Below are 144,179 nucleotides of genomic sequence, written 5' to 3'. Positions count from 1 at the left end.
ATGGTATTCTGCTTCGGGAATACCAAGGTGCTCGCTATCAATGTCCATCAGTTTCATCTCAAAATCAGCAATCTTATCTTGGGCTTTAGTACATTCATCAAAACAACACAAACAAAGCCATCAATAAATCATCAGAACTGAAATTAGAAAGTTTTAAAAATCATGACTATCTATAAAGTGGAAAAACCAAGGAACATGATATATCGCAACGCATAAAATCAATTGCATTACAGGAAAGCCACGACCCATCGTCTAGCTCCTAACACAGCATAGGAAAAGAGTGGCAGGTAAAGAGTCAAGCATTCTGCCTTTGGCTATGTTTTAAAAACGCCAAAAAAGCCTTAACCAAATAATTTTATATTGCTCCATAAGTTGGAGGGAAATTTAACTCTTCCTGATTTCTGGGATCATTATCATTCAAAAAAACCCAAAAAATGTTAATTTCTTTCATTTTCTTCCACCTTTCCGCCACATTAATGGGGCACAGCTTTCTCCATCAAAACTCAAATAAAAAATTCTCAAACCAAATCAATGCCAAACCCTAGTTTTCATGAATACCCCAAAAACACTAAGAGAACATAAAATAAAGGGAAAAAAAATATCATACTAGGGCTTTCAAACATGAAGGTGACAGTGTCACTGCCGTCATCGGCCTTGATGGTGATAATGTCATCATTTCCGGCGCACTTCAGCATCTTGGCCATGTTATTGAGATTCATGCCCATGGAGATGTTCCGATCGCAGCGGTAGTGCTCGAAGCCCTCCGATCTGAGGAGCAGAGCAACAAGGGCTACGTGGCTGGAATCCATGGCCTGGAGAGAGAATCCGGTGGCGGAGCAGTCGAAGTTGGCATCGTTAACCAGGTCCTTGATCGCCTCTAGAACCTTCTTTAGAAGGCTCCCCTGAACCAGCCTCAACTCCAGCATCTTCTTCTCCTTCTGCTTTGTCTTCTACGGTCTAGAGTTAGGGTTAGGGTTTTGAAAGAGAGAAAAAAGAGTGGGAAAGTGAGTAAAACAGAGGAATTAGTTGTTATATAGTGGGTGTAGGTTGTGATTGGCGGGAAGGTTTGGAAGTGACTTTTAGTTCCCGCCACGTTTCTGGAAAACCCTTGGCTTCCCCCTCAATCTTCATCCTCTCTTTTTGAATTTTTATTTAATTTTTTTTATAATAAAATGAAAATAGAAGAAATTTTAAATTTATATCATCAAATAAGTAAACACAAGTACTATTTAATTTTATTTCTTTACAGCAATATAAAGCTGTAAGTTTACCATAAAATAATGAAAAATAATAATAAAAATTAGATAAAAATTTACATATTTTTATTTAATCTTTGTAAAAATAATTTATTAATTTTAAATATATAGTTTTGTTTTTTATTTCCTTTTATTTTTTATTTCTACTTTCTTTCCAAATTATTTTAATTCCAAATTTTCAATAGCCAAATTCAAATGTAGGGTCAATAAATAATATAAAATTTTTCCTATTATATATTTTTCCAGAAAGTTTCCTAATTACTTAAAATCATAACTAATTTACATTTAATAGATTATTTACAAAAGATTAAAAAAAAAAATAATGATTGGTATGAGCTCTCATCAATTTTGAACAAAAACAAACTCTGCCTTTATTAGTCTAGAGTAAAAATTTTTTTAAATTTGAGGTATATTTGATTTTGGGAAATTTTATAAGAAAATAATGAAAAAACAAAAAAATACAAAAATTTATTTGATTAAAAATAAATAAATAAAAATTGAGAGAAAATTTGATTATTGAAAAATACACTTCTTTTCAAAATTTTCTCACATATTTAAAAATAATAATTTAGGGAAAATTTTAAATATTTTCTTCATTTTTTTCCTTCTAACTTTTGTCCTTTTCATGTTGTCAAATTTTTTTTAAAAATAAAATAAAATAAAATAAAATGACTAATTTTATTAAATTTTTTACCATTTGTTTACTACTTTCCTGGGAATCAATTTGGCTGAATGTATAGACTATTTGCCATTGGTATTAATATTTTCTCAAAATTTTCCTTTCATATATTGATTTTTTTTTTTTTTCACTTTGATGACTAGAGCGCAATTGCAAATGTTCATGCGGAACTGGGCCTAGTTCATTCATTAATTTTGGGCCCATTCCCGGCCCAGATCTCTCTCCCATCATGTATTTTGACCGAGCTTTTTCACCGCGGTAAGGTTGAATGGTAATTAGAGAATTTACTTTTTGAAAGCCGTATGGTTTCTGTTCTTGGGTTTGTAATTTAAAGACCACAATTTGTTGGTCTCTATGATAACTATTATGAAAAAATAGAAAAAAAAACTAACCAAGAAAATAAAAAAATTATTCTTAAAAGAAAAAAAAAAAGTTTCCAAATAACATCTTTTATTGTGTCTTCAATTTTAATAATTATATAAATATAAAAAATATTAAAAATAAAACACTATTTAAAATTATTTTAAAAAATAATAATTTTCAAAAAATGTTTTCCAAAACACTTTCCAAACAAAATTTATATTTTTATTCTCAAATATCTAAATTTATGTCCATAAAATTCTATTTGCTCCATTGCAAAGGCCCTTCCTTGTTTATTATTCTAAACCTAAAGTGAATACAATTAGATGGAAACAATATATTTGGGTATAAATGTTGTAACTTCATGTCTTCCATTAACACCAAAACACACATACTGAATACATTCAACAATTAGTCTTTAGATAGGAACCAACCTGAATCCATTTTGACGCTTTTGATGAAAATGTATTGATCTTCTAAGGCTAATGGAGGGCACCACCTTTCTCTGTATTCTCTCAGGCAATGGGAGCAAGAGAGAGAGCGGTTCTGTTCTTTCAAAGATGTGATGATTTTGAAAAGACATAAGCCTCACATTTTATACCCTCCTGCCTTAGGGACCATACCCATTGGTTATTGGGCCTCACGAGCCTTAGGCCCATCATCTAAAGCCCGTGATTGCGTTGGACTCTACACATAAGGTGGCCCATACTCTTAAAACGAACATTAAATCAAAATGTCCATAATTTGAATAGCTTAATCATGAATCATTGTTAAATATGTGAGTCCATATTTCAACAATCTCCCACTTGGACCACATATAGTACAAAACAATGTTCATGATAGTACTTTATTGAGCTCATCTTGCTATCTTAACTTAATATCCTTAAACAATTCGGTTTACTAGTTATGCTAACATAGAATCAAAGCGGCCTTCGTTAATCTTAATTATAACTAGACCCATCAATGATCACAACATTAACAAATTAGCAACATGGATCAAGTATGGATGTGTAGCATGGAAATTACATAGAATGTGATCTTTAATATGTCTATTTCCAATTGGTCCCACTTTATGACTAAAAATTAGTCAAATTCCATTTTCAACACTTGATGCTAATCTGCTTTTGAAAGTCATCATTTTAATTCAGAGAATTCAAATACAATAGTCTTTAAAATCAAGATCTGTATAGATAATACAACATAATTTCACATCAAGAAAATAAACACAAAGTCTGAATACAAACTCCCACTATTCTGACACATCATCAATGTGTACAACACCCATACGTGTGACGTGCTCATGATATACTTTGGGTGGCAAACCCTTAGTGAGCGGATCCGCAATCATGGAGTTTGTGCTTATGTGTTCAATCAATACTTGAAGACTCTGAACTCTTTCTTTCACAACCAAGAACTTGATATCAATGTGTTTGGACTTTGACGAACTTCGGTTGTTCTTAGAATATAATTCTGCGGCCTTATTATCACAGTTGATTCTCAACGGTTTCTCAATCCCATCAACTATTCGTAACTGAGTGACAAAATTCCGCAGCCATATCCCATGGTTTGATGCTTCGTAGTAGGCTATGAATTCTGCCTCCATGGTGGAAGAAGCAATAAGTGTTTGTTTAACACTTTTCCATGAAACTGCTCCTCCAGCTAACATGAAGATGTAGCCTGAAGTGGATCTCATACTGTCAAGACATCCTGCGAAATCGGAGTCCGAATATCCCACAATCTCTAAGTGACTTGATCTATGGTATGTGAGCATGTAATCTTTAGTTCTTTGTAAATACCGCATAACCCGTTTTGCCTTTTTCCAATGATCCATACCTGGGTTACTTAAATATCTGCCTAACATTCCAACAATGTATGCAATATCCGGACGCGTACAAACTTGTGCATACATGAGACTTCCTACTACCGAGGCATAGGGAAATCTCTCCATATCTTTCTTCTCAAGTTCATTTTTCGGACATTGGTGCAAACTAAACTTATCGCCTTTTGCTACAGGCGTGTCTCCTGGTGCACAATTGCTCATGCCAAATCTACTCAACACCTTATCGATGTAGGCCTTTGTGATAATCCAAGTATACCTCTTGAACGATCCCTATGAATCTGTATACCCAGCACAAAAGATGCATTACCAAGATCCTTCATGTCAAATTTACTAGACAGAAATCGCTTGGTTTCATGCAAAAGTCCCACATCACTACTTGCAAGTAGAATATCATCAACATATAACACCAAGATAATAAATTTGCTCCCACTGAACTTGAGGTATATGCATTGATCAACGGTGTTCTCCTTAAAACCAAATGAAGTAATCACCTGATCAAACTTTCGGTACCATTGTCGGGATGCTTGCTTTAAACCATATATGGACCTTTTTAATCTGCATACAAGTTGCTTTGAATCATTAGACTCAAAGTTCTCCGGTTGCACCATGTATATTGTTTCATCAATGTTGCCACTAAGAAACGCAGTTTTAACGTCCATTTGATGTAGCTCTAAATCATAATGAGCTACAAGTGCCATGATGATTCTAAAGGAGTCCTTTGATGAAACTGGTGAAAATGTCTCCTTATAATCAATGTCTTCCTTTTGAGTGAAACCTTTTGCAACTAGGCGTGCCTTATACCTAACAATATTGCCTTTTGAATCCCGCTTGGTTTTAAAAATCCATTTACAACCAATTGGTTTTACACCTTTAGGCAACTCTACTAGGTCCCAAACACCATTGTCTTTCATTGATTTCATCTCATCCTTCATGGCTTCTATCCACTTTTCAGAATCAGAACTTTGTTTAACTTGACTTATTGAAATTGGATCGTCTTCCAGACCCATGTCAAACTCATGTTCTTGGAGATATACAACATAATCATCTGAAATTGTACTTCTCTTTTCTCTAGTGGATCTCCTTAGTGGCACTTGTACTTGAGGTTCTTGAGGTTGTTGAGTTACCTTTTGATGAACTTGAATCGGTTCCATAACTTGAGTAGGAGGAATCTCAGGTGTGTCTTGAATCCCTGTTATGGACTGTACATTCTGAATAGTGTCATCAAACATAATATGACCATGTCCAGTCGTAATAATAGGAATGTTAACAGATTCCTCTTCAAAGACCACCTTTCTTAATGACTCTCTCCCACTTAACTCAACATCCTCAATGAACTTAGCATTGCCCGTTTCAAAGATGGATCTAGTTGAGGGATCATAAAATTTGAAACCTCTCGACCTTTCAGAATACCCTACAAAGTAGCAGCTCACTGTTCTGGAGTCCAATTTCTTTTCATTTGGCTTATAAGGCCTAGCTTTAGCTGGACAACCCCAGACATGCAAGTGCCTAATACTAGGTTTCTTGCTAGTCCATAACTCATATGGGGTTTTGGCTACTACTTTGCTTGGTACTTTATTCAAAATATAAACTACAGTTTTTATGGCTTCGCCCCAAAGTGATTCTGGTAAGGTGGAATGACTAATCATACTTCTTACCATATCCTTAAGAGTACGGTTTCGCCTCTCTGCTACACCATTTTTGCTCGGAGTCCCTGGCATGGTGTACTGAGGAACGATACCACACTCTATCAAATATTTGGCGAATGACCCTGGACGTTGTTCACCTGATCCGTCATATCTACCATAGTATTCACCTCCACGGTCAGATTTGACGGCCTTTATTTTCTTGCTTAGTTGGTTCTTAACTTCAGCTTTGAAATTCTTGAACACATCCAATGACTGAGATTTCTCATGAATCAAATAAAGATAGCCATAGCGCGAGTAATCATCAATGAAAGTAATAAAGTATTGTTGTCCATTCCAAGAAGCTGTAGGGAATGGACCACAAATGTCCGTATGTATCAATTCCAAGACGTCACTGCACCTATTGGCATCCTTTTTCCTCATATTTGTTTGTTTACCTTTAATGCACTCTATGCAGACTTGAAAGTCTGAGAAATCAAGTGGATCAAGAATTCCTTCTGACACAAGTCTTTGTATTCGTTGATTTGAAATATGACCCAAACGCTTGTGCCATAACATTGATGAATTCTCATTCATTAATTTTCGCTTAATGCCATAATCACTTGAATGCAAGGTTTCATTTCCATTAGTGGCCTTTATATTCAATTTATATAGTTTGTCTGTTAGACTACCTGTACCAATAAGATTTGAATTTAGATAAAGACTAACCATTCCATTTCCAAATGAACAACAATATCCAAATTTGTCCAAACATGAAACAGAAATTAAATTCCGTCTAAATGACGATACTACAAAAGTCTCTTCCAAATCCAATGTACATCCAGAGTCTAACTGTAATCTGAAAAGACCAATAGCCTTGATTGCAGCCTTGTTGCCATTTCCCACATAGATGTATCTTTCACCATCAGTTGGCATTCGGCTCCTTAGGCAACTCTGCATAGTGACACTTATGTGAGTAGTTGCACCCGTATCTATCCACCAAGTGTCAATAGGCACTACAGCTAAATTAATTTCTGAACAAACAAAGTTGAGAAGTGTACCTTTCTTTTCACGCCAAGCAACGTATTTGGTACATGTCTTCTTCATATGACCAGCCTTCTTGCAAAAGAAACAAGTGATCTCCTTATCTTGTTTCTTTTGCTCCTTTTGCTTTGATGTCCCAGAAACTGCAGTTTGTTTTCCTTTATTGTCCCTCTTTCTTTTCTTGTTGGTACCAAATCCCTGAGATGTGGAAGCCAAGTGAGCACTTTCTATCTTTTCTTGCTTCAATCTCTCTTTCTCTTGTACACATTGAGCAATAAGCTCATTCAAAGTCCATTTTTCCTTTTATGTATTGTAACTGATTTTGAATGGACTGAATTGTGTAGGCAGAGAGATCAAGACCAAGTGCACGAGTATGTCTTCCGACAACTCTAACTTTAGTGCCTTGAGTCTCGTCACAAGATTAGACATTTCCATAATGTACTCCCTGATATTCTATTTCCCTTTATACCGCATAGAGACAAGCTTACTAAGAATAGTGCTTGTCTCAACCTTTTCGTTTGCAGCGAATCGGTTTGCTATCTGGTCCAAGAATGCCTTGGCTTGGGTTTCCTCAGGTATTGCACCCCTTATTGCTTCTGGAATTGAGTGCTTCATAATCATTAGACTCATGCGATTGGATCGCTCCCATTTTTCCATAGTAGACCTTTGCTCAGCAGTGCTGGCACTAGTAAGATCTGAAGGGCGATCCTCCCTTAATGCAAAGTCTAAATCCATGCACCCGAGCACAATTATAACGTGCTCTTTCCATTTCTTGAAGTTTGTGCCATTAAGCACAGGAATGTTATTCACATTTGCAGATATAGAAGATGCTGAATTCATAATAATAAAACTTACAATTAGTCACATAAGCATCATACATACATGAATAAATAAACATCATGTAAGATACATAACACAAACATTAATATTCAGTCTTTGGACAAAAATATTAACTTGTAATTGGTATCCTTATACAAAATTAATTCATAAATATTGACAATAAAATCAAACACAATATGTCTGTCTTTGGACTAACATATCAATGCAAGATAAACATTATATGTCACATATTTATGACTACTTTATCTATTAAAATAATCTTCCTTTAGGCCGATTATTTTAAATAATAATAATAACATGTTTCATACTTCAAAATGAATAAAATTATATAATATAAGTCACTTTGGCAACAAATATATAGATAACCTATTCATTTTGAAACGTTAAACATAAATGTAACAAGAAATAATAAATTCTAAAAAAAAAAAAAAACAGAAATTCATCAAAACCATAAATTTATTATAGTACAAAATTCATAAATAAACATGAGAGTCTCATAACTTAGTTGGTCAAGCACAAGGTTGACAACCTTGTGGTTGTGGGTTCGAGCCCCATTGGAGGCCTTACTCATTTTTTCCATCTTTTTTTTTTTTTTTAAATCAAAAAACGCCATTCATGGCGTTGGCCTCCAACAGCACGGCTTCTAAAGTGGCGCCTCAAGCACACCCTGAACGGCGCCAGAAGAGGCACCTGTGGTGGCGCCGGCAGTGGCGCCCAACGGCGTCTGGGGAGACGCCTTAATGGCGCTGCGGACAGCGCCGGAAGTGGCGCCTGAAGGAATTGAAGCGGCATGCTTAAATGTGCCTGAACGGGGGGTCAAAACGGTGCCGGAAACGGCACTTTTCCGATCCCTTTGGAGGCGCGCACCAGCGGCGTAAGCACCAGTGGCGACGCCTGCAAACGTGGCCCTGAAAGATGCTGGAATGGCGCCCTGAAGCGCCCCAATGGCACCCTGAAGCGTCCCTTAATGGCGTTGGTTGAACCGCGCTCTGAACGGCGCTAAACGCCGCCTGGACGGCGCCCCCACTGGCGCCTGGACGGTGCCCCCACTGGTGCCTGGTATGGCGCCTCCATTGGCTCCTGAAAGGCGCTGCATAATAGCCCCTTAACGGCGTCTGAACGCCGCGTCTGAGTGGCTCCTTCATGTGGCGCCTTAAAGCACACTTCCTATGGCACTGTAAAGGATGTCGCGTCTGAATCCATTTTCTATTTAATTACACTTTACTAGTTAGATATAATTAGGATCCTTTAAAGGGTCCTGGATCTGTTTGATTCCCAATGCAACATGCAACGGGAAGAACTTGAACGTGGTTTTGGGGAAAATGGGAACCTATGCTCTGATACCATTGTTGTAACTTCATGTCTTCCATTAACACCAAAACACACATACAGAATATATTCAACAATCAGTCTTTAGATAGGAACCAACCTGAATCCATTTTGACGCTTTTGATGAAGATGTATCGATCTTCTAAGGCTAATGGAGGGCACCACCTTTCTCTGTATTCTCTCAGGCAATGGGAGCGGGAGAGAGAGCGGTTTTGTTCTTTCAAAGATGTGATGATTTTGAAAAGACATAAACCTCACATTTTATATCCTCCTGCCTTAGGGACCATACCCATTGGTTATTGGGCCTCACGGGCCTTAGGCCCATCATCTAAAGCCCGTGATTGCGTTGGGCTCTACACATAAGGTGACCCATACTCTTAAAACGAACATTAAATCAAAATGTCCATAATTTGAATAGCTTAATCATGAATCATTGTTAAATATGTGAGTCCATATTTCAACAATAAAAACTAATAGATGATGGGTTGTGAACATGTAAGACTATAATGGATTGAATACAATTTCCAATTTGAAAATTAAAAATACAACTAAAAAAATAAAATTCTATTTTCATTAAGATTATGATTTAGAAATTTTTATTTAATTAGAATAATTTTCAAATAAATCTAATCTATTCTAGACCTAGGGCTTCGGCTAAGTCTTCTATCTTGGGTGCCAAGTAGAACCTGATATAACCCATCTCTGCAATTGTGTACTCAACCGCCAAAAGCAACTCTGAGGTCAAGCTGATTGTAACCGTGTTTGATAATGGAGTTGCTTTTGTGAAGGAGTTCATGTATCTCAGTGGAAATTGCGATGAAACTGGTTGACTCATCTCTATCACTGTTGATTCCTCCGGCTGCAATCACCCAAAACACACAAACTAGTCAAAACAGACAAACGTCTACATTTGATCCCCATCACAATATAAGGTGGTGTTTGTTTTTTGGCTGAATAGAAAAAACTAAAATATTTGACTTTTTCCATTCAGCTAAAAGTAACTCGTTGACATCATCCAACATACTTAAAATGAACTTGTTATCAATAGGTTCAATTTAGTTATATTGGATTAACTTGTTGACATCATCCACCATAACTAAAATGAACTTGTTATCAATTGGTTCAGTTTAGTTATGTTGGATGATGTTAACATATTACTTTTAGCTGAATAGAAAAAACTAAATATTTTGACTTTTTCTATTCAGCCAAAAAACAAACACCACTTTAAGTCATTAAGCTTTAAGAGCATTACCTTGTCCACATTAATATTCTGCCTGCAAACAATGTTTGCAGTTCCAATATCACCTCGTGTCGAGAACTGCACACCCTCGTTTGTCACAGAGATGACAACTGCAAGCACCAAACATGTCACCAAATTGAGATAAATGGGCTAGATGTTAAATACCCAGGAATATACCTGTGTCACCAATGCTACTAAGAACTTTACAAATCCTTTGGAACTCAGACGAAGGCATCCGAACAACAGCGCAGTATTTTGATTCATCAATCCCATGGTGCTCGCTATCAATGTCCATCAGGTTCATCTCAAAATTAGCACTCCCATCTTGGGTTTTAGCACATTCATCAAAACAAACCGTCAGAAATGAAATTAGAAAGTTTTAAAAAATATACGACAATATCTATAAAGTAGAAGCATGGAAAAAGAGTCTTTCTATAATGCCCCATGAATTGGAGGGATCTTTTTCTCTTCCTGATTTCTGGAATCATTATCATTACAAAATAAACATTAGAAATTACGGCCATGTTTCTTAAAATTTATTTTGTAAAATTGTTTTACAAACAACAAAAAACAATTTTTTATTAAACCTGTATTTTTGTTAAAAAACATTACAAATATTTTTTAAAAGCAAGAGTGTTTGATAAGATGCTTTAAAAAATAATTTTTAAAAACAAAAGAACAAAAACCTGTATTGCTTTTAAAAACAATAAAGAAAGTATGATATTGTTTTTAAAAATTGTAACTTAAAAACAATTCCCAACCATATAAAAAAATTTAAAGACTATTTAAACCAAACCAATGCTGAAGCCTACTTTTCATGAACATCTTAAAGACACTAACAGAACAGAAAATAGAGGAAAGAGTTAACATACTAGGGCTTTCAAACATGAAGGTGACAGTATCACTGCCGTCATCGGCCCTGATGGTGATGATGTCATCATTCCCGCCGCACTTCAGAATCTTGGACATGTTATTGAGGTTCATGCCCATAGAGATGTTCCGATCGCAGCGGTAGTGCTCGAAGCCATCCGGTCTGAGGAGCATAGCCACAAGGGCCACGTGGCTGGGATCCATGGCCTGGAGAGAGAATCCGCTGGCAGAGCAGTCGAAGTTGGCATCGTTGACCAGGTCCTTGATCGCCTCTAGAACCTTCTTCAGAAGGCTCCCCTGAACCAGCCTCAACTCAAACATCTTCCTCTTCTTCTGCTTTGTCTTCCGCAGTCTAGCGTCAGGGTTTTCAAAGAGAAAAAGAGTTGGAACGAAACTGCAGGAAACATAGGCCCGAGGGATCACTTATTTATAGAGTGGGTGTAGGTTGTGATTCGCGGGAAGGTTTTGAAATCAGTTATTAACTTTCTAAAGGAGATATTTTTGGCAAAATCCTATTTATTGCCTTCTATCTAAGTAGATTATTTCCTTTCCTTTAATAATTTAATTACTATCTTATTCAAATACTACTTGTATTTATTTATTTTTTATATTAATATTTTTTTAATATTTTTTTATTTATCATAACTCTAATTATAAAATTTATAGAATATTTAAGATTTAATATTTCAAAAAAAAAAATAGTTTATTATGTTAGATAAAAATTGAAACTTACACATATTATTTTTTATAGTGACTTAAAATTTTCTTCCTATTATTACTATAACAAATCGGAAGAATAATATTTAATATTTGAAATATATATTTTTTTCATTATATTTGATGAAAACTCTTACATGTATTTGTTATTTATATTTATCTTTTAGTTTTTTGCTTTCAAATTTATTATGATAATTCTAAATATTAAAATTTTAAAATATTAATTATTTAATATTTAAATTATTAATTTCTATTAATTAATAATGATTAGTAACATATCTCCTAATCTTTCTCAGTGAAATTACTTTTTTAACAAGAGTTTTGAATTTTTATTTTATTTATTATTAATAATTATTTGAAAATTTAAATTTACAAGTCGTAAAAGTAAAAACCTTTGAATCCAAATAGATAAGTTTCTAAAAGCAATAAACAAATTATTTTTTAGTTATGAAGTAATTTAAATTAAATTTAGGAGTTGCCTCTCTCTCTCTCTCTATATATATATATATAAAATTTAACTTATTTTAAATAATTTATAAATAACTTAAAATTAACTAACATAATATATAAAATGACAAATTTAAAACACGATATTAATTAATAAATGATACTTATAAATAAATAAATCAAATATATCATATTAATAGATAACATATTATAATAATATAAGATTATTATTTTACTTTCTTTAAATAATTTATATTCTTTATAATTAAGTCATTAACTTAGTTTTTATATGTGTTATAGGTTACATGTATTTTATTTAAATTATCTTAATTTAGAACAAGGGATATATTTTTTTTTTAGAAGTCAAAGAAACTAGTATTTATCTAAATATTTTTTTTGAATGAAATAATTATCACTTTTAGATAGATAGGAACAATATATTTGACTATAAAAACCTATACGAGTAATAATTCTAACCCTAAAGGGTTGTGAACAAGTAAGACTATAATATTGAAACACATCATTCATCAATTGAGTTCGATTCTTATTTTGACATAATAAATGCACTATAATATTGAAATAGATAATGAAAATAAAAAATTAATTATATTTTTCATTAGTTGAAGTGTTTTGATTTTTTTTAATATAAAAAAATTTTAAAATTAAACTCTATTTTCAACATAATTTTGATTCATTTTTTAAAAGGTAACACTCCAAGGAGATGAATTAGTGTATTTAAAAAAATTTAATATAAGAGTTTAATTTTATACTCGATTGATCATTTGAAATATTAAAATAACTAAAATCAACTCTCCAAGGTGAGACGATGGATTTTATGTAAAAACCCTTACATAAAGTTTGGAGGTAAAAAATTACGAAATCTAAGATTTCAATTAGCAATCCACTATATAAGATGGTAATACATAGTTTTATTTGGCAAACCCTATCTAAGACTTATTTACCAGCATCTATACCGTGATCCATGCTCGCAATGTGACACCTCGTGTGCTCCAGTGGATCTGCTTCAATTCTTAAGAGGATGCAAGTCTTTTCGATAACCATATAGAGACAAGTTAGGATCAATGATTAATGATTTTTGAGAGCTCGTAAGAATAATATGACAAGTTAAAGGTTTTATCTAAATGAAAGTATAAAGCCCTAAAATGTATCTAGATGGGGCTAAAGGATTGGAATGACCTTTTTTCTAAAAAATAAAATTTTAAAATTTAAATAATAAATTATCAAAATTTGACAATTTCAAGATCAAACACTCAAGTAGACTTAACCACCACTTGAGTGCTTTGAGTAATTAAATAAGTGCTCGAGCTTTGACTTCAAAGTTAAAGCGATTTGGTTTGCTCCTACAAATTTTCAAAAAATATTCAAACACATTTTAATTCAATTTTAAAACTTCTAATCTTAGTCCATACATTTTCAAAAACTAACTTACTTTTACCCAAATTTTTTTTTCAAACTTACCATATTGATTAATTGACAACCTCGAAACTTCAATTAAAAATAAATTACTATCTAATAACACTTAATAACATGTTCTCTTTTGAACATAGTATCACAATATATTTTTTATTAATTAGAATAATTTTAAAATATAACCCATGATAAAAAATAAAAAACGAAAAAATAATTATTTATATTTCTACTTGTTTCATTATTAAATACACAATGAATGAATTTGTAATAATTTCTACTTTTGACTACATTGATAATTTAGGTTGGTAGGTGGGAGGTCACTACTTGGCCCTTATATCACTTTATTATTTTTATCATTGTTCCAAACTTCGTAAATAAAAAAAATAAAAATAAATATGAAACAATGTGATAGGGCTTTAACCTAGGTCCATTTGATGTTCATAATTGATCATTTTCCTAACTGCCCACAACTAATATATAGAAAGAATTTAATATTATTATTTTTTGATATTTTTTAATCCGCCGCTATGTTTAGTTATAAAAAAATATTAAAAAAATAATTTTATTTTGTTTGAATTCAAAATGAAAAATACAAAAGAAAATCATATATAATTAAAATTAATTATTATTTTTATCTATATTTAAATTATTTAATACTTTTTATAAAAAAATAAGTAAAATGCATTTAAAATTACATATAAAAATAATTTTTTGATTTTAAATTTATTATTATAATTTTTTTTTGTATTTTCTTTCTCAAAAATTTTTTCTTACATTTTCTAAGAATGAAATATAGTCCAAGGGAAAGTGAAAATTTTAATAAAATAAAAAAATAGAAGGATTAAAATATACAAATACAAAATTTATTTTTCTTCGTACTTTTGCCATTTTATATTAAGTAAAATTTAGTTATATGTAATAGTAATTACTTCAATTTTGCTGCTAAACATAGAAATTAAACACTACTCCAAAGAAAGCTTGAAAGGGTTCAAATAGAAAAGGACAAGGAAAAAAAAAATCAATTTTCTATGTCTGAAAAAAATTGAGGATTTTCTGAACTCTTTTTTAATAAAAATAAATATAGGATTCCAGATCTAAGGGAAAATCCAACCAACTAACGACCTCAACTTTGGTGGGAGGAGCAGAGCAGCAGATGCAGGTGACCCCATCACAGCCATTTCTCATCTGCCCTTTTCTTCTTAATTACTCTTCACCAACTCATTCTCTATTCACATTTCCATGAAACCCTAATAATCTCTCTCTATCTCTTTGTCCATAGAATTTGCTGCCTTCTTTTCAGCCATTTTCCTGCAGTTTCCGATGTCAGATCTCAAGCATGCAACTGAGATTTCATTCGCCGGAACCTTCGCCTGCAGTGCTTTCAGTGCTTGTTTCGCTGAGGTACTGAGGATCTTCGTCTGTGTGTTTGTTTCATTGTGTGAATCGTCGTTTTCAGTCTTCTGTTTTGTTCAGCAATGGCATTTTTTTGGGTTGTATTTGGTGTTTTGTGAGAAGTAAACGTTGGAAATGATACTAGGAAAAATGCCCAATTGCTGATCTTGCAGTGTACCGTCATTGCCTCATGCTGATTTTGCTCTGGAATTAGTTGTTAGCTCAATGGTGCATTTGCTTGATTATACCCTTTTGTTTGTTTTTTTTTTCTTTTTCTTTTTCTCTTTTTTGAATTTTCTACTAGTTGGGAGAAATTTGGTGTATTTGAAAGTCGTGTCTGAGCTCCTTAATCCAGGTCAGATCTTAAATTATAGAATAGATATTGGGATTTTGAATGAGAAAGAGAAGCATTTTTTTGGTTTGGGGAATGGATAGGTCTGAATCTGGGCTGCCTAAGCATGGTATGAGGGACTTTAGGCCAAGAACTGAACCAGCTGGATTCAGTATTCATGCTGGAATGATAAGAATTAGTTTGGCTTTCTCCTTTGTGAGGTTGGCCAATTGGTGTAAGCTTGAAAATTCATTAAGAATCAGAAAGGTAGAGTTCAATCTCAATCTTGAATATGTGAAACAATTTGGCATAATTTTTACCAAGATATTAGCATACTTGAGAACAAGCATGTACGATAACCTGTATTTCAGTGTGCATAATATGGTCACTAATTTTTAATGATGCTTGCATTCGTTCAATGTATCACTTTACTTCTGAGTTGTTTAGTAGCATCTGGCATATATGAAATCAATTTTTATAATTATTGTAGATTTTATGTGACATTATAGAACATTTTCTGTGCAGCTCTGTACTATTCCCTTGGACACTGCCAAAGTAAGGCTTCAGCTCCAAAAGAAAGGGTCTACAGGAAATGAAGCGGGTTTACCTAAATACAGGGGCATGTTGGGTACTGTTGTTACTATTGCTTTGGAAGAAGGTTTGGTAGCACTTTGGAAGGGCATTGTACCGGGGTTGCATCGCCAATGTCTATATGGAGGTTTAAGAATTGGGTTGTATGATCCTGTAAGTTTTGAACTTTTTTCCTTCAATGAATGTAATTTGATCTTTATTATTGTTATTGTTATTATTATTTCCTTGTTCCTGTGATTCATTAACATGTATGCACAACAGGTTAAGATCTTTTTTGTTGGCAATGATTTTGTTGGAGATGTCCCTTTATTCAAGAAAGTACTTGCTGCACTGATAACTGGTCAGTTACATTTGGTTACTATCCTTTTGGTCGATGCATGAGGAATTTAGATAACAACTGTACTAGCATACTGTTTTTCCCATATAAAGAGTCAAATAAACTATCTCCACTGATTCTTTTCTTCACAAAAAGTTAAATTGGTGTTTCTTTCCTAACAGGAGCAATAGCAATCGCAGTCGCAAATCCTACTGATCTTGTAAAAGTTCGGCTTCAAGCTGAAGGAAAATTGCCACCTGGGGTTCCAAGGCGTTACATGGGAGCTTTGGATGCTTATTATACAATAGTGAGACAGGTCATTTTTCTAAAATGCAATGTGTCAATTGATTAAATTTTTTCATCTTGTTCTAAATTCATTTGGAAACATAGGAAGGCCTAGCAGCTCTATGGACGGGGCTTGGCCCTAATATTGCCCGGAATGCTATCATAAATGCTGCTGAGCTAGCCAGTTATGATCAAATAAAACAGGTAAATGTATATATATTGACTCTCAGATGAGATGCCTGCTTGTGTTTTAATTTGTGAATTGTTGATATATCTAATATTTGAATCCAACGATTTCCATGTTTTTTCTATACACATGCAGACGATTTTAAAAATTTCAGGGTTCACAGATAATTTATTAACTCATCTCCTAGCCGGCCTAGGTGCAGGTTTTTTTGCTGTCTGTATTGGTTCTCCTGTTGATGTGGTAAGCATTCTATATCCATTTCCCATTCTTTTCATGATTAGTCAACTCAGGAGCATAATTACCGCTACTTAAAGGATTGGGAAGGGTTTGTGGGAGGTTCTGGATTAGGGAAAGAAAAATTATCTATAAAAAAAATCCTCTAACTATTATTCATCATCTTCTTCATCTCAAGGCTTCAGGTTTGTACTTGTGTATAGACATATTCTCCAAATTGGAATTTGTTCTAAAAGGGTACTATAGCAGTGTCTATGGCATTTCTGAACCAGCACGGCATATGAAATAATATTGAAAGTTAGGGAATATTTTATGAGGCCATTAAACTAGCAATTTAGATATTCAGGCGTCCAATCTAACCATTTTGCATCTGAATTGGGCAGCATAAATATCAAATACAAGGTGAAAATATCTGCACCGTCCATTTGATTTTAACCTTGCTACCCTAGCACCTTCAACCATACCAACATATCTTCAAGGGTGCTACCATCTGCCAACTTTTACTGTAATTCAATTTCCTCAACTAGTATTCAACTTCCATTGTTACCTAATGAAGCTGAGTTTGAGGTTCTCTGAAATGCATTCATCACGACCTCTATTTTATCCAGTTAATCAGATCTTATTTATTCTAACACTTGCATGTAAACATTTCATAGCATCTAGGTGATCCAATTTTCCACTTAAAAAATTGTGATGTTTCTGTTGTTATATTCTTATTGTTTCAAGTGTGAATTTCATGGTATCACATGACACATTGGTTGCTTACTAGTTTGTTAGCTTTTAGTCTTCTCTTATGGATAGCATTTTCATTTATTAGCACTTTATGGATTATTAAACTGAGGCAACTTGCTTTATTGGCACTTAAATTTTATGATCACCAATCTAGTTTAGAATTCATGGTAAATTTTCATGAACTATTTCTAGTTTTTCGATTCAGAAATCAGACCTCGAGTCAGCTCTTCATTAATAGCTTTTGCATTCTCTTTCAGAAACAACATGCATCAAGTATGTAATATACTTAGTGTGGCCAAGTAGCAAAAAACTTCACCGTGTTGTTGATTTTGGTATACATATGATTGAATTAGCAGTATGAGCAGACTTGCACTGTAAGCTACTGTGGCTTGTCAGTTAAATAACATCATCAAGTCCCATAACACTCTAAAGATCATGAGATCAGGGTACCATATGATAATGAGTCAATGACAACAATAATGACAAAAAGAAGAGGATGAGCAGAAGGAGCAACAATGAAATTAGTAAATGCGTACCTCATTATTTCATCATAAATAAATTTAGGGTTGTTCTCTTTTGTTTATTTTTGGATTTTCACTAATTATTGGTCTTGGTTATATTATTTGTTGAATAATCTGTGAGTAATTCACTGCAGGCCATATTATAGTTCCATCAGATTGATTATGATATATTAATTGATTTTATTTGAATTTCTATGGATGAGTTAGTCACTCAATTTTGGATTGGCTATTGTGCATGTTGTGATACAGGTGAAATCTAGAATGATGGGTGATTCAACCTACAAAAGCACTTTTGATTGTTTCTTCAAGACTTTGAAGAATGAGGTTGATTTTCTTTTAATTCTTTTAGCACTCTTATGATAGTTTACCGTATTGATATTATCGTGCTTCAACATTTTAATGTTTTGACTGGCAAACTTGTTAAAAGTTGTAATTCAGGAGTTATCTAATGGTGGAGATAAGTTTTAGTTGCTCGAGGTTTTATAAGTTGTTGCCAATGGATTGAATTTCATGCTTCATAGAAAAAATATGCCTTTTTTGTTTTAAATATCTCACATCTATTCTGCCTTTGACAACAATCCCCTCTGTGAGCTCTTTTGATAACCGACTTTAAAAATCCTGCTGCTTGTGTATTGGCTTTAGGCCATTCATTCTGTTTACAAATTTTTGTGACAATGAGTCGATGTCCCCTCACTTCTCAAAATAACATCTCATATGCTGATTTATCCACCGGGCAATGCTGCTGCATAAATGCTTTGGAAAGTATTGATTCCACAGTTACCTTTTCTTTTCATGCATTTTAAGGTACATATATAACCATTTAGAAGGTTTGGAGTAAAATGAAAAATAGTTGTGCAACACATTTTTTGTTGCTCAGCCTGTTTCTAAATACCACTTCAAGCATATCTTCCCTGACAAGTGGGCACTCCCAACTAAAATTTATGTTCCTTACAGACATACTTCTAGTTCTGGGAATCTGTTTCTTGTTAGTCAATATATAACATCTCATGTCAGCTGCTAATTTTGGCATCCTGGTGGCCTTATAATGATATGATTGATCTTTAAGAGGATTTTACATATGTTTTATCTTGAATGAAGTATTGGTATTTGGGGGGGCAGGGCGCAGGGGGACTCATCTAATATAACTGCTGATGTTTTGCAGGGACCTTTTGCTTTTTATAAGGGGTTCTTTCCAAATTTTGGGCGACTTGGATCTTGGAACGCGATCATGTTTCTAACTCTGGAGCAAGTAAGATTTACAAACTACACATTTGGCATTTAACTCCATAAGTTTGGCAACCTAACCAATTTTGGGCAGCTACGTTGAAATGGACTCAAAATTTTCACCTTTTGTCTTGGCCTATAATACATGGACACTTCATGATCCATAAAGTATCCATGTTGAACATACTGTGACAAAGGTTTGGGTATGGGTATGAGATATGTGTCCAACATCCTGTTGATAAGATTTGGATAGTGTTTTTAGAAACATTTCTAGTAATAGAAAGTGTTTTTGGATAAAAATCAAATGTTTTGCAAAATTTAGAAGATCACTTACTGTATTTCATGAATAAACATCTGGTAAGTGATTCTATTAAAAACTTTTTTTGAGAAAATACTTAAACTAAGAGTTTATTTGATAGTAATTTTAGGAAACTCTTTTAGAGCCCGTTTGGTACTGATTCTATAAAGTGCTTTTAACATTTCTAATACTGAATTTTTTTTATTATTCAAGTGTTAGAAATGTTAGAAACATTTTCTAAAATCATTCCCAAACACACTCTTAGTCTTTCTAATACTTGAAAAAACTCTTTCAAGTATTTCTTAAAATCACTTCCAAATTGGCTCTAAAACTACTTAAAATGAAAACACCTTCAAAAACAGCAGAATGTTTAACAAAAAGGAAAATAAGTTCCTCTTTCATCGTAAGTATCCTCAGGTCCATGTTGGGCATTCTATCGCTTTTATACACTTTCTATTTGGTCTAGCGAGAGGAAATAAGAATTGGATTCTTTAGGCAATGTCCTTATATTCTAAGATCCAGGAATTGAACAAAACTGATACTTGGACACTTACCCGCACCCACCCAACACTTGGATCCGAGCCCATGCAACATATGCCTTGGGTAACAAATTGAACCTCATTTTTGGTTCATTAATGGGAGCCTTTTCCCAAAAGGTCCAAGTTAGGGGCCTTAATCCAGGTCCATTTATCGGAACCTTCCACAGTAGTCATGCTTGGGCTTGTGGAGGGCCATTTATGTCCTTTTCAAAACCCTTTCAACCTAATTCTCCCTTCTTTTGACCTCCATGTCAGGCCAAAATTTTTTTCAGGAGGGGGGTAGCATAGAATCACTTTTCCAAGTTTAAGTGTTGGCATAACCGAAGACAACAGCTTTTGCTTGTGATTGCCTCCACCACAGTTGAAGATTTTTTTTCAGAGAGGATAAGACATTGTTTCCTGCCATTCTTCTTTCCATGCTCCGCTTCATAGGTAAATTATTGTCTTTTAAAACTGTCGGTAGTTTCCTACAAAGTCAGAATCAATTGAATACCTATAAAAAAATACACCCATTTGTGGGGATACAAGCTCTTCATCGCATCCCTGACGTTACTATTTCATAATCCTTTTGTATCATCTATATGTATTCAATAGTTCTTTCATGATGATTACATGGCATTTTGGTTTCTCATTGTGGAATTTTGGTTGCTTGATCCTCTATTTCAGCTTGAAATTGGACAGAAGATTAAACCAAGGATAATTGCTTTCCTTGATCTTCCTACCAATCTGCTTTTAATTAGAAAGATTTTTGAAAAAGCATTGAGTTTACTTAAGCTTATAACAAAAATTGGATCTAACTTCATGTTTTTGCAGTCTGGTACCTTAAAAGAAAGATAAATCATAACCCAAATCCAAACTACGAGCATAATATTTAGTCGAACCTAGTCCGGAATAAGTTCAAATGTCCACACATCCATTCAACTCCTGGATACAAGATAGACTTTGGCTTTGATGACTGACCCGTTTCCAAGCTTGAATCCGGGACTCACCGGAATTCCAACTATCTGATCCGCCGGAACCCGGCCACCGGATAATCTGATGACGCTTTCCATATACTGAGGGTGGAAGTCAGCTCCCCGACTCGCTTCAAAATGACCTGGGGGCGGATCTAGCGAAAATGCCAACAAGTGAAGTAACCAAATCGCCTTGGCCAAACCCAGAAACTCGCTGTAGAAATGACTTCTGGGGTGATTTCCGGCCACGACTTGCCGGCGATGCTCCAGGTCCCCGAACAGCGACTCCTCCATTTTTGGGTGGACGATGGCGAGGTACTTCTTGGTGCAGAATTTGCCGAAGTGGCAAGTGGGTAAGATTCCGAGAAGCTCCACAGGGTCCATGGCTTTCATGTCGCGGTACTGGGCGAAGCAGTCTCGGCGGTACTGATCTGGGTGGAGCAGCGACGAGAGGCTGCCATCCATATAGAACGTTTCGTGGTCGAAGCCCTGGAAGATTTTTCGGCACACGTAGGACTCCAGAGCGTACTTCGCGTGGTGAGATCCCACTACGGAAATGGCGGTGTCCGCGGTAGCACCGGTCACGGCCGTGGCCGCTTCTATGGATCTAACTGCCGCTGCGATGTCCCAGTGAGCTGAGCGCATGAGTGAGAGCAGCAATCCCGTGAAGGACTTCGACGCCTCCTTTACTACACCCATCGTCCCTTCGAATAAGTCCGGTGCCGGCAACGCTGCAACTGCCATCACAATCGCCGGTCAGATTCGTAAGATGACCGTAATGACCTCGATCACAAACAATTTAAAGAATATAATCAACAAAATTTCACTCATCGTGTCTCCATACGATTGGGTCTCATTCACGGTGGGTTCACGCTACCAATAAGAACCTGCCACGTAGTATTCTATAAATAAAATCGATATAGAGAGACACAGGATTGTGTACCTTGACCTTGACTACAGCTGACTTTCTTCTTTGACTGAAACCTCCCTTTCTTGCCACTGCTATTGAGGCTTGTGGCGCTCTTGAGCTTCTCCTTCAAGTTCTCAACCTCTACTTCTCTGGCCTTCACCGCCCTCTTCAGCTCCTCCACCGCCGCCTCGTACGGCGCCACCACCTCCCTCAGTGTCGCCGCCACCGGACCACGACCGCCGCTGCCTCGTCCTCCCCTGCCAACCCTCCTCCTGAACCTCTCCCTCAACACCCCGAGCCGCCTGAGCTCTGACACCACCGCCACGTCGGCCATCCTCATTTTGTCCGAGTCCCAAGGACAATGCGCCTCCTGGAGGCTAACGTACGCCCTCTTCATCGCCGACACCGTCTCGAACACCTCACCCATCAGCAACTCCATCTCCATCACTCTCTCTGCTCTCCCCTCCCCCTGGCTCTCCTCCCAAACCCTAAGCCCCTCCCGCTCTTCGTCTTCCTCCTCTTCTTCGGAGTCGTACACATCGTACGCCTCCTGCTCCGCCGCTCGATTCTCCGGTGCTTCATCGGCATCGTGGCGCCCAGCGGCGAGCGGATGTAGCAAACAAGAAGCTGCAACTCGTTGAATCAGATCGGAGAAATTGGAGACCTTGTTCGCCATTTCTCGCTTCCTCTTTGAATCGACTCCTTCGTGTCTGCAGAGAGAGAGATAGAGAGAGATCAAAAGATCAGATGAAGCTACAGCATGACCAGTGTAAATCAATGGGCGGGTTATTGTTGGACTTTATTATATTCTCCTTTGAGACTCCGAGCGAGTGCCTAGAGAGAGAGTGTGGTGGAGTGAAGGGTGCGTAGGATAACGATAGGCCACGAGGGTTGAGGATAACAAAATCCCTCCCTATTTTTCTTTCTTATGTTCCAAATGGTTCCGTGTGGGTACTTGAAAATTCCCTCACAAGACGAAAATATTTAACACACAACAAAGAAAGAGAAAGAGACAGAGAATTGAATCTCCGACTTCTCATTGTTTGGAAGCGCCCGAATTGAATCATGCGAACTTCTCAATCATTGGAAAACAGTTATAATTTTTCAGCATGTCAAGAAATCTGTTTTCTTTCTTCTTATTCGTATATTCATTTGTTCTTACAAAATCATTCTAGTCTCAAATCCTCATGAAAAGTCTTCAATAAAATTTTTAAACGATTAAATGTTTAATTAAACTATACACTCCCCAAAATTTGAAAGTGGGAATCAACGTGTATATGTATATCCTTTTAAATATCCGCTTTTAAAGAAAAGTAAAATTCGTAATTATATTTTATTATTTTCTCTTTCATTATTTAAATTTAAATGTTCACATTTTGAATCGAAAACCAGTGCGTTAATTATTAATTATTTGTCACCTAATTCTTCTAGTTTTTTTTTTTTTTCCAGAACAACCTCATTTTCACTACAAGCCATGCAACATCTCATCTTTGTGTGATTTGAATATTTGATAGAAAATTTTAATCATCCAAAGAGGTCTTTTTTTGTTTTCTCGGCAACCAAACAGAGACATAATCAACAAAAAATATTCAGATTCAAAAGAACGAACTTGTCTGACCTGTTGAAGTTGTCGGATCTCAATGTGAACCTCGGCGTTTGCTTCTCCGCCGAATCTCTGTTGAACGCCACAAAGTACCGCAGATGTAGATCCTCCGACTCCGACTCCGCCGCCTCCACCTTCCTCCTGCTAATCTTCTTTCTCCTGTGTCACCGCAATAACACCTGTCAGTGTCAGAAACCTGTACATTGCACTATTAAACCACTTCTTAGCGGACTCTGTTATCACTCAACAGTGACAACGAGAGATGGTTGTATGCAAACTCATCGCGTGTGATGCACGCGGGTGTCTGCTGGGTTTAGATTCAAGGAGATCCTCTGCGCGACAGCTGTACGGTAGGGATAGCGAGTTCATAATTTTAAATCTGGATAACCATGAAAAAGTTGGAATATTCATTGAATTCAGGAACAGTGGAGTCGTGGAGATCACGTGGAGGGCGGCTTAATGGTACAAACTACGAACTACAAAGGTTCTTCCTAATTTTTCCTTCAAATTAGCTTTGTGCTTTGCCAGGTGTGTATTTTCTTTTTCAAAATTATGATAATTATCTGATATAAAAAATATTTTTAAAAAAATTGGAAAATCATGGAAGGTATTAGACAAAAAGGAAAGGAAATACAATTTTGTTTTATTACCTTTCATTTTCTTCCTTTATTTATTTTTTATAATTTTCTATTTGAAAACCATAAACAAATTTTTGATTTTTAATAATAATTAAAAATATAAAAAATATTTTCAAAATTTTCATATTGTTGATCTTCATTTAAGAAAGTAAAAAAAAAAAAAATTATTTTTTGTGAAGACAACTCTAAATATTTTAAAATTCAAGTGTACTCCATGAAAAGGCTGTTTCTAAGCATTGAATAAGCATGGGCCATTGAACTGTCTGGAACCTAGGCTCTTCACTTGCTATTTTCAGAAAGTGATGATGGCTCCTAAACTGGTCCCCCAACCATCTTGAGAAAACTGAAAGGTACTGAACAGCACAAAAATATGGCAAATGAAGTGTTATTAGGTTGGCTTAAGCTTTTACAATTGTGGTGTTCTTGCTTTTCCTAGCAAGTCAGGAGCAGTAAGCCATACTCGAAGGACTCGAGACTTTTCTAAAGTTTCAAGTTTTAAGCTTGGGCTACTCTGCAGGCACTCGAAGTCCACCTTCACAAATATAAGGGCTACTAGGCACATGGGAGGAGTAAAGGGCTCTCACTGCCCACATCAAAGCTGCCTAAAGTTTTCGGGTTATTGAGAAATGAAACTCTCATCCTACTTGGGATAGTAACCAAATCAGTACAAGTGATACGCTTAGGAAAGAAAATACAGAAGAAATCAGTATCAGTCCGAGAAAATGAGAAACATGGACCTCAAATGTGGTCATGGATAAAAGGATTGGAGTCATATGAGGAAGGGTTGTTGATTGTTACCTGTCTGTTTGGAAGGGGCGAAGCAGGATGTTGGGCAACATGGTTTATCCTTGAGAGTGAGAGATCTAGCTTTTCAGAATCACTGCCTTCGTAATTCCAACTGATGAGAATATACCAAGAAAGATTGAATATTTAAAGATCTTGAAAGATGGTGTTATGTAATATCTAAGCGAAGTCAGCTGAGGAAAAGGACATAAGAAGGGTGTTGGATTGAAAAAGAGAAGAAAAAGGATAACACCTTATTATCAGACAACTTGAATTTCGATTTGGACAGGCCGAGGATAGAGAGACAAAGAGAAAAGCATTCACTAGGAAAAACCAAGAACCCGTGCTTTGTTTAGCCGGGAATAACTCAAATTTTGGAGAATTTCAGCTTTCTAAAGAAGGAATATTCACTGATTAAATCATGATTAAAACAACGTTCATTTCCTGAGAAGACCCCAGAGCGTAGCTGGAAGTTCTTTGTTTTTCTCTTTGTAAGCATCCCAATGGTGAATCATGGATATATGGAGCCGTAGAAGTATCTTCCTCAGGTTCATGACCCTTGCTTTACTTCGTAAACGACGAGAGAAGCCACGCTATTTTTTTGGCAATCTTAGGCTGTTCATTCTAGAGAAAAAAGGGACTGTACCCAAAAGGAAAAATCTCTTTCTCAAAACTCATTGTCTCCACATGGTGAATGCAGTTCACTATGGAGCTGCATGCTTTGGATATATAGTTGTCTTTTCAATGTACTTTTGTGAATATCTACCGTGAAAAAGGAGAGAGAGGGGGCAGGTGTAGGGTTATGACAATCCATGTCAACTAGTATATGAGTGATGAATCCTTTGGCATCAACACTATTTTTGTTTTGGCTGAGGTGTTTGGAATGTAATCCTTTTACCAGACAGCTTGGCCCGGCTTAAAGATGAGACAGTAGGTAGTATGCTGCAAGAATACTTCTCATCTACTAAGAGAGCATGAAGCAGCATCTAGCAGGAAGCCTTCTTATCTGTTGAGAAAAAAGTACTGACGTCTTCATCTTCAAGACCAAGCCACATGCCAGTTAAGTCTATTGTTTCCTTATAAGGTAATTGCTTCATTAACAAGGGTCCTGTCAAATTTAGTTATATGGCATACTATTCTATGTATTTAGTTAAACAATTAAGGCCTTTGTGCATTATAGGAAGCCAGGGAATCAGCTTTTAAGTCTTATGCAGTGTTAGGTTTTGTTGGAAATTTATGCTTTGTTTGAACTAAGTTTACAAGGGAATGGAAATGAATTGAGATTCTTGCATGTTCTCTTTCTCTTTTGTCACATCCTCTTCATCCTCATACTCGTATCCTTTCAAATTCCCTCCCGATTCTTTTTCATTATATATGAATTCTGTTGCGCTTATTCAATTGAATTCTGATTCATTTCCTCTTCACTCCAAGTCCCTTTATAAAGCTACATGCTTAATTGCATACTCCTGCTTGCAAAAGGACAGCCCTACATGCGCTATCACAGACAACAAAATCCACCCTACAGCCACATTATAAACTATAATGTCCAAATGAAAGTATATGTAGCGATTGCAAAACTCTAGTTTTAATCGCCAAACCACTTGTCAACTTGACAAGCACCTGTCAACTCTTCCCGTCCGTAGCCTCCACCACTGCTTGACAGAATAAAGCAAGAGAGAAACAAAAAATCTGGCCTTCCTAGCGGTACACATTCATCATAGAGCCACAGTTTTAAGTTCCTTGCGTGAACTGGCAATCGTCTGATGAAGATTTCTTTGTCCTAGAACATGTAGCACATGAAGCCTAACTTTAGGTGAGAAATTGGGTGGCAGTCACCTTCATTTACATTGTCCCGTATATGTTTTGGCCCGAGTATTTGGATGGTACCTATGATTGAAAGGAGATCGCCTCAATGATGATGGGGTTAAGGTATGGGCCTATGTGGTCAGAAAATGATGTTCAGCACAGCTGGGTGAGGACACCTAGTGAGCACAACGCATGGTATCTGACCACAGCTGGATGCTGCCGGTCGGATGCATCCAGCATTCTATGGAACTTCTGAAATTGTATAATCTGCATCTTCATATTGAAATTAAAAGAGAAGTATTGCCTTCTGTGACACAATCATAAACTCCATCAAGGGACAAGGTTCCTCATCATCACCTCAATAATTCTTCAACTGAAGCCCATGTGGATTTCCAATCTGTAAACTAAACCCCATTGTATTGTTTTTCCATGACCTTGAAATCTCAAGGATTAAAAAAGTTCATGCAAGGAAGTGAAGTTGTATTATTCAATCAACTGCTTCATTTTTGTATAATTTGGTTACAAGTAGACTTCAAAATATGAAGATTTGGAAGTTCCGCCATAGGCCTTTGTAAATGCTTTAGATTGACAATTCTGGATCAAAATTCCTATATATACTCTCAACTTGATACTTTTAAATCCTCCGTTGGATGGATTGCCTGATTTGTCAATGATCATTGTCCCTATCGAAGTTGGGGCAAAAAGGCAATGATAAGTGGTTCAAGGTGTGGATGGTTATGAAATTGATTAACTGGATTTTTCAAATGTGTATGTTTTGTGGTTAAACTCATGTCGTAAACTTGAAGGGTATGACTCTTAAAAAACCAATTCATTTGCCTTAGTGGGCTACTGATCCAACCTTAAGTATCATCCATCCATCTTAAAAACAAAGATATGCAAAGTAATTAAAATATTTATCTGTCTTGATCAAAGTTCGATCAATTTGAATTAGGCAAAATTAAAAAATGAATTGGTTAATTCAGTTCTATTGTCCATTCGCTCATAATAAGTGAGGATATTTCCAAACAAAATTGGTTAATTTAGTTCTATTTTCCATTCCTTCTCTTTGCTTCTATATATTATGGAACAACTAAGTTTCTTCTTATTTGGGTACTAAAAGAGGCCGAGATCGAGTATAATAGTGATTTTAAGCGTGCTCTATATGAAGATGATATAAAAGTGAAGTTCGAAAGGTGCTAAACAAGTAGTCTAGGAGAAGGTTGTAGGTCTTAAACTAGGTTAAACCTTATACTTAATGTTAAAGTGGATTTTGTAATTATTGAGCCCGTGTTTTTTTTTTTTTTTTCTTTTTACAAATTGGGAGTGGTAAAACCTAATGGTCACTTGCCAGGTAGTGACCAATTGCTTGATTGGTCAGACCTACTTTGCTTAATGAGGTTTCTGAGTTTCGTACATGTAAGTATGAGCTTTGAAGTGCATTTGTGAATAAGAGAACTTGAATATTCAATGAATTACCAACCAAAAATTTTCATCAAGTCTTGTTGATTGCATTCAATCTAAATAATATGCAATCCATTAGTGCACCTTTAATCCAATCCTAGATTTATTTTATTTATCTATTTGTATTTTGAGAGCTTAGATTCCTTGCTAGGATTGTGTTTATTTTCATCACTTCATTTATAGAACTTGAGGGTGTTTTTGAAGTAAGATTAATCTCATGAGAAGGATTGTAAAGGTGAATTGGAATCATAATCTAGTTGTATAAGTTTGAAACTTAGATTGAAGCTTTAAAGATATTGAAATCCTTACCTAGATGTTGTTTGTTTGTTTTTAACTTTTTGCTAAAAGCAAACTTGCTTTCAAATTTTAGATATTTTTATTTTTTATTTATTATTATTATTATTTAATTTATTACTTATTTATTAAATTTTTGATTGAATAGAAAAAGTCAAAATATTTCGTTTTTTTAATATTAAAAGTTACCTATTAGTTTTTTTTTTCTCAATACTTAATAGAAATAAAATATTAAAAAAAAAACTTAATACTTAACATTATTAAATATTATTTAGTTTTAAGTTTTATTTAGAATTAAGCAAAAAAAAAAAAAAAACTACCTTAGTTGAAGTTTGAGGAGAGTAGATTTAGGCTAGATTTGGGATGAACCACTATAAAACTTGAGTTACATCTTTATCATCTTCTCTCTATTATAGTATTGTATCTTTTAATTATTGATATATTATTCATGTCATTTGCATTCATTGGGTTTAAAAATTTACAAAATTGATCATCACCTGATTCATCTCTTCTCTTTGATGATTACCTTAGGTTGGATTAACTAAACTTCACAATTCTCCTTTGCAAACAAAAATATGGTAGGAATATGAATAACGAGGATGTCCAAAATGATCTACCATTATGCTTGCATATCGAAAGGATTATGAAATTACCAATGAAAGTTTAGTTAACTTCCATTTATTTGTAAATTGTGATTTGATTCTGTATGAAAAAATTGCAAAGTATGAAAAAATTGCAAAGTATGAAGAAATTGCAATTGACGAGAGGTGTGTTTAATCTATGAATGAAGAAATTCAATCAATAGAAATGAACAATACATAGAGGTTAGCTAATCTAGTAGTTGGAAAGAAGTTTATTGATGTTAAATGATTCTATAAAGTATAAGCTTAATGTTAAAGTTTGTAGGTTTAAGACAAGGTTGGTGAAAAAAGGCCATAAATAGAAGTCAAGTATTGATTATGTTGAAGTTTTCATATCAATTGCCAAACTAGGCATTGTGCACATGATAATTGCACTTGTAGCTAAAAAAATATGAAAAATTTGTCAAAGGATATTAAGTTAGTTTTTCTTAATAGTGTACTTGAATGTGTTGTTGTTGTTGTTGTTGTTTTTTTTTTTTTTTTTTTGTTGAACAACAACTTTAATATATTAAGATGTTAGCCTAAGGGTTGGGTATTCCCGATTTTAATGATAACAAAATAAAAGTTAAATCATACTAATGTGCTTATTGTTCAAATGCATAGAATGAAAATAACTTCATTTTTTTATATGCCACAAGTTTCATGTAAGAAGCAAAATGCAAGATTCAAGAAGAAGATGCAGGAAGAGTTAATAGCTTATTAAATATTTAAGTAAATTCTTATTTTGATCTCTCTTGTTTGTATTTCAAGTCTTTGTGTCCTACATGAGGTTGTTTTAAGCTACCTAGCATAGGAGACACCATTGGACTTTAAAAGTTTTTTTTTCTTCATAAAAATCCTTAAGTCTCTATAAAATTGATTTACAACTTAACCAAGAGAATTTCAACTTTGAAAATATTTTCAAAGCCTTAAAGAATTTTATTGGAAATCAAGTGTAGCTTAAAAATCCCTCAAAATAGCCATTTTATATTACGTCAAATGTTGTATGCGTTTGTGTGGATGATTTATTTTATTTTATTTTTATAAAAAACAGTGAGTAAAGTTTGAAGATTTTGGGACAATGATACAACAATTTGAGATGAGATATTTTGGATTAGTGTTAGATTTTTTTTTTTTTAAATTGAGGTTCTACCAACAAATGATGATATTTTCATCTCTTAATAGAAGTATGCTATAAATGTTCTAAGATGACTCAAGACGAAATAATTGGTAACAATTCACACTCTTATTGTAAAGCTATTAAAGATGAAAAAGGCATGGGAAAATTAGTTAATCCCTTGTATTTTAGGGACATAGTAAGAAGTCCTTGCTATTTAACTTCTAGTAAATTAGGTATTTTAGGGAGCCAAAATTATCAATTGCTTTATGGAGAAACTATATTAATTACACTTGCAAGAAGCAAATCAAAATTTGACACTTATGATCATGAAATTTTCTACTCCTATTCAGGCAAGGTCTTCAATTGAGTAGGTTGTACAAATAGTGAATTTACACAGCCGTTTTCTTTCCAGACGGAAGCAATGCAAAGTTCTCCCTACCGTTGACGAATCAAAAGGAGGACCAAGTCGCCCACCAACCGCACCAAAGGGATAAGGCTCCTCAGATATTTTTCAGGAAAAAGTCGACATCTGACATTGTCCTTGATATTTTCTCTCCATGTTTCCGTACAATGCATGGAAATAAATGAGCCAAAGGCAGAGGAAGGAAAAATATCTTCCAATCTCTCTCACACTTTATAAAGAGTTTCTCGAGAAAAAGAAAGAAGGAAGAGATCAAAGAAAAAGAGAGTAAAAAATGGAGTGTTGCGGGAGGCCAAACAGGAGCGATGTTCATTTGTCCCAGGAGGAAGCCGCGAGAATTGAGGAGGAGACGAGAGACTACTTCGATGGAATTGCTCCTAAGCGTCACGCCAAACCTAGCCGCAGTGAACATTCTTCTCAATACGTTGATCCTCCCTCCGATCGCCAGCAGGAAGACATTCCTGAATTTCTTAAGTTCCAACACCTCGAAAACGATCCTCAGGTTTTCATTCTTCACTTTTCCGATGCAGATTCGTTTGTTCACTAATCGATAAAGGATGCCGCTGATCATTTTGTTTTAAAATTGAAGAAATTGAGAGATCATCTTAGATCTTTGACTTAAATTGTTTTGATATATAGCATTGGCACACTTGAATTTTTAGGTTAGACTTGTCACTTAATATGGAATCAGATGCCTTTTTCCTGAAAGATTTAATTCCCGAGAGAGAAGGAACAATCTTTTTGGGAGTTTATATTTTCCAGTTTCATTAGTTCTTTGAAACATTTTGATCTGTTGATTTAGATTTTGAGAAGTTTGTAGGAAAGAAAATAGACAAAATTTTAAAAGAAAAAAAAATTATAGAAAAATAAAAAAATCAATTTAATATTTATAAATTCTAATTTAATTATCTCTTTCCTCTTCTTCTATTAAATAAACAAGAATTTGAAAATGTTATTCAAACATAGATTTAGGTTTTATTTTAGGTCTCACTGGGTGTTTTTTTTGTTTATTTTTCCTCAATGCAGAAACTGGTTTACAGTGGGAGTGAAGTAACAGAGGAGTTTGTGGAGACAGAGTATTACCAGGATCTCAATTGCATTGACAAGCAACACCACACGGTATCATCACTTGCAGTATTTTCTTCGTTTTGTTGATGTTTTCTGGATTAGAAAAATTCATTCATTCTGATTTCTGTAGCAAAATGATCTACATCTTAAAAGGTTTTAATTTATTTTTGAGCTGAAATTTTCATGAGTTATTCATTATGCTTGATAGAGAAATTAGATTAAATCAGGGAGAAATGCTAAATGGATGGTCCTAATTCCTAATAATGGAATAGAATTTTTTTGGTTTTATTATTCAAACTTTTTGAGACAGGTGGATTTTGGGGAGAAAGGAAAATTTCCAATATATGAATCAAATGGGATTTGTAGAGAGAGAGAGATAGAAAAAAAAAAGAGATGATTTGAGCATAATTTGGACTTTTAGCTAAATTATTTAGAAAGGTTAGAATATCTGGACAGACGATTGATTTGGTAATTTGTTTTGTCATTCCAGACAGGAACTGGGTTCATCAAAATGGAGAATGCAGACGGCAAAAGCTTCAATCTGGCGGCTAATTCTGCAACCTGCTGCCAGGCCTCTTCCAAGGGAAACCCAGCGACTAATGACTGGATTCCAGCTGCTGCTGATAAGGTGCAAGTCAATTCAGGATTCTTGAGTATTATGTTTGAAAGTCTTTTTCTTTTGAGTTCTAAACAAGTCTAATGCAATCACACTGTTGCTTTCTTTTCAGGTAGCTTTCTCTTCTGATAAGCCAAACAGGAGCGAGAACTGAGAGGGGGAGCCGGGAGGGGTTATGGAAAATTAAGAATAATTGAACCCGTGGCTCGATATCGTCCTCCTATTGAATAAACTAGATGTTATTCTCCTTCTCTGCATTTTGTTGTGGCATTGTAGACTTCATGTTATTTGTTGTTGTCTCTGCATTTCATTGTGAACGTGTTGGGTTTTCAGGGTTTATAATAAGTAAGGTTGTAAGTGGATTATGTTATTTTATTTGGCAATCTCAGTCTCAGATGCTTTTGGTTTTTCAATGGTAGTTCTTCTTCTACTAGCTTCCTTAAGAGAACTTTATTACGGGTTGAAGGGAACTGCTGCAAAATCTGAGAGCAATCCTTTAAAGAGTATTCTTCCGTACAAGTGGACATAAAAGTAGACTGGAAAATAAAATTAGTTATTCTATTCTATATTTGTTTCGTAAAAAAATGTTAAAAGGTAAAAGGCAAAAGTAAGAAAGATTTTTATTTTTTTTTGAATTTATATTTGAATATCAGGGAGAAAGAGGAGGGAATAAAAAAGAATAACCAAAATGTTAAAAAATTTTACTTCAAATATATGAGTAAGGAGAGTCAGTTGTGAATTTATTTATTTTGTTCCTGAACTTATCTATGGGTAATCAAATATTTTTTCTTTTGATAATTTTTTTTTTATTTTCTTCTCATCTAATTTTTCAAGAATCAAATATAATCTAAGAGGTTACACTTGTTTCATGATTGTATTGTGTAAAAGCAATCTCAGCCTTTAATTGCTCATCCATTTATGTCATTTAAAGCAATGTTTTAAAAACCCGGCCGGTCCGACCGTCGACCGGTCACCATTCCGGTCCGGTTCGGCCATTTGGCCCGTAAAGAGGTTGAGCCGGAATCGAACCGGCTGAACCAGCGATCGGACCGCCGAACCGGACGAACCGGCCGGTTCCCTCCGAACCGTCCGACTCAATCTTTTTTTTTTTCTTTTCTTTTTTTTCGTCCCAGCATCCGCGCGGCTGTTCCCATGTTCGCCGGTCACTGGAGCGTTGTCCCTCTGGCAGCAGCCCCCGCGCGTTGGAAAGCCCTTCCCCGAAACGCTGCAAAGCCCCGTCGCTGGCCACTCAACCCCCCCTCCCCTGCGGCTGTTCCCATTGTCGCCGGCAGTGTTTGAAATATCGAAAAATTTTGGCGATATTTCTCAAAAATCGTGGAGTTAGGGTTTGTGAAATTTCAATCCATTGGCATAAAAGCAAAGAGACCCCTAGAACAGATTCGGAAAACACAAGGAGAAAAAAAAATAGCAATTTTGTTGGTTTTCCTTGGGGATTTTGAACGGATTTTCTCGGAAATCAAACGAGGATGAATTTTCCCGGAAATCAAATGGGGGATGGATTTTCTTGGGAATCAAACAGGGTTGCAAAGAAAAAAATCAAAAACATGATTAGATTAGTAACTGCGAGGATTGAGAGTGGCAGAGGAAAGTAGGGCTTTTTACCTTTTACTTTTAGGGATTGTGTCGTCTGGAGGGCACCTTCAGAGAAAAGTGAAAACTGAAAAGGGCTTCTTTGCCCCGAGTGAGAGAATTCCATATAAATAATTATTAATTATTAATAATTCATCTTAATTTTTATTAAATCAAAACTGTGGCTTGACTTCAATGCATGCTATGGACTATGATAGTATTTGATAATATATATTTAATTTAAATTTGTTAAGGTTATCATTAAAAAAATCTAATTTTAATTATTTTATTTTAAATTATATTTAATCTATTAATAAAAATATAAAAAATAATATTATAAATTATATTTTTTAAAAAATTTTAATAATATATAAAAATATATATTTATGACGTCACCGGTTCAACCGCGGTTCGACCACCGGTCCGACCAGTGAACTGTGAACCGGTAACTTTTCCGGTTCAATGACCGGTCCGGTTCTGAAAACATTGATTTAAAGCATAACCCTAATATGTTTACTTCAAAAAGGATCATAATACATAATCCGACGACATATATGTATATATATATATATATATATATGTAGGTATGTCTGTATGTATGTATATACATATAATATTTATTTAAAAAAAATCATATATACTTGGTGATTAAATGAGTTTGGGCATAACTATATTAGTTTTGATGTATTTTATAAGTTTGTAATAGCACTTTTGCACTGACTCTTTCTTTGTGAGTTGATGGTTGCATGATTCATTTGGCTTATTGAGTAGAGATGATGGAATTGATGAGATGTTTAACTTTTTTCTTTTGTCATGATTGGTGACAAGCTCACATGTTTGTGTGTCCTCTTGTAATACAAATGGAGATCAATTAGAATTGGGAGGTCAATTTGGTTGAGCCCTCTCCGACAATGAAATCAATTATGAGTTTTTAAAAAAGAGGAGAACAAATAGATATAGTAATATATTCCGATCATATCTCCAACATGACTAAAATATTTATTTTAAGAAAGATCATATATTTATACATAATTTGATTTGATGAAAGCATGAATCTAATATATTGATATTTAGGCATGATAGAAGCATGCCCATGTCGAATTATTATGTTATCAGGAAGTGATTATAGATTCCTTTATTTAAGGGTAAGGTTCTAAGCATGTTATAATTATAAGGGTTCGAGGATGGTAGATTATATATGGGAGTAACTTAATCACATTTAATGTGTATCCCATCACATTAAATATTGCCACCATCACCCATCTAGAGGTTTCTGAGCACATGGGTGTACTTTCATTTGCAACTAGGTGTTGATCATGAACTATCTTAGCTCAATCCATCATGTGCTAGCTCATTTTAGGTTTCCTTATAGTTTCCCCTTTATTTTTCCATGTGGGGGAGTTGACAAGGGGAGAAATCAAAAGGCGGCACAATAGCGGGTGCATATCTAGCCCAAATAACACAACCTTGTAATAATATATTTCGTCCCAACTCATGAAAGTTATTTTTTCCTAGTTGGATTCATACATGGGTATCTAGTGGTACACTGCATAAGCATCCATAAAGGTGAGGAAAGTGTGCCCAATAATTGCATCAATCAATTAGTTTATCTTCAAGAGGGGATAGTTATCCTTAGGCAGGCCTTACCTAAGTTTGTATAGTCCATGCATACTTGCTAGACTCAACTTTTTTTTGGGACCATAATTCGGTTTGACAAACCAATTAAGGTAGTAGACTTCCTTGGTGAAACCCATTACGTGTAGTTGGGTGACTTCCTTGAGTTCATCCACTATCACTTTAGTGGGTATCAATAGACTTTTTTTCACCAATTGGCTTATAAAGTCTACACTTAATCAATGACAAGTAAAAATGGGAGATATTCTTAGCATATCTTCAATTTTCCAAGTGAAAATGTCCTTGTGTTCATCTTGCAACCTTCTTAAGTTTTCTTTTTTGTTTATGGGTCAACTTATTTATGATCATTATGGTCTCCAATTCTCCAAAGGCAATGAGTTTCTCTGCTTCTATCATTGGCAACTCCATAGGTTGTTATTCATATTGGCCATTGTCCATATGATTTCTGCAGTTGGGTTAACAAGCATACCATCTATTCTACCAAGGGAAAGAGGGTAGGTCCAACATTTTCTTGTTTAAGCCCATTTGCTTGTTCATTTAAATGTACGAGAGGTCAATTGTACTCATAAGATTGACCAATACTCGTCACACGTTGAAGAAATAGGTCATAGTGGGGCATCTTGATTCACCTGAGTTCCTCATTGGTAAAACTTAATTAGTAATAGGAGAACCTATTTAGTGTCTCTTCAATCACTTGTTTTGAGGTCACTTGGATGTTATGGACATGCTGCTCTTTTTTCTTTTATTGTTGTTCATTGATCTTTTATCTTTCATGTTTGAGATCCCTCGTGTAAGGTAGTGATGATCGTTGAGGGTGGCTTTAGTGGTAGAGACGATAACTACTCTTAGTATTGCTTACCTCATAATGGGTACTTCTTTTATTGATAATTTTTTTCAACTTGTTCCTAATGAACTTCTCAGTGTGTCTCTTCAAGCTTCATTATTGGTTCAATGGCCTTGACCCTCATGATAATCATAGTACTTATGTGGATTTCATTTTGTCACTTCACTTGGGAGAGTTGCAGGAGGTTAAAACCCTTTGAGAGTCTTAAATCTCTCTAAGATCCATCAATAAGTATTAGAATACCCTTAAAATACAAGAAATATTAAAACAATAATAAATGAAATTGATTGGTCAATTTTTTTGTAGGCATATTTGTGGATGTATATCTTTATCATACAATGTTTTCATAAGTATTCAACCTAATCAATCACATTGTATATGGTTCGGGTGTATGTGGATACATAAAAGACACAAACCATGTGATCCTTGTGACTTGATAAGATGTTTCACAACAGTTCATGAATAATTGAACCTGTGGCTCGATATCGTTTTCCTATTAAATAAACTAGATGTTTTTCTCCTTCTCTGCATTTTGTTGTGGCATTGTAGACTTCATGTTATTTGTTGTTGTCTCTGCATTTCCTTGTGAACGTGTTGGGCTTTCAGGGTTTATAATAAGTAAGGTTGTAAGTGGATTATGTTATTTGGCAATCTCAGTCTCAGATGCTTTTGGATTTTCAATGGTAGTTCTTCTCCTACCTTTGGGTTTGGTTTTCTAGTGGTGATTCTAGCTTCCAGGTTATTTAAGAGAACTTTATTATGGGTTGAAGGGAACTGCTGCAAAATCTGAGAGCATTCCTTTAAAGAGTATTCTTCCATACAAGTGGACATAAAAGTAGACTGGAAAATAAATTGAGTTATTCTATTCTATATTTGTTTCGTAAAAAAATGTTAAAGGTAAAAGGCAAAAATAAGAAAGAATTTTTTTTTTTGAATTTATATTTGAATATCAGGGAGAAAGAGGAGGCAAAAAAAAAAAGAATAACCAAAATGTTAAAAGATTTTACTTCAAATATGTGTTGTGAATTTATTTGTTTTGTTCCTGAACTTATCTATGGATAATCAAATAATTTTTTTTTTTGATAATTTTCTTCTCATTTTTCCGTTTTATTTTCTTCTCATCTAATTTTTTAAGAACCAAATATAATCTAAGAGCTTATACTTGTTTCATGATTGTATTGTGCAAAAGTAATCTCAGCCTTTAATTGCTCATCCATTTATGTCATTTAAAGCATAACCCTAATATGTTTACTTCAAAAAGGATCATAATACATAATCCAACAACATGTATGTGTGTATATACACATAATTTGATTTGATGAAAGTATGAATCTAAAATATTTATTTTAAAAAAAAATCATATATACTTTGTGATTAAATGAGTTTGGGCATAACTATGTTAGTTTTGATGTACTTTATAAGTTTGTAATATCACTTTCACACTGTCCCTTTTCTTTGTGAGTTGATGGATGCATGATTCATTTGGCTTATTGAGTAGAGATGATGATGGACTTGATGAGATGTTTAACTTTTTTCTTTTGTCATGATTGGTGACAAGCTCACATGCTTGTGTGTCCTCTTGTAATACAAATGGAGATCAATTAGAATTGGGAGGTCAATTTGGTTGACCCCTTTCCGACAATGAAATCAATTATGAGTTTTTAAAGAAGAGGAGAACAAATAGGTATAGTAATATATTCAGAACATATCTCCAACATGAGTAAAAGATTTATTTTAAGAAAGATCATATATATATATATATATATACATAATTTGATTTGATGAAAGCATGAATCTAATATATTGATTTAAAAAATCATAGATATTTAGTCATGAGAAGTCCAAATGATTGAATTGAGTCTCTTGAAATGGGTTTGGGTATATCTATATTAAGTTTTATAAATTTAGAATAACAATTTCACACATTCTCCATTCTTTGTGATTTGACAATAACATGATTCATTTGGCTAAAGAGTAGAGATAATGATAGAATTGATGAGATGCTTCACTCTTTTCTTTTGTCACAACAAGTGACAAGCTCACATGATCGTGCATCCTCCTTAAAATACAGATCGAGATTACAAATGTAGTAATATATCCAAAACATACCTCCAACATTCAATATAGTGTAGCTTAGGATTGGGTCCATTTGGTGCACTCTCCAAGTCAATAGATGAATGATAGAAGCATGCCTATGTCGAATTATTATGTTATCAGGAAATGATTATAGATTCATTTATTTAAGGGTAAGGTTCTTAGCATGTTATAATTATAAGGTTCCAGGATGGTAGATTATATATGGGAGTAACTTAATCACATTTAATGTGTATCCCATCACATTAAATATTGCCACCATAATCCATCTAGAGGTTTCTCAGCATATTGGTGTACTTTCATTTGCAACTAGGTGTTGATCATGAACGGTCTTAGCTCAATCCATCACATGCCACCTAATCGATATGTGCTAGCTCATTTTAGGTTTCCTTATAGTTTCCCCTTTATTTTTCCATGTGGGGGAATTGACAAGGGGAGAAATCAAAAGGTGGCATAATAGTGGGTGCATATCTAGCCCAAATAACACAACCTTATAATATATTTCGTCCCAGCTCATGAAAGTTATTTTTTCCTAGTTGGATTCATACATGGGTATCTAGTTGTACACTGCATAAGCATCCATAAAGGTGAGGAGAGTGTGCCCAATAATTGTATCAATCAATTAGTTTATCTTTGAGAGAGGATAACTATCCTTAGGCAAGCCTTACCTAAGTTTGTATACTCCATGCATACTCACTAGACTCCATTTTTTTTGGGACCATTATTCGGTTGGCAAACCAATTGAGGTAGTAGACTTCCTTGGTGAAACCCATTACCTGTAATTGGGTGACTTCCTTGAGTTCATCCACTATCACTTTAGCGGGTATCAATAGACTTTTTTTTCACCAATTGGCTTATAAAGTCCACACTTAATCAATGGCAAGTAAAAGTGGGAGATATTCTTAGCATATCTTCAATTTTCCAAGTGAAAAGGTCCTTATGTTCATCTAGCAACCTTCTTAAGTTTTCTTTTTTGTTTATGGGTCAACTTATTTATGATCATTATGGTCTCCAATTCTCCAAAGGCAATGGGTTTCTCTGCTTCTATCATTGGCAACTCCACAGGTTGTTCATATTGACCATTGTCCATGGAGTCATCAAGTAATTTCTTTTAAGGTGTTGACAAGGGCTCTAACTTGCTCGCCTTAATAATTACTTTAATAACCCCTTGATAGTCGTTACACAACAAACCTTTATGGATGCTTGGTCCCCCTAGATCATGTAGGTGCCTTCCCTTGTGGGAAATTTTATGTTTTAATGATTAAAAAAGAGGTAATTTTTGTGATCTAACCTTTAGATCCCCCAAACACACAGTAGTTCCTCACTTTGGTTAGTATCGTTTCTATAGTAATTGGGGGGAACGAGAGACTCGGACATATATTTGAAGAGCTCTGACCCCTCAGGAAGTCCTTTTCTAAGGCTATTACAACCACCTACACGGTTTACCCTTGTACAATACGATGTTGAATCATTATAGGTATGCCTGGATTGATCCTCCTATCACCTTTTATACTTGAAAGAGTACCTCTAACCTTTTCTGTTATTGGATGGAGTGGATGTTCCATGTTGTCAACATTGCTCTCAAGTGTTCGAAGTTAGAGATCGATTGGGGTAGGTGTTGATGGAATTATAAGAGTGCCAGTGTAGGCTTGAGGGGAAGACTTTGTATAGCAACCTATCATTTATCACACATGCATTAATTGCTTAAGGGGATAGTCAATCCTATTGAACATATTGAGTTTTTGGATGGTGACCTTTTTTAGGAGCCTCCTCCTTGAGGATGTTCTCCGTAAATGGAGTCGAGAAGATTGACATGGGGTGGATGGTCATAGGCGCAAGTACCCTTCCTAGGACTGATTGTTGCACCTAATTTGGTTAGTCCTTATTACCCACAAAAACTTTTCTAGGCTAAGGGTGGAGAGGTGTTGCTTGCTTTTCCATGCATCTTGTGCTTTTAGATCTGACACAGTCCCTATCCAAATCTTTTTCCTTTCCTCATTGCTCATTTTCTTAACTTGGCTCCTCGTAGATGGTTATGATATGGGTTGTCAACTTATAATATCTAGTTGCCCTCTTAGTCTCATGTTTTCTTTGGCCAACATCTCATTCCTTCTTACCAGTCCATATAACTTCACTCATCCTTTTTTTCATTGTTATGAGCTGCTCTTACAACCATATCGAGTGTGGAAAATCTTCATACAATTGCCTCCCACTTGTGTGGTTTTGCACTATGGCTACTAGTTTAGGCTTTCTACCATGTTTCCCTCAAACATCGTCAACTTGTTACACCCCTTTTCTCTGTTGTGACAAGTAGCAAACTCACATGACTATGTATTTGTGCTGCAATACAGATAGAGATCGATTATAGTGGGGAGGTAGATTTAGCCGACTCTTCTCCAATGGTCAAGTTATCCATCCAATCATATTTAATATGCATCCCATATAAAAAATACGATTGCCATCACTTGAGAGTGACTCTAATCACATCTAATGTGTCGGTGCGTTGAATACAGTCATCACCTAAAGGTTATTTGGTGCAAAGGGGTCGTTCTTTTTGCAACTTAGACACCGATCGTGAATAGTCATGGCCCATCCCTCCACATGCCAGTCCTGTTTGGGCATCCCTACATCAAATTAATGCATAACTTTTCCGTCCCCACCATAAGTGGGTGGAAGATGTAGTGTCTTATCCGAATTGGCGCCCCTGTGGACTAATCTCTACAATTCATTTGGCTTCCTTGGTACCCTTGCTTCTGTATCAACTCCAACGACTCATCCTTGGCTGGTTTTTTTGCTAGAAAGGGTGAGGTGGTGGGGGGCAAGGGTGGGGTTGTGGGTATGGCATAACCATTCATCTCATGGCCAAGCTAGGAACACTAGAGAATGGTTGGAGGCATTTATCTAACTACTTGGGCAACTTACACACTTGTACAGATACATCCAACAGCATGTTCACATATTGTACAAACACAGCTGGTGATGAATCTCACGTTAAGTTTACAACACTACAAGTAGTACACTTTTGTGGGTCTTCTCTGAGATCTAATGGAGAACAATGTTCAGTTTTTGCAGACCAGAAGATGGACTCAAATAAGATACTACCAAAGTCCATTGAATGATCAAGGCTGAACTAACCAAAGGTACAATGAACCTTCAATCCCAAAGAAGTTTGAAAATGATGCTGCGAAATCAAAATCTGGCAAATCTTTTAAAAGGCCTTGTATAAGACTTTCACCAAACCATAGATTAATCAAGATCTAGAAATCTCAATGACCAAATCTGCAGGCTCTGTAGTACAAGACATATAAGGGTAGCAATTCTAGAGGCCATGGGAAACACTTAGGCTATGTTTAGTTCCTGAAAAATACTAAAAAGGAAAAAAAATTACTAAGAAAAATAATTTTCTCCTGTTTGGTTTTACTATAGAAAATACAAAAAAAAAAGAAAGTATAATTAAAATAATTAGAGATTTATGTGCTTTAAATTATTTAATTTTTATGTAACAGAAAAGTAAGTGAAATGAGTTTAAAACAACTAAGAACCAAACATAGCCTTAATGTCTATTTCCAACTTTAAAACTTAAACCTTAAACCCTAAACCCTAGGATATCCCATAAAGACAAAGCATAATGAGTAGACCTATAAGACCATTGAGTCCCTCCAAGTGCCCTGTCAATCTGTCCTTGGACTTTTTGCAACACACCTTTAGCATACCTCGCCTCAGGGAATTATTTCCTGAAACAAACATTTCAGTAAAATTAAGTAAAAAAAATATGAAAGTTCAGAAAGAATTCAAGAATGAATTTGGATAGTGGAACTGTGGAACTATAATGAAGTGATAGATGTAAAATGAATTCATGCTTTCTTATGCTAGAATCATACAGAATAAGCATTAACTGAAGAGAAATGTTTTGTCATGCAGAAATATAAGGCAATGATGTAACAAGCTCGGGTCCCACTAGTAATTGGACTTTCACAAGTAATTTGTATGGTATTGACAAAGCAAACAGAGACAAATCTATCTTCTGCTGAACTGATTCTGCTATCTCTGAGACTTATCATGAAAACATGACATTAAATCATTTCATTCAAAGTAGAATTATTTGAGTTAAAACAAACTAGAAATGTTGGAGCTTGGTGTAATAAGACAAATGTTTAGTGCGGACATGTACATTTCTGTTAAGAGAGACCTCCAAGAAAGAAAACAATCTGTGTAGTTCTATATACGATGCAAAATTTTTAATGACCTTAATTCTAATAATTTGCAAATGAAAAAGAAAAGAAGAAAAAGAAGGTTTTCACATTGAGATTTTAATTTATAAGAAATTCTGCAATTACTTGCATATATGGAGACTCGTGATAACAAGATCGTTCCTCCTCAAGGTAATAATATGGTTGATTCTTTTCAACAGAGTAAAATTATTAGACCCCTTCTCAACCCAATTTCAAGATCAGACATTGTTGCTGTACACCATTGTGGCTGTAATATCAGTGCATTATATAACCTAAGAAATTTCACTCCACGAAATTAAAAGCATGGGACATTCTGATTGCAATTCTGCAAGAGCCTCAAAACCACCAAGAAAGGGAAGCTCTTTTCAGCATCTTAGAGAAGTGCACGGATTGTTCTAAAAACTACCTATCTACTTATACAGAAAACATAAAAATAGCTGGGGTTTTAGAACTACTGTTTTCCTGGCTATATTTCCCAAACAACACCGCCTCTGAATAATCTACAGAGAAATCATGATTTTCTTCCTATGCATATCAATCTTCCAATTATAAAAAAAGAAAATAGAACTTTTAACAAAGTAGTTATGGTGAAGTAGTGATAACACTGTGCTAGTTGACATGACAGAATGTCAATATGTATATGTATGACTGAATGGGTTTGGTTATGGACCTTCTAAATGTTTTCCTCAGACAATTGATTCTAGCAAATATTTTCACATTTTTATTTGACCCAACCCAGATTAGTAGTAAGCATTTCCAACTTAAGTATTTCTGAACACAATTTGAAAGTCATTCAATGAAGCAAAAAGTTAAAACCATGATTGTGAGAAACAACGCTGTGTAAATTTATAAGTTCCATCCTTACCACAATGTATAGTTCAGCAACATCAGTTGACAAGTGGATTAATATCTTGATATCCATCCACAACCTCAACAACAAAAGGGTTTCAGCTACATGAGAATCTGCCTATTTTATCTGAGTTCATGCCCTCAAATAAAATTGGAAAACTTAAAAATTAACTATAATAATTTAATAATAGACTAATCAGCAAAATAAAAGTGAAAATGCTACTAGAATGCTGCTAGTATGGGTTTGTGTCAGTTTTTCTGGTTATCTCTGTCACGAGTATGAAGCTAATAGGTTAGTACACTATAACATAAATTGTTCATTATAATTATAGAACCATTCAGAAAATGCTGAAGAGAAATGGCTGTGCTTTGTTCTTCTAAATGTGGGTTTGGTTCCAGCAGAGCCATGGCAACTGCAGCGTGTGTGCTTGAGTTGTTGTGGTATCATGACTAAATAACAGAGACATGAATCCTTTATAATTCTTTTCGGGGCTAACATATTCCTGGAATCCAACTGACACAAATTATGACTCCAGAATCCTGCACAGTAAGTCAGTAATATATCTAATGATTTTGTGAATCTAATTCACCCGACAGACATGATTTTATTACATGCATTGAATATTATATAGGTTTTCAGTCGCTCTGACAGAAAATGCTATCATAAAACTTTTGCCTGTTTTAGAGACAACACATGAAAGTTTATTGAAAAGCCATTAGATATAGCAAAATATAGGATCATTAAACAAACTTGGAAATAGCTATTATTTATCATATATTTAATAAATTAAGGCACAAATCTAAAACAAGTAAATAAAAGTAGAAGATATTTTAAGATAAAAAAAACTCATTAAATCAAACCTAATCAAATTGGAGAAAATAACTTGGCCATTAAAGTTTAATTAAATATTATAAGTATTTCACACTATAATTAAACAAATCTTAATTACTAAAAATGGTAATTAGTCTAACATCAAATCAAGTACCTCCTCCTCTCCCTCTCAAAAGAAAGCCAGAATATAAATCAGTTTTGGATGTTTGTTGGCCAAGTAAAAATATAAATCAACTTAGATTTCACCAGTAGAACTTATTTTAAGTCTTGACATAAAGGAAATCTAGGATTGAAACAGAGTATCTAACCTCAAACAACCAAAAATAAAAATAAAAATAGAAACAAAACTGAAATTGACTTTCAACATTGGCAAACAATGTTGTGCTTCCCAATCTTCAGAGGCTTCAAGCAGGTCCCCCCACCCCTTTTCTTACACTGCAAATACAATAGTGATCAAGGTTCTCTATGCCATTTTTGCTGATATTGGGAAGCCTATTTACTGGGAATGCAGTGGAAATGTGACTAACCTTATTTCTCAATAAACATATACAACTATTAACAGAAGCTAGATGGTGGACAAAATCCTTTGAATGAAACCATTACATGTTTGATTATGCAACAACACCCCCAGCATTGAGAAAAAAGGCATAATGGTTGGATAGTAAAGAAAAAATATGTGAAGTTAAACAACTTATAGCATCTTTTCTCTTAGAAACTCTTTTTCTCTTACAATTGCCACATGCCATGTGTCCACCAATTAGCTCTGATGTTGGGAACACAAAAACAAGCAAGCTTAATTAAATTAAACTGAATATATGCAAACATACAAGTGATATGATGATAGACAAAAAATTATCTACTCTAACACCTTATAACAAGTAATATAAGGAATGGTTTATACTGAAAATGGATATACAACACATTTCCAGAAGCAACAGATCACAAAACTCAAACTTGATGTAGAACAAACCATTGGGATCTCAAATCATGCTGAGAAATGAGAACTATGGATCATCCCAGGCTGCCAAAGGAGGAAGAGAATAATTATGGTGTTCCCAAAATTGTGAAACTTCTGCTTGACTAGAGAGCCTCCTAAAATTAATGTGCAATAGCTAGTATTAGTGTTAGTAATAGTAAATAAAAAACCAGACAGATACAGGAAAAAAAAAAAAAATTCAATATCATCACAGATCTAAGGTTAATCAATAACTTAGAAAACTGCAGATAAACATTATTTAGTAGTAGTACCTCAAGTAAATGAAAGGGTGAGGAAAAAATTAATGGAGTATTGTACAATTAAAATCAGATTAAGGTCTTTCCTACACATTAATTAAAACACCTTTTTCACCATGCAATCAATTTCTTGTTAATTTCATTTAATGACTACTATAACTGGAGCTACTATGATAACACCAAAAGAGAAATGTTTAGGAATAGCAAAGATGTGCTCACTATAGATAAATTGATCAAAAAGCCTTCTTTAGCATACAAGCAATTTCTTATCTATGTAATGGCGATATAAGAACATTTGTGTTGGTAAAATATATTTTTTTTATAGGAAAAAAGCGAAAAGCGGGAAAAGGGAGAGAAAACACAAAAAAAAACCTCCCTCTCCTTACATTAAGCTAAAAGTTAATAAAAAAGTCAATCATGGACAAAAAGGGTCATTTATGTGCACCCTAATTCATTCCAAAAAGGTATTTATGAAATAGGATTTGATTTTCTAATTAGACTATTTCAAATCTTCGAAGGACCTCTCTTGTTTCTTTCCTTCCACAATGTCTAAAACAAATACAAAGGGGTGGTTCTCTAAACTTTTTTTTCCAATTTTTGCCACGAACAAACCGTGCCAACTCAAAAGATTATCTCTTATCATGGAATGCAACACCAAAAAGAGAGAAAACCAAATGCTACACGATACTAGCTTTAGGGTGACGGAGAAGTAGATGATCAATCGATTCTTCCTCATTTTTGCACATGAAGCAACATCCAACCCCTCCTTTTAAGTTGATCAATTGTTAAAATCTTCCCCCAAGTTGCTTCTCATGCAAAGAAACTCACTTTCATAAGTACCCATGGATTCCAAACCATACCAGAAGGGGAAAGCTCACACTTTCTTGAACTAAGGAGTAGAAGATTTCACTGAAAACACACCACTCTTAGACTCCTCCCAACCCAATTTGTCCTTTCCTTGCTTCTAATTGAGTGTTTTTACAAGATCTCTAGAAAGGCAGTCACTTTTTCAATTTCTCAATGAAAATGCCATAAGAAGCAGGGGCTCCACCGACCCACTCTCCTCCTTGTTCCCATAACTTTGCTACCTAAGAGTCTTTATCACTAGCTAGAGAGAACAAAAACAAAAATGATACTTCCAAAGATGAGTCACCACACTCTCCATTTTTCTAAAATTCAACCCTTTTTTTATTACCAAGAAAGTAGTGTATGCTGCTAATGAAAGACTCCCACCCATTTCTAATAGCCTTCGACATACCCACCCCATGACTATCCCGCATTGCCTTTGAGCCCTACCCTCCTTCTTCTTTCCCAAATTTTTGTGCAATAACTCTTTTCCAAAAGGACTCACTTTTAGATGGGAATCTCCGAAACCACTTGCCAAGAAGTGCCTTGTTAAGAGGAGAGATTCCTAATACCAAGGCCCCCATTCTTTTTATTCGAGCAAACTATGGATTAATGAACTAGATGAGGCTTTTTCACTTACCCAATCCCAGTCCAAAGGAGGTTTCTTTGGATCTACTCCAATCTTAGACTTAGCTTTTTTGGGATTATGAACAAGGACATGAAGTAAATAGAAAGACTTGAAAAAGTAATTTTAATTAGGGTAAGCCTCCCTTTGGAAAAATATTGCCTTTTGCACATAGCAAGCCTTTTTTTGAAGTAAAGAGTTGTCCTCTTTATTGCATTTGAATCTTTGTCAAATGAGACAACGATTAAATTTGTCCAAGTATAAAGTGTTTTTTAAGGACAAAAATATTCTCATTGAATGATATACCCTAAGGGGCAAGGAAAAGCATTCTCATTGAATGTTGGATGTTTAGAAATAAAGATAAAATTCAGTTTTCATTAGAGACAACACAAACCCCTTTTTGAAATGAACCATAGTCCACAAATACACATGGAGAACTTTCTTAGGACATTTTGTTACTTGTATAGGTATAATGATAAGGAAACAAAGACAATTGAAAAGATGTAAAACAAAATAGTTTGCAATGTTATCAAATAAAATGCACAAAGAGAATTATATCATAGAACTTGAGTAGACAAATTGATGAGATAAACAATGATGAAACAAAAGTATAAGGCCTTTCATCCACATTAAAATGCATATGAGGCAACTTCCAATGAGTATGTTTAGTTTGTGCTTAAGTATTTGGGCAAGAAGCTCATTGAAGTGTTTAAGAAAACAACCTATTTAAAAATTAAGCCTTTCATCCACATTAATGTTTTCTTGTGGTTGTATTAAATTAAGTAAAATTTATAACTAAAAAGCTTTTGGGAAAAAAAAAATCTGAATTTTTGTTTAAGAGAATAAAACCAAGTGTACTTAAAGCAATCATCTATATTGGTAGAAGAAAAACAATCGTTAGGTGTGCCGGAGCAAGCAACCATTGATAAGGAGGATCTATGCGCACTTGACTCAAACATTTCTACATAATTCAAATATTTGAACAAAACCACTAATTCCAAGTTCATTCTTCTTGATCCTTAAATTCCCATATCTCATACACTATATAGCCTATCAAGACAACAAAAATTCCTTTTTTTTTTTTTTGTTTGCAAAGTGGGAGAAATGAGGGATAACTGTTAGCGTTTTAAGATAACTCCTACGTGTATTTTACGAGTTATGTCAACTCCGACAATTGTTTCATACATACTTCGACATTTGACAACAATATACTTCACTTGTCATGACTTTTGCAGTGTTCAAACAACCATTAATAATAATTGATAAACACAATGTTGATAGTTTAATCTAAGGAATGGTGGTCATTTAAGATCTAAATTTCCTAAATTAAGGGAGAGTACCCATTAATGTGGATATTTAAGGTTGAACAACCTAATCAAATTAATTAGTGTTCCTTATTAGTTGAAGGAGGTTGGCCACGTGGGATGATGAGACAATGAGACATCCATGTTTGCAAGGAGAATGTCACAAATGAGAGATAATAAGGGTTGGAGAGAGTAGCAAAAATCCCATATAAGAAACACACACGTTAGAAAATCTCAAATTTAGTAGAATCTTGAAACTTTAGAAGAACGACTTTCTTTTTTAGCATCTTTTAATTTTTTAATTTTAGTAAGAACATAACCTTTTTTGTAATGTCCCAAAAAAGTAACTCCCATAATAATATCCATATCATGATATGGAAGATTATAAAGGTGATAGAGATATCGAATAACCCAGGAGATCTTCTTCCCTCTCATTTTAACTAAGAGAGACTTTGAATGCATGTTCATCTTGCTTCTTAAGTCAATCCCAAAGTAATCAATAGTGGAAAGCAGGTTTCACTACCAATGCATACCAAGTCCATATAGCGCCAACATAGTCTTACTCACAACTTGGGTAGACATATTAACCTCATTGTGTTATATGTAGGATGACATCTTAGAGAGCCCATGGGAGATCATCAGGTGGTACTATCTTGGAGAAACATTGGCCCATTAGTCACTCCCTTTAGATGCCACATAGTGCCACCTTCACTTGTATAGGAGAACTCTCTCAACATCTAACACTAGTAGACAACCACATCTTTTAAGCATCCAAAGGTTTAGCGATCCGCTTGGAAATAGGCATTTATGCCTAGATACTATAATACCGGTGCACAGGAAGAGGCATGAATAATGCACGCATAAGATAAATTATGAAGATGGTCATACAATGCAAGCGTTAAGAGATAAAAGACAGCTCGTTCCATGCTAGTGGAAATTTTCTTCTCTTCATAACATTTGGTTGCAAGACACTTGATACTTTACAAGCCAAATAAGAATGATGCCTATGTGTCATAAACTAGGCATGTGATGTGCAATAATTGAACCTTGTGGAGTTTGCACAAGTATACATGGATTATGAATGATTTAGTGGTCTTACTAGTTTTGTGTGCATCAATAGGTGCTATTGTGTGGCTTTGATGAATAGAGCATGTGGTACGCGGAATGACTTGGTTTCCATTTATTATTTTTTTTGCTTATCATAGGCAAAATAGGAACTCCTTTATGCATGCACTTTAATGAAGATTACATTATCTAAGTGTGCTAATCTAGAGGAATCACCTTCAAAATTGCGTCCATCAAGATTGGAAAACGATCATCATGCAAGATTTGAACATTTAGCGAACAGTGCATGTTCGGTTGCTTGAAACTTTGTTTTTCTAGGTTTTTAATGATAGTTGGAAAATGAGACTCGTGCAAATATTTAAATTTTGCAAATAATATAGTTGATCAATGCTTTTGGGTTGGAAATATTGGAAGCAGAAAAAATAAGATGCAAACCCCAAGAAATAATATAGGTTTTGGATTCAACCATTAAAGCATACTTAATCCAAATATGATAATTGAGAGATTAAAGAGAACTTCTACAGTTGGATGCCAAAGTTTGCAATTTGACAAGTGGGCTGACCAACAACTCTTCTTAGGAACCAAGTTTGGTTGATTCCCTAAAGCAGAAAATGTTAGTCGAAACCACTAGAAAAGAGAATGAAAATGAGAGTCAAGTGAATGTTCCTAGGGTGATTCGGGGATGCTCTATAGGCTAATCTAGAATATATATATATATATATATATCTTCTAACTCTTGAATGAGCTAGTCATGAAACATTTTGAAGCCTTAACACTTAGTTTCTGAGAGTAGTTAATAGTTGGGAACTTCTTTGGAATATCAGTTAATATACGATCTTAGAGGTTTTGACCCTTATGAGACCATTATTCCTAATGAAAGTAAGGAATAGGATAAGGCCTTTACCTTAACTATGGCCACTATTACAAAAGGAAAAAAGTATGGTCTGCACATTCCTCCTTTCCCTACCCACCCCTTTTCTCAAAAATATAAATAAATAATGAAAATGAGGTGATGACCTCTTTGTTCATGCCTTCCCCTTATCTACTACCATGTGACCCATGATGACCTTTTTCTCTATATGGAACATGTGTCACATATAGCTCGTATTCCAACCAGATGTTGCATATTTATGTAGAGTTCGTTGATTGACAACAACTTCATTGGTTCCCATTAGTTCCTTGCCCCATGCGACCATCAGTATTCTTTTGCCAATGATTGTCTTATTGTCTTGATGTGTTATTTGTTCTCTATGGATGTTCATCTGCATTGATAAGGCCCAAGTCCCACTTAAAATGGTTGTTGGATAAGTACTGATTTGGCAAGAACCCAAAAAGGATTTCTTGGACCTAACCAACAAACTAGATAAAGCAACAAAAAGGCAAAATGGCTATCAAAGACCATTTGGTTGTATTTTATCACAAAAGTTAAAATAATATGGAGCAAATAGAACCCTTTCAGCATAAAGAATCCATCATTACTCCTATGATAATGCAGAATTTCCACAAAAAGTTTCAAACACAGTTAGAAATATCATAGGACCCAAACAAACATGTCTGAGGAAAAGATTCCAATAAAGATTCCAAAAGGCACATTTTTTACTAGAAAAACATCATGAGAACACTATCACATGATAGCGCATAGTGATTACTTTTTGACTCCTAGAAGAAATAGTCCATCTTGTAAATCACTAATGATTGAGCCCTTTTGCAATATCAAACTGTTCTGATGATCAACTAACATCCTAGTACCTTGAAGGAGGATCGATTGTCCTTGGACCCTTTGCTATTGGAATTATGAAGGGACAAAGGATTCAAATCATTCACAATTTTTCCAAGAGACATGACCTGAAAGCATAGGAGATGAATCACACAAGTCAAAAATATAAATAATCAAACAGACATCAGCATAGAATCAGATCATTCAAATTCTGCATCATGTGGTTATTCTTCATATGCTACAGAAAAGAAACACTCATCCACAAAAGGAAAAATTGTAATGTATACAATAAAAAGAAAAACAGCAAAAACATTCAATCTAGTTTAAATATGAAAATTTAATGATTTAAGGACAATCATTAGCATATTATTGAAAGAAAATAACATTAAGTGATAAAACAGTATTTACTTAAGAGTAGCATACACCAAAAGCTGTATCTACATTACATTCTTATTAAAGAATATCTTAGCTTACCTTGAGGTTGTTTTCTACCATGTTATACTAAATGTTCCAATTTTTTTAAAATGATTATAAGAAACATATATCAGGTGCACTGCATAATTCATATTTACATGCGATTCCCTTTTCAAACCTGTAAAAATTACCTTTGGAAGCATCTGTATCAGAAGTCACCGTTTGCATGAAAGCACCTGCCGCGTCTTCATTGCCCTTAGCATGAGTAACAGATGGTTTGACAGTATCATCTAAGGAATTGTTCATCGGTGTTGATTCTTCTGATGGATTCTTTGCACAGCTCTGTCCAGGACAATTCCATAACATGAGGTCATCAACATATAAGCCCTTTCACCAGTTGAGAAAACTCTAATACACTTTATTATAAGCAGCCAGAACAAATGGCATAACTGAATGATAAGAAAAATAGAGAAAAATATGAATAATTTTGATGAGTTACAGTATAATATTATATCCAATATTCTTATAAAAATAAAAAAGGATTCCAGACAGTCATCCACATGATTTGAAGAAAATTGCAGTATGATATTATAGTGAATATTTTTATAAAAGGAAACATGATTCCTCAAGGTTGTCTACTTCATTAACAAGTAAGCAATGCAATTACAGGAATAGTCCAAGGGTGCTCCTCTTAACCAACTTCAATTAATATCATTGTAACTAATCAAAATGAGAACACTATTACAGATTGTCAAAGATTGAGTGTTTCCATTTCTATGAAAATCAATTCCATCATTTATCCCCATAGGAAATGCATTAATAATCAGAACAACAAATCTAATCAATTTGAAAACATAAGTGAATTGCAGCAAAATGTTAACTATAATTGATTTCTTTTTCCAAGATGGGCATGTGAATGGTCAAATGTAACCTACCAATATATTGCACACTTTCTAATAGGTAAGAAGGCCACAAAACCATTAGAAGACGATAGCACAACTTACAAGAAGCTTGACACACCCATAGTAATTGCACACTTTCTACAAGATATAATCAAGACATTGACAACAAGTATTTTCCTAGATGGGATGAAGGACTTATTTGTCTGACTACAGTAAACACATATTCATACATCTCTGTGATCAAAGCTACCTCAATTAATAGTGTGCCATCCTTGAACACTTCCCTATATTGTTCTGTCTCCCAAAATGAATCTGATACCCGACCATTAAATCCTTGAGGTATTGGGTCAGCTCCCAATCAACACATTGAATAAATTACAGATTATTTCAATCAGTTGACAGCCACTATAAAATTCATTGCAAACAAATGATAGAAAACACTACTAACAACATTAAATCAAACATATCAAAAATCAGAAGTGGGAAGCTTTCTTGGAAAAAGAATCAACTACTGCAGTAACAAAAGGCAACAGCATCCAACCGTTACAAAATGACCAAAAAATTATAGGAAGTTGGGCACCTGCTATTATTGCACACCTTCTAATCTGTACATTCAATATACTGGCAATGAGTATTTTCCTAATTGGATTTGTCTGACTGCACATAACACATTCTTAAATCTCTATGATGGTTGCTACTATACCTCTCCTGATTCCTTGAGTTCTTCCTGATGTTCTGTCAGCCAAAAAGGATCCGATGCCTGATTGCCAAACCCTGGAGGTATTAATCCAGGCCCCTGTCAACATATTCAATAAATCATACTTTAAGTTTGTCAGTTTATGGCTATGAAAAGGATTATAGCGAACAAAAGAAAGAAAAGGAACACCACCGACACTAGCCAATGTATCAAACATCTCTATAAGTATCTTTCTTGGCAAATAATTGACTCTTCTGGTGACAAAGGGCTATAAACATCCAACCATTAGAATACCAACACAAATTATAAGAAACTTGAAGGTCACCATAATTGTATACTTTCTAATAGGCACATTCAAGATATTGGCAACAACTAATTTCTTAACTTGGATGAAGAACATTATTTGTTTGACTACATAAAACACATTCTTAAAACTCTATTATGGATATTACCTGTTCCATCATCCAAAATGGGTTCCAAACTTGATCCCCAAACCCTGGAGGTATTAGGTTAGCTGCCTGTCAACATATCGGATGAAACATAAATTAGTCAACTCATGGCCACCCCAAATACACTTTCTCCAAAATGTGTATTCAAATGCATATGGTACCATGTGCCCCCCAAATATTTCATGCTCTATGAATTTGGGCATGTGTCATTTGCCCTCGTGGGTATACACATGGACACATGATGTGAGACTCTATGTTATGCACACACACAAACCCAAACGTATAAACACACATACATTGCAGACCAACATAAATGAATGCAACTTAAATCACTCTTGTTGCCACACCATTGGGAGCAACACTTACCATTCTCGATGCCACCTCATTAAATTCCAGTAGCTTTTGTTGATGTCGAGATGACAACAAATCTTGAAGTATTTGCTCACTTCCCTGTAACAAGATTAAATAAAGCATTAGGCTAACACTTACACCAAACAGAAAGGAAGTTATAAATACTACATCTACTTATGATGCTTACCATTGCAGGCAACTTAGTCGATGGAAGGCTTGGGAGCTCATTTCCCCCCATTGTCAACCCTGCAGATATAAGGAACTCCACCCTTAAAATAACCACACGGAAATATGCTAGCAATCATATCAATAAGAACATTTGTAGCACCAATATAGATTGATCCATGTTTGATTAACTTCACCATTACCAAAACCTTAAGAGAAGTTCAGCTATTCTCCTTGGGGCATCATTTTAATTTTCCTTTTCTGATTCACACATTTAGGTGATATATTATGACATTGTGAGCCATATTCATCTCTTCCCCATTAATATCAAATAGAAGATATGCAGAGCCTTGATGGTACTGGCAGTGCAACCCATAGGTGGAACTCCTAACTCCTAAGATATAAGGCCTAGACCTTTAAAATGCCCAAAATCATTAGTGAAGTTTTGAAACAATCTCCCAAAGTCATTTCCTCTTTTGACTCAAACTGCAGCCATTAAATCACTGATGAAGAAAGTTAGAGCACAGTACCTGCATCAGCACTAATAGCCAGGTCCCCAGAAGGCTTTTCATTCATCTCATGCTGTCTTGATGAGGAGGCCTCACTTTGTTCCCCAGTTTCCATCATTTCTTCAGTCTAATAATTAAAAAAACACTAAGGATGATTGGAAAATTTGTTATATTTACAAATGGCAAACCCAAACTAACAAACAGATGAAATCATTACCACAACCGAGGAGCCCTCGTCAGGCTCTTCATTAACCACTTTCCGGGAACGGAACATATCATAAAATATCACCCACCACTCATGGAGAAAACCATCAGGAGCATCTACAGCTGAACAAAATAACCCACGTTCCTGATGAACGATTCATCCGCAAAAAAAAAAAAAAAAATGAAAAAGAAAAAAGGAGAAAAACTACACTTTTTTTTTTTTTTTATAAAGAAAAACAAAAATCACACCCACATGGAAGCTGAAGTTTGACTCAATTAAGCACGGTTCTACTTCTTATAATTAAAGAAACCTCCTGATATATATATATACACACACACAAACATCAAATTTTCTTAAAAACACACACACACATGGAAGCTGAAGTTGACTCAATTAAGCACTGTTCTATTGCTCATAATTAAAGAAACCTCCTGTTATGTATATACACAAACATCAAATTCTCTTGAAAACACACACACATGTAAGCTGAAGATTGACTTAATTAAGCACTGTTCTACTACTCATAATTAAAGAAACCTCCTGTTATATATATATATACACAAACATCAAATTTGATCAAAGAAAAACAAGCCCAAATGCATATTTACAACACACGATCAAAGGTTTTCTTTTAATAAGCAAAAAAGCAAAGAAATTCCATGTCACCATGAATACAAGAGACCAAAAAATGGTGAGAAACCCTCATCTAATTTCAAACAAAATTTTTAAGAAAATGGAAAAAGAGAACAGAGTAATTCTTTCCTAATCATGAAAAAAACTTCCCATTTTAATATATTTATAAATAAATAAAAAACATAAAAATCAATAAAACCATAAATCAGATCAGATAAACGACAGGCCTACATGCAGAAATGCGTCGACCACTCGCCAAACGGAGTAAAACGCAAGACTAAGAGAGAAGAAAATATTACGTGGAGGCCGGGTAGGATCGAAGTTCAGATTGGCCTCTCTCCTGAAGATTTCTGCGGTCTCACCCATATTATTTTTTACTAAATAATCATAAAGATAATATTCAAACCTACACAAACAAATCAAACAATCATAAAAAATTAGTACCAAAAAAAAAAAAAAAAACAATAACCAGAGAATCGCCTTAAAATCATGCAAAAAAAACTCACATTTCTCGAACACCCAAATCACCCATGATTGATTCTTGATAAAGAGAGAGGAAAAAAACCAATCAGCTGAGCAAGAAAAAGCAGAGGACGATTGATGAAATGAACGAGGAACTGAGAATGCACTCGGAGACGAGTGGTTTCAGCCTTCATGCATTTTTATAAATTCAAATTGTCATCTCTATGGAAGTTGGGTTCCTCTACTCTCACCGGACCCTCACACTTACTGCATTCTACACGTGTCATCCATCAAACGCTCATTCCCAAAAGGCTAATGTTCCACGTGGCAAGTGTAAAATACCATGAGCGTAATCAACGCAGACGATTCTAACACATGAGCGTCCACTCGGTCATCCGTGACGAAGAGAGACCTGTAAAATGCACGAGGAAGGGGCAACCGGAGGAACTGGTGGCTATCTCTATTCTGTGAGTCTGTGTGCCAGGATTGGCGCGTCCACCGAAAATCGAACATCCGGTTTCCGGTTAATGGAAAATTACGGGCTTTAAAAACTTTACGCGTGGCAAATTTAATCTGAAAAAAAAAGTGAAACTGAAATTGGTTGTTGGCATTAAACAGAGTGGAGTATTAAATGGGTAGTGAAATTTGTGGATTGTAATCCGATTCTGGGTATCTGTATTATTAATTGAATCCTTATCACATTTCCTATCTTTTTAGAACATTAAATGAATGGGCTTTCAGACCAACATTAAAAGGGGTTTTAGATAGAAAAAGGAAGGACATCTCAAAAAAAAAAAAAAATTCTTTCCATTCTTTCTTTGTTATCTCAATTCTCCTTTATATGAGATTTTCATAAGATTCGTAGTTTGTTTTTACTTTTACCTCAAAAGGTAATTTTCCGATCCAAAATTTAAGATTATTAATATAAAATAGATATTGCATATTTTTATTAGTATTTACCATCATCGTAAATGTCATATATGAATTATAATGTAATAAAAATCATACTTCTAGTCAGAAATGTTAGAATTCTAACCATACCAATTTAAAATAATTACCATAAAGGGATGAATAGGACGATGATCACTTTTTGTAAATTTAACGATTATAAAATGTTAGTAATAATATATGCAACAATATGGAAAAAGAAAAAAAAATCAATATAACAACAATTGCAAATAAATAAAGAGAGTGAGGAAAAAACAAATGCAAATTCAAAATTTATAGTGGTTTAACTTCGTCCTATCCCACATCCACTTTAATGGGATTCTATAATACCAATGAATCCAAACCAAACCTCAAAATTTTACACTTTAATTAATCAGCTCTAATAAACACTTATTATATTCCTTAGGAAACGTCCACCTTGAACTTCTTAAGTAATGCCTCACACTTACAAATTCTAACTAATACCTTACACTTTTATTTTTCCTAGTTCACATCATAAGGTATAAAAGAAAATATTTGACAAAAATAAAACTTCTAACTTACAATTCTGGCTTAATGGAATACAAAGAAACTAGAGTTGATAATGTCGAGATTTCAATTTATATATTCAATGATCATACAGGATCGTACGTTGAATCACATGAAGAAATTATGCCATAATTACTATTAAAATTGTACCAACCTGAATCCATGTGTGAACTTGAAGACTGTACGGATCTTCTAAGGCTGATGGAGGGCACCACCTTTCTCTGTATTCTCTCATGCAATGGGATCGGGAGAGAGAGCGGTTCTATTCTTTCAAAAGGTTGTGATTCGTTTCTAAAAAGACATAAGCCTCACCTTTTATACCCTCCTACCTTAGGGACCATACCCATTGGTTATTGGGCCTCACTGGCCTTAGGCCCATCATCTAAAGCCCGTGATTGCGTTGGGCTCTACACATAAGGTGGCCCATACTCTTAAAACGAACATTAAATCAAAATGTCCATAATTTGAATAGCTTAATCATGAATCATTGTTAAATATGTGAGTCCATATTTCAACAATCTCCCACTGGACCACATATATATTACAAACAATGTTCATGATAGTACTTTATTGAGCTCATCTTTGCTATTCTAACTTAATATCCTTAAACAATCCGGTCTACTAGTTATGCTAACATAGGATCAAAGCGGCCTTCATTAATCTTAAGTATAACTAGACCCATCAGTGATCACAACATTAACAAAATTAGCAACATGGATCAAGTATGGATGTGTAGCATGGAAATTACATAGAATGTGATATTTAATATGTCTATTTCCAATTGGTCCCACTTTATGACTAAAAATTAGTCAAATTCCACTTTCAACACTTGATGCTAATCTGCTTTTGAAAGTCATCATTTCAATTCAGAGTGTTCAAATACAATCGTCTTTAAAATCAAGATCTGTACAGATAACACAACATAATATCACATCAAGAGAATAAACACAAAATCTAGATACAAACTCCCACTATTCTGACACATCATCAATGTGTACAACACTCATATGTGCGACGTGCTCATGATATACTTTGGGTGGCAAACCCTTAGTGAGCGGATCCACAATCATGGAGTTTGTGCTTATGTGTTCAATCGATACTTGAAGACTCTGAACTCTCTCTTTCACAACCAAGAACTTGATGTCAATGTGTTTGGACTTTGACGAACTTCGGTTGTTCTTAGAATATAATTCTGCGGCCTTATTATCACAGTTGATTCTCAACGGTTTCTCAATCCCATCAACTATTCGTAACTGAGTGACAAAATTCCGCAGCCATATCCCATGGTTTGATGCTTCGTAGCAGGCTATGAATTCTGCATCCATGGTGGAAGAAGCAATAAGTGTTTGTTTAACACTTTTCCATGAAACCGCTCCTCCAGCTAACATGAAGATGTAGCCTGAAGTGGATCTCCTACTGTCAAGACATCCTGCTAAATCGGAGTCAGAATATCCCACGATCTCTAAGTGACTTGATCTACGGTATGTGAGCATGTAATCTTTAGTTCTTTGTAAATACCGCATAACCCATTTTGCCTTTTTCCAATGATCCATACCTGGGTTACTTAAATATCTGCCTAACATTCCAACAATGTACGCAATATCCGGACGCGTACAAACTTGTGCATACATGAGACTTCCTACTACCGAGGCATAAGGAAATCTCTCCATATCTTTCTTCTTAAGTTCATTTTTCGGACATTGGTGCAAACTAAACTTATCGCCTTTTGCTACAGGCGTGTCTCCTGGTGTACAATTGCTCATGCCAAATCTACTCAATACCTTATCGATGTAGGCCTTTTGTGATAACCCAAGTATACCTCTTGAACGATCTCTATGGATCTGTATACCCAACACAAAAGATGCATTACCAAGATCCTTCATGTCAAATTTACTAGACAGAAATCGCTTGGTTTCATGCAAAAGTCCCACATCACTACTTGCAAGTAGAATATCATCAACATATAACACCAAGATAATAAATTTGCTCCCACTGAACTTGAGGTATATGCATTGATCAACGGTGTTCTCCTTAAAACCAAATGAAGTAATCACCTGATCAAACTTTCGGTACCATTGTCGGGATGCTTGCTTTAAACCATATATGGACCTTTTTAATCTGCATACAAGTTGCTTTGAATCATTATACTCAAAGTTCTCCGGTTGCAGCATGTATATTGTTTCATCAATGTTGCCATTAAGAAACGCAGTTTTAACGTCCATTTGATGTAGCTCTAAATCATAATGAGCTACAAGTGCCATGATGATTCTAAAGGAGTCCTTTGATGAAACTGGTGAAAAGGTCTCCTTATAATCAATGCCTTCCTTTTGAGTGAAACCTTTTGCAACTAGGCGTGCCTTATACCTAACAATGTTGCCTTTTGAATCCCGCTTGGTTTTAAAAATCCATTTACAACCAATCGGTTTTACACCTTTAGGCAACTCTACTAGGTCCCAAACACCATTGTCTTTCATTGATTTCATCTCATCTTTCATGGCTTCTATCCACTTTTCAGAATTAGAACTTTGTTTGACTTGACTTACTGAAATTGGATCGTCTTTCGGACCCATGTCAAACTCATGTTCTTGGAGATATACAACATAATCATCTGAAATTGTACTCTCCTTTCTCTAGTGGATCTCCTTAGTGGCACTTGTACTTGAGGTTCTTGAAGTTGTTGAGTTACCTCTTGATGAACTTGAATCGGTTCCATAACTTGATCAGGAGGAATCCCAGGTGTGTCTTGAATCCCTGTTATCGACTGTACATTCTGAATAGTGTCATTAAACATAATATGACCATGTCCAGTCGTAATAATAGGAATATTAACAGATTCCTCTTCAAAGACCACCTTTCTTAATGGTTCTCTCCCACTTAACTCAACATCCTCAATGAACTTAGCATTACCCGTTTCAAAGAAGGATCTAGATGAGGGGTCATAAAATTTGAAACCTCTTGACCTTTCGAAATACCCTACAAAGTAGCAGCTCACTGTTCTGGAGTCCAATTTCTTTTCATTTGGCTTGTAAGGCCTGGCTTCAGCTGGACAACCCCAGACATGCAAGTGCCTAATACTAGGTTTCTTGCTAGTCCATAACTCATATGGGGTTTTGGCTACTGCTTTGCTTGGTACTCTATTCAAAATGTAAACTGCAGTTTTTATGGTTTCACCCCAAAGTGATTCTAGTAAGGTGGAATGACTAATCATACTTCTTACCATATCCTTAAGAGTACGGTTTCGCCTCTCTGCTACACCATTTTGGCTCGGAGTCCCTGGCATGGTGTACTGAGGAACGATACCACACTCCATCAAATATTTGGCGAATGGCCCTGGACGTAGTTCACCCGATCCGTCATATCTACCATAGTATTCACCTCCATTGTCAGATCTGATGGCCTTTATTTTCTTGCTTAGTTGATTCTCAACTTCAGCTTTGAAATTCTTGAACACATCCAATGACTGAGATTTCTCATGAATCAAATAAAGATAGTCATAGCGCGAGTAATCGTCAATGAAAGTGATAAAGTATAGTTGTCCATTCTAAGAAGCTAAAGGGAATGGACCACAAATGTCTGTATGTATCAATTCCAAGACGTCACTGCACCTATTGGCATCCTTTTTCCTCATATTTGTTTGTTTACCTTTAATGCACTCTATACAGACTTGAAAGTATGAGAAATCAAGTGGATCAAGAATTCCTTCTGACACAAGCCTTTGAATCCGTTGATTTGAAATGTGACCCAAATGCTTGTGCCATAACATTGATGAATTCTCATTTATTAATTTTCGCTTAATGCCATAATCACTTGAATGCAAGGTTTCATTTCCATTAGTGGCCTTTATGTTCAATTTATATAGTTTGTCTGTTAGACTACCTGTACCAATAATATTTGAATTTAGATAAAGACTAACCATTCCATTTCCAAATGAACAACAGTATCCAAATTTGTCCAAACATGAAATAGAAATTAAATTCCGTCTAAACGACGGTACTACAAAAGTCTCTTCCAAATCCAATGTACATCCAGAGTCTAACTGTAATCTGAAAAGACCAATAGCCTTGACTGCAACCTTGTTGCCATTTCCCACATAGATGTATCTTTCACCATCAGTTGGCATTCGGCTCCTTAGGCAACCCTGCATAGTGACACTTATGTGAGTAGTTGCACCCGTATCTATCCACCAAGTGTCAGTAGGCACTACAGCTAAATTAATTTCTGAACAAACAAAGTTGAGAAGTGTACCTTTCTTTTCACGCCAAGTAATGTATTTGGTACATGTCTTCTTCATATGACCAGCCTTCTTGCAAAAGAAACAAGTGATCTCCTTATCTTGTTTCTTTTGCTCCTTTTGCTTTGATGTCCTAGAAACTGCAGTTTGTTTTCCTTTATTGTCCATCTTTCTTTTCTTGTTGGTACTAAATCCCTGAGATGTGGAAGCCAAGTGAGCACTTTCTATATTTTCTTGCTTCAATCTCTCTTCCTCTTGCACACATTGAGCAATAAGCTCATTCAAAGTCCATTTTTCCTTTTGTGTATTGTAACTGATTTTGAATGGACTGAATTGTGTAGGCAGAGAGATCAAGACCAAGTGCACGAGTATGTCTTCCGACAACTCTAACTTTAGTGCCTTGAGTCTCGTCACAAGATTAGACATTTCCATAATGTACTCCCTGATATTCTCTTTCCCTTTATACCGCATAGAGACAAGCTTACTAAGAATAGTGCTTGTCTCAACCTTTTCGTTTGCAGCGAATCGGTTTGCTATCTGGTCCAAGAATGCCTTGGCTTGGGTTTTCTCAGGTATGTCACCCCTTATTGCTTCTGGAATTGAGTGCTTCATAATCATTAGACTCATGCGATTGGATCGCTCCCATTTTTCCATAGTAGACCTTTGCTCAGCAGTGCTGGCACTAGTAAGATCTGAAGGGCGATCCTCCCTTAATGCAAAGTCTAAATCCATGCACCCGAGCACAATTATAACGTGCTCTTTCCATTTCTTGAAGTTTGTGCCATTAAGCACAGGAATGTTATTCACATTTGCAGATATAGAAGATGTTGAATTCATAATAATAAAACTCACAATCAGTCACATAAGCATCATACATATATGAATAAATAAACATCATGCAAGATACCTAGCACAAACATTAATATTCAGTCTTTGGACAAAAATATTAACTTGTAATTGGTATCCTTATACAAAATTAATTCATAAATATTGACAATAAAGCCGAAAAACAATATGTCTATCTTTAGACTAACATATCGAATGCAAGATAAACATTATATGTCATATATTTATGATTTCTTTATTTATTATCATATAAAAAATAATCTTCCTTTGGGCCGATTATTTTATACAATAATACCATGTTTCATACTTCAAAATGAATAAAATTATGTAATATAAGTCACTTTGGCAACAAATATATAGATAATCTATTCATTTTAAAGCGTTAAATATAAACGCAACAAGAAATAATAAATTCTAGAAAAAGAATACAAAAATTCATCAAAACTATAAATTTATAATAGTACAAAATTCATAAATGAATATAAGAGTCTCATAGCCTAGTTGGTCAAACACAAGGTTTTACAATCTTGTGATCGTGGGTTCGAGGCCCATAGGTGCCTTTTTTTCTTTTATTTTCTTTTTTTTACGCCATTCATGGCGTTGGCAGCAACAGCATGCCGCCTAAAATGGCGGCTTAAAGGCACTTTGAGAGAAACGCCTTGACGGTGCCTACAGTGGTGCCTCGAAGCACCCCCCCGGAACGGCGTCGACGGCTGCGCCTGAAGCGCTCACAAGCCGCGCCTGAAGTGCGCACATGCCGCGCCTGAAATGCGCACCAACCGCGCCTGAAGTGCGCTGTCTGAAGCGCCTCCAATGGCGTTGATTGAAGCACCGTAACGACGCTGCAGTGGCGCCGTAACGGCGCCTGGAAACGCACCGCGCCTGAAGTGCGCACCAACCGCGCCTGAAGCGCGCTGTCTGAAGCGCCTCCAATGGCGCTAATTGAAGCACCGTAACGACGCTTGGAAACGCACCCTAACGGCGCGCGGAGATGGCGCTTGAAGTGCGCCTCCAAAGGGTGCCTGTGACAGTGCCTTAACAGCGTCAGAAACGACGCCTAAAGCAGCGCCCTGAACCGCGCTGGAGACGGTGCCTTAATGGTGCTGGAGTGGCTCCTGAACTGCACCTGAAAAGCGCTTGAACCACGCCTCAATGGTGCTGGCTGAAGCGCGCCCTAACGACGTCTAAACGGGCGTCTGAGTGGCACCTCTAAAGGAGCCTGAAGTGCGCCTCCAAGGGCGCTGCAAATTGACGCTTGAAATGGCGTCTGAATCCAATTAAAAAGAAAAAAAAAAAAACAAGCCAGTACAATTTTATTGCCCTAATATGCCAATTCTAAGTGATTCAACATTGGGCTCTGATACCAATTGTCGAGATTTCAATTTATATATTCAATGATCATACAGGATCGTACGTTGAATCACATGAAGAAATTATGTCATAATTACTATTAAAATTGTACCAACCTGAATCCATGTGTGAACTTGAAGACGGTACGGATCTTCTAAGGCTGATGGAGGGCACCACCTTTCTCTATATTCTCTCAGGCAATGGGATCGGGAGAGAGAGCGGTTCTATTCTTTCAAAAGGTTGTGATTCGTTTCTAAAAAGACATAAGTCTCACCTTTTATACCCTCCTGCCTTAGGGACCATACCCATTGGTTATTGGGCCTCACGGGCCTTAGGCCCATCATCTAAAGCCCGTGATTGCATTGGGCTCTACACATAAGGTGACCCATACTCTTAAAACGAACATTAAATCAAAATGTCCATAATTTGAATAGCTTAATCATGAATCATTGTTAAATACGTGAGTCCATATTTCAACAGGTAATACCTTACACTTTTATTTTTCCTAGTTCACATCATAAGGTATAAAAGAAAATATTTGACAATAATAAAACTTCTAACTTACAATTTTGGTTTAATGGAATACAAAGAAATTAGAATTGAACGGTGTACTAAGATGAAATGAAGTTTAAAGGCAAATATACTTTAAAAACACTTCTTTAAAGCTTAAATAGTATTAAAAAAAGATTTAAAACTCTTCCTTTGGAAGTTGAAGTCCATTAATTGCATAAGATTTTCTGTAGAGACCATCTATTAATTCTTGTAGTGATCTATATTTTACGATGTAGTTACAATATATTTATATGAATTCATAAATATGCTAAAATCGTTAAAGGGTTTAAAGATGTCTGAACCAAATAGTTTCAAGAAGGATGATTCAAACATGATTACATGAAAAACTAATGGGAAAAACAATTCCAAAAAATAGGAAGGCAGGAGATATTATCCTTACCTCTTTATTTAAACAAATAAAACTTAACTAGCCCATCATCTCCTCAAATTGCCCTATTCTAAACCCCCAATTCCAAAAACCTCTGAGTCATGAATGATTAAACTGCAGTCACGTTTTATGGCATTGGAAGCAGCTTCCATTTTCTTATGAAGCGTAGGACTACCCATAATTGCCGCTGCATTTCTGAGTTCACGGCATGTCTCATTCAGTCTGACAATGGTCCTCACTATCAGTCCTTAAGGAACATCTCTGAGCCCACTGATATCCGTAGATTGAACTACGCTTGTCACTCCCCCTGCTCCTAATGGCTGTAGTGTACAACCTAAGGTAGATGGATAATTGAGGTTAGTAGGCTGAGTTTTCAGTACGAGTGCTTAAAACTGTAAAAGCACCTGATTTATCAGAAGTACAAGGGGAAATACAACCATGAGAAGATGTAGATAATAAGGAAGAAACATAGAGAAGAAAGAAAAAAAAAACGAAAGAAAGAGCCTTTGAAATTGCTCTTTTTGTAACTGAAAATCTCACTCAGCTGATTAGTTAGCTGACTCATTGGCCAAGCAAGGTGCTTCTAGACTTGCGGCTTTAGAAGTGAGTTTTGGCCTCAACAGTATCTGCAACTCTTTATTTGGGTTCTACTTCTTTGTATTTTTTCTTAAATTTTTCGAGAACCAACGTAAGAGAAGTTGGTTCACCTATTCTCCTCTTCTGATTCGCTCATGTTAAGAATAATTTAAGTAATATGTAATGACACTGAGCCATCTTCATGTCTTTCTGATTAATACCAAATAGAAGATATGCAGAGCTAGCTTTGAAGGAACTCCTAAGATTATACCACATAGACCTTTAAAAGCCCAAAAAGTTGGTGACGTTATGAAACAATCTCCTATAATCATTTCCTCTTTTAACTCAAACTGCAGCCATTAAGTCACTGATGAAGAAAGTTAAGAGCACAGTACCTGGATCAGCACTAATAGCCGGGTTCTGAAGCTTTCCATTCATCTCATGCTGTCTTGACAAGGAGGAGCCATCGTCACGCTCTTCATTCGCCGCCATCCGTGAACGGAACATATCATAAAATATCACCCACCACTCATGGAGAAAACCATCAGGAGTATCTACAACTGAACAAAATAACTCAATCAACCACTATTCCTACTGCTATAATATCCAAACGACAAGGAGCATAGAGATGGAGAAAGTAAGAAACCGCAGATTTGATCAAAGAAAAACATGCCCAAATACGTATTTACAACGCATGATCAAAGGTTTTCTTTTAGTAAGCAAAGAAAGTCCCTGTCACCGTGAATACAAGAGACCAAGAAAAGTGACAAACCCTAATCTAATTTCCAAAAAAAAAAAAAAATTTAAGTTACGTTTCGTCCCAAAAAAAATAAATTATTATTATTATTATTATTTATATTTAATTTTACTATAAAATGCTTAAAATTTAAAATTATTTAATTTTATTACAAAAGATAAATAAAACCACAGATCAGATTAGATGAACAGCAGGCCTGCATGCAAAAATGCGTCTACCACCAACAATTTTCCAAGCGGAGTAAAACCAAAGATTGAGAGAGAAGAAAATATTACGTGGAGGCCGGGTAAGATCGAAGTTCAGATTGGCTTCTCTCCCGAAGATTTCTGCCGTCTCGCCCATCTTATTTTTTAGCAAATAATCATAAAGGTAATATTCAAACCTACACAAATAAATCAAACAACCTTAAAAATTTAGCCAAAAAAAAAAAAAAACAACAAAACCTAATAACCAGAGAATCACCGTAAAAACATGCGAAAAAAAAAAAGAAAAAGAAAACTCACATTTTTTGAACACCCAGATCACCCATGATTGATTCTTGAGAAAGAGAGAGAAAAAGTGGAAAAGTAGAATTCATCTTTGGAAAATAATTTTCTTTTTAAAAAAAAAATTTATAAAAAAAATGGAGAGACAACTTCAAAAAATTCTTTATGAAAAAAAATTTCAAACAAAATCATCTTTTTAAAAGATAATTTCTTAAAATCGAAAAATATTTGAAAAATTTTAAAAGGCAAAATCGTTTTTCAAAGAATCAACATTTTAAAAAAAATATTTTACTCCAAAAAATTGATGCTTAAATACATATATATTATAAAATAAATTAATTTCATGCACTAAATTTAGTATATAATTATAATTATTATTGATATATTATTTATAATTATAAAAGTATAAGTTATGTCTTTCATCTCACATTAGAAATATATTATTTTTTATGTAATTAGGTATTTATTAAAAAAAAATATTTTGATCATTATCTCAAATTTTATCTTTCAAATAATTTAATTAATTATTATTAAAAATAGAAATTAATTTAATTTTATACTTTTTATGGGATAAACATTAAATATTTAAATAATGAATAATTTTATTGCTGCTTAATTTGAAATTAATTTTACTAGATAAACTTGAATATTTAAAATATTTATTTTTTAATTTAAAATTTAACAATTAAAGGAATACAAATATAAAAATAATAATTTTTAATTTTATATTTATTTGATATAAATTATCTTTTAATATAAAATTGAAGACTAAGATAAATAAATTTTAATTACTATTCAACTCAAAATAAAATAATAATTATTGGTATAGTAAATTTTTTTATTTCTTAATTATAAATGATAAAAAATAATATAATTTGAAAAACAATCATGTACATAAAATAAGCTCTTTGATCTTTTTATATTTTTATTATTGATTTAAAAGTAATGTTTAAAGATCTTTTATTAAGCAAAAATCAAGGGAAATAAAACATTTAATTTTTAAATAGTTTACAAATTTCAAATATTTTAATTTTAAAAAGTCTTTTTATTAAGCAAAATTTGAGGGAAATAAAATATTTTATTTTTTTAGTTATTTAAATTTTTATATATATATTGATAGGTAATGATTTATAGAGAAATCATTTTTTAAAAAAACGCTATGCAATTTCTAAGGATATTTATTTAAAAAATATATTGGTTTTTATCTTAAATTTAATCTTTAAATTATTTTAATTAATCGTTTTTAAAGTTAAAACTAATTTTATTTTATATTCTTTTTACTATAAATAATGAATTTTTAATTTTAATTTTGAAGTCTATGCTCCATGTTGAAAGCTCTTTCAAACATGATCGATTTTTCGAAGAAATGATTTTTAAGTGACTCAAGAAATAATTCTTAGGAATAATTTGTAAGGAAATCACTCTTTAAAAAAAATGATTTTGGATCTCTCGTTTTTAAGGATATTGATTTTATTTTATTTTTATCTTGAATTTTATCTTTAATTATTTTAAAATTAAATTTATTTTTGTTTTTTATTCTTTTTATTCTTTTTACTATAAATAATGAAATTTTAATTTTAATTGCATGGAGTTTCCATTCCATGTTGAAAGATAAGTCTTGAAAGTCTATTATACTAGAGTGTTAGATTTTTATTTTTATTTTTATCATTTTGACTGCCTTCAATGAGAGTAGTATTTTTTTTTTCAAATTAAATGATATCATATTTAACTTATTATAAAAAACGTTTAAAACTTGAAAAACTTAAAACCATTATTAATTTTATTTTATTTAAGTTTTTTTAAAATAACTATTATTGGTTTTATTTTATTTGAGTGTATTAAATTATTATTTTTTAAATTAATAATTTTATTTTGATTTAATTTTTAAATAATTTTATTAGCTAAACTTGAAAATTTTACCTGTTTTAATTATGATTTCAAAACCATTTCTTAGTAAAAAGAATGAAAAAAATTGAAAAAATAAATCAATTCCTTATTTTATAATTAATTTTTAATAAAAAATTAGATTGAGAAAAATAAATCATTATTCAATTTGATATAAAATAGTAGTTATTTGCATACTAAATTTTTATTTATTTATTAATTATAATGGTAAAAAAATAATGGAATTTGAAAAAAAAATGATGTGACATCTTCCAAGCCCTTAAATATCCAAATTAATTATTAAGAATAGTGATCAAGATGGTGTCAGTAAAAGATTTCTTATAGTAATAAGTCACATATCTATTTAGAAATTAAAAATGATTCTTTTTAATTAATAATCTTTTTTTAATATTTAATATATTTTTAGAATTTTAAAAATAAAAATATTCCCTTTTTATTTATGAAAAATAAAAATATTCTAAATGTTAAAAGTTATACCTTACCTTGAAATAAAATTTACGAATATTTAAATAAAATTCCCATTATGGAATTTATTATTTATAATATAATTTATTCATATAAATGATAAAACTCATGATTTGAATTTATAAACAATATGTAAAACTTCAAAAAGGTAAATAAACGATAAAACCTAAAGGTTAAAATTTCATTTTTTTTTTTAAAGAATGATTAATTTTACTCATCTCCTTTGAAAATTTACCTAAATACAACTAATCCTTTGGTTTGAAATATTTTCAAATACTCCCCTTATTTTTGAATTAAAAGGGAGGTAAATAAAAATATCAAACGCCAATGACAGAGAACGCACGTGACAAAATTTCAAACCAATGAGGATCACGTGTAATTAATCAAAATTTCAAGGGAGATCAATGAAATTAACTGTTTGTGCAAATGAATTCATCCTTAATCCATATTTTGCACTAATTTTTCCCTTATTCTCATTTTTACTGTTTTGAGATGCCTTGGGAATGTTGCTATGAGGTCAATTGATCTTAATTAATTTTAATCATATTTGATTTTCTCAGTATTTCGTAGTCGGACAAAACATGAGGGACTGCAAAATGCAGGAAATGCAAAAGCTCATGAACATTGATTAAGGGAGGGGGGGAAAACAAACATGATCAAAAGATCATGATGGAACTTAACATATTGGGCTGGTCATTCCTTAATGTACATGAAGATGCTCTTTTTTTTTTCTCTCTTCCTCCAAAATTGCCATAGTTCTACAGGGAAGTGAAGCAAGGAACATCTTCAAGCTAAGACAATATCAAAGTCCAGTGATGTATAAGCTAGCTGCAAATACAATGTCACGTTTTATGGCATTGGAAGCAGCTTCCATTTTCTTATGCAGTGCAGAATTACCCATAATTGCGGCTGCATTTCTGAATTCACGGCATGTCTCATCCAGCCTGACAATGGTCCTCACTATCAGTCCTTCAGGAACATCTGTGAGCTCACAGATATCTGCAAATGGAGTTCCCTGTCATAGGAAAGATGTGTAAGATGATGAGCCAGCCGAGAAAAAAGGTATAGCTTTGATTAGTGTCTTATGAAAGAAAATGAACCTTTGCCCATTCGTAAACCACTTCAACAAGGCCAAACTTGAGATTGTCTTGAGCATACTCCTCAGGGCTTATTTGTAGCTTGAACTGCGCCTGTAGCTCCCCCAGCCTAATGGCTGTATTGTACAACCTAAGGTAGACGGACAATTGAGGTTAGTTTGAAAACCAGAAAACAAAATATCGGTGGGAGGACAAAGGGATCGAGATGTCTTCGATTCTATCATACCAATTACTATAATTTTTCATGGGTACAATTATGGAAGTACATGCACAAATTGAAGTTTGGTTAAGCAGGCAAAGTTTTCAATAGCTTAAAACTCTAAAAGCACCTGATATATCATATAGATTACTTACAAGGAGGCATTTGAAACACACATATACGGTTATCATCTAAGATATCTTACTGGTAAAACATAATGAAGATCTCCTAAAAAGGGATATCTGGCTCTGGAGCCTGCAAAGCCCTAACGTTCCATATTTTTTGTGATTAACAACAGTTGTTTCAGGCCAGGAGGATTTAAGATGGCAGTAAATCTTATTCAAACATCTATCAAGAGTACTAGGAAAAAACTAACCATGAGAAGATGTAGAACTTTTTTTTTGATCAGTAAGAAAATACGTATATTGCAAAAGAGGCGCTAAAGAAGCGACTCAAATAGATACAGAGAAGAACAACTCACCCCCTTACAAAAGAACCCAAACCACTAAGAGAGCTAAAAAAAAACCCTCTTCCTTAACACATACACACCCATTCAATAAAATCTATTAAGGTCGAAGGCCCATCTTTTATCCACAATTTGGTTTCCGACCAAAGTAAATACATAAAAGAAATTTTCAGCTTTTGGATGGACAACACACCGTCCTCAAAAGCAATTGAATTCCTAGTCTTCCAAATAACCCAAAACAAGCATAACGGCCCCAAAAGCCACGCCACCTTCCTCTTCTTGCCCACAACGGAGCCTCTCCAACCTATGAGAGTTTCCTTCACCGAACGCAGAAAAACCCAAGAAACTCCAAAGAAAGAGAGGAACAAAGTCCACACCTCCCTTGTTCTTTTGCAATGAAGGAGTAGGTGGTCAATCGATTCCTCACACTTTTGACAAAGAAAACACCTATTTGCCAAAACCCAACCCCTCTTTTGCAACCGATCCAGAGTCAAAACTCTACCCCACGAAGCCTCCCACTCAAAGAAGCTAATCTTGGGCTAAGCACATGACCTCCAAATAATCTTTGAAGGGAACAAAGCTGAAGAAGCCGGCTGCATTGTCTTATACAAGGACTTTACCGAAAAAACCCCGTCCTTTGATTTCACCCAACTCACTCTGTCCTTTTCATCCACCCTCACCATCTTCCCTTCCAAATAACAAAGTAACCTTCCCACTTCTTCCATCTCCCAATCATTAAACGGCCTATTGAAAGTAGGAGTCCAACTTCCCCTCCTATCCCCCTCGGCTGTCCAAACTTCATTTACCCAAGCCTCTTTTGACGTTGCTAATGCAAAAAGTGAAGGGAAAGTCTCACTTAAAGGGCTGGTACCACACCACTTATCTTTCCAAAACCTCACATTCTTACCATCCCCCACCTTATTTATAGCTTTCCACAAACCAACTCCGTAAGCCTTCCTTATCTCACAAGATCTCCATCCTCCAATTTCCTCCCTATACTTCCTTCTGATCACCTGATTCCAAAGGGCCTTTTTTTCATTAGCAAAGCGCCAAGACCATTTGCCCAAGAGAGCTTATTGAACAAACCAAGGCTCTTAACCCCCAAGCCTCCTTTACTTTTGTCTTCACACACAATCGGCCACCTTACTAAGTGAGGTTTTTGCTCAAGAGAGCCACCTCCCCACAGAAAATCCCTTTGTATTTTTTCCAACCTCATCCTAACCGCCCTAGGTAAATGGAAGATGGACATAAAATAGATCGGAAGGTTGGACAGAGTACTCCGAATTAAAGTAATCCTTCCTCCTTTTGAGATGTATTGACGCTTCCACATAGCCAATTTCTTTCTGAATCTTTCCTCTATTCCATCCCATACACCGATAGATTTGAAAGGGACACCCAAAGGCATTCCTAAACAGATGGATGGCAAATTTCCCACTTTATATCCATATTCATCCTCCAACTCTCCCGCATTTTCAATTCTACCAACTGGGATCAATTCACTTTTATCCATATTCACTTTTAACCCTGACAAAGCCTCAAACCACATTAACAGCCAGCACAAGTGAGTCAACTGATCCTCTTTAGCTTCACAAAACACCAACGTGTCATCAGCAAACAATAAATGTGTAGTCTGGACCCCTTCACCCCTTCTTCCCTGCACAATACATGGCGTCAAAAAACCCCCAGCAACTGCTCTTTTCATCAAACAGCTAAAAGCCTCCATCACTATTACGAATAGATAAGGCGAAAGGGGGTCTCCTTGCCTTAAGTCCCTTGAGCCCTGGAAAAAACCCGTTGGACTGTCATTCACCAAGACCGAAAAACTGACAGTGGATAAACACCACTTTATCCAACTACACCACCTTCCTCCAAATCCCATTTTCCCCAACACCACTAATAGAAATGACCAATCCACATGATCGTAGGCTTTCTCGATATCTAATTTGCATAAAATTGCCCCATTATTACTTTTCAGAATTGAATCTATAGCCTCATTTGCGATTAGAATTGCGTCCATAATCTGCCGCCCTTCCACAAAAGCATTTTGAGCAAAGATATCACTTTGGCTAACACTCCTTTTAACCTGTTAGCCAACACCTTAGCCAACCATTTGTAAAGCCCTCCCACCAAACTTATTGGCTTAAAGTCCTTCAAGTCCTCAGCCCCCCCTTTCTTAGGAATCAAAACTAAGAAAGTTGCATTCAAGCTTCTTACAAATCTCCCTGTCTCATGAAACTGTCTAAACAAATTCATAACTTCCTCCTTCACAAAGTCCCACGCAAACTACCAAAAGACCATTGAGAAGCCATCCGACCCTGGTGCTTTTTCTCCACAACAGTCTTCCAATGCCTCAAAAACCTCCTCCTCTTAAAGGGTTTTCTCCAGCCTCTCCACATCCCCCACTTCCAACCTTTCAAAAATTAACCCATCTATACTAGGCTTCCAGTCACCTAGATCTGTCAACAACTCTTGAAAATTTCTGCCAATCTCCTCTTTGATTCTACTTTCCTCAGTTAAATACCTCCCATTCACCTTTATTTTATTCAGATGATTCCTCCTTCTGTGAGCATTTGTCATTTTATGAAAAAACTTGGTGTTTTTGTCCCCCTCTTTCAGCCAGATTTCCCTAGACTTTTGCCTCCATGAGACTTCTTCCAATAAAACCCACTTCTTATATAACTCTCTAGCCTCCTTCCTAGCCTCTTCTTCTTCCATTGACAGAGATCGACCCCTCTCTTCCTTGTCCCAATAATCTATTAAAATCCACGCTTTCTGCTTCTTGCAGTCAATCTATCCAAACACCTCTTTATTCCAGATGATAAGGACAAAACATGGAGAAGGAAAAAACAAAAGAAAGAGCCTTTGAAATTGCACTTTTTGGTACAGAAAATTTTTTAATTGTCTTCTGAGTTGGGTGCTCCTTTAGGTGGATTTCTCACTCACCTAATTAGTCAGCTGACTCATTGGCCAAGCAAGGTGCTTCTAGACTGTGGCTTTAGAAGGGAGTTTACATATTTGGGTACTACTTTTTTCTTGTTAGGTGACTCAGTTATTCTTTATTATATACTTTCCGAAGGATAACTCATCCTCCTACTTCTTAATTCAGATTACAATTAGTCCTGCTGTTGTCACTTATAAAAGAGAAATGGGAAGAAAATAACCTCTGTTTAGCCTGAGACAGCTTGGGAGTAAGAGAAGGTTCAGAAGTATTCTTCTGCTGAAACACTAGGGCAGACATTAACGCCACCGCTTCCTCTGGTTCCAGGTCATCCAGTTGGTTCTCAAACAAACACTCCGTGCAAATCAACTCCTCCCCAGAATTCATCTCACAAGCAACACGCCCTTTGATCTGAACTACAAGATCAGCATCTATACATCCAATTTCCTGCAGAACATCTATCTGCAAACATGCACATATAAAGTTAAGGTGGTTCTTGTGATTCAATACTGAGATAATATACCCAGAACCTCTAGTTACAACAAAGCAGAACCATTAAGAGGGAAAAATATAGATCATAGGAACATACTCGGCCCTGAAAATCTGGCATCTGCTGAAGTGCTTCATCTGACATTTGATACCTCAGAGCATTAACTTCTTCTTTATGCCTTTTCAATTCTTTTGCTAACTTAATGTGCTCCTCCAATTTTACACATTCATGGCACTTATTATCTGCCATCTTTTGCAATAGGCTATTCCATTTGTAGTATGTTTCCACAAGAGTCATGTCTTTCAACTTTAGATCTGAAATAGAATCAGCATCACACAGCTCAGCCTTAAAGAGTAAGAAAAGTTTTTAAGAATACATTAATTAGAACATCTATTAGGTTGGCCAAGAGAGAAGACAGATCTTCAGTTCATTGTTCTTTTTTTTTTCTTTTTTTTTTTTAATAGGTAAAAAAGCAAATATATTATAAGTGCAAAGCAAAGATGCACCAAGTACACATGGAGAATACAAAGTGTATCCAAAAGCAGGCGAGAGGAGAAAACAACAAACCACCACCCAAGCCAAAGACACCAGCCTAAGAGGGCTCCCAAACTGACATAACCAAGCCCTACAATACTAAGAGAACAAAAACGAGGAACAAGAGCCTGCCTCACCCAAGCCACTACCTGGCTCACAACTATCCCTCTCCGCCTCCCGCCACACCTTAACCCTGGCCTGAGCACTCAGAAACCAAATCCAACCCACACTTCCTACTTCTTCTCCCTTTACCACTGGAGAGATTGTAATTAACGGAGCAATCCAACTTTCAGTTCATTGTTATGCTCCCTTGAGTTGTGTACTAGTCATTTGGCCAGGATTCTAGGTTAAGGGATTGAGATCTTTCTCTTCTTTTTTAACGCTTTCCAGTCCACCTGGGTCCTGGACATCTTTGCTAAAGAATCTCTCACCCTTCTTTCTAAACTATTCTTTTATCTATAATTAGTGTAAAAAGGGGATTATGATAATGTTATTCTTTGTCCATTCCGAGGTTGTCACACAAGTTTTTCTGAGTCAGTGGAGCTGAAAAGAATGTTTTGTTCCTAAGTTTTATTGAACCAATACAAGTGTCCCCAAGACGATAGAGCGAGTGGAATTTTGAAAAATGCAGTGACTTGAAATGTTGATCTGATATCATGAACCAAAATGAAGGTTTATTGCATGTAAAGCGCATGTTTAAAGGAAATGCAACAATGAAGACTCATCAGTACTTAAATATGCACTTTAGAGGGTATTAATGCACTAGCGCAAGTTTTAGGCGAGTAAGTTCCCAATGCATTATTAAAAATGTATTATGTTCATAGTGCAAGGGGCAATACCTTTCAATGGGTCTAGGGCAGGAGGATATTTATGTCCCTTTGATTTCAGCCCCAACAACTGTTGAACAGTCTTGGAGTAAGCAGCATTGTTGGCATCTTCAAGAAGCCCAACTTGATCAATCTTTATTTTATGAATGCAAATGCACAGGAACTCTTTATTATCAATTCCTCTAACTTCATAACTCACCCCAGCAGCGGCACCATGATAAGGTAATTTAATGTTGACAGTGCCTGATGCCTTTCGAGAAGTAGTAGAAGTATAATAGTCATCTTCAAGAGCTCGTTTTGCTTTTGGCAAAATAAAATGACCTTCAGGGAAAGCGCCACTTTTTTTATCTTGTAAATTACCACTTTCAGATGGAGTTTGCAATGTTGATGGTAAATGAGGCTTCAGCACTAAAACAATGTATTGTTTACTAAAAGCAGATGGTGCTTTCACTACAACTCCAATTAAGTGGTCTTGTACCTGTTAATTATGAATGGAATAAATTCAGAAAGTAACTAGATTATCAGAGACAACTGTAGAACAGCAAACAAAGGAAGAAATTGCAGATTATATAGTTCATTATGGTTCAAATCACTGAAATAGATATAAAACCCATGAGAACTTAGGAACTAAAAAAAAATGTGTATAGTAGCAAATCCCACAAAATGGATGGCTCAATAAGCAAGCAGCAAACCTACACCAGTCAACTATCTGAGTTGGAGTTGGAGATTATTCTCTTTTATTTGGAGAAATTTTTTTTTTTTGATAATTGAGCGCATATATAAATAAAATTAGGCAAAAAGCCCCAAAGCATACAGGGAGTATACGTAGAAGCTTACGCCAAAACAAAAACAAAACTCACCATCCCTTAGGGAGTGGCAAGCCATTCCAAAAAGCCTAAAAGCGAAGAGGACTCCTCTCCCATATATACCCTAGCCCAACTCCACAAATTACAAACAAACGAATTCTTTAATTTCTGAATAGCTAGAGATCCCCCCTAAATGCTAATCTATTTCTCTCCTTCCAAACCGTCCAAAAAATACACAATGGAATGGAAGTCCAAATCCTTTTCCTCTTTTTCCCCACAAAAGGGCCCCTCCAACTTTCTAACATCTCTTTAACTTTCTCTGGGAACACCCAATTGGCCCCAAACAAGGCCAAGGCAATCTCCCACAGAGTCTTTACAACTGTACAGTGTAAAAGAATATGATTTACAGATTCCTCTTCACAACCACACAAAAAACACCGGTTTGGAAGCTGCCATCCCCGTCTTTGAAGGTTATCCAAAGTTAGGACCTTCTCCCAAGAAGCCTCCCAAGCGAAAAAAGCAACTTTGGTTGGGACCTTGTCCACCCAAATGCTCTTTTTCGGGAAGGTAATGTCATTTGGCCCTGTCAACAACTTGTAGGCATCTCTAATCCGAAAGCGACCGTGTCCCTCTCCTTTCCAAATCACAGCGTCCTCTTCACTAGTGATCCTCAAGTCCCTCAACAAATGCAACATCTCTCCCAAGGCATCCAATTCCCAATCATTGGAATTTCTTGAGAGTCTTATGTTCCACCCTCCTTGACCTAGGCTCGAGTCCCACATCTCATTTACCGAAGCATACCTGTGAACCGCCAGAGCAAACAACTGGGGAAAAGCTTGGGACAACGCCTCGTTGCCGCACCACAGATCAGTCCAGAACCTTACCTTAGTCCCCTTGCCCACTTTGAATTCTATGTTCTCCCAACACCAAGATGACTCCTTCAGAATATCCCTCCAAACCCCCACCCCAAACGTTCCGCGGGCCTCCTTAGTTCTCCACCCAAAGCCCAACTTGCCATACTTCACCCCAATCACCTTCCTCCAGAAGCTATCTCCCTCAAAGGCAAACCGCCAAATCCATTTCCCCAACAGGGCCTTATTCAAGAGGTCAATTTTCCGAATGCCAAGACCCCCACTCTCCTTTTGGGTGCACACCACCTCCCAATTGATAAGATGGATTTTTCTTTCCGTACTTCCCCCTCCCCAAAGAAAATCCCTCTGGATTTTTTCAAGTCTCTTTACAATTAGCTTAGGCATGCGAAACAGAGACAACTGGTATATGGGCATGCTAGCCAAGGTACTTTTGATAAGGGTAATCCTCCCGCCCTTTGACAGATATTGTCTTTTCCACAAGGCAAGCCTTCTTCTCAATCTAACCTCAACCCCATCCCACATTGCCCTAGCCTTGTACTTGGCTCCCAAAGGCAGCCCCAAATAGACAGAAGGGAGGGTCCCCACTTTGCACCCCAACTCCACCGCCAACATCTCTATATCTTCCACTTCCCCAACCGGGATTACTTCACTTTTATTAAGGTTTATTTTGAGACCAGAGGCTGCCTCAAACCACATCAAAATCCAGCTTAGGTGGGTCATGTGACTTTGTCTTGCTTCACAAAAAATGATCGTGTCATCAGCAAATAGAAGATGGGATACATTTATTTCCATTCCCCCTCTTTCTTGAATGTTGCAACCTGAGATGAAGCCCCCATCAACAGCCCTTCTTAACATAGCACTTAGTATCACATATAATAACACAATGTATGTATCATAAAATATTTAGTAATATTATTCTTATAATAATATACCTCATAACATATGGAATTTATATGAATTTATATAATATAAAATTTTAATTATATTTATTTTGAATGTTTTTCATGTGAATAAAAACTCAATATTACACAAGATTTTATAGTTTTTATTTTTTTATGAGAATTTCATTTTTTTTATTTTTTAAAAAATAAATTTAACTTTTCTCAATTAAAAACTTTTTCAAGGAAAAAATATTAGTAAACGAAAATTGTTTTCAAAAAATAAAAATAGAAAATAAAAACTAGGAAACATTTTCCAAACCAAATTAAACACAAGTTTTCATTTATGATCATATTCAAGGTCAATATTCAATTCATTACATGAATAAATTTACTTTCAATCTTTTATGGCTACCTTTTGACAATGAGTGCATAGCACTTTCATGTAGGATTGTTTACTTCTCTTTTCCCCTTGTATCATCAATATCTAACCTTAAAGTATATTCTAAAGTGTTAATATAATAACTTTTTAAAGAAATTTTTTTTTCTATCTTTAATTTTTCCTAAAAACTATTAAAAAGGTGAAAAGTGCTTTTATCATCATATTGTGTATCATATGTATGTCATATAATACACTTCACATAGGCTGCATAACAGTGATACACATTGTTTTACATTCAAAAAATAAAAAGAAAAAAAAAATTGTACCTTACAGTCGTACCAGGCTATGTATTGCAAGCTTTTAACAACCATGCATAGCAATATGAATTCCATGATTTTTTTCTTTTTTCTTTTTTCTTTTTGGTGGGATTTGAAGAGACAATTCATTAACAATGACTTGAAGGTATAAAGAACAATGAAAATCCTTCATGGAGAAGTACAAAAGAACAGTATGGGGGAAAAAGAACATAAAGCAAATAAAAGCCATGGTATTCTAGCAAGGATCCTAGAGAGAATTGTAACTTAGAGAGACATTAAAACCCCTAAAAATGCCTGTACCTAAGGTCAACCTTGTCTTATGCGATTAGTTGATAAAAGGATATATCCCTGTGAGGTCTTTTCCCCAAATGAATGATTTGAGAAAACAATGTCTATTTTCAATATGCAATAAAGAATTTACTGAGGCAAAAAAAAAAAGAAAAAAAAAGGTAGCGCCTAGCAAAAAAGGGACGCAGTGTAGGTACATAAAGGATATACAAAGAACACCAATAGACAAAGGAAAAAGCAACAATACCCTCCATAACAATGCTAAAATAGCAAGGAACATAAATCCCAAAAGACCTTCCAAACAAAAGAAAGAGGAGAAGGATTAAAGATTCCTTTAGTAATTGATCCAAGCTCCCCAAGATTTAGAAAACTCTTCTATTCACCCCAGCCAAATGGTCTGAACAAGCATAGCAGAGCCATTCTTCAAAGCTTCTTTCTCTTCTTCCAAACAAAGTTCCCATGCCACTGCAATAGAACCTCCCTCACCTTGCAATGGATTAACAAGTGATTTAGTGATTCCTCATCTCCCTAGTTGGTAAACGACCACCCTTTTTTCAACTTAACCCATAATCAGAATTTTTTCCAAACAGCCTCCCAAGTGAAGAAGCTCATTTTGTTTGGAGGCCGAAGAACCGTAAACTTCCTTAGCAGGGAAGAGCTTATAATAAGAAATAATTTGTGTATATACACAAAGCTTTGTGCCCCATTTTAGCACTTGTTTTGTAACATCTTATTAACTTAACAAAAAATAAATTAATATCTACACACCCCTAAGATTTTCCATGTTTTTTAACAAAAATCAAATAACTTCTGATCTCTTCAATATCCAATAATGGAGAAATAGAACCAAAAATAGAGCCCCTAAAAGTGGAAAAAGTCAACTGAAGAGGAACTGATGCTATAGCTTTGAAGGAATTTCAGTGGTGTCATAATGTACTCCAAATATGTATTAACTACAATGCAAAACTAATTGAAACATAGACCAAAGAATGGGAAAACAAATTGTATTGCATTGTTGGTCCCATCCATCTGCCACTGAAGACAACCCTGAGCAGATAATAAAACCCCTCAAGCTAGCCCTAGATCCATGTAGACAATGTTCAATAAAGAAAATTTGTGGAGGGAGAAAAACATATTAATCTAACACAAAACAATGACGCACATGAGCAGAATAAACTAGCAGTTCAGAAGAAAATAAAAATATACAGGTGTCATTATTGATACAGCAGGTTATCATGTGCAAAAGAAAATTTTTATATAGGTAATAACTCACAGATTGTGATTTCACAACTACCACCCTTCCAAGAGTAAGGAATTGTTGGGCAGCAGAGGACTGCATGACTGTTTCCAATATCTGGTTACTATGTTGCTCAGCCTCAGTGTACATGTCGTAGTATTCCTCAATTGTTGGTTCCCCCTTTATACATCTACATGCAAACAACTCTTCACCATGAGTACATACATGAAGGAAGATTCGATGCAGCACAATAAAGTAGAATCTCATAACCAAAAAATTGAGTAGTCTTCCATCGGCTCATATGTTATGTGACACAGAAAATTAGAAGATGATTGTGGATTTTTCTTCTCTTTCTTTTTTTTTATTTATAGGAAAACAAGAATACATCAAAGTATGATGGTGAAGGATGAAGTATGAACTCACCTTGGACATTTTGGAACTGATGGGTAACAGAAGAAACAGTGAAGTAATGATCAATTTAATAATATCCAAAAACAAGTGTACAGCAGCCATTTTGTAGAAAATTTCATATTCCATCCCTTCCTTAAGTCATAGTATCCTTAATTTTTGTCTCCAAGAAGTTTCTTCCAACAAATCTAATTAGTAGCATGTGGGTTAATGAAGAGAATTTGTTAAGGAAGGAAAATAAAATTTGGGGGTTTAAGGGTCAGTACAAGAATTCTCAAGAAACAAGGCCAGGTGTAGACGAAGCAAGGCCCAACTCCATCAACAATTTTAAAAGAGAAAAGTTGGAGTTCAAGGAAGTGGAGGTGTTGATAGCACTTGTTGATCTGTTGGAAGGGGGGCTCGTTAGCTTTTTGGCAAAGCCCATAGTGAGGAGTGATGTGATGGGGTTTTTAGAGGAGTTATTACTGACTGGGTTTTTTAAGGGAAGTCTTAATACTATTTTTCTAATGCTAGTTTCGAGAAAAGGCAAGGTGGAAGATATAAAGGATTTTTGGTTCATAAGTTTGGTTGGGGGCCTCTATAATCTTTTAGCAAAAAGTTTGTTAAACATACTAAAAAAGGTAATTAGCTAAGTACTATCTGATTCTCAAAATGCATTTGTAGACGGCAGACAAATATTAGATGCAACTCTAATTGTTGATGAGGCTATTGATTTGAGGAAAAGGAGATCAGAGGTGGGGTTAGCATGTAAGTTAAATTTTGGCAAAAATAATATAAAGGTAATTAGCAAGGTACTATGTAATTCTCAGAATGCATTTGTGGCGGGCCGATAAATCTTAGATGCAGCTCTAATCATCAATGGGGATATTGATTTGAGGAAAAGGTGTTTAGAGGAGAGGTTAACATATAAGCTAGATATCAAGAAAGCTTATGATCATGTTAGTGAAACTTTTTGTTATCTCTAATGGGGAAAAAAAAAAGTGGGTCTTGGGTAGAAGCAGATCGGGTGGTTAAGGTTTTGTAATTTGTATCTATATACTAAGATTCTCAATTTTGGTAAATGGATCCCCCATGGTTTATTAGAGCTTTAAGGTTTTAAGGTAAGGTGATCCTCTCTTGTCTTGTTTGTTTATCTATGGTGATGGAAGTTTTCAACTATTTTATTTCAAAGGTGGTGCAAGAATGGATTCAAGGCATGGAGAAGGGGAGGTGTATTGGAGATCTCTCACATTCTTTTCACTAATGATACTATCCCCTTTTGTGATGTGAGCATAGAGTAATTGATGTATATGAGATTGATCATTCTTAGTTGTGAGTTAATGTAAGGTCTGAAAATTAAACTCCAAACTGGTGAGCTCATCTTTGTAGGCAAAGTGACGGATGTGAAAACTTGGGATTTGACATTTGGATGCAAAAGGAAAGTCTCACTAGTACTATTGTGCAATGAAAACTTCAATACAAACGATGTTATTTTAAGAACACAAAGATAAAATAATCACACACACGGTACACGAGGTTTTAACGTGGTTCGATCAATCATGTTTATATTCACGGATGAGAGAAAATCATTCAATTATACCATAGAGAATATTACAGGGGATAGAATCAGATACAACTATTGGGTTCCACCGGGTGTCTCCCATTCTTCCTCACATCTCTATCCACTTCGTATTAGTCTTTGAAAGCACATATTCATCTCATGACTTTTTTCCCTCATGACCTAGAATATTTATAGAGATATTTCCAACAACTTTCTTTATTTTATAAGGAAATCTAATATTACAATAATATATCAACTTAGGAAATATTCTATGTGATATTCTTTACAAAAAGGAACCTATACTAATTAGGAATTTGGAACACTTTCCAACAATCTGCACCTTGGATCAAATTTCATCAAGTCAATCTTCCATTTCTTCATAACAAGGGCTTTTTGTATCATATCCCCACGAGAGAACAATCGACTTCCCTTTCAATTAAAATTCCTTTTGTAATCCAAAATATTTATAGAGATATTCCTAATAATTTTTCTTATTCTATAAGGAAATCTAATATTCCAATGACATAGAATATAGGAAATATTCCTTACAAAAAAAGGAATCTATACTAATTAGGAATTTGGGACACTTTCCAACAAGTACTTTGTAAGGATGGCTATTGGGGCTTGCTTCTAACTATTGTACAATGTGGGATTTGGCAGAGGAATGCTTTAAGAAAAGGTCATCAACTTAGAAGAAGTTGCATTTATCAAAAGGGGGCATATTAATTTTTATTAAAAAAGTACACTCTTCAATTTGTTGATTTACTTTGTGACCCTATGTATCATGCCCAAGGAAATAAGGATCCATTGGAAAAGATCATGAGGAACTTTCTTTAAGGGAATCAACAGAAGGGAACAAATCTTCATGTGGTGAGGTGGCCTTTTGTATGCCCAGATAAAAGAAATGATGGTTTGGAGATCAAAAGCCTTCCTACTATGAATATAGCTTTGCTAAGGAAAAACGATTACAAAGGTTTGCCACAAAAAGGAATAGTCTTTAGAGAAGGTTTATGAGAGGCAAGCATGGTTAGATAAATGATGTATGGTGCTCTAAAGAGGTAGAGGGGGCTTATGGTGTAGGTCTTTGGATAGCTATAAGACAAGGTTGGGAGGAGATCAAATCAAGAACCTAATCCTTGTTGGTAATGGTGTCAAGATGAAATTTTGGCTAAATTGTTGGTGGAGGGAAGCTTCCCTTCCTTTCCTATCCTCTTTCTTCTTGTTTCTAATAGATATGTAAGAATGGCAAATGTTTGGGGGAAAAAGGGCACCAAGAGCATTGGAGTCCTTGTTTCAAAAAGATGACGCACAATTAGTAGATAGAGGTAGTGGGGAGTTTTTTAAGGCAAATCCATTCAATGTCTCTATAGGGAAATATGGAGGATAGGCCATTTGGAAGGGAGCAAAAGATGGGCAGCTCTCAACGAAACCTTGCTATACTTTCCTTTCTACAAAGAGAATGCATCGGTTTGATACCAAAGATGTTTAGGGGTTTTATGCACCTTCTAGGGTATGTCTTTACTCGGGAGAAGATTCTAGGGTCTATTTCTTTGCTTGGGAAGCTACTTGTGAAAAGATCTTTACAATTGATCAACTTATGCAAAGAGGATGGAACTCGGTAAATAGGTGCACTTTGTGCAAAGGTCAAGGAGGAGACAACAAACTACATCCTTATTCATTGTGATAGAACTTAGGCTTTATGAGATCACTTGCTCGCTTGATTGAGATGTAATGGGTATTCCTGTACTCCACTAAGGACCTCTTTTAGATTGGTATGGGCATGGTCTAAGAAAACAATGAAGGAAGGTGTGGAGGATGGTTATTTTTGCATGTTCTAGAGTATTCGGAGATAGAGGGATTGCACAATTTTTTATGAAGGGGAGCTTCCTAATTAGAAACTAAAAAAGTCTTTTCTTAGATCCCTAAGGGAATGGCCTAGGGTTCTCTTGAGGCTTGTAAATCTCTCCTTGATAGATTTTTGGATGGATTGGACTTGGATTAGGGAGCTTCTTCTCAGCTCTATCTTTCTTGTTTTCTTTTATTCTCATCTCTTTGGTGTTTTATGTATACTTCTTGTGTACATGAGTTGCACCCTCTTTTGCCAGGCACTCTTTAATCAATTCTGTGTATCAAAATATAAGCTTTGAGTTAAAAGGTGAGTGGTCCCCCTAAGGTGAAGCTCTCATTATGTTTTCTTTCACATGTAATCAACACCACCAGTCAACATCCAGATTTTTTTTTTTCATATTGCTGATTAACCCAATCATTGTTTCTTTTTTTATGCCTTGCAATTGAAACAGCCTCTATCTTGTAGTTAGAGGTTGTTTCAATTCATTGCTACTCTTTCCAGCTTAGTTCATACAGTAGAAGAGAAAAAATACACCAAAATTGGAAGGTGCACAGTAGAAAACCACAAAAAAGTAAAGGGTTTTAACAAAGTCTTTGTGTTACCTCTACTTATATGTCTGGTCGAAGCAAGGGCTGGTTTCAATATTCTTTCATGTAAACAGATAAATAGATAATATATCACAGCACCAATGGAGGGATGAACTCTAGTACAACAGGAAGTATGCAAGGAACTCTCACAAGAAAAGGAGAAAAAAAACATAAAACAAGAAGAAACAAAGGCCAACTCCTCAAACAGTTACCAAACTATCAATAAAGTAACATAAATAAATAAATACAAAACTTCTTTTCCTTAAGCAGGCGCTGGACCATGAAAACAAAAATTTCAGACAAGAATTTCAATTTCAAACCTGACAGGTCCAGCCCCTTAAGCACAGACCTGTTTCTTTCCTTCCAATCACACCAAAATATGCAAGGTGGAGCATTTCTCCAAACTTCCCTCCTCTTTCTCATAAAGCTGCCATGTAAAGAAAACAGGGCACTGCCAATTGAAGATGGCAAAACCCAGGAAGCCCCTAACAGAGAGACCACTAAGGCTCAAGGAGGCAAGGGAAAGTTGAATACTTGAATTAACAAAGGAAAGCATGTTTTATGGCCCAAATGTGATGAGGCCTAACTTTGTGATATACTACATGATGCCACTTTCCAAGCCCATGAAAATCTGAAATTTTGTATTTAAGAAACATGTCATCTTGCGAGAAGCACATGATGCCATCTATTTTTCTTAGAGGCATAAGTGACTAGTAAACTTGAATTGTTCTCTCTATCTATGTAGGGTGTTAACAACAAACAACAACCCACACCCTGCACCCCGCCTTCCACCAAGTCAACTGCATGTGTGTAGTTCCTGACAAAAGGACTCAATAGGGAGTGTCTGGTTGCATGATTCCCAATCTATTGAAAAAAAAAAGATTGAATAATGATTTCACTGCATTCCTCGGGTTGTCACCGCATCAATTTGAGGAGTGTTGAAGATAAAGGTAATAATGAGTCCATATATGGTGCCATGGTGTACTATCAGTGTAGGAGATCAGTGTAATATTTGGTGAATATTACAGAATGAGTGAATATGCAGACCAGTGTATCAGTGGTCAATAATCAATTCTTACTAATAGTTGTCTATTTAGCTCCTTAGTTTAGGTCTATAATCTGTTTAACCCCTATTTGCATTTGTTGAATATAATGTATTTATAGTGTACAATTTTTCTTTCCTTTCTTAATATAGGTCACATATACGGTAGTTAGTTCAACCTAGCCTTGTATATATATTTCTTTATTGTAAGAAGTTAATTATATGAATGAGAATTAAGGTTTTCTCTCTCTCTCTTTTAAGATGGTATCAGAGCCAAGGGAGAAAACTTTATTCTTTCTGGTTTACCCGTGTAATTAATTCAGGGAATCCGTCCAGTGACCGTGTTTCATTCCGGTCACCTTTTCCATCTCCTAAAGCTTTCCGGTCAGCCATATCGTGGTTAGAAAACCCTCATCACAGTCAACATTTTTCCATTTTTCCTGCGATATTTTCCGGAGACTTTTCCGGCCACTTTTTTTTCCGGCAATATCTTCTGACACCAACCACATCATTAGGAGTGCAAAGAGGAGATCTGCAACTTTTCTCAAAGCACCGGAGCCAAAAACTGATCCACGCGCCTCCCACGCGCCGTTTTTCTCCGGCGGCTTGAATCCCACGCGTTGTCGCGTGAGGTCGCGTGGCCCACTTTCTGGTGCCGAGCTTCTACCAGCAGGCTCGTCCGGCGCCGTCTTGCACTTCTAAGCCTCCATCAATCCTCTCCGAACCCTGTTTCTCCATTTTTTTGGCATTTCAGCCTCCGTGGGTCTTCTTTCAGCCTCCTCCGACCTCCGATGGCAGCTCCCTTCCTTGGCCGAGACCTGTGTGTGCCTTGGGAAGGCCTCTTCTTCATCTCCAGTCACTTTTCTCCTTTGTTTGGGTCCCGACATACCAGGTTCTTCTTCCACAACTGTAATCCGACCTCCCTTTAGGGCTCTCTTTGATCCAAACATGATTCAATCTCGGTGAAGTGGATATGGCGACTAAAAATCCTATTTTTACATCCGTCATCTCTGGATCTCCTACTATCACATCGGAAAAATTGATTGGTAGTGAGAATTATCTCTCCTGGTCAGCGTCCGTGGAACTCTGGTTTATGGGACAAGGTTATGAGGATCATCTTGTTACACCTGAGGATGCTATACCTGATGTTGACAAAGTGCAATGGAAGAAAATCGATGCACAATTATGCAGCGTATTATGGCAATCTGTTGATCCCAAAATTTTACATCATCTTCGTGCCTACAAAACCTGCTTTAAATTTTGGACTCAGGCTAAAGGATTATACACGAATGATATTCAACGATTTTATAAGGTGGTTTCTGATATTGTTCATGTGAGATAGCAGGACATGGATCTGTCTACTTATATTGGCCGGATTGCGTCTCTTAAGGAGGAGTTCTTAACTTTGATGCCCTTCACTAATGGTGCTGAAGCTCAACAAATACAGACTGACAAGTTCTTTATGGTGTTAACCCTCATTGGCCTTCGTCCAGATCTTGAGTCTGTCCAAGATCAGATTCTTGTTAGTCCATTAGTACCATCATTGGATGATGTGTTTGCTCGTCTCTTACGCCTCTCCTCTACTCAGACCTTGTCGACTGATGGTCCTTCAAATTCATCTGTGTTAGCCTCTCAGACTAACTCTCGAGGAGGACGTAGTGGCAATCGGGGTCGAGGACAACGTCCTCAGTGCCTTATTGTAATAAGCTTGGTCACACTCAAGATCGTTGCTATCAGTTACATGGACGGCCTCCTCGCACTGCCCACATTGCTCAGTCATCTGATCCTCTGCTATCTCGACCTGCCTCCGCTGTGAGCTCCACATCTCAGAGTATCACCCTTACTGGTAGTGATTATGATGCCTATCTCCGATATCAGGCAGCCACATCAGTTTCTGTTGCTTCTATTGCACCAGACCAGTAATGTCTCTGTCTGCTTTACTCAATCTCCTTCTCTTGGCCAATGGATTCTAGATTCTGGAGCATCTGATCATATCTCTAGTAATAAACACATTTTCTCCTCTATTACTACTACCTCTGCCTTACTTACTGTTACTTTAGCTAATGGTTCCCAAACTATGGCTAAAGGTATTGGTTTGGTCCATCCTCTCCCTTCCCTACCTTTCCATTCTGTCCTGTATGCCCCTGAGTGTCCTTTTAATCTTATTTCCATCAGCAAAATAACTCGCACTCTTAACTGTTCTATCACTTTTTCTGATAAATTTGTGATCTTGCAGGACCGGAGTACGAGGAAGACGATTGGCATAGGGCGTGAGTCTCGAGGCCTCTATCACCTCACATCACCTTCATTTCCTATAGCTTGCATTTCCACCGATGCTCCTCTTCTCATTCACAGTCGTCCGGGTCATCCTAGTCTCTCCAAGTTCCAGAAGATGGTCCCTCGTTTTTCCACTTTGTCGTCGCTTGCGTGTGAGTCGTGTCAACTTGGGAAACATACTCGTGTCTCGTTCCCAAAGCGTTTGAATAATCGGGCAAAGTCTCCTTTTGAACTTGTCCACGCTGATGTTTAGGGTTCATGTCGGACCGTGTCTACTTTAGGATTTCAGTATTGTCACTTTCATTGACGACTATTCAAGAGGTACTTGGTTATTTTTAATGAAAAATTGAGCTGAGTTATTCTCTATTTTCCAGAAATTTTATGCTAAAATCCAAACACAATTCAATGTTTCTATTTGAGTGTTACGCGGTGACAATGCTCGGGAATATTTTTCTACACCCTTTACTTCTTTTATGTCCCAACATGGGATCCTCCATCAATCATCTTGTGCTCATACTCCTCAAAAAAATGGGGTTGTTGAACGTAAAAATCGACATCTTGTTGAGACAGTTCGTACCCTCCTTCTCCATAGGCATGTTCCTTTCGTTTTTGGGGGGATGCTGTTCTTACAGCCTGTCACTTGATTAATCGTATGCCCTCATCTATATTACATGACCAAATCCCTCATTCCCTCCTTTTTCCTACCCAACCTCTTTATTTTCTTCCTCCTCGTGTCTTTGGCTGTACTTGTTTTGTTCATACTCTCACACCTGGACAAGACAAGCTCTCCGCCAAGGCTATGAAATGCATCTTCTTGGGATACTCTCGACTTCAGAAGGGCTATCGTTGTTATTCCCCTGACACTCATCTTTATTTTCTATCTGCTGATGTCACCTTCTTTGAGGACTCTCCATTCTTCTCATCCTCTGAATTCTTCCCATTTCTGAAGTATTGTCACTTTCCTATATATCCCCCCCTTCAGATGCGCTCTCTCGTCCTCTTCAGGTTTATCATCGTCGACATCGTGTTGTTGCTCCTCCTCTCTCTTCAGCTGAGGTACCTGATGACTCACCTCCTATCCCACCGATTTCTCCTACCCCGGCCCTGTCATCTGCTGACCATTTGCCTATTGCTCTTTGGAAAGGTAATCGATCTACTCGTAATCCTCATCCTATTTATAGTTTTTTGAGCTACCATCGATTATCTTCATCCTATTCTGCCTTTGTCTCTACTTTATCCTCTGTTTCTCTTCCTAAGAGCACTGGTGCTGCACTTTCTCATCCTGGGTGGCGACAGGCAGTTGATGAAATGGCTGCTCTGCACTCCAATGGCACATGGGATCTTGTTTCTTTACCTCCTGGTAAATCTACGGTTGGATGTCGTTGGGTCTACACTATTAAAGTTGGTCCTGATGGTCAGGTTGATCGCCTTAAGGCCCGCTTGGTTGCTAAAGGTTATACTCAGATTTATGGTTGTGACTATGGTGACACCTTCTCTCCTGTTGCCAAGATTGCTTCTGTTCGCTTATTTCTCTCCATGGCAGCTATGTGTCATTGGCCTTTTTATCACTTGGATATTAAGAATGCTTTTCTTCATGGTGAACTTCTCGAGGAAGTGTATATGGAGCAACCACCTGGTTTTGTTGCTGAGGGGGAGTCTGGTTTAATGTGCAAGTTACGCCGCTCTCTATATGGTTTGAAACAGTCTTCTCGGGCATGGTTTGGGCGTTTAAGTTCAGTTGTTCAAGAGTTTGGAATGCTTCGGAGTGAAGCAGATCATTCAGTTTTCTATCATCATAACTCTTCGAGCCAGTGCATCTATTTGGTAGTTTATGTGGATGACATTGTCATTACAGGCAGTGATCAAGAGGGTATCCAAAGACTAAAGCAACACATTTTCAACCACTTTCAAACCAAAGACTTAGGCAAACTCAAGTACTTTCTAGGACTTGAAATAGCTCAATCCAGTTCAGGTGTGGTTATGTCACAAAGGAAGTATGCCTTAGACATCTTGGAAGAAACAAGTATGTTAGAATGTAAACCTGTTGACACTCCTATGGATCCAAATGTCAAACTTGTACCAGGACAGGGGGAGCCTCTAAGAGATCTTAGGAGATATCGACGACTTGTAGGCAAACTAAACTACCTCACCATCACTCGGCCAGACATCTCTTTTCCTGTGAGTGTGGTTAGTCAATTTCTACAGTCACCATGTGACAACCATTGGGATGTTGTGATCCACATTCTTCGATATATTAAAGGAACACCAGGCCAAGGTATGTTGTATGAAGACAGAGGTCATACCCAAATTGTTGGTTATACAGATGCAGACTGGGCTGGTTCACCCTCAGATAGGCGTTCTTATTGGAGGTAACTTAATATCCTGGAAGAGTAAGAAACAAGATGTAATGGTCAGATCAAGCGCCGAAGATGAGTATCAAGCTATGGCTTTGGCAACATGTGAACTCATATGGTTGAGGCAACTCCTTCAGGAATTGAGATTTGGAAAATATGAACAAATAAAGCTAGTCTGTGACAATCAGGCCGCATTACATATTGCATCCAATCCAGTCTTTCATGAAAGGACCAAGCATATTGAAGTTGATACAAGTTTTGTTAATTCAAATGATCAACTAGCAGACATCTTCACTAAATCTCTCAGAGGTCTTAGGATCAAATACATTTGTAACAAGCTTGGTGCATATGACATATATGCTCCAGCTTGAGGGGGAGTGTTGAATATAATGTATTTATAGTGTACAATCTTTCTTTCCTTTCTTAATATAGGTCACATATATGGTAGTTAGTTCAACCTAGCCTTGTATATATATTTCTCTATTGTAAGAAGTTAATCATATGAATGAGAATTAAGATTTTCACTCTCTCTTTTTCAACGGCATTAGTGGAATAGCAATTCCAGTGTTTCCAATTTCCTAACATCTATACAGGATTGGACTTACAAAATATGCAATAGAGTTATATCTAGCTACAAGACATAATATTCATTAACTCAGAACAGTATAGCACAGGAAGTGAAAACAGTAAAAATCAGTAGCCATGATGGACCAAAAAAAGATCCCAAAAGGAGTTACATCTCAACATGGCGAAAAATTCCCTACTCTCCAGCAGTGAGGTGCCCCAGTTAGCCAACTGATTCACTCTCTGGGTAATCCAATGTGAGAGAACAACCAAACCTCTAACAAATCAATGAAATTGCACAACCATTAATCCAGTATCTGAGACCCTAATTTCTCCTGTGTCATTGATACTCAAAATATTAGCTGAACCAAGCCACCTAATAATGGTAGAATCTCTACCTCAATGCCCAACTGCCCATAGAAGGCTTGGAGAAAATTCTGACTTCTCCACCCCAATGATCTTTACAAATGCCACCAATCCCATCCGTCCCAGGTTTTCCAACAAGCACCTATCAAAGTTTAGCTCAAGGCAACCAAACAGAGGTTTTCACTCTGCCACTAACTTCCTCATCCCTTCCACTGGAACAACAAATTACTCTCTAGCCTGACATGATTATACTCATTGAAGTGTCCGAAAAATTATTTAAAAACTTGTACCAAAGAACAGTAAGATAGTAGACCACATTCCAAAATGACTGCCTTTTCATGTGATTGTCAATATAATGTCAATCCTAATATATCTTTATGGGGTTTTATTGAAGAATTCAGCATTTGTTGATGAGTGGTGTCATGTGAGTGATGCAGTTTTTTCCATATATAGCTCCTTCCATTAGAGTTTGTCTTGTATGTTTCATGCGTTCATGCTTTACTTCATTTTGCACTTCTAATACAATTTCATTACTTATACAAAAAAAAAAAGAGGGAAAAACCAGTGACTGATGCACAAGATTTTGTCCATGACATACTCTATAGTTTTTGTAGGCTGAGCAAGCTTTCGCATTAAAAGTTGTTGTTTTTCTGGAAGCTTCTTTTGAGCATGGAATTCAGCAAAACTCCTTTTCAACATGTCTTCCACCTACAATCAGGGCCCCAAATCAACATTACCAAAACAAAATTGCATGACATTAAAAGCAGATGAAAGAATATTTTGACCTCAAGTCTTTTACAGAAAAATATAACTGATCTTTTTAGACAAAAAAATAAAATCACTAAAACTTCGCCAAAATGTGTCTTGGTTGGTAAATACTGAATCCATGCTACAGAGTAGAAAATTGCCCTTGGCAGCAATATGCACAATAAAACATCAATTCACTTGGTTGCACCCCTGAATAGCATCTTGTGAAACATTTCAAACAAATCTCAAGCCCAAAAAGGAAAGGATAGATACAGCTATTTTGACATTATTCAAATGGAGAGATCTTATTCATTGAGCTGTAAAACTACTATATCTATAGCTAATTTATTTGTGTTTGAGGGAATTAATTATGTAGAACATCTCTATAAAAATCCTAATCTCCAGCATCAAAGTTTTATATATGCTGGAACTAATTATGTACAATTTTTATTTATTTATTTTTTTTATCAGAGGAAGAAGGTTGTACAATTTGCAAAGGAGTTTTGATCAATGGAGTCAAACTTCTTTTTTTAATGACAGGAAATCTACTCTAATAGCCATGCACTTATCCCAACTGCTGGTGAAGCAAACCCAAGGTGATATGGGCCACTCCTCTATGCTAAACCACTTAAATATTAGGAAGGTTCAAACTTGGGACCTCTGGTTCATTGCCAAAAGGACTCTACTGCCAAGCTACACCTCCACAGGCTATTGGAGTCAAACCTTTTACCTCCTTCCTTTCTAAGAAAGAAGTTAAATGAATTTCTTGTTTTTATTCCACTTTTGTTCTTTGATTGAACAAAGTTGAAGGAATCAGACAGATATCTTTTTACCAATCCTTCGCTCTAGGAGTGCAAGTAGTTTTTGATTTCTTTCATCAATAAGTTAAAACATCCTGATTATTTGACATTTGTGCACAAAAAAACTTCACTTTTTTTTTCATAAGTCTAAGAGTAATTGAAGTTATACCAAAATGAAGGAGGAAAAATCTTCCAGAAAAGAAATTGTACACAAGTGTATATAACAGAGAGACCAAATTCTCTACAGAAGAACCACCTAGGCTTCTCTATACTAAGGATTGATCTACCAAGACTCGAGGAGGCATGAATCTCCATCCAATTCAAAGACATAGGTAGCTCCTCTCTTTGCCATATATGCATTTCAACAATCAAGAATGCCAAATTTCAAGGAAACACCTACCCTAGTGGAAACTACATTATCGTAATGCCTCTACAAGTTATATACTTCTATTTCTTCTGCCCAAAATCCAATCTTTAAAATACCTTTAATTCTTCAACACGAAGGAGATGCAGGATCATAATATAGGTGAGACGAAATTGAGATGCAAGCCGGGTCGCACTTCCAACTATAACATGCTTCAAATCCCTCTCATCTGGGATTTCATCACGGCACATTACAACAACTGTACCAATTTTATCAAGTCCTCTTCTGCCAGCACGACCTGCCATTTGAGTGTATTCTCCAGGAAGTAACTGTCTAAATTCTCTGCCATCAAACTTCCTTAAAGAATCAAAAACAACCTGCAAGAAATGTCTAAGCAGATTAAGATTCAAAATGAGATGTCCAAGTGTCAATATTTGCAAGTCGATGTAACATACTACACATAGATATATAATTGTGAAGCACAAATGCTTCTAAAGAAGAGAATTGTCTATGCAGTACATGCCACTCCTCCAAGACAACCAGATATGTTTTGGACATGCATTGGATGTATCTTAAAATTTTAACATAAGTATTTGTATTTCAGATGCATGAATAACATATGGCCAACAAACATGAGTGCGACATACATGGACATGCCACAGCAAAGCTTTTCCTTTAATATAAAAAAACGAATATAATTTCTAAAAAATATAAATTAGGAATCTTCTAAAAAATATCAAAAACTTGGTCATTTTCAAATAGAGATCCATTAAATGAGGTCTCAATAAGATGGATGATATACATATGTGTTTAATTGCATATATAAGATATTTGTTTATTCATTGAATACTTCTCATAATGTTCATAATCTGATTTTAAGCCATTTCAGCTTGACAGTACCATTTTGAATCCATCCTCCTGCACCCATGCTCTTGCAACATAAGTAGGAGGATGCCCAAATACTACAGGTATATACCCTAATTAATAAACTGCTAACTTTTGGAAAAATGCCAGTAAAATTTGCTAACTTTTTATGCTTCTTCCAAACTGTGGAATAAGCACCAACAGACATTTTAGAACCATTACATGACACAAAAGGATGCCTTCAAGCAAATTACTGAATGAGCATGTGCCCATAGACCACCTTTTATTTTTTTTTCTAGATAAGCTAGAATGGTACCACAATCTCAGATCTACAGTTAACACCATAAAAAATGGACTCAAAAAGTAGAAAGCTAAAATACTACCATAAACATAAGAACACCTACAATGCCAGATGTTACATGCACCAATAGTAACCTCAGATTAGAACTTTGAACTAAACAGTGAAGGGAGGGTAAAATTTCTGAAACTATCTTTTGCTAAATAATTGAAAATGGTGTCAGCTGCAATCTAATATCAGATATTGTTGAACAACAAACACCACCAAAAAAGGGGATAAACAGTCCTGTCATATCACAAAAGATCTCACACATTATTATCAATGCTCTCTCATAGAGTTCAAGTAGAAGGACATTACAACAATCTAGCATCAACAATAACAGTTCCAGCCGTTTAACTGGCAATCAGAGCCACGATTTGAATCATTTGGACCCAACCAAACAGAAAGCTTGAATTGACAACTTGGGCAACCACACCCAACCTGAATCTAACTTATTGCATATTCATATTATCATTTTATTTATATACCATATAAATATAGTGTAAATATGTTAATATACGAAAAAAAAATTCTTTTTGGTAAAAGGCTTCAGACACTCTAATTCTAGACAAATTATTTAGCCTCTTTAACAAAATAAACAAGGCAACAATCCTAATTACAATTGTTTCAATAGTTTCTGCTATGGATAAGTTACAAATATATCCATTACCCATTGATCGCAAGTTCTCTCATTCTCACAAGTTATTCTAACTCCTATCCATTAATACATTCTTTTATAAAACATGCTCTGTGATCAATGAATAGTGTAATGAAGTTATTAAAGTATGCAAGTTATATAAGTTTCGCAGATAATTAACTACTCCACTAATCTGATTAACCAAATCAACCCAAGGTTAGGTTGCAAACTTCCAGTCCAAGGTTAGTCTAAGCTGGGTTTAGGTTGATTTTTACCAACCCAACCTTGCAACAGGACTCTTTCTTCAAAGTTTTTCATCAATCAAAAGTTCAAGGATCAAAATAACCACTCAAGTCCAAAACTAAGAGAAGAGAAATATAAATTTGTAAACCCATTTAATATCATTTGATACCGTATATATATTTCATGCTATAGAAGTACCATAAAAAAGACTTACTGTTCTGGCTGGGGCATTAACACCCATTGCAAATGTCTCTGTTGAAAACAAAACCTACAACAGAAACAAACAAAAGCATCTTCATAACAAAAAATGGTAAGAATAATAATAATAGATATAAGCATCAATCAGCAAAAGCCTCCAAAATGACTATTATAACTCAAATCACATGCCGAAACAACATTATTAAATTTCAACCATAATGCATTGAAGAGAAAATGATTACTGAACTTAGTTTTTTAAAAACTACATTGAAAACATTCAGACTGAAAATAGAACTTCACCTTAACCACGCCACGGCAGAAAAGCATTTCAACAACTTCCTTAACAATGGGAAGCAGCCCAGCATGATGCACACCAATCCCTCTACGAAGAAGACTTTGAAGTCTGATAACCTGTGGATTGCATTAGCATGGTGTGGCTAAAGCCTAAGGTAGCTCACATTGGTGAAGGAAAAACAAATCTTAAAGCTACAAAACCTGCGGTAGGTTCCTGTCAGACCCCTTTAGTCGTGAAAATGCTTTTTCACAGAAAACATGAATCTCATGTTTCTCAGAACTGCTTGTGAGGTCAATCCCGGTCATTTTATCAGCTGAGATATCACAGCGATTCTTCGAGAAACAAAATATAACCACCTAAGCCAAAAGTCAAGAAAGAATGCACCAATTATAAGAAGTCAAGACAAGGATCTTAAGTTATATTCAGAACTGATCAAAAAAATATAATCAAATTCTATTGTACAAAGAAACACAAAACACAAAGAAACATGATGAGAGAATTTGATGATGATACAAGCAGTTAAACTATAAAATATCTGCTAACCCATTCAAATATGCTCAAATATAAGCACAAAATTTCTAGTAATAAAAATAAAAGTACCTAGCCTGATATCTAAAATTGTTGACACATAATTTTAACACAAAACAAAGCATGCTAATTTGCATGGCACCGCCTATGATTCTCTATCGAAGGAATTTAATTCCACAAATCTTAAAGATATAAGTAATGACATATATTCCACAAAGAATATTCCCACATACAGGTAACAGTGACTTCTTTGAAAGCTTGTTAATGAGCAACAACCACAAGGAAGCTTCTGATCTTCTTGAACCCCAGTTGCTCTGGCTACCGCTGCTGTTTTGGTTCCCCCCACCAGTCCCATAAAAGTTTCCCACTTTCTGAGATCCAGAATACTTATTCTGTTTGCCCCAACCAGGATTTTCACGTCTCTGAGCTCGAGCCCCATCATGGGCTGCTGAAGGAGGCCCAGAATATGTTCCAGAACCACCTCCACCAGTGCTCAAATTCTTTTTCTTGTGCACATCTTTAGCAGTCTTCAACCCTTGAGGCAGAAAAGTTTCACTTTCACATATTTTGTAAAGTTCTCCAGAGTAAAATATGCAGTGCTCCAATGGGACTGGCCTTTTTGTTGTCCTGATAACATACCAGATGGCAGGAAAACTAATGTCAAGAGGCTGACAAAGAAGCAGCATAAATACCCCTAAAAATACAATAAAGGACGAAACTTGACAGAAAAACAATAATATTTTCACAGGTTTCAAAAATTATAAAATGGAATAAAATTTAAGATTCAGTTACCATGAAAAGCTTGCTACTTACCCAGTAACACGGATTTGCTTTTGCTTTGTCCGACCAATCCAGTCAGCAAATTCAATTGTGTTAGGTACCTAAGAAATAATTAAAAAACACATCAACTACTGGATCAGTAATCTCAAGGCTGTAAAAAGAGAAGGGAGCAACTAAAGATTGATAACCCTTTTTTTTTGGAATAGGCAAAGTAAAAGATAAATAATAAGCCACACTCAATAGAAAAAGGGGCTGCAACCCAAGTACACCAGTGGTATATAGAAAGCACAATGAAACAGACCAGAGCAAATGAACAAAAAACAGAGAACAATAAAATCTTAGCTCAGATCCAATCCCTCAATGAAGTCCCAAATGGACAAGTCAAGCCCCCCAGAATCCTAACCTAATAAAAAATAAAAAAATAAAAAATAAAATCTTTAAGAAGACGTATTTCAGTGACTGATCTATAGTCTCCTCTATAAAAATACTGAAGTTGCAGCCCTTCTGGATTTATGAAACTAAACAAAGAGGGGGTCATTCTCCACATACATCTATGCCCTACCGTGTCATGCCAAACTAAGAGCACTTCTCTTACCATAGTTTTGGAAGGCACAAGGTAAACTAAAGGCCCACAATCATCTTGGAGCATACGTGCAAGGCATAACCATCAAGCCTTTATCTCTTTCAACCATGCTTTAAATTCCCGAATCTTCATTATCTCTTTCAGCCAACTCTCAGCCTTCACAAGGTTAGGACCTCTGCTAAAGATTGGAGGAAACAATACTTTATATTCTCAATTCAAGTTCGCATTGTGATACTTCAATGATACAAGGGTAGTGTTAGACTCTTTGTCTCGGACGACTTGGCACCTAGGGCCTCATGCGCGGGCAGGCACACATGAGACCATGAGAGTGAGACAAGGCAAAGGATAATGCAAGCGCAAGTTAAGTAGTGCATGTGGAGCAGCACTCGAGATGGCATGTGGGATTCCACGCAGCATAGTGGCATGCTGCAGTCAACACAACAGCATGCACAACATGCGCAGCAGCATTGCGGCGTGCACAGTAACATACACAACAATGTGTCACTTGTGGCATGGTAGCAGCAACACCTTGATTCGTATGGCACCAAGGCCTCATGGGGCGGCACCTTGGCTCTATGAGTGGCCTATGATCAAAGCAAGGTGAGATGGAGGCTATTGAGGGGTAGCAAGCAGCACGTCCTCGACTCGACCAAAATTCAAGGGTTGAATTTTGGCATGGTGATATGTTTCCTTGGAAGAGGAACCTTCGAAAGGGAGAAACCAAGTGGAAGTGGAATTTTCTGGAATTTCTTAAATTAATTAAAATTTATTATGCCTCATCAAGTATAGGTGATGTCTCTTTCACAAACTTCTAAATTGGCTTAAATTGCTCTTTAAGGGGGTGGGGGTAGGTGACTTAAGGGAAGGAAAGGTGGCATGAGTGTGGACATACCTAGGGGCTTCGGCGCAAGGCCCCAAACGTGAGCAAGACACATGGGCAAGCCTTGGTAGCACCCACACATGGGCTCCACAACATGTGGTGGTGTGCAACTCATGGTCGTAATGGCACAAGGTTTGATGCGGTCTCCCCTCCCGACGGTGGCACAAGGACACAATGCCGTGTGCAATTAAAGGGCTTGATGAGCCATGGGCGCAACGCCATGGCCTGTTGCAGCACCAAGACAAGCTTGAATGAGGCATGGGGATGCAACAGCAACGAAGCTGACTTAGACACGATGCCTAATGCTTAGTACAAGGGCGCAATGTCTTGTGCACAGAGATAAGGAGTCATGGGCGCAATGTCATGACTTGTTGCTGCACCAAGAGAGGGCTTGGGCATAGCACAATGTCGTAGTAGCAACAAGAAGGAGCACGCATGAGCATGTTGCCTCAGCATGGATGCAATCTGGATATGCAAGCCAAGAGAGGGCTTGGCACACACACGAACCGCATAAAGATGCAATCAGCAGCAACATGAAGAGTTGGATTAAAAGTGAGATTGTAATTTAAGTAAGAGTAAGAGTCTAGATTCCTGCTATAATTGTAGTCTAAGTAAGACTAGGATTGCTTGTCCCTAGTCCAAATAGGAGTGGTCGGTGCCATAGCCTATGAAGATGAGTTTGAGTAGAACTAGGATTGTGTACTCCCAGTCAAATAGGGAGTGCGTGGTGCCCCACCTATAAAAGAAGGACAGGAGAGCCTCCTAGAGAGCATGAGAGGAGTAAGCATGAACTCACCAAAGAGATTGTGGGAGTCTTACTAAACGGTATCTTGTATTATTATTCAAAGAAGAAATAAAATACAAGTTGGGATAGGAGCCCTATAATTTCGCGTGTCTTTGTTGGGTCTCTTTATTGCAAACTCGTGTAGGTGTGAGTAGGTTGGCTTACAGGGCTTCTAAGCACCGCACAAACGCGAAAAATTGGTGGGAAAAGTTTATGCCCATGATAGGTAGTATAGTGGAATTAAAGATGGGAGATAGAAGACAAGGAGATGTTATGAGTGTGGTGAGCTGGTCATCTTAGAAGGAAGTACCCATAATTTCAGCAACAAATATCATCTCAACTACCTAGACAAACTTATTAGTAGATGAGAACACCACATCCTATTAACTTTCAACAAACACAAGCTTGGCAACTTCAAGGGACAAATAAAATGAGGAGACCTAAAGAAAAACTTGAGCATGTTTCGTTTATGTTAAATAAAATAAATTTTGTTGATTTTCTATTTAAAAGTTTTTATTTCAAGAAACGTATTTTTGTATACAGCTCTTCATATGCTTATTTTACATAAAAATTTACATGAAACTCATCGTCTTCTCTATCTCAGGTTTAAGAGCATTAATTGAGTCTGATATTTATAGGATTTAGTGAATGCCAAAATCAAGAGTGCGACAATATGAGCTTTGGCACAATGGATAAAGATATGATCGGTTGATTTCTCTTTAGCCTAGCATAAATTGCATCAGTTGGGCAAGGGCTAATTCCTTTTCATAAGTGGATCGACCATAAGGAAATTTTCCCACAACTTTCCCAAGCGGGGAAGCATACCCTTGAAGGGCCCCCCCAATTCCAAATCTCTTTAGTGAAACTTCACTCAAAACTCGAAAGATAAGGATGAGTAAAATCTTCTATAAAAAAAACGTCCATCTTTTATAAAAAAAAGTGTCCACTCCCCCCTGTAAAGTAATTGCACAAATATGCTTAGAAAAACTAATCACCACCTCCATCTCCAAATCATGGACGAAATAAAAAGGGTCCCAACAACTAGGCTCCACAAAGAATGATCACTTGATGCAAGAAAAAATGAATATCTTTATCCAACCAAGTTAATGTTTTGATCAGAAAAAAGAAACTCTTATTAGTAAAATATTTCAATTAATAAGAAGCATTATAAGGAAAAGAAGAAGAAAAAGAAAATTTGATCATAACATAATTCTCTCATAACATTCGTATGATATTGATAATTTTTTTTTTTTTTTTGATAAGTAAAAAGATATGCATTAATAAAGAGGCAAAAAGCCACAAAGCATATAGGGGGTATACAAGGCGGCTAGGGCCTCAAAAAACAAAGACAAAAAGAATCACCTCCCCTTAAGTGGAAACTACCCACTCCAGGAAGCCTATAAGAGAGAAAGCCTCCTCACCTAAGTACAGCTTGGCCCAACTCCACAACTTACAGACAAAAAAATTTTTTAACTTTTGAATATTCAACACACTCCCCCTAAAAGTTAATCTATTCCTCTCCTTCCATACCATCCAAAAAATACACAACGGAATAGAATCCCAAACCTTTTTCCTTTTCTTCCCCACAAATGAGCCCCTCCAGCTAATTAAGACCTCCTTTACAGTTTCTGGAAAGACCCATTTAACATCTACTAACCCAAGGACAATATCCCATAAAGCTCTAATCATTATACAATGTATAAGAATATGATTTACATTTTCTTCTTCACACTCACACAAAAAACAACAATTCGGAAGTTGCACCCCTCTTCTTTGGAGTCTATCCAGGGTAAGCACCTTCCCCCACGTCACCTCCCAAGCAAAGAAGGCGACTTTAGTTGGCACCCTAGCCACCCAAATACTTCTTGAAGGAAAGCCGGTATCATTAGGATTGGTCAACAAGCTATAAGCTTCCTTGACCCTAAACTGACCATTTCTTCCTTGCCTCCAAATAACTAAGTCTTCCTCCAAAGAAGGCCTATGACCCCTCAGCACATGGAGCAAATCCCCAACCATATCTAGCTCCCAATCATTGAAGTCCCTCAAAAAATTTAGGTTCCAACCTCCTTGACCAGAATTTTGGTCCCACATTTCCTCAACCGTTGAACTCCTTTGAACAGTCATGACGAAGAGATGGGGGAAGCAATGGGACAACGCTGTATCAGAACACCAAACATCTATCCAAAATCTGATCTTGGTGCCCTTCCCAGCTCGGAATATCATGTTATCCCAGCACCAATCTGATTCTTTCCAAATCTCCTTCCAAACCCCTACTCCAACCGCCCCATTAGCCTTCTTTGGCCGCCATCCAAGTCCCTCTTGCCCATACTTCACCGTAATCACTTGTTTCCAAAGATTATCTTTGTCACAAGCATACCTCCATATCCACTTGCCAAGCAAGGTTTTGTTCAACATGACTAGCTTCCTAAGGTCTAGCCCACCCTTTTCCTTGTCTGTACAAACCACCTCCTAATTAACTAGATGAATTTTCCCCTCCAAATTTCCCCCTTCCCACAAGAAGTCCCTTTGCACTTTCTCTAGCCTTCTAGCAACAATCCTAGGCATTCTGAAAATAGACATTTGATAGATTGGCATGCTAGCCAAAGTACTTTTTATTAAAGTGATTCTTCCCCCTTTGGAGATATATTGTCATTTCCAAAGCGCAAGTCTCCTCCTTACTCTCTCTTCCACCTCATCCCACATATAAGGAGCTCTATTAGGAACCCCTAGAGGAAGTCCCAAATATTGAGAGGGTAAGGACCTCACCCTGCAGCCTAACTCAACATCCAACTCTTCAATCTCCTCCACCTCTCCAACTGGAATAACTTCACTTTTGGCTAAGTTAATCCTTAGACCTGAAGCTGCTTCAAACCAGAGTAAAATCCAACTTAAGTGAGTTAGATGCTCCTTACTAGCCTCACAAAGCACAATTGTGTCATCAGCAAAAAATAAATGTGAGATGTTCAAAGAGGATTTGCTGCCACCCCTAATGTTACACCCTGATAAAAATCCCTCATCCACAGCTCTCCTAATAAGAACATCCAGCACTTCCATCCCCATGACAAAGAGATAAGGAGATAGGGGATCTCCTTGTCTAAGGCCCTTAGTGCTAGGGATGAAGCCAGCAAGCACCCCATTAACCAAAACTGAGAATTTGGCTAAAGACAAGCAACTCCACATCCACCCCAACCACTTAGACCCAAAGTCCATCTTTTACAAAACCTTCAACAAAAACTTCCAATTGATGTTGTCATAAGCTTTTTCTATGTCCAATTTGCAAATAAGGCCATTTTCTTTTTGTTTCTGCCACGTGTCTATCACTTCATTTGCAATTAAGGAAGCATCAAGAATTTGTCTTCCCATCACAAAGGCATTCTGAGAAGTGGAGACCACCTTTCCAACCACTTTCTTAAGCCTATTAGCTAGCACTTTAGCCAATAACTTATAAAGCCCCCCCAGAAAACTAATAGGTCTAAAATATCCAAGATCCTCAACCCCACTTTTCTTGGGAATCAAAACCAGAAAAGTATTGTTGAGACTCTTGAGGAAGGAGTTATGCTCATGGAATTCCTTGAACATTTCTAGGATCTCCTCTTTAACAAAGTCCAAACAACTTTGCCAAAAAGCCATAGAAAAGTCATCTGGACCAGGGGCTTTATCCCCATTCATCTCCATCAAAGCCGTATGAACTTCATCATCTGTAAAAAGACTCTCCAGATTCTCCACTTCTTGCTGACTGATTTGATCAAGCCGAAGCCTCCCAATGTCCGCCTTCCACCCGTATCTTCTGAAAGTAGCTGATGAAAAGCATTAGCAATTCCTTCCCTAACCTCCTGCTCCTCTGAAAGCCAATCCCCATTGATCTTAATTCTGTCCAAAGAATTGTTTCTACGATGAGCACTTACCATACGATGGAAGAAACCTGTGTTTCTATCCCCCTCCCTCAACCAGATCTCCCTTGAAAGCTGTCTCCAATGAGTTTCCTCCAGAAGCACCCACTTTTTGTAATTTTCTTTTGCTTCTTTTTTTAACTCTGTTTCCTCCACAGTCAGGCTTCTCTCACTTTCCATGCGGTCCCAAAAATCCACTCGCTGTAGGGCTGAGGATTTGTTGTAGTCCAGCCTCCCAAAAACTTCTCTATTCCACACTTTCAGCTTCTGCTTGATTTCCTTCATCTTAGCAGCCAATCTGAAGCTTGCACTACCCCTGACTTCTATTCCCTACCACCAGCTATGTATAAAATCTTTGAATCCCTCAACCTTAAGCCACATATTTTCGAATCTAAAAGGAGTCGAGCCTCGTCTTATCCCACCCCCCACTAGAATGATTGGGAAGTGATCAGAAATCGGCCGAGGCAGCCTACTTTGAGTAAACCCATTAAATTGGTTTAACCAGCTAGGGGACACAAGAAATCTGTCCAATCTTGCCCAAGCCTGGTTATTGTGGCCCCCATTCTAGGTGAACTCTCCCCCCTGTAAAGGAAGATCCACCAACCCTAGATCATCCACAATCTCAGCAAATCTCCTCATCGTTGAGTTTATTCTCCTCTGACTGCTCCTTTCCCCTTGGTACAGAGTGATGTTAAAATCCCCCCCTAGGCACCAAGGGTCTTCCCAAAGGCCTCTAATCGCCCCAAACTCTTCCCATAGTTTATCCCTTTCCACTTTGGAGAAAGGGCCATAAACTCCCGTGAACACCCAAACAACCCCATTTTCTACATTCCTAAATCTGCAAGATAAAGTAAAATGACCCTCCTCCCAATCCAGAATGTCCAGAGACCTCTTGTCCCAGCAAATTAGAATTCCTCCCGAAGCCCCCTCCGCATTCAGAGCTTTCCAATCTAAAAATCTCCCAGAGCCTAAACTTCTCACAATACCCTCCGACATAGATTGAATTTTTGTCTCCTGAATACAAAGTAAATCCACCCTCTGGTTCCTTATAAAAGCCTTAATAATTTTTCTTTTAGAGCTATCGTTTGCTCCCCTCACGTTCCAGCTCAGGACTTTTAGCTTCATTGGACAACTATAATTTGACTCCCTTTACCCTGTACCGAGCCTTTCTGCTTACTCCCCCCCTCATTATTTACAGAACACTCCAATCTCTTTAACTCCCTTTCGAACTTTGACTTTTCCAGAAGCTCTTTACTACGTATCTTCTCCCGTATCTTTCTGATTTTAATCAAAAAATTCAGAATTTCCTTTTCCAAGCCCTCCGTCGGGAATCCCAAGAAATGACTGAATTTTGCCAAACTACTCTCCTCCCATTTTTCCTCAGGCTCATTTCTCACAGCTTGTATTTCAGGTGTGCCAAAGGCCCCCTCCGTCCCCCTGACTTTATCACTGCTTCTCTTAATTTCTCCCGAGTCCCTACAACCACTGACCTTCTCCTTGTATCCCTCATACACTGTTAACCACATTGTTTTATCAACCCGAATTTCTTCCTCTATATCCCCAGAACGATCGTAAAACTCCCCCTCTGGAGCCCAATCAAAATGAAAAGGATTAAGATGAGAAGCCCCCAAAACCCTTTCTCCCCTAGAACAAAACCCCGACCCATACCTCAAGGCTTCCTCTTCGAGCGCCCTGTCTGCCACTGAATAACTAGCAAAAGTTTGTTGCTTCCTTAGATCCTCTGACTCCCATGCGACAAAGGGCTCTGTCTCTGGGGAGTTCCCGTTTCTAGAGGTGATACGCTCCAACAGATAGCCCTTCTCCTGAGAGACATTGCTTGAGGCTTGGGCTACTGTTGAGACTGGGCCAGCCCTTACCTTTACTTCTAATTCAATCAGCTTTTGGCAACCCATTGAAATAATTGGGCCTTTGCTTGAGGCTTGATCTTTTGACGTGACTGGGCCTTTGGTCGAGGCATGGCAGCCCACTTCTTCAGCCCACCTCCTTGACGATGGGCCTGCTTCTGGTCCATCTTCTCTAATTGCCACTCCTTTCAGCTTTAAGCCCAATGATCCATTAGCCAGGCCAAGCCCACCAGCCCTCCTCGCCTCTTTTGGGCCCACGATTGGACCCAAGGAAGACGACCCAGACAATAACTCACCGGTTGAGGCCCAACCCCGGATTGTCGGGCTTTGAGCTCGGTTTACCGTCACCCGGCCCGACCTGCCCCCTGCTCACCCATCTCTTCATCTGACAAGTTCAGCGCCTCGAGCCTCATGCTTACCCGCTCCTCCTCCACGCGCTGTTCCGAGCGTGAAACAACATCACCCCTAACCTCGTCGCTCTTTCGTTCAGCCACTTCGCTAAATTTTTTCCTCAACACCGGTCAAAACTCCCACCACAATGATAGAGTATAGACATCCTCCTCCACTTCAATTTCCAGTACACTCGGCCTGACGTCTCCTCTCGATTTGACCAAAATTCTAGCCCACTGAATCTCACCCATCGTCTTCGTCTGGTCATCAATTGCAACAAAACCACCGCATTCTTCCCCCACTCTTTTCAAAATCATCGGACTCCATAACGAGATTGGAAGCCCAATGATTCTCACCCAGACTTCACTTCCTACATCCGTCTCTACCCAGCAACCACTCCTAGGGTTCCAATGCTCCAGCCCTACCTGGAGTCCTCCCATCAAACGATTCCCTGAGGATACGACGCGTCTTGCTTCTTCCAGATCTTCAAATTCCAACAAGACTCTATCCTTTTCCAACTTAGCCAACCCTAAATTTCCTCTTAGACCCCAAGACTTTGTCCATAATCTTCCCAAACTTTCGAGATCTTCTTCTCCCTTTGTACTGGCTTTCCAACTCGCCACAACGCAATGTTCCAATTTCTGTAGATTTCCTAGTGTTTCCTCCTTTTTAACCTTCACTGCGATTGAGTTTGTATTTCCCCAAATTGGCCTCTTCACTACTGTCGCATACGAGCTTTCCACAACAGGCTTCGCCACGGCCCTTGCTTCCTGGTTATTTGTTTTTCTACCAAGAACTCCTACCAGTTGATGAAGTTTCTCCGCCATAATCACCCACCCCCTTTTGTCCCCTCTGCCTCTCGGGATGAAGATGCAGAAACTCTTCCTTTCCAGATCAGTAACCCCTAGCCGGATAAACCCCCCCGCTCTGTTTATCCCTCGCGTCATGGAATACAATCTCCCCTTTTCCTTCCATTCCCTTCCCCATCTTACTTCTTTCTCGTCCTTGATGCAGTGGGTTAGGCCTTCTATGAAAAGCCCTAAGCTTTCCGGTCCCAGTCGGACCCATGACGAAACCCCTCCCTTCTTCTCCACGATGAGAACTTGGGGTTTTCCTTTCCTTTCATCAACAACAATCTCGAACGCCTTGGACTCCACTGCGAAGCTACTCTCCTTCCTTCTTCTGCGAGACGCTGAGCTATTTTCTCCCCCCTCTCCATCGCACTCTCTCTCACTCTCTCTCTCTCTCTCTCGCTCTCTCCCATTATACCACTCAAACAAATGTTAACATTAGCCCTGATAATTTCTAACCTTAAATACATTATAACCAAATAATATAATATTTTTTTTTTTCAAATTTGATTTTTCTTGGGAAATATTCAACATGGTCAAATGTGATTGTGTCATTGTATCATTGCATTGTTTATTGTGTATGCATCGCCAAATACATTCCTGATAATGAGATATTATTTTACATAAAAATGCATCATATCCTTGTATCATATCGTGTATCATGATCTTTTAACAACTATGGGAAACATTGTTTTAGCGACTTCCACCTCTTATACTTCAACTTTTATAGGGGAAGATAATGGGAGCTACTTTACTTGTTACTCTGATTAACATTAGGAGACTCTTCTAGTCCAACCATTAAGTTACAATAAAAAAAACAATGTAAATTCAAACGGCCTCTTTAAGAACTTACAGAAAGCAAACAAAGGAATTTTAGAACTCAAGATAGCTTTGGGAGTTTGCCAAATCTTAATGCAAATAATAGAAAGAAAACTTTTACTAATACACCAAGCAAGATACATTTAAGATAAGATTCCTAATAGTGACATAGTATTTTACATAAAAAAGCATCATATCCTTGTATCATACCATGTATCATGGTCTTTTAACAAATATGGAAAACATTGTTTTCGCAACTTCCGCCTCTTATACTTCTACTTTTATAGGGGTAGGTAATGGAAGCTACTTCACTGGTTACTCGGATTAACATTAGGAGACTCTTCCATTCCAACCATTAAAGTTACGACAAAAAAGTAATGTAAATTTGAACAACCTTTTTAAGAACTTACAGAAAGCAAACAAAGGAATTTTAGAACTCAAGATAGCTTTGGGAGTTTGCCAAATCTTATTGCAGATAATAGAAAGAAAACTTTATTGACACGCCAAGAGTAACAAGCTGCTATTTCACATGGATTCTTAGATTGCCTGATCAAATAGTTGAAAATTTAGCCAAGCATGGGGCTTTATGCCTTCTTGAGACATTTTATCGATGTCCTCTATGATCCCTTGTTCGCTTCCTAACTAGCGATGCCATTATTGCAATTTTCCATCTTATTTTTCGTTTAGCATAGTACATAGAATGGTTCATCCTTCTTTGTATCTTGCTATTTCTTGGATGCAACCTCCTCCTCCAAAATAAAATAAATGAATGAATACCTTCTCCTCCAAGTCATCATCAACAAATTTGGGTTAGAGGAAGGAGGGTGGTGTTCGAGAGTAAAAAGGGGAGGCTACAATGTGGGGGTGTGGAAAGTCATTAGAAAAGAATGGGAAGGTATTTGTTGAAGATCTGGCTTTATTATTGGGAATGGGAGAAAGGTTAAGTTTTGGAAGGACTTGTGGTGTGAAGACCAAACGTTGAAAGAAGCTTTCCCTAACTATACCAATTGACGGTTAACAAAGATGAGTAGGTGTCAAGTGCTTGGGTAGGGAGTGGGGAGTCGGGTAGTTGGAATCCTCACTTCAAGGCATTTTAATGATTGGGAATTGGAAGGGGTGGAGGGCTTGTTTCAGAAACTGCATCCTTTGGTAGTGAGAAGAGAAGTGCAGGATGTTTTGAGTTGGAAAGAAAGTAGGGATGGCATTTTCTCTATTAGATCCCTCTACCGCTTCTTCACGAGGGCCTATAGTGATCCTTTTCCTTGGGGTATTATTTGGAGGTCTTGGGCTCCTATGAGGGTGAGCTTTTTTGCTTAGGAAGCGTCTTGGAACAAAATTTCGACCATCAATCAACTCAAAAAGAGGGGATGGAATATGCCAAATAGGTGCTACTTGTGTAAAGAGAAAGAGGAAACTAGTGATCATTTAATCTTGTTTTGTAAAAAGGCTACAATGCTTTAGAGTTTGATTTTCTCCCTTTTTGGTGTGAAATGGGTTTTGCATTATTTGATTAAAAGGAATTTGCTTGGTTGGCATGGTGTTTTTGTGGGTAAGAGGAGGGAGAAGGCTTGGAGAACTGCTCCTTAATGCTTAATGTGGACCTTATGGAAGGAAAGAAATAAAAGAGCGTTTAATGATATTGAATAGCCGAACCAAGCTTTAAAGCATTCCTTTTTGTTTACTCTTGTAAATTGAGCTAAGGTGTTTATAGAGGATCATACTTTATCTATGATTGACTTTATAGAATGGTTATATGTCCAATTAGGGGAAAGGTTTTTTGTCTTCTTTGCCTAGTTTATTGCACGTCCTATTTGTGTACTTCGTGTGTACTGTTTTCACCATTTCTAGCCGCTTCTAATATGAGCTCTAATTACCAATCAAAAAATAAATAAATAAAAGTAAATTTTAAATGTTTATCATCATGCAATATGAACTGAAAGACAATGGTATAAAAATGCAAAGGACATCTTCACCACTTAGGATCATTAATTGTCATCAAAGCACATTATTCCAAATACAGTTTAAGTCAGAATATAGATACTGAGAAGTGGATACCGTTGCTGAGAGGAGAACAATATTAATATGTCTTGGAAGCATGATAATAACTTCTTCCCAAACGACACCTCTTTCAACATCATTGACATAGTGCACTTCATCAAATATAACCTATTTCCTCATGCACAGCAAAAGACAAATCTCAGGAACTCATGATAAAACATAGGAAATTGGGAAAACAGAAGTAATGACAGAACATAATGTGTGCGCGTGTATGGAGAGAGAGAGAGAGAGGGAAAATTTACTGTTCAATAAAATATGATAAAGAAACAGCCCCTTTACCCATTCAATGTCACGTATTATATCAGCACCCTTGTAGAGCATTGACCTTAAAATTTCAGTGGTCATGATGAGACAGGAAGCCTCAGGTCTCAAGCTAACATCCCCAGTGAGAAGGCCAACATCAAACTTTCCACAGAAATCTCGATATTTTTGGTTGCTGATAGTTTTAATTGGAGCAGTATAGACAGCTCTAGTGCAGTGCTGCAAGACACAAAGATCCGTAAAAAAGATTTGAATACAAAATGATTGATAGAAAAACACTAAAGCCTTGGATGTGCAAACAATGACATTTGAGAGGAGTCTGACATAAAAGGAGGAGGTCCAACCTAGGTCCTATTCCATGTCCTAGATTCAACTACTCTATTAATATAAAATAACCAAAATTTGAGGAATCAAATGGTCATACCTTCGAGGCCAAAGCAAATGCATATTCTGCGACAACTGTCTTGCCAGCTGATGTATGAGCAGCCACAAAAACAGAATCCCCCTTTTCAAGATAATAGATAGCCTGTAATTGTCACCAAAAAGGCTCAGTCCAGCTGCACAAAACAGAATTACCATAGTTTCTCTTTCAAGATAATTATAGCCCATGTATTATCACAAAGAAAAAGCTGGCATTAAAAACGTCCATGGATGAAACCATATTGAGTTAGAAATTATGGCTTTATCAAAAAATATTAATAGTAAGTGCCTATCAAAAAATTAACTTGTGTACTACTGTTATCACAAAGTTGAGCAAAGATTTAAAGCACCTTAAGATTTCAAACAGCAATGGCAAGCAGAACATACTTCTAAAGAAGAACAAAACAAAATCTCCAACTACCATCCTATCTGTTGCACAGACAAAATAACTGCTGGTACAAATTCTGATTCACCATTTAAGAATTATTTTATACAGGATGATAAATATGCTAAATATAGAGTGAGTGGAATGCTTAAGCTTCTCAAGTACATCAAAATTTCTGTAATCATCCTCAGTTGTCCAGCTTGTATGGCTTCTCTTTAAGGAGTTTCTTCTCTTGTTTTGATCAGATTTATATAGTGGAAGGATGTCTTGTCCTTCTTGGTCTTTGTAATTATAGAAAAGATTTAGTGTATTTCTAATAAAAACAAAAAGGTAAGTCAAAATTAGAAAAAAAAAACACTGAAAATAAAATAATAGATTGTCTTGCAATTTTTTTTCATTTTTGTTTATTTATTTATTTATTTATTTTTCTGTCACATGGAGTTGAACCTAGAATCCTCCACACTTACTCAACACTTTTATGCTTGAGCCAGCCTCAACAGCCTGGTTAATTTCATGTAAATGAATAAGTGAATTGTAAAGCTGTTTGGAAGGCTTAACAATAAGTGATACTGAACGGATTTTTCATTCAGTGCACCATCTGCTTGAGAAGGTCTGCAAAGTTCTCCCTCAGCATCAAGAAGTTAAGACATCTCTTGACACTTCTCCACAGGGATTGAGACCTCTCCTTGGTCAATATCCCTTTTCTGATCATTCTCTACTTAGAGATATATGAACCTTTCTGAAACTTCATTGGGTATTTTTATTTTCTTATGCTTTAATGTGTAACTAGGTTGTGCTTTGAAAATTTCATGATATTTAGAAGTTTAAACTACTTAATATAGCATCAATTGGAACTACGTGTATGTGCGTGTGCATATACATATGCCTTTGTATATACTTCTGATACCCAAGCCCTAACACATGCTTATCATTCTTGCATCTAGAAAAATGAAAAAATGAAAAAAAAAAACAATTGAAGGATGAATGTCCAAAGTTAACTTACCAAAGTTTCATTATGAATTTTCATGCTTTCCTACTACTAGCAATTATTTTTCCAAATTGTTATTGATATAAAAAGTTACAGATATCTGCTTTGGTATCTCCATGCAAACCCTCGCTATCTCCTAATCAAACTTTAAGACTGTCTACTATTTTGACTACCTAGTAAAATAAACTTGCACCAATGAATACCTCCTTTTGGAATGTATCCAATTCAAAAGGAAAATCAAGCGCCATGTCAGGGACAAGTTCATGAAAGTGATCAGCAATCCCTTCATTACCTCCACTGACAGCCCAGGCCTGTAGATAAATACGGTCATTAACCATAAGCACTATATTGAAGCAGTAGGAGAGCCAGACTGTAAAACAATGACAATGATATCATTCAACTATGAGAAAGTTGCTGTAATTGGCAACTCTGTAGATTGTACCTCTTTCTTCTGTCGTCCACCATCATCACTAGTTCCATCCAATCCTGGCTTTGATCCTGATTCCACAGACAAAATCTCATCCAACACTGACGATTCAAGATCACCAACATTGCTGGATGCTTCAACCTCATCCAATTGAACTTCCAACTTAATGGAATCTGATTCTGGTGAATGACCTTTACAAAAACATTATATCAGTGTATGCTCACACAAACAAATAACCAATATATATATATCATCATGAATGAGCAGTTTTTTTCAACCCAAATTCGCATGCCAATCTTGCCATGTGATACAATGGCAATAACAAGTCATATCTTTCCTTTAATAGTTTAATTTAAACAAATAACTCATATATACTATGAATGATTATGGAAGAGCAATTTTTCCAACCCAACCTTGCATGCCAATGTTGTCATGTGATAAGATGCCAATGACCAGTCATGTCTTTCCATAATAGTTTTAACTTATCCAGATAGTCAAGCTTTGCATCTTTGAATATTGCTTCACTATGCTGTTAATGTTTGTTTCTTCCTCTTCTCTCTCTCTCTCTCTCTGTTAATTAGATCTCTGTCCCATTAATGTTGGCTATGATTATTGAAAAATACTTTAGGAAGAATGGTTGGAAACTAGAAATATTGACAGAAGAGAATGGTTTCTCTGGGTCTGTTTGGCAATATTTTCAAAAATAGTTCTCAAAAATAAGTTTTAAAAACAATTCTCAATTGTTTTAAGGAACAAAATTCTATTTGGGAAGTCAAATATGAAAAAGAGTTTTCTCAGCATATTCTCCATGAAAGTATTATACACTTATATACAATGCAACAGTTCTGAAGGTATTCTCCATATTTCCAATTATTTCTTAAAACACTGTACAAAAAACAACAGAAAACACCCTGTTTTTATAAGAAATTCTTAAAAAACTATTTTTAGTAAGGAAAATCATTTTCAAGAACAGTTTCCATTTAGGCCCTTCATGTCTCTTTTTTTCCAAATAAATAATAATAATAATAACAACAACAACAGAATAGAGAAGAAGATGCGAAGCAGTAGTAGAAGGTACATGTTCTGGACTTCATCTCCATCCCTACAAACATTACCAAAATAGAGAAGAAGATGCAAAGTATTGTATAGAAGATATGTTTTGTGGACTTCACTTCCCTCCCTACCTAAAAACATTAACAGAATGGAGAAGAAGATACAAATTATTAGAAGGCACTCTTGTAAACTTTACCTCCTTCCCTTCCTCCACACACACATGCACATGCACATGCGTGCCCAGAGTTTCTTCACGTCTCTTCATTGGTTCAAACAAAAAAAAAAAAAAACATACAAGAAGATAGAATGGTTTCTTTGTCTCTCTTTTTTAGTTCAAACTAAAAAACACACACACACATTAATAGAACAGAGAAGGAAGTTGCAAATATGAAAGACATTTGAACACCATCCTCATTTCTCAATTCCATACCACCCTTCTTCTTTAATCATATGGAATCCAATATTATAACGCATAGCCTACAACCCAACAATTATTCACACATAATCTCAATCATAGGTGAAATTCCAAAATCCTCTAGGTATTTCCATGATAACAAAAAATATTTCTATTTTTGTACTGCACTACTTTTTGTAACTAAATTCATTCTTGAACTTTTTGCTACTTATTGAGAATCCATGCAATTTGGCTCACAGTCTAAGGTCACATCCTCCATTACATCATATGTTACCATGTTTACTAACAAAAACCATGTATTTTTGGTTATATAGCTAGAATGACCCTCACAAATTGCGAATACTAATTTATTAAGAATTGTCTTCCTCTTGTCTTGTTTTTGTTAATAAGAGAAAATCTTCATGACAATGAAAAAAGGTATTATGGAAAGAAAAGGTATTTTTCAATCCAATTAAAAAAGAGGAAGGGGGACCCTAAAAGGACGAAGAAGGAACACAAAAGGATTTTAAGAAGAACCCACTACCAACAAAAATCTCTTTCACCAAAGCTCCACACTTGGCCAATCGTCTACAACCTAGTTACCTGCTCTAATAATGCAAGTGAAAGAACAGCCCAAACCTCTAGAAAGATCAATAATTTTGTGAATTCAAGCATCCCATCTTGTGGGTTAAGAAATCCAAGTTAGTACAGAGAACAAATATTCCTCCACCAAAAGATCCTTACTGCCCAAATAAAGCTATGGTTTAGTGGCTAAGCCATAGCCAACTTGTTTAGTAAAAGCTCTTACATGGTCTCTAAAGACTCCACCTATCTCATTTGCCCTAAACTTCCCAAAGAACTTGCATGAAATTGAAGCTTAAAATAACATAGGTGAGGAGATTTCCATTCAGCCAAGTCATTTCCTCACTCATACTACCCTTAAATATCTCACCAACCTAACATAATGAAACTAATGGAATACCCTAAAAATTCTGCATGACCGATAGCTACAATGAAATGAGAGTGAATGGAATCCCAAAGCACTCACAGAGATTTCTGCATGTCTTAAAAAGTTCTAGAATTCCCTTCTAGCTTAATGAGCTAGATGATTGCAAGCATTGCTTCCTATCATATCACTGTGCCCTATAATTTTTAACCAAACCATTAAGGGCATTAATTATCAAATGTAACACACATCGCCATGGAATGTTCTAATACTTGTTGAAATTAGCCCACCATAACCCTAAAGAGATGAGAAAGTGAAGAAAGAGGATATCCACTAGCTCGATAGTGCTTGAACATAGAATAAGACGCTTTGCAAAATACTCTGCACACAGGACTGAATATTGTTAAGCTACCAATTTGACCTAAAAACTCAAGTTATTAGGTGATGACCCAACAATGTAAACTAGGCTAACAGCCTTTCTGATGTGTGACTATAGCCCATAGATGAAAGGTAAACATTGAAGCACCAAACAAGTTGAATAAACAAATGGGGGAAATAAAAGAACATAGAGGCTTAAATTCAAGACCTCTAGTAAACCAAAACTTTTATATCATATAAGACCTCTAGTGCACATGCAAGTATGGGGCTGCATGTGAGGGGAGTGTGTTGGAGTATGATATACATTATGGGCCCAAATTCTAACAACTTAAGCTTTTAGGAAAATTGGCAATGCAACAATTGGCAATTCCATCCCACTTCAATTTTGAGTTCACCATCCAATCCAACTTTTATCAACTTAGGAAGATGCGAGATTTTCTTTATCCCATGCTGAGATTTTAGAAAAAGGTGGTCTTAGACATCTTCATCACAATATTTTCAGAGTTAAGGTGACTAAAACATTTTACAAAGATTTCTATGCACTAAAGTTATAAAATAAACTTTTGGAAAGTTGCATATTTTCATTTTTTTTTTTTGGGAAAAAAATCATGTTTTTGATGTCTGTATATTATCCTTTTATAAGAAAATGTATATCAGTTCTAGGTTGTTTGTGGATCCATCTTGAATGGTTTAAAATCTATATCAATCCATAATAGGGTTTGTACTGATCCAAGTAGTTTTTAAAAATTGGATTGCTCCAAGGTACACATTGAATTGATCTAAAGTTGTGATTGTTTTAAATGGAAAGATTTTTATTACATTTAGGCAAAGAGATTTCACTAAAAGAGCTTAACAAAATCAGGGTGCAAACTAAGTACATAAGAAGCATATAAAGGCATCACAAGGCAAAAGACAAAAGACCAAGAAAAAAAGACTACTCTATACAATTAAGGATAAAAGACTACTATATACATAAGAAGCATAACAAGGATAAAAAATCAATGCCCAAAAACTTGCTAGTCTAAAGATAACAAAACACTCCATTAGAGATTGAACATGTGTTCTAGGCCTTCAAAAGTTTTACAACTGTGCTGCTACCAAATGGTCCAAAACAAACACAAAAGGACCACTTTCCACACCTCCGTACCATAATCTAGAAGTGTTAGTTTCCAAAGCATCTACCCATCATTTAGAATGAAACCTTACTCTCACTTCAGTAACTAAACTACATCCCTCATAAACAAAAATACATCATTGGACCTGTTCTTGAAAGATGCATAATAAGTTCAACCATGACTAAAGCAAAAGGATAAATGCTCAATGTTGACTCTTGACACCATTTGTGATTGGCAATCCACTTCTCTCCTCAAAATGTTCTCCCACTGGTTTCCACTTATAAAATTTGTCCTTGATCATAATTCACAACAATGTATCTAATTAATATCTTTTTCTTTTCTAAAACTCTCCACAACACCAACCTCCGAATCCAGTCACATGCTTTTCCAAGGTAGTACATATCCTGTTTATAGAATACATAAGAAATATCATATATAAGTGCTTCTTTCTAACCTTTTATAGATTACCAAATAAAGTACCTTCCACAGTTTAGCTTCCAGCCATATAGTCAAACAAATTTTCTAATACCCTTAGTTCATGTATCAATCGTAACTTGGTCACTTTCTATCAAAGTTACATACACAGGTAACTTTGGTACCACAACTATTATTGTGATTTTGATTATATAGCACCCTACCCCCTTCCAAGCTTTTGATGCTGTAAATTCTCCTATCTCTATCTTCTCTAGAACCTTTTTTCCTTTAAATAATTTATTAGGTTAACTGGTTTTTAAATCATTAAGTTGTCATTTGTCATGTTTCTCCTTAACTTAAATCTACGAAATTATTTTCCAAGTTAACTTATCCCCATCCTTCACTATGCACCTCTGTCCTTCACCATTAATGCACTTGACATGATCCTTCACTATCCGTGCACATCTGTTTAACATGATAACACAACTTTTTCTTTCCCTTTTCTTAGCATTTTTGTATGCCTCCATGTTCCATACATTTTTCCTAAAACAATCAAACCATCATAAAAAATGTAAATTTTGCCCCACTGCCTTCTTCTTCTTCTTTTTCCATAAAAAACAAACATGTTATAACCATCATATTAAAACAAATAAGGATGAGAAATCCTCCCCCCAAGGATAATTTTTTTTTTTTTTTTAATAGGACTCCCCCCAAGGATAATCATTAAATAACTCTTAATTAAAAGCAAGAAAAATTATCTACTCTAGATATTGATACAAAAGCACAAGTGAAGGTTACAACCATGAACTCAAATACTTAAGAGGATAGAAAATCTCCTACAAAATAGATCAATTGGCTCCCCATTTTACTAACATATCTACCTCATGATTTAGCTGGCCAAGGAATCCATAAGGAGCATCCTAACTCTGAAGCAATATAAAAAATTTGGTGTAGCCATCCATCTAACCTCCACAAGCTTCTCTCCTTATTTATCCAAAATAGGACTATCATAGAATCCCTCTCCACTAGAAGGTTCGATAAAGCCTCAGTTTTAGCAAACTTTAGGCCCTTTAACAAGGATAACACCTTTGCCTCAATGACTAGACCTACTCCAACATTTTTAGAGAATATTTCAAGCCTTCAACTAATGTTCCATGATTATCAGTGATCATTCCTCCATTTCCTAGCTGTCCTAGGTTACCCAAAGAGCACCCACCAAAATTCAACTTAACACTACTCATTGAAGACGACCCCACTATCCTCTTAGCTCCCTTTTTTCTAATTTCTGCCCTTCAAACCTTCTTTTTTCCTATATGAAAGTGAATTTTAGATTCCTGAAACTATAGAATGGGATGCATTAGTTCGACTTTTATGGTCCAATTTCAATTTCCTAATTCCTTAAGCTTCCAATTATTAATTCAATTTAAAAAGAATCTAAGAACATGAAATTTTAATTACTCATAAATTTTTTTGATAGGCAAAAGCACAAAGATATATTAGAGAAAGGGTGCTTGAAAGGCAACCCGGAGCATACAGGGAGTATACAAGAGACACCTAAAACAAGCAACAAATACACAAGCACTCACCGGCCCTCAACAAGAACCCAACCAATCCACAAAGTTAAACAAAGATAAAGGGCCTACAGCTATAGAAGAATTAGCCCAGGATAAGAGATTACAAACAAATGAGTTTTTCAATCTTTGAGTCGACAAAGCCTCATTATCGAAGACTATCCTATTTCTTTCTTTCCAAACTGTCCAAAATAAACAGAGAAGAGCTGCTCGCCAAACATTTCTATGATTCTTGTCCTTAAAAGAAACATACCAACTTAATAGAGTGTCTCTCACCGAAAACGGCAGAACCCAATTAACCCCAAAAAGAGAAAACACAAGATCCCACAAAATCTTCGTCTTAGAACAATAAACAAGGATATGATTTATCGTTTCCTCTTCAACGCAACACAAGCAACATCTGTTGGCTAGAATCCAGCCCCTCCTCTTGAGCTGATCTTGAGTAAGGACCTTCTCCCAAGAAGTTTCTCAAGCAAAAAAAACTCACCTTTGTAGGAACATACGGACTCCAAATAATATTGCCCGGAAACGAGACTGCACAGCTATGAGCAAGAGACTTGTAAAGAGATTTTATAGTGAAAATCTCATTTTTCGTCCCTTTCCACAGCATCCTATCCTCCCCATCAGCATCCAACCTCTTCCCTTGAATGGACGATAGGAGTCTCTCCACCTCCTCCACCTCCCAATCGTTGAAAGATCTAAGGAAAAGTGGAGTCCACCTTCCCTCTTCCCCCATTGGGTCCCAATAGTCCGCAACCCACGCATCTTTAGAACCCGCTAAATCAAACAAGGAGGGAAAAGCCTCACAAAGGGGGGTGTTCCCGCACCAAATGTCTTTCCAAAACCTCACCCTTTTACCATCCCCCACCGAGAAAGATACATTATTGAGCAGTAGCAAACCTTCCTTGCTGATTTCCTTCCAAAGCCCTACCCCATGGCCCTCCCTAGCCCCGCAAGTGCTCCACCCTCCTCTTTCAATCCCATTTTTCGTACTAATAATAAGCTTCCAATATGAGTCTCTTTCAACCACAAAACGCCAACTCCATTTGCACAAGAGGGCTCTATTAAGAATGGAGAGATTTCTAATCCCCAATCCACCCATCTTTTTGTGAGTACAGACAACAGCCCACTTAACAAGATGGGGCCTCTTCTCCAACGCTCCCCCTCCCCAAAGAAAGTCCCTTTGTATTTTCTCAAGTCTTAATTTAACCACTCTTGGCATGCGCAATAATGACATAAGATAAGTTGGCATGCTCGCCAAAGTACTCTAGATGAGAGTGATTCTTCCTCCCTTAGAAATGAATTGCCTTTTCCACAAGGCAAGTTTCTTCCTCATCCGCTCTTCCACTCCGTCCCAAACCTTCACTGACTTATGCGAAGCTCCCAAAGAGAGCCCCAAATAAGTGGAAGGGAGAGATCCCACTTTGCAGCCAAGCTCAGCTGCCAGTAACTCAGCATTCTCCACTCTACCCACCGGCAAAATCTCACTTTTGTTCAAATTAATGCGCAGTCCAGAAGTGGCTTCAAACCACATTAATAACCAACTTAGAAAAGCCAATTGCTCTTGAGAGTCATCACAGAAGACCAAAGTATCATCAGTGAACAGCAGGTGCGTAACTTGGATCCCGACACCTTCCCTTCCCCCTATCTTGCAGCCTGAAAGGAAACCCCCTCTCACTGCTCTGTTAATGAGACTACTTAAGGCCTCCATTCCTAAGACAAAAAGGTAAGGAGAGAGGGGGTCTCCTTGCCTTAACCCCCTGGAGCTCCGGAAAAAACCGATTGGAGAACCATTGACCAAAACCGAAAACGAGGCGGTGGATATGCACCATCTAATCCACCCAATCCATTTCTCCCCAAAACCCATTCTTTGATCACTGATAGCAAAAAATCCCAATTAATTCAATCATAGGCCTTCTCTAAGTCCAATTTACACAAGACCCCACTTTCCTTTCTTTTCAACAAGGAGTCTATGACCTCATTAGCAACTAACACAACATCAAGAATTTGCCTACCTTCAACATTATAAGATATTATTAAGCTCAATTTGTTCAAAATTTATAATCAAGAGTATAGAAGAAACAATCACAATAATCAAGACACAATATATATATATATATGAAAACCACCTATACAATTCTAGTTGAAACCTTTGTAGATATAAAACCGAGAGTCTAGTCCACCGCAAAACAAATTCACTAATTTTGAAAAGGAAGAACACATATTTACTTGGACTTAGGAACTACCTTTTCCCAAGGAGTTTACCATGCCAACACCTATGTCATATTTTTATGATCTTGACGCAACACCTTGAAATCCCTAATAGACACCTCAACTCTTTATTGAGAAAATGCAATCAACCCTCTAACGCCTATCTACCAAAAAGTCTTTCAAGTTTCCAATTTGAAAGACGTTTTAAAGTTTAGGATCAATGCTAAAGTAATGGCAAAATAATATTTTTCTATTGGTATGCGTCCTCAGTATGAAAAACAGTGTTCTTTTTCCCAAGTTAAAATAGAATATGAAGTATAATAAAGTTGGAAAATGAAAACAAATAAGGAAACAAGATTTTAAGCTTCCGTAAATTTCTTAAATTTCATTTTACATTATCTTTTTTTTTATTAGAAACAAAAGATGTATTAATTATGAAAAAAAAATTACATGAGAAGGATGAGGGGTTTCTCCCAACAAAACACAAAAAACTAATCAAAGTAAAACTAAACTCCTCCACCATACAAGGAAAACTCTACACAAAGGTTAAGTCTACTTAAGAATAAACAAAGATAACATCCCCTCAAAACTGGACTCAATTCCTCTCATGGTTATATAGCCAATTTGATTTATAAATTGAATGCCAAATGAATTAAATAACATTAAATGGAATTGTTGTACAGGCTTCTGTACAAGAAGCCCACAAGGAGGAATAAAAGTGAAGTAGATCTGATGTAGGACAACCCTAAGATGGTTGCCTACACTCAAGGGTAGGTGGACTAGGGTTTTATTTTTTAGGATGTAAGGAGAGGAACAAGGAATAAATTTTATGGTAGAGAAAATTATAAGATAAGAAATAGAGCGAAAGAAGAAACAATGAAGAAAATATGGAAAACCTTAAAATCTCACTAAGGCCTTCTAGGGGTCTCACCTAAAAAAAAATCAATGGAGTCTCACCATTGAGGGTTGCAACCTTGCAATGAAAGAAAATATAATATTATTCATATCAATTCATCCCTTTGATTTACATTAATTAATCTATTTATAGGCTTCTCTAAGAAATCCAAAGTCTACTAGGACTCTAATAACCTATTATGATTCTAATTCTAATTATAACATCCAAAGTCTACTAGGATTCTAATAACCTATCATGACTCAAATTCTAATTATATTATAACTCAACTAACTAATCCTAATTAGACTCCAACAAATACCAATCCCAATTCAATTCTAATTAATATTAATCCTACTTAAAGTTTACTTAGGTCTTCCCTTTTTTCCTTGAATAAACTTTAAAAGGTTTTCCCCCATCAAGAACCCACATCATCTCTTCCATTCTCTAATTTTCATCAATGATTCTAGCATTTCTCTTTTACCACACAATCCAATGCGGCACTTTGAGACAAGTGATTTTCCAAAGAGTCTTGCCTCTAATGGAACTCCATAAACCTCTAAATTAAATGGTAATCATATCACATATACACTTAGACAGAACCCAATCCATCTTAGCTAGATTGAATAACTTGTGTCAAAGCCTCAATATTAACGAGTACCGTAGAAAGAGATGGTCAACTGATTTTCCACTTCCCAAGGAATTTGTAAGGTCTTCTCAACTGTAACATGTCATTAGTGTTTACCTTTTTATGTGCCATTAACTAAGCAAAGGCCTTGACTTTAGAAGGGGCTTTTGAGTTCCAAAAAAATTTGGTTGGAAAAAATCAAACTGGATTTGATAAATTGGACAAGGCAAAAAAAAAAAGTTTTTGCTATAAAAAAAAATGCTCTTGTATTTATGGAGGATGAAGATTATTTCACAAGAGCAAGTGAGGACATGAGTCTTTCAAGGTTCTCGAATTCCAAATCGATGAGATTGCGATGGAAGTTAAGGTTCCAAGAAAAGTGAAAAGGAGTTACCAAGGATAGTAAATATGCTGAGATTTTTCACTGTGATAGCTCTATAAAAACCTAAAAATTGTGAACACAATGGTTGATTTCCCCACTACAAATCTTCCCAAAAATGAATTTTCACCCTGTCACCCACCATAAAGCGAGCACGTGGAAAAGTCCTAGAATACATGTGCAACAGCCTTTCAAGGACATCTATGTGACCATCTATCTAGAATATTGGTGTCTTATCCATTAGTATGTGTCCCATAAATGCTCAAAATGACCTAACGGCAAAAGACAAAAGTTTCCTTAGGAAACCTCTAGAGCCACTTCCCCAAGAGGGCACAATTTCTCAAAGAAGTCTCCCCAATCCCCAAACCTCCAAACTCCTTTGGCCTACACACTATGTCCTAATTGATAAGATGATTTTTTTTAGCCTCCCCAATCTCGACCAAAGAAAATCCTTTTGCAATTTTCTCGATCCTTAAAACTACTAATGCTCATATCTTAAAAAGAGATAAGAAATAGCTAAAGATACAAGACAAGCATGACTAAATTAGAGTTATTCTCCCTTCCAAAGACAAAAAGGCATTTTTCTACTCATCCAAATCCCTAGAGATTCTATCAACCACTGGATCCTAAAATCTACTTACCTTCGGATTTCCTCCTAATGGAAGACCTAGAAAAGATAGAGGTCATTCTGAAACTTTACAATCAAGCATCAAGACAAACCTGGATACCAAATCCTAACTTATATTGATACCAAAGAGAGTATCTTCTTTAAATTAAATTAATAATTTTACATTAAATCCAATTAATAATTTTATCATTACTTAACCAAATCCAGAATTACGTACTTATTTTAATTTATTTCACTTTCTTAAGCCTTCAATCTTGCTCTTGAAGCCAATAAGTCCTTAAGAACTAGTAGCATTGGATGAAGTGCTTTTAAAACAAAATTACCACCCTAATCTAGCTATGCTAGCTCGCCAATACTATGTATACCTCAATATTTAAACATGCTCTTTTTGCTTTAATCACTTTTTCAACCTCCTCATTCCACCAGTACATTTTTTAGTTGATGCCTCAATTTTTTGTTCAATACCAAGAACCAATTTTGCTCCTCTGATAATAAAAAACCTGCAATTAAGGGTTCAAGCTTACGCATGATCACTTCCTGTACAAATGTTGAACCATAGCCAATTATCAGCCCCCCTCCTAGAACTCCAGTAGAGGGACCTGCACCAGGTAACAACCTTTTAGTGCAAGTTTCCCCCTTTGAAGTCTCATTACCAAGTCCTTTGATGACTATTTCCTTTTTTTTTCTATCCCATCTCCTGAGGCATACATCTGATACTAACCAATATCAGGTGATCAAAATTTCTGTTAATATAAATCTGTCCCTCTATTAAGAAAATCCTGAAGGTTTGCTCGCAAGGTTATTTTTTTTCACTCTTTAACCATTAGAAGTTGAGATCTTGTGCAAAACTGAGATTATTCCACACTTCTTCAAACCCGCACTTGTTTCCTTGAATCATGTTGAGTTCACACTTTAAGTTGGATTCAAAGTGGGGCAGCCTCCCCCGTACTAGTCAAATTTGATGCAAGACAAAATGAACCTAGTTGAGTTGAGGCAAGCAAATCCAAGCCTCAGCCCACCAAATAATTAAGCCAATTCCACCCTGGCTTGATTTTTGTGAGCCTGAATAAGCTTGGCAAAGCTCACTGTACTGAGCTTGTTTACAGCTCTTTGCCCATGAGTCAGTAACTTTATAAACATTAGTACCAAGAGCCAAAATGTAAAAGGTGCAGATGATACCATCTTCCTTGGATTCTGCAACATCATCCTCTTCCCAAGCTTTCTTGAGTAAGTCATCAAATTGTATGGACAGCTTGTTCTGCAGATATCAGAAATACATAAAAAACATTGCTCAAATATGATATAAGAGACAACTATTAAGACTTGTTCTTAAAGAAGACTACATAGGCACATGCATATGCATGCACACTAGCAAACGCCAAGGTAACATATAGCCCAAATGTTGAAAAAGGATATATAGTTTATATGAGAAAACTGTATTGCAACAACTGACCAGCTTTTCCTCTGATTTTCCCTTGAGTGCACTCTGGCCCTTGTAGACTTTCCATGAGTGAGAATAAGCCTACAAAAAAAGGCAACATATAAGAATATGGATATTTATGAAATAAAATACAATATTTTAATAAATAAACAAAAAAAATTTGCCTGGGATTTTATAAAATCGAGTTCACCTTGAGATCACCAAGATCTAACCCTTGCTTAAAGCTTGGAGGAACAAACAGAGCAGGCCCACCATTAAGAACCTCCTGTACCCATTCACCATTAGAAGCACCAAGAGGAGGAATCCTGTCCAGAGATTGAGAATCATCCAAACCACCCGGACGGAAGGGGCGATTATTGATGCTTCCTCGTATGAAATCCTTTGCTGGTCCAACCATGCGGGGCAGAGGACCAGTATCCTGAGCCCCTACCATTAGATCTGATACCTCAACCTAAACAATTAAATAAGCAACTTCCAAAATGAAGTCAGAAACAGGAAGGTAACAATAACAGCAATGACAACAATGAAGAGACTGCCATAACCCTCTTTGTATTTTATTTAAAATATATATATATATATGCAATCAACGTGATCTTGATTTCTTGTGTTAAGTTAATAGAAGTGTCTGTGTAAGAGAACAAGCACAATAAGCAGCCAGCATACCTCTTCTGATATGGGTTCCCATTTTCCTGAAGCTGATTCTTTCTTTGAACGTCTAAAGGGTAATTCCCATTTCTGGATCACCACTGACCGTGGCAATGATGGCTCTAGAGGTACTTTTGCCCTATCAAACCAGTCAAAATCCCACTGTCTTCCAACCTTTTCTGGAGAAAACTCATCAGGGTCCAATCTTGGCAAGAGATACGTGTCCTCTATATACTCTTTTATAGTTTCAGGTGTTTCCCTAGCAAATGCAGGTGGCTGAAACAAAAGTAAACATAATTACCAGGAAGAATAAAATAATTGGCACTTTGATATGGAAATTCTATTCACAAAATATAGTTCAACTTTTTTCATTAAAGAACATTTGCATTAACCTCTGGCTACATATACTGTTGCCATATACTTCACGAATGTCACCCTTAATTTCCCCAAAGATTTTTAGTGCTACTGCTATGAAGTCTTTATAGTTTTACCTGATAGTTTGAGAATGGACTATAAATCTGATAAAAATGGGAGCTTATGCAAAGCTGCAAGGGGAGAAAGAATCAACACCTTCAATTTATAAAAACCCCTTTCTAAAGGACCAAACAGAGCCCAACAAAGTATTTTTGCTCTTCTTTATAACCTTAATAACTGCAAGTTACAAATAACTTCCAAATTGTGATCCATATACTCCTTTTTTGTAATTATTTTCCACAAGCTCCAAAAGATTATTCATGAATGCCTGTTTATGAATTCAGTGATTCCCTAATGAAACTTTTTGGAGATCTCATCACTGGATTTTTTTCTGCAAGTATAAACATTTTCTTTTCTTCCACTCAGGGGTTCAACCATGTGAATGCTCTAGTGCTTGGACTATTAAGGCTGAGATTTTTTTCCTAATTTAAACTCATAAAAACAGCAGTTAAGGATAGATTCAGGATTAAGAAAATAAAGAAATTCTTTAATGTAATTTCCGTATATTACTACTGATTTCTAGGAGTTCCTGTTATACACGTTTTTTTTTTCTTTTTCTCATACATGCATACTGTATCTGTTCATATTGTAAAGTATCAGAAAAATTCTTTCTCAATAGAATAAAAAATGTTTTATTCAGTTTTCTTCATGGCTGAACACATGATATCAAAGCAGGTTCCTTACTGATTTTTCTTTTTTTTCTCTGTTCTCCTTTGCTTTCATCCACAAAATAGATACTGCCGACAGTATTATATTTCTCTCTATTTTTCATCATCGGAAACAAAGATTGCACTATACCAGTCATCAGGTGTTTGTTTTATTGGCCATACTTGATGCTGCCCATTCATATCAGCCTTTCACTCATTGCTTTTTCCCCTTCCATTGAGAAAGTATTACAGTTTGTTTCTGCCCTGTTTTTCATGTCATTTTGCTGATCGCTTTTTCCTCTTCTATTGAGGAGCATTACAACCTGATTCTAGCCCATCATTCATGCCTTTCATTTTTCATTCTATAGCCTAAAAACCAGGTTAACCCCATTCATATTACCTTATTATTAGATTCTTTCTTTTAATCCAGTCCGACTTCATCCTGTCCAGCTTCTATAAACATGACAGAACCTTCAAAACCCGGCACCACAAACCCTCAAACTTCTTCACATAATGATAATCTTACCCTTCAAATCTCCACTATGATATTGAATGGAAAAATTTTTATGGAGTGGTCTCAATCAGCCAAAATCTCTTTGATGGGAAAAGGGAAATTTAAGTATGTTAATGGTGCCTTACCTACCCCAGTAGTCACAGACCCGATTTATGAGGCTTGGGAAATTGAGAATTCCCTTGTTATTCTTCTCCCTACAGCGCATAATATCTAGACGGCAGCGAGCAAGACGTATTCGAAGGTGGGATCTGCTTCCCAAATCTTTCAGATTAAGAGACAAATCCAGAAAACCAAGCAGGGAGCTTCAAGTGTAACTAAATCTTTTAATATTCTCAAGGGATTGTTAATTGAATTGAATTTGTACACCAACCTAGAAATGGAGTCACCAACTCATGCAAGGTGGGTAAAAGAGATGCTTGAATAGGAAAGAGTTTAGCAGTTTCTTTTGGGACTAAATCCTCAATACAATTAGGCCTGTGATCATGTGTTGGGAAAGGAAGTTTCTCCTGATCTAGATGAAGCATTCATCCTTATACAAGGTGAAGAAAGTCATAGGAAGTTAATGGGAAAAAGGATGAGGATTCCAGCCTGACTACTGAGACTTCTGTCCTAAAAATCAACGACACTGAAAAAGCTCTTACTGCTGAACAACCCAGGAATTTCAGGAGGAATAACCAGCATGATAATATGTGGTGTGACTTATGTAAAAAGTCACACCACACTAGAGAAACTTGTCGGTAGCTTCACGAGAGACCTGGGAATGTGCCAAGTCAAAAAAGGCAAAATGGAGATGCTACCCATGCCTTTAATGTTAGACCTACTGAACAGAAAATTGTGAACCATGGAGGCCAAGAGGCCAAGCCTTTCACAAAGGAGCAATGGGATTTACCACACCGTGTCATCAACCAATCTAAGAGTCAATCAAATCCTTCCCCTACTTGTGTTTTAGCCCAGCAAGGTAATTTCAAAATGCTCTCAATGTCATTCTAAGTAATAAAGTCTCTTGGATCATTGACTTAGGGGCTTCTAAGCATATGATCAGTTGTTCTAATTTATTTACTTCATATTTTCCATGTTTTAGGAGACAAAAAGTATAAACTGCTAATGGAACATCATCATCAATTGCTCAGAAAGGGTCTATACCTATTTCAAAAAACTTGGCTTTAAATTTTGTTTTTCATGTTCTCAATTTGTCTTGTAATTTGTTTTCAATCGGTAAATTTACTAAAGATAGTCATTGTGTTGCTAAATTCTTACCTCATTGTTGTGAATTCTAGGACTTGGATTCAAGAAGGATGATTGGTAGTGCTAGAGAGATAAATGGGCTGTACTACTTTGAGGGTGAAAATCTCTCGGAGAGACAAGCTCAAGTGGCAAATCAGTCTTCGACTAAACAAAATTTGTTATGGTATTTTAGATTAGGGCATCCCAGCCTTTCTTATTTCGAGCGTTTGTTTTCCAAAATTGTTCAAAAACAAGTTTCAAAACTTCAGTGTGAGTTTTGTGAACTTTCCAGACATCAAAGGGCTCAATTCTGCCACAACCATATGAAAAACATGTTCCTTTTGTCCTTGTGCACAGTGATATATGGGGACCCTAGAAAGTGAACAAACATTGCACAAACACAATGGTTTATCAATTTCATTGATGATTACACACATTTGTATTGGGTATACTTGTTAAAGGAAAAATCCAACATTTAGTGTTCAAAAACTTCCATGAGATAATGCAAAACCAATTTGGAACAAAAATAAAAGTGTTATGGACTGAAAATGGGAAATAATACTATTCCTCTATCCTTGGCACATACCTTTCAACAAATGGTATGTTCCCCAATCTTCTTGTATCAAAATACCCTCACAAAATGGAATAGCAGAAAGAAAATATAGTTACCTTCTTAAGGTAGCTTAATCGCTCATGTTCACAAATCGTGTCCCAAAACAATAGGATGCCTTCTCGAGTCCTCAGTTTTGCAACACCTATGTCTACTTTCACTCACTCAATTTTACCTTGCCACAAAATTATTCACTTTTCTTCCTCCAAAAATCTTTGGCTACACAACATTCGTTTATGACCATGATCCTCATCATAGCAAACTTAACCCTAAAGCCATTAAATGTCTCTTCCAGGATACTCCCCAAGCCGAGAACGGGTACAAGTGTTATGATACTATCACCAAAAAGATGTTTGTCAATATCAATGTCACCTTTTTGAAAACCAACCATATTATGCCCACACTCACCTTCAGGTGGAGAAATTCTAGTGAAGCCTCGTTTTGGGAAACCATTCCTTTACCCGTCTCATCACTCGAGAGAATGCCTTCTATTTTTGTTCAATGACCTATCCATTCTCCTACCCCTTCCTCACCTTTGTCGTCTCCCTTGTCCAGAATGCCAACACAACAACTAAGGGGAGAAGATTTGCAGCAACAAAAGCTTCGTGTCTACTCTAGGAGAATTGATCCGAGAAGGACTATTCAATCATCAGTGCACTACCAAGAACCCAAACCAATATCCATTGATCTAGAATGCACAAGAAATTCTTATTCTTCTCCTGTTGTTGATGATCTTGATTTACCCATTACTCTTGGAACAGGAACTAGATCCTATACGCTTCATCCAATTTCAAATTTTGTGTCCTATCATCGTCTCCCACATTCATATAAAGCTTTTTTGTCCAATATGTCCAATGTAGTTGTTCCTAAGTTAGTGTAGGAAGCCCTTATTACTCCTAAATGGAAGAATCTGATCATAGATGAATTAGGGCACTTAAAAAAAATGGAACTTAGGATTTGATGAAGCTACCAGAAGGAAAGCCTCACGTTGGATGTAAATGGGTTTTTAAGGTGAAGCATAAACTAGATGGGACCATTGATCGATTCAAGGCAAGATTGGTGACAAAGGGATATACCCGAACGTATGGAATTTACTTAGACATTTGCACCAATTGCCAAGATGAATACTATGAGAGTTTTACTATCCCTCACAACAAATTAAGGCTGAGATTTTTTTCTAATTTAAACTCATAATATTTGGTAGTTAAGGATAGGATTAGGATTAGGAAAATAAAGATTATTCATTAATGTAATTTTCATATATTACTATTGATTTCTAAGAGTCCCTGTTGTGCATTTTTTTTTCTTTTTCCTATATATATTTTGCATCTATTCATATTGTAAAGTCTTAGAAAAAATCTTTCTCAATAGAATAAAAAATACTTTATTCAATTTTCTCCATGGCTATACACACAATTTATTTATTTATCCATTTTTTATTTATTTATTGGATAGGCAAATGGTTATTGTATTGATGGAAAGTGTTTAATAGAAACAAGGAGCACACCTTAGGTACATAAAGGACATACCATACAAAATGAGCCAAAGTGGTAAAAAACCAAAGGGTAAATTACAAAAATCACCCATGTACTTTCACTCAAGTATCAATTTATCCATTAAACTTTTTTATAGCAATGTCAACCTTAAATTATGTCAAATGTCAAATAGGCTCTTCTGTTAGGATTTTCCGTTAGAAATTGATGGGAAAAAAAAAACTCATGTAACCAGTGCGTAGACAAAATGGACATATCCAAACATATCACAAAAAAAAAAGAAAAAAAATTATGTCAATACCCATATAATTGTTGTACAAGCTTTCCATCTGTCAAAGGACAGCTTTGTTGTCCACACTTCTTTCCTTATTTTAGCCCACACTTCTTTCCTTATTTTAGCCCACAATTGTTTCTTTATTTCTCCATTTATTATTCTGTACAATTAGCATACATTATTTGACAAATTATAGTTTACATGTATAGGGTTAGAATCATGCGGGAATTTATTTGCTTTTATTTGCTTTTCATGTATAGCATCATTGTAAAGTCTATATATAATATACAAAACTCAAGGCCAAGGTATTCGGCCATTCACACAATATTTTGACACCATCAACATTTAATGAAAATCTTAATGGAAAGATACATTATACATTTAGGCATGTGCTAGGCACTTTTACATAATTATTTTTTCCTATCAAAAAAAATATCACACATTTAGGCATAATTTAAGGTTGGTATTGCTTAAAACAAAAGGTTTGGGGGTTAAATTGAGACAGTGATAAAAATAATAGGGTGACTTTTATAATTTACCCAAAAACAAAAACAAACATCCTCAAGTAAAAATAGCTATCTAGACCCTAACCACTCAATGAAGTTCAACAAGAACAAAGAACCATTAAAAAGACATTGATGGGACCATTAGAAGAGGATGCACACAAAAAATTTACTGAGTGATCCAATCACTTCACACCATCAAAGGATAGCTATTGCCTTCATGTTAGCCAACCGATCTAAAACAAGCATAGAGAGTTGTTCTCCAAACTTTCCTCTTCTTTTTCCCCACAAAACACCCATTTCAACCTTGAACAATTTCTGTCACTGAGGTAGGGAGAGTTGAAGAGCAAAAACAAGCAAACAAAAGATACCATGGTCCTCTTATTATCTTGTTGTGGATGAGGATATGGATAGTTAGTTCTACTTCTCTCTTACACATATAGCAATGATTAACAAGAAGTCCTCATCTTTTTTTTTGAGGATCTAAGGTTGAATGCTTCCCCAAGCTACCTTCCAAGCACCCAAAAAAAAACCCGCCTTGGAAAGGGACAACAAGCTCTAAACCTCCTTTCATCGGAAACCTCTCCTCTCTCCTCATAGGACTTCCTAAACAAACATCCAACATTATCCAACTCTTAATCTTGGAATGGCCTTAAGAAACATCAATTTCAAAGCCCTTGCTCACTTAAAGCCTCCCAAACATCAACAGCAACCACACCAATCATCTTGTCAAAACTTTAACTCTTCTCCTATTGCATATCTCTAACTTAGTTTTGACATGGAACACCCCCTACCCTCTTTTAATTATCTTTTTTTTTTATATAGGTAAATAAGAATCGAATGCAACGAAATAAAGTATACACATCGTATACAAAGAAAACAAAAGACAAAGAAGGCATGAAGACACAAAAACCCGCTACCAAACCACAAAGTCTACCAAACCAATGTCATAGCCCTCTTTTAATTATCTTCCACAAACTAATGTCATAGCCTCCCTTCCAACCTATCAAAAAAAAATGTCATAGCCTCTCTTTGTTTCTGAGAATACCAACCTCTTGACTCTTCGCCATACTTTTCCCTCTATCTGCCTCCATAGAAAGTCCAGTTTGGAAGCAAAACTCTAACACCATTTTCAACACAAGACTTTGATGAAGATGGATAAGGCTCTAATTCCTAGATCACCTTCTTGTAATCCTTACAAATGGACAACCACTTTACTATGTGGGATTTCTACTCGAAGGCACCAGCCACCCCCCAACCCCACCCCCCAAGGGAAAAAAAAGGGAATTCAATTGGATCTTTTGAAGTATCAAGCTCGTGACTCTACGGGCAATGAAGAGGGGCATGAATAAAAAAAGTAAACTGGAAACAATATTTCTAAATAAAGCAAGCCTGCCACCCTTAGAGAGGTATTACCGCTACCACCTTGACAACTTTGTGTAAAACCTTTCCTCTAGCACATCCCAAACCACATATCATTTAAACGGGGCTCCAAGAGTAGACCTAAATATATGGTAAGCAACTTCCCTACCCTACAACCTATCAAGGATGCTAGAGTCCCTATATTCGGTACCTCCCCAATGGAAACTAATTCATGTTCTCCATGTTAACTCTCAAACCCGAGGAAATCTCAAACCAATCCAACACAAGTAAGTTAATTTTTCTTTGCAGGGATTGCAAAAATGGAAAGCATCATCCACAAAGAAGGGATAGGAAACCTCCACACCCTCTCCTTCCCTACCTCCCAGCCTTGAGCCTTGTATAAAATCACCCTCCTCAAAAGAAAAGTAACAGCCTCCACTACCAAAACAAACAAATAAGAAGAGGGGGGCTCCCCCCTCCCAGCTTGCCATAAAACAATAATTTGATCATTTGCTTTGAGATCATTGTGAAAAGCCCTGGAATAACCCCCTACCTTCCCAATTGATTGTTGAGAGAGCAAATAGAAACTAATAGTTGTATTAGATTCAGTTCAGCGAAGGTTTTGTTTCCTCGTTTCACGGTTAATAAAAATCCACCATTCAAAACTGCAATTCCTTTTCTTTCCCTTAGTTTTCTGAGCCACCAAACACTAAAATAAGGATTAAAATGAAACCCAAACTACTGTTGTAATAACACCCCCAACCAGCCCCAACCTCCAGACAGTGAAAAAAAATAAAAGGGCAAGCGTTAACCTCGCCTGGCTGCTGAGGAAAAAAAAACCACAAAATAATATAACCAAATTTCTCTTTCATCATCTGAGCCCAATAAATAAAAAATCTGCACACAACTCAGTACAGTTTTTCATTTCAGAACAAAAACCAACCCAGATATAAAACACAATATTCATAATTTTCTCCTCTTTCACTCATTTTTTCCTCAAAAACCAAGCAGAGGCTCTGCAAGATACGAAACCCTAAAACCACAAAAAAAAACGCATTCAATCCATACAACTACAATTCATTCCAAACTTTCAGGCAATAGAAATTGCAAAACACAAACTTGACAAAAACAAAGTAATGCACGAAAAAAGGTTTGAAACGAACACTGACCGAGATGAAATCTGGAAGCGAGCTCAGAGGGTTGGGGCGTTCGACCGGCGGGAGAGGCTCCAGCCGGAGATGGCCGCTGTGACCGGAGAATCCGACCCGGAAAGAGGCATCGTGGCCCACTTGGATCCGATTCATTTGGTGTAACGGATACTTTTACTGTCGCCAACAAATTGATTCTCCGGCTTTTTGGCTTTCAATAGAAGTGGAGCATTTGAGTGAGAAGCGAGGAAAGGACATAGCTCATCTGCGCTAGAACAGCGGTGCGGACTTTTCGGGTGATTTGACGGCCGTGGACGGGTTTTAAGGTTTTACTTGACCTCGCCGGTAACTTGGCTGCTGACGTGGTGGTGCCATGTCATTCATTGCCACGTCGTTATAACGAGTCTCTCTATGAAACAATCCATGCAATTTGTCTTCCTTTCTTACTCTTTTTTTTTTTTCCCAGCCTAATCAGGGCAAGATGTGTTCTATGATTGGTGAGTGTACGGTCATTTGGCCCATGTGAGACAAAATTGCGGTTCCTTAGTGATTAAGAAATTGCCACTCAGTTTATTTTTTGGAAGCCAAAAACTATATATACTCCACCTCATGTGTATTTTCTAAGTTAATTACCTTACTAATCATATTTTATTACTTTTAAATTTTTTTAATTCATTCCAACGTCTTGAATTTTCAATTTGCTTATCCTTGTTAATTACATTTTACTACATGCATCATGGCTTCTAAAAACCTATTTGAAAATAGATTTTCATTTTATTTTTGTATACTTTTAAGAGTTATTAAAAATAGTAATAGACATGCGTCAGCAGTGGCATAAAAGACTATTAAAACATGAAAATTAAAATTGTAAAAAAAAAATATTTGAAAGGAGCAAATATTGGGGTAGGGGATAACTTTTCCATCTCTTGCATTCGAAGAAGTTGAATTGGTCGAACATGTCTAAGTGCTCTTAATTAATCTAACATTGATTCATCGAATACCAAAAAATAATACCCAATTAAGGCCCTAAAGTGGGTCATTTCGTCGCAAAGTCGATTTGATTATAGGTGTCTACCTAGGTGACAGTAATGATGTGTCATATCGTAAAGGAATGTGAGTTATGTTGCACTCATCTTCATGATAACATCAAATGACAAAATCTACTTGGCATGTTCAACGACAACGCCTCTAAACTCATTAGTTAATACGATGTCAATGTGTACAAATGATCGACATTCAATAATGACTCAATTTCCTCTTATAAAAGTTATGAGTTGCTCTATCGTATATATATATTTTTTTAAATTAGGGATTAGAATGTCAAAATGATGGGATACTTGACAAGCCGTTACCTAGCCACTTGTTGCTCAAATAGAGTAATGAATTGCAAAAATACATATGTTATAAAAAGACCACTCTGCACTTATCGGAAACATACAAAAAAAAAATTGTGTTTTTTTACTTCTAAAAAATGAAGTTTATTGACCAACTCAATCATTAGGGGAATCCCCAAGGGATACTTGAAATTTTCTCACTTGTAGATGACTTGAGTTATCCACCTGATTCCACCATTACCAAGCCATAATGGATATAAGCAATTATAAGATTATTATAAATCATTGTGTATATTTTTTAGTGTACTTTCAGTTTTTATATTATTATATTTTTGTTATTTACATTATTTTCATACTTATAAGATCTTTACATCATGATCGGATATTAGAATGGTTAACAAGCATTAAATACAAAATAATAATAATAATAATATTCAATCATTACTTATCATGCAAGCGGTAGAAAAATCTACCACTCAATTTATCCTCTTTGTTTATATTGTAGGTGTATGTCTACGTATTTGATACATCAAAGGGTGAAATAGTTATATACCATCTGGATCACTTTTGCTTCATCCTTTCCTTTTCCTTTTTTAATCACGAAATTGTCTAAGAAAAAAAAAAATTGGGTTGCATGGTTAGTACTCATGACTGCTCGATAGTCATGGGCCATGTTGCCAAATTTATTAGTTTGTGTTTTTGATCTTTTTTGTTTTGTTTTAATTTAAATTTGAAATATGAGAAGCATGAAAAAAAGAAAAAGAAAAAAGAAACAAGCTCATTGAGAGAAAAGGAAAATGCATCGAGAATATAGTACTGGCAAAGGCCATAATATGGTATTTGGCATACCTATTTTATTTTTTACTTTCTATTTTTCTCCCTTAGATGGGATGTATGTCAAATGGGAATACATCTACAACTCCCTATACCCTCTTGAGCCAAAAAAGTTGAGGCCTCATTGAGTTCAAGGATACGTTGGTGTCAAAAAAGGGTTATGGTTTTTGAAAATAAAAACTATTTAAAGTTTGTTGGGTTATATAATTTAAAAACAGTTTTTTTATTTTTAAAAATAAAAAACTGTTTTTAAAAGTTTTTAACATTGTTTGATCTTTATTTTCTGAAAACAAAATTTTAAAAACAAAAGAAATACAAAACAATATTTAAAAAATATATAAGAGTTGTTTTCATCAGTTTTTTAAAATAAAATGAAAAACATGAGTCCATTTGGTTATGCTATCTAAACTTGTTTTAAAAAAATTGTTTTAAAGTTAAATAATAAAAAACAATTTTTTTAAAAATAAGTTTTTGAAAACAAGGTTAAACAATTCTTGTTTTTTTTTTTAAAAAAAAAGGTTTGTGTATTGGATATAAAAGTTAGGGAAAATAGAAATTTAATTCAAAACACTAATTATAATATTAATATTATAAAAAAATCCGCTAAAAGTTCATTTGATAGTATTTTTGAAAAACACTTTCAATTTAAAAGGTATTTTCGAATAAAAATTGAGGGTGTTTGTTTTTTTAGTTTTTTGTTGAAAACAATTTGCTTTTAAATTTTATGTTGTTTATTTTTTATTTTGTCATTATTTATTATAAAGAAAAAACTAAAATATTTGACTTTTTTTAAATATAAAAAATAATATATTGATTTTTTTTTACTTTTTAATATTTAATAAAAATAAAATATTAATAAAACAAACAATATAATACTTAATACTATTAAATATTATTTAATTTTAAGTTCTATTTAAACCTAAGTAAAAAATAAACACCACTAAGTGTTTGACAAAATTTAGAAAATATTTTTAAAATTTTAAAAATTACTTATAATATTTTCTATAAAATTATTTGATAGGTGATTCTCCTCTATTTATTTTTAGAACAAATGCTCTCACTAAAAAGCATTTTGTAAAATACTCTCAAATCAAATATGCATCAGTTTTTTTTTTTTTTACCTTTTTAAGTAATAGTTTTTCAACTCCATCCTAGGTGATATTTTTTAACCAAAATCACTCTTTAATGAGAAATTTTTAACTTAGTTGAAGTTAGAACTTAAAATTTAGATGGTAAGAAAACTATTTTATTATTACGACATTTTGCCATTCTAAGACGCATCGAAGTATATTACCATTGGAGTTTTGAGTTAAAACAACCATTTTATGACAATAAATAAATAAATTTAACTATTTTATCAAACTTATGTTTAAAATAATTATTTTATTGTCACATATGAGATATATATTTAAAAAATAAAAATATATTGAAACCCCGATTGTCAGAGATTTCAGTTAATAATTATAAATTGAGAATTTATTTTTGAATTGGAGGTTCAATTATCAAGCTTCATCGAAGGAGACAAATATAAATTTTGAAAAAGACCTGTAAGGTAAATTTTTGATGTGACACCTCACCGCTTCATGGGCCATGGCCCAATTGATACTGGAGAAATATTGAATAAAAGAAAAGGGAGTGCCATTACTATAAATGCGGGAACCATTAGGGACTACACGATAAAACCATACTTGAACCAAATCATTCTAGCGTCCACCCGATTCATTCACGAATTCAAACCCTATATTTGACGGAGCGAGACCAAAGGGCTTAGGGCAGAAGCAGAGAAGATGGCTCATAGGCTGCTGAGAGATCTCGAAGCAGATGGATGGGAGCGCTCAGACTTCCCAATCATATGCGAATCGTGCCTCGGCGACAACCCATACGTTCGAATGGTAAGTTTTTTTTCGATATCCAGGAACCCTAAATTCTAAAAATTCAAGAAACCAAGCTCTAAATTGTCAAGTTCTCTGCATAGAAGAATCCTTTAATTTTCAGTGTTTCGAACGGCTATGCGATGCGTGGGATATTCCTATCTTACCGACTTATTCAAATTCATACGGGTCTGTACATTGAAAAGTGAGGTCCTTTTGGATTTTTTCCCCTTGAAATTTGATGCCTGAATGACGTTTTTTCTTCAAAAGGGAAGATCCGATGATTTAGGACATCGATTTGTGCTGTAAAAATTATGGCGTCTTATTTGTATTTTAAAAGTCTACCTCAACCAAAAAAAAAAAAAAAAAGGCGTTGCAGCTAAAATTTCTTGCACAGAAGCATCATTCTATTTGTAGTGTTTAGCTTGTGTGGAGTTTGAGATTGTCAAATCTCGTTGATTTATTTAGACACATAACACTACAAAAAGGGGGAAACCCTGGTTTAAGTCATTTATTTATTTATTTATTCAAAATGTGATTTGCAAGTGGTTCTTGCTGATGATTTTGAACATCATCTTGTGCTGTAGTGATCCATAGTTTTTTACTCTGGTGTGATAGAAACTAGAAAAGTATGTGAAGTAACACGAAGAATTTAGATATGGGATTGGGTGAAATCGTCGAGGACAATGTGTCAATGAGTTTTGTTACATTTATGCAATAGTAGTATAATTTTCATGCTTCTTTTAGTTATTTTCTGCAAAAAGGGGATTGATTCAGTGTAGAAATAGTGAAAATTGGTAATTTGTTTGTTCAAAGTGTATTGATATTTTTAATATGGCTTAATGCAGACAAAGGCGGATTATGATAAGGAGTGTAAAATTTGTACGCGACCCTTCACAGTTTTTAGGTGGAGGCCAGGTCGTGATGCAAGATTTAAAAAAACTGAGGTTTGCCAGACATGCAGTAAGTTAAAAAATGTTTGTCAAGTTTGTCTTCTCGATCTCGAATATGGCTTGCCAGTTCAGGTTCGAGACAGTGCTCTTTCAATCAATTCCAATGATGCCATTCCAAAGAGTGATGTGAATAGGGAATACTTCGCAGAAGAGCATGACCGTAGGGTATGGTCGCAATTTTTTCATAATCTCTACTTATCTCTCTTGGCAATTTCTTCTTCCTTTTGGGCTGTTATGTTAATTTAATATCAATTTTTGCTGTTTGCAGGCAAGAGCTGGTATAGATTATGAATCTTCATTTGGAAAAGTACGCCCAAATGATACTATTTTGAAGCTCCAGAGAACGACACCATATTACAAAAGGAACCGAGCACATGTTTGCAGTTTCTATGTTCGGGGTGAATGCACAAGAGGTGCTGAGTGCCCCTATAGACATGAGATGCCCATCACTGGGGAGTTATCACAGCAGAATATAAAAGACCGTTACTATGGGTATGTGCAATGGTTGATGGTTTCTTTTATGATAAGGCATAGCTAAGCCAAATACTACATGATCCTATTCTTTGGCTTCATATTCAGTTATATCTTAACTATCATGAATGTTTGTGTTTTATGGGTGCACACAAACACAAATTTGGTTTCTTCACACACACTGTCACAACGATCCATTTGATGGATTTGCCTTGTCCTGTTTGATTCTTTTTGTTGGATTATGTTGATTATGAAGGATTTAGCTCCCTTGTTTCCATCCATCGGATAGAAGTGTAAGGCGTAAAGTGTTAAATGTTAAACCCAAGCAACATTTGTAAGCTTACCCATCAGTGGAGTGTGCATATTTTGATAAGCAAGGATGATTGGTCACACATAGCACCCCACTTTCCTTTCTCTCTCTCAAGAAAAAGGCAGAGTAGAGAGAGAAATTATTATACTTTTATGTTGACCTCACAACCTGACATGGAACAGCTAGAATAAGGATGCCGTTGGTCCAGAAATCTATTACCTTCATAGATTTTTCAACTTCATGAGTAGGTCATTATGAGGGGATTAGGGATTCAGGGTATAGAGGAAAACCAGGATTAAAATGCCACTTTAAATACTTGAGCTTTTGATTTGTTGTTGCCTTGTTGGTTTGGAGAGAACACAAGCATATCTAAGGCAACCCTGAGTAGTATCACCAATATTTTTTTGTTGGTGATGGTTCAAACGATAATTTTATAGGCTCTTGATATCTTTGAATTTCAAGTAATTAAGAAATTTCTAGTACTTGAGTTTGGTGGTATTTGATTGGCTGTCCTTGGATTCATGTTGTATGCAGTTGGGATACATTTTGCGTCAAGTGGACTTGTGCACAATTAAAGCAAAAGCCTTCTTGGTGATCTCTATCATTATTTAACACTGAAAATGTGCCATAGGACATTGGATGACAAAATTTGAGAACTTTAATAAAGGAGATGAAACCCTTTTTTTAGGCAGCCTCCGCGGCTGATGATATTATTTACTGTATCTTCTTGCAAACTTCATATGTGTTGAGCACAATGGATTTTGTCTTTCCATGTGGGTGGTGGAGAAGGGGGTGGGTTGTTGGGGGCTGGGGTTTGGTGGTGGTGGTGTTAGGAATGTGCTTCATACTTTTTCATCTGCTTCCAGTAAAATTTATTAAATGAAAATTGTCTTATTTTATTTCTCGTCTGTTCATATCTGCACTTTTGGATGGGTGTTTTCATTTGCCATTCACTATTGTTTAGACTTTTCTTTTCCCCATGTGCACGCACATTTGTCTATATACTGGACATTTATTAACCACGGTGAGCATGTAGGGCGCATTGTAGGACCGAATTTGTAGCTAACGGAAGGGTAAAATTAACACTGGCATCTTATATTGCATTAACAATCTGAATATGGTATCCTTTTTCTAAGTTTGGTCTATTACTCCAAGGGATGCACTTGAGTGGATTGGAAATGAAATTTCAAACTTGTTAGCTGCCTACTTTTAGATGTTACTCTTGCTTCAGCTTCTCGTGGCTATAATTCCCTGATAGGTATGTAATCAATTGCCCTTAAATAACTACTGGGTTTAACACACCTCCTTTATGCAGCTGCACACATATATGACTATTTGATGACATTCGAATGTTTGATGCATGAATCCTACAAGTTGTGATATATATTTTGATTTTGGTTCATATGTGTGATGCATGGATCTTACTGATCTTGATATTTGTGTCTGATTTTTCTTACTAGTTATTGATTTATTTTAATTTTTACAGAGTGAATGATCCAGTGGCATTAAAGCTACTTAACAAGGCTGGTGAAATGCCCTCATTGGAACCTCCTGAGGATGAGAGTATTAAAACCCTCTATGTGGGTGGACTTGATGCTAGAGTCACCGAGCAGGACCTAAGGGACCACTTTTATGCCCATGGTGAAATAGAATCAGTAAGAATGGTGCTCCAACGAGCATGTGCCTTTGTAACGTACACAACCAGGGAAGGTGCTGAGAAGGCAGCAGAAGAGCTTTCAAACAAACTGGTCATAAAAGGGTTGAGGCTGAAATTAATGTGGGGTAGACCACAGGCACCAAAACCTGAAGGAGAAAGCTCTGAAGAAGCAAGGCAGCAGGCAGCACTGGCTCATGGCGGGATGTTGCCAAGGGCTGTTATCTCCCAGCAGCAGAACCAGGTAATTCAACCCCCAGGCACTCAGGACCAACCTCCACCACCCATGCACTACTTCAACATTCCACCTCCACCACAGCAGGAGAGGACCTTCTATCCATCGATGGATCCTCAAAGAATGGGTGCTCTTGTTCCCTCCCAGGAGGGGGCTCCTAGTGGGTCTGCAGGGCCAAGCGAGAACAAAGCTGGTTCAGACAAGCAGCAACAGGGGCAGCATTATGCTTACCCGGCCATGCCTCCACCACAAGGTCAATTTCACCAGCAGTTTTATCCACCATACGGCTATATGCCACCCCCTCCACCTTACCAGCAGTACCCTCCGCCATACCCCTCTGCAATGCCACCACCACCTCCTCCGCCACCACAGGCATCCCAACAGTTTCAACATTCTGCTCCACCAGGGCCATCCCAGCAGTGAAAATGCTCATATTTTTGTTTTACATGTTGGTTACTCTTATGTACTTGTTCGGTAAACTCATAACTGGCCTTGTAATTTGGATATGAAAATTTTCTTATTCAACCTCTTGGCTTAAATCTTTTATGTGATACCTCCATTGGTGTCACACTATGGCCTCTTATTTTATTTTTTTTCCCCATTTTGTGTGTATTTCCATTTCTTAGTTCTGTGTCTGTAGACCCGGGCTCTCAGCTTCTCAGCTTTTCTCGGCCCTGAGAGTTTACAGGCGATTGATGTCTTACGGACCATAATTGCTTGATACCTTGTTAGCGAATTGATTCAGGGCAAGATTGTCAAGATTGACATAATAAATACCCCGTTAGCGAATTGATTCAAGGCAAGATTGTCAAGATTGACATAATAAGCAGAGCATCTTTTGGAGGCTGCGAAATTATTTCGATATATTTTCTATCTTTTTATTCTCCATTGAAACCATAATTTACCCTTTTTTTTTCAACTCTTGTTTTGGTTTTGGGTAAAGCACATTATGCAATGGATATGCTCAAGGTGGCATCATAATTGAGCAGATCAACAAAGGCATCATAATTGCGCACATCCACAAATGCCTGTCAGTCCGATATCTTATCTCCAAAGTGAACCGTCCATAAAACATCACATAATAATTTAATAATTTTTAAAAATTATTGTCAAAAATAACTTTTTGGAAATGTTTCCGAAAACACCTTCCAAACAAATCTCCATAATCGTTTATAACAACAGTTTTGCTTTCGGTCCAAAGAATATTGTTTAGTTCTTAGAAATAAAATTTCCAGTTGTTTTTTCTTGTTTTTAAGGATTATTTTAAAAAATAATTATATAAATATGAAAAATGATTAATAATATAAGACAATTGTGTTTTGAACCTAGTTTGACCCAAAAATTAAACTTTAATCCATATAAGCTCACAATTTAAGTCCAAGACCTAAAAAAAGTGTGAAAATTAAGAAAAATGATAAGAATTTTTTATCTCTCCAAAAATGACATTTACTTTGAAAAAAAAATAGAAAAACATTAATTTAAATTTTATTCCTTTTATAAACCTCAGTAAAATTTAATTTAATTTAGTGATTTGAAAAAAAAATACACAATTTTCCAAAAAATAAAATAAATTATTATTATTATTATTTAAAAATCAAACATCTTGAAAAATATATATGTTAGCCCAGAGTTCTCCTAATCGGGTTTTGATGATAACAAACCATGGTTAAATGACTAATTTATTTAATGGTTAAGAATCTCAGGTATAAACTCGAAAATTCATCAAAGGACCAAATAAATATAAGATCGAGATATTTGGAAGACTTGTGATCATAGGAAACTAATGTAAGATGAATGCATGAGTGCACTTACGATTTTCACACGTTTCATACAACTTAGAAAACTCGGTTTATTCTTTAAAACTTCGATTTCATTAAAACCCGAGTTTTTAACTAATGTACCTTATGCAATGTTTTATAATTAGCTTAATAATTCACCTAAAGACCTTGTCTAAATGTTAGAAAAGAAAGGAATTAAAAAAATAGGTTTTTGGGGCCAAAAAGGCTCAATTGGTCGAAGTTATGGCCAACCAGCTCAACCAGTTGAGGAACTGATCGACCAGTTGTGCTCATCCGGTCGAGGACTGGTCGAGGGAGGCCAAAAAGTTTCTCTCTCTCTCCCAGTAGCCTTCTCTTCCCGATCGAGGCAACGGTAACCTGTTAAGCATTAAACGCTCCAATGGCTAGTGAACCGGTTGACCCCTAACTCGATCGGACGAGGTTACTGTTTGTTGTTTTTTACTCCCGAGCTTAGAAACCTATAAATTGAGAGCTCCGCTTCATTTATTGACAAGAGAACACTTACATTCAATAGCCTACCTATCTATTTTTGATCAAAAAACTCTCATTTCTTTCATAGTGCATTAAATCATTACTTGCATACCCTTTAGTGCATTCTTGTGTGTCATCCTAGCTTTGTCTTGTATTTGAGCTATCCTTAAGCTAGATTGAGGGATTATTTCTTATAAAAATCTGAGTGTTAAAGCCTTTAAGAGGTTTGAATCTTGAAGAGATTGTGTAAGAGCCCATTGGAGCTGGAATCCAAATGTAAAAAGATTGGAAGTTTGGTTGAAGCTTCAAGCTAGTGGAATCCTCACTCGGTTAGGAGGTTGAGGAGAGTGGACGTAAGCAAGAAAGTGCCGAATCACTATAAACTCGAGTTTGAATTCTCTAACTTTATCTCTTTATTTTGCTTATATTGTGTTTTGAATTTGTTGTGATTGAAAATATTTAAAAAACTCAATTTACCCCCCTTTTGGGTGTTTTTCTTAATTAAATATAACCTTTGTTTTCTCAATATATTTTTAAAATTATGTATGTAAAAAATAACTAAAACCATGTCAAAATAATTTTTTTAAAATGATATTTTTTTTCAAAATTAGTTTTTTTAAAATAATAAAATTTCAGAATCATTATTAAAAAAAAATCAAGATAAAAAAGTTTGTCAAATATTATGGTAGAAAATACTCACAACAGTTTTGAAGGGTATATGGGTCTTTTCACATTTTATATCATTTTCCTTTATTATGTGACTTTTATGGGTCAAATCTTAATTTTTGGGCCCAAGTGGATCCAAAACGTAATTATCCCTAATAATATTAGGGTTTGTTTTATAATTATTTTTAAAAATATTTATTAAAAACAAATTTTGAACTATTTTATGATGTTATAAAACAAAAGTTCGTTTAAAAATTTAAAATATTTTTAACATATTTTTTAAAATAACTTTTATATCTAATAATTTATTTTTAATTATTTTCACATATTTATATAATTATTTTTTAAAATAGATCTTAAAAACCAATTTAAAATATTTTAAAAAAACACTATATTATTTAATAAATCAAAAGATTGTTTTTCTAATTGAATGTATTTTTTTATTTTATCTATTTTAAAAAACAAAAATTTATTTTTTAAGACGGTCATCAAACATGTCCTTAGGTTCTAAACAAATTTAAACATGTTCAATAGTATAAAAATAAAAATATAATGTTTTAAGATAATATATTTTACTTATTATTTGATATTGTTTTAAAAAATAATTATAAGGAGAATAATTA

The 144,179-nt window shown here is 35.9% G+C and overlaps 9 protein-coding genes across 11 annotated transcripts in view; 3 read left to right on the top strand and 6 right to left on the bottom strand.

The window, feature by feature from the left end:
* The window catches only part of LOC117915653 (proliferating cell nuclear antigen), a 1,962-nt gene extending 956 nt beyond the window's left edge, over window positions 1-1,006 (bottom strand). Inside the window, exons 1-2 of the mRNA XM_034831276.1 lie at window positions 608-1,006; window positions 1-83 (exon numbers count right to left, since the gene is read on the bottom strand). The exon at window positions 1-83 is cut by the window's left edge and continues 70 nt beyond it. Coding sequence (XP_034687167.1) covers window positions 1-83; window positions 608-926 — 402 coding nt within the window. The 5' untranslated portion in view covers window positions 927-1,006. The remainder of the gene's footprint in view (window positions 84-607) is intronic.
* An 8,595-nt stretch (window positions 1,007-9,601) lies between these two features.
* Window positions 9,602-11,415, bottom strand: LOC117917041 (proliferating cell nuclear antigen-like). Its single transcript, XM_034833268.1, has 4 exons — window positions 11,083-11,415; window positions 10,388-10,534; window positions 10,223-10,320; window positions 9,602-9,829 (listed from the first exon to the last, which is right to left on the bottom strand). The coding sequence occupies exons 1-4, from the start codon at window positions 11,399-11,401 to the stop codon at window positions 9,602-9,604; spliced, it is 792 nt and encodes a 263-aa protein (XP_034689159.1). The 5' UTR covers window positions 11,402-11,415.
* Window positions 11,416-14,788: 3,373 nt separating this feature from the next.
* Window positions 14,789-20,964, top strand: LOC117916290 (mitochondrial uncoupling protein 2-like). Its single transcript, XM_034832245.1, has 10 exons — window positions 14,789-14,834; window positions 14,955-15,076; window positions 15,924-16,142; window positions 16,251-16,329; window positions 16,488-16,621; window positions 16,696-16,794; window positions 16,913-17,017; window positions 18,514-18,588; window positions 19,427-19,513; window positions 20,581-20,964. The coding sequence occupies exons 2-10, from the start codon at window positions 14,996-14,998 to the stop codon at window positions 20,611-20,613; spliced, it is 912 nt and encodes a 303-aa protein (XP_034688136.1). The 5' UTR covers window positions 14,789-14,834; window positions 14,955-14,995; the 3' UTR covers window positions 20,614-20,964.
* Window positions 20,965-21,147: 183 nt separating this feature from the next.
* On the bottom strand, window positions 21,148-25,325 carry LOC117916289 (protein GRAVITROPIC IN THE LIGHT 1). Its single transcript, XM_034832243.1, has 4 exons — window positions 25,228-25,325; window positions 23,807-23,950; window positions 22,222-22,898; window positions 21,148-22,015 (listed from the first exon to the last, which is right to left on the bottom strand). The coding sequence occupies exons 1-4, from the start codon at window positions 25,266-25,268 to the stop codon at window positions 21,243-21,245; spliced, it is 1,635 nt and encodes a 544-aa protein (XP_034688134.1). The 5' UTR covers window positions 25,269-25,325; the 3' UTR covers window positions 21,148-21,242.
* Window positions 25,326-31,129: 5,804 nt separating this feature from the next.
* On the top strand, window positions 31,130-33,031 carry LOC117916929. Its single transcript, XM_034833170.1, has 4 exons — window positions 31,130-31,436; window positions 31,961-32,053; window positions 32,493-32,630; window positions 32,731-33,031. Exons 1-4 carry the CDS (start codon window positions 31,209-31,211, stop codon window positions 32,770-32,772), a joined length of 501 nt encoding a protein of 166 aa, XP_034689061.1. The 5' UTR covers window positions 31,130-31,208; the 3' UTR covers window positions 32,773-33,031.
* Window positions 33,032-42,264: 9,233 nt separating this feature from the next.
* LOC117915926 lies at window positions 42,265-56,552 on the bottom strand. Of its 2 annotated transcripts, none has more exons than XM_034831678.1 (11): window positions 56,316-56,551; window positions 56,109-56,215; window positions 55,189-55,298; window positions 54,993-55,098; window positions 54,485-54,543; window positions 54,313-54,396; window positions 53,950-54,015; window positions 53,504-53,596; window positions 52,090-52,240; window positions 45,665-45,786; window positions 42,265-42,515 (listed from the first exon to the last, which is right to left on the bottom strand). In XM_034831678.1, the coding sequence occupies exons 1-10, from the start codon at window positions 56,339-56,341 to the stop codon at window positions 45,680-45,682; spliced, it is 909 nt and encodes a 302-aa protein (XP_034687569.1). In that variant the 5' UTR covers window positions 56,342-56,551; the 3' UTR covers window positions 42,265-42,515; window positions 45,665-45,679. The 2 variants fall into 2 exon arrangements, 1 of the variants encoding a protein (XP_034687569.1); XR_004651477.1 differs by lacking the exon at window positions 42,265-42,515 and adding an exon at window positions 51,517-51,612 and having other exon boundaries at window positions 45,703-45,786; window positions 56,316-56,552.
* Window positions 56,553-56,747: 195 nt separating this feature from the next.
* Window positions 56,748-67,028, bottom strand: LOC117916751 (transcriptional corepressor LEUNIG_HOMOLOG-like). 2 transcript variants are annotated; one of them, XM_034832913.1, is made up of 4 exons: window positions 66,951-67,028; window positions 66,723-66,829; window positions 66,086-66,250; window positions 56,748-56,844 (listed from the first exon to the last, which is right to left on the bottom strand). In XM_034832913.1, the coding sequence occupies exons 1-4, from the start codon at window positions 67,022-67,024 to the stop codon at window positions 56,840-56,842; spliced, it is 351 nt and encodes a 116-aa protein (XP_034688804.1). In that variant the 5' UTR covers window positions 67,025-67,028; the 3' UTR covers window positions 56,748-56,839. The 2 variants fall into 2 exon arrangements, with proteins under 2 accessions (XP_034688804.1, XP_034688803.1); XM_034832912.1 differs by lacking the exon at window positions 56,748-56,844 and adding an exon at window positions 65,135-65,448.
* A 2,873-nt stretch (window positions 67,029-69,901) lies between these two features.
* LOC117916892 (DExH-box ATP-dependent RNA helicase DExH11) lies at window positions 69,902-133,280 on the bottom strand. The gene is made up of 23 exons (XM_034833106.1): window positions 132,980-133,280; window positions 124,728-124,985; window positions 124,255-124,515; window positions 124,077-124,145; window positions 123,803-123,881; window positions 112,030-112,205; window positions 111,791-111,898; window positions 110,219-110,320; window positions 109,813-110,013; window positions 109,531-109,641; window positions 97,447-97,514; window positions 96,867-97,260; window positions 96,306-96,461; window positions 96,111-96,221; window positions 95,827-95,880; window positions 93,651-93,908; window positions 92,219-92,328; window positions 80,670-80,823; window positions 75,866-76,331; window positions 74,592-74,806; window positions 74,226-74,464; window positions 70,403-70,529; window positions 69,902-70,317 (listed from the first exon to the last, which is right to left on the bottom strand). Exons 1-23 carry the CDS (start codon window positions 133,112-133,114, stop codon window positions 70,105-70,107), a joined length of 4,065 nt encoding a protein of 1,354 aa, XP_034688997.1. The 5' UTR covers window positions 133,115-133,280; the 3' UTR covers window positions 69,902-70,104.
* A 3,550-nt stretch (window positions 133,281-136,830) lies between these two features.
* Window positions 136,831-141,217, top strand: LOC117916458 (zinc finger CCCH domain-containing protein 49). Its single transcript, XM_034832513.1, has 4 exons — window positions 136,831-137,018; window positions 137,846-138,115; window positions 138,219-138,442; window positions 140,218-141,217. Exons 1-4 carry the CDS (start codon window positions 136,914-136,916, stop codon window positions 141,041-141,043), a joined length of 1,425 nt encoding a protein of 474 aa, XP_034688404.1. The 5' UTR covers window positions 136,831-136,913; the 3' UTR covers window positions 141,044-141,217.
* The last annotated feature ends 2,962 nt before the right edge of the window (window positions 141,218-144,179 follow it).

Source organism: Vitis riparia, chromosome 6 (assembly GCF_004353265.1).
Source record: "Vitis riparia cultivar Riparia Gloire de Montpellier isolate 1030 chromosome 6, EGFV_Vit.rip_1.0, whole genome shotgun sequence".
In the NCBI taxonomy this organism is placed as follows: domain Eukaryota; kingdom Viridiplantae; phylum Streptophyta; class Magnoliopsida; order Vitales; family Vitaceae; genus Vitis; species Vitis riparia.
This window is presented reverse-complemented; position numbering and strand designations above follow the sequence as displayed.

Coding starts and splice junctions, on each gene's coding strand:
- LOC117917041 (XM_034833268.1), bottom strand. CDS start 11,401: ATGTTTGAGTTGAGGCTGGTTCAGGGGAGCCTTCTGAAGAAGGTTCTA. Junction 10,535..11,082: donor CTTCATGTTTGAAAGCCCTA/GTATGTTAACTC, acceptor CTAAAACCCAAG/ATGGGAGTGCTAATTTTGAG. Junction 10,321..10,387: donor TAGTAGCATTGGTGACACAG/GTATATTCCTGG, acceptor TGGTGCTTGCAG/TTGTCATCTCTGTGACAAAC.
- LOC117916290 (XM_034832245.1), top strand. CDS start 14,996: ATGTCAGATCTCAAGCATGCAACTGAGATTTCATTCGCCGGAACCTTC. Junction 15,077..15,923: donor TCAGTGCTTGTTTCGCTGAG/GTACTGAGGATC, acceptor TTTTCTGTGCAG/CTCTGTACTATTCCCTTGGA. Junction 17,018..18,513: donor TTGGTTCTCCTGTTGATGTG/GTAAGCATTCTA, acceptor GTTGTGATACAG/GTGAAATCTAGAATGATGGG.
- LOC117916289 (XM_034832243.1), bottom strand. CDS start 25,268: ATGTTGCCCAACATCCTGCTTCGCCCCTTCCAAACAGACAG. Junction 22,899..23,806: donor AGATCCGACAACTTCAACAG/GTCAGACAAGTT, acceptor CTCTCTCTGCAG/ACACGAAGGAGTCGATTCAA. Junction 22,016..22,221: donor CAGCTGTAGTCAAGGTCAAG/GTACACAATCCT, acceptor TTGTGATGGCAG/TTGCAGCGTTGCCGGCACCG.
- LOC117916929 (XM_034833170.1), top strand. CDS start 31,209: ATGGAGTGTTGCGGGAGGCCAAACAGGAGCGATGTTCATTTGTCCCAG. Junction 31,437..31,960: donor ACCTCGAAAACGATCCTCAG/GTTTTCATTCTT, acceptor TCCTCAATGCAG/AAACTGGTTTACAGTGGGAG. Junction 32,054..32,492: donor TTGACAAGCAACACCACACG/GTATCATCACTT, acceptor TTGTCATTCCAG/ACAGGAACTGGGTTCATCAA.
- LOC117915926 (XM_034831678.1), bottom strand. CDS start 56,341: ATGGGTGATTTGGGTGTTCGAGAAAT. Junction 56,216..56,315: donor GATTTGGGTGTTCGAGAAAT/GTGAGTTTTTTT, acceptor TTGTTTGTGTAG/GTTTGAATATTATCTTTATG. Junction 54,544..54,992: donor GGCTATTAGTGCTGATGCAG/GTACTGTGCTCT, acceptor TTATATCTGCAG/GGTTGACAATGGGGGGAAAT.
- LOC117916751 (XM_034832912.1), bottom strand. CDS start 67,024: ATGAATTCTACTTTTCCACTTTTTCTCTCTCTTTCTCAAGAATCAATC. Junction 66,251..66,722: donor CGATCTTACCCGGCCTCCAC/GTAATATTTTCT, acceptor TATTTTGTTCAG/TTGTAGATACTCCTGATGGT. Junction 65,449..66,085: donor GGCTATTAGTGCTGATCCAG/GTACTGTGCTCT, acceptor CATCTACCTTAG/GTTGTACACTACAGCCATTA.
- LOC117916892 (XM_034833106.1), bottom strand. CDS start 133,114: ATGAATCGGATCCAAGTGGGCCACGATGCCTCTTTCCGGGTCGGATTC. Junction 123,882..124,076: donor GAAAATCAGAGGAAAAGCTG/GTCAGTTGTTGC, acceptor TGATATCTGCAG/AACAAGCTGTCCATACAATT. Junction 74,807..75,865: donor TGCCCTAGACCCATTGAAAG/GTATTGCCCCTT, acceptor ATTCTATTTCAG/ATCTAAAGTTGAAAGACATG.
- LOC117916458 (XM_034832513.1), top strand. CDS start 136,914: ATGGCTCATAGGCTGCTGAGAGATCTCGAAGCAGATGGATGGGAGCGC. Junction 137,019..137,845: donor ACAACCCATACGTTCGAATG/GTAAGTTTTTTT, acceptor GGCTTAATGCAG/ACAAAGGCGGATTATGATAA. Junction 138,443..140,217: donor ATAAAAGACCGTTACTATGG/GTATGTGCAATG, acceptor TAATTTTTACAG/AGTGAATGATCCAGTGGCAT.